Genomic DNA, 142,719 nt, shown 5'->3' on the forward strand with positions numbered 1-142,719 from the left:
GTCAGAGGGAGAGTATCTCCCCCCAGCATAGTGCTTAGGTCATTGTAACTTGTATCCCTGAGGACACGTGTGGCTTTTTTACACCGTTGAGAGATGTAAGTTACAGTGACATAAGCAGTGGCGTAGACCTGCCGTGTGGAACAAACTCCCATAGGAACTAAGGACCCAGACAAATGCCATCATCTTCTCCTCTAAGTGCAAGTTGCACTGCTTTGACCTTGACTTCTCTAAACACAGAGCAACGTGTGTGGTGTTTGTTTTATATATACAAAACAAAATTCTCCACCCCTTGAACACTCTTCTGCCCCGGGGAGAGGACAAAAATACGAACACATGACAGATGGTAGTCACACTGTTCCATGCCCTGCTAGACGATGCTCACATACCACAGTGATGTACGTGATACAAGAACTTATAAGTAGGTTTGACTTGATGGATAATATCAAAGTTTATTTCTATGATTTTTTTTTCAATATAAAATTTCACAGCTGCAAAATGTATGGGGTGTAAGCATATAATAAAAAAGTGACAGTAAATAAGATTCTAAAAGTTAAAGTTTTATAAATGCTAAAATATAGTCAACTTCACGTCATAATGTACAAATATCTTTAAACTAATAAGATCTCAAGCAGCATTTCTCTTACTTGTTGATCTGTAAATTTCAATTATTGATGGAAATTTCTTTTATTGAATTCTATGTATGTGGAAATGGATACTTATTGATAAAACAAATAAACCATTCAAGCCTGTAATAGACTAAACATCCAATGGGAGCAGACTGAAGTATTCTATCTTTGCATCTGCAGGAAGGACCAAATTCTGCTCTCAATTTCACGTGTGCAATGTACTTTGAAACAAGTGGGAGTTGCATCTTTCTACTGAGAGCAGAAGATGGTCCAACAAGTTCAACGTGGACACCAAGAGTGCAATCTGTCCAGCTAGCTAGCTTAGCTTTTTATATAATGTCGAGCTAACATAGTGATAGGCTCTATATAAAAATGATGACAGATAACATTAGATTCAAATCTGGGCTTCTCTCCTGAGACTGTCAACACAAGAGACAGCACCAGTTGTCTGGAATAGAGACAAAGAAATACACTGGGACCAGATTCCTGCACAAAGCTAAAAGATTTATAGAGGGAAGTACTCCCTTTCTCCCCCTCCCAAAAGCCCTCTGCCCATTCCCACCTTTCAACTGTATCTATGACAAGGACCCCTCGGAAATCTTTGCAGTATGAAGCATAGTCAGAGGGAAGGAAAGGAAGGACCAGAAAGCTGATGGGACTAGAGGGCTGAGGGAAGTGAAGCTGGCTCTGCACCTTACTGTCAGTGTGTGTGTGTGTGTGGGGGGGGTGTTATTTATTGAGTAACGGTAGTTACAGCTGGAAAAACAGGAGGAGGATCACTGCCAAACAATGTCTCCAGGGAGATGTTTTGTTACTACCATCAGCTGTCCCCTTGGTATAAAGAGCACGTCCCAGCTATGACTAACGCAGCCAGTGTCTTATTTCACTCTTGAATCTGGCTAAAAATGTTCCCCTGGCCTAGGAATACACTGAACTCCCTAAGCAAGATTCTGCTTCGCAGCCAAGTCTCTTATACCCCAGACTCCTGAATCACCCTTCAAAACTGGATAACATTATTATCAGAGTATAAATACACTTGTAAATACGCAACTAAAATTCTAGCAGCTTCAGGACATAGAGTGATCCTTGGCTTGGGGGTCAGAAAGGATCATTTTCCTCCTCTAGTGCCATTGCACAACTGGTCAGCTGCATTACATGTGTGAAGGAGGAAGCTCTTACCTCTAAAATATCAGGTAATGGCCACTGCCAGAGGCAGGCTACTGGAATGGTGGATCAATGGTCTGATCTAGGAAATGGCTCCTTTGTCCTGTTGCAGTTCTTTGCAAATACAATACAAAAACCTTTGCACCTCACTCCTACTAATGCAAATGGATGACCCCCTGCTCACTTATGCTATGTCTAAACAGCAGCATTATTTTGAAATAAACTATTCTGGAAGAGATTTTCCAGAATCGCTTATTTTGAAATAGTGCATCTACACTCAAAATGCATATTGGAATAGAGCTCAGCTATTTTGAAATAGAGCATCCAGACACAATAGAGACTATTTCAGATCAGAGCTCTTGGACGTACAATAGCTTATTTCAACATAGCCCCTATTCCCTGCCTACACAGCCCCTATTCTGAAACATCTATTTCAGAATCGGCACTATTCCTTGTAGAATGAGGTTAACCAAATTTGAAATAAGCTGTCCACTATTTTGAAATTACTATTTCAAAATAGCAATTCCATTGTGTAGGTGCTTGCAAAATTTTTTGGAATAGCAGCCATAATTCCAAAATAACTTTGCTGTGTAGACACATCCTTATAGGTGAATTGACCCTTCTCAAGTATCCCTCTGGAATGATGGCTTCAACATCTGTAGATGATTCCCCCTCTGTGCTTACCTTAGGACAACAGCCACTTGCACTTATCTTAACCTCCGAAGATAAATGCTCATGATTGGAAGGCAAATGATCTGAATGGGAGAAAGATCAAGCAGTTTGGGTGTGTTTTATTATACATATTTTTGCCTACACAAAAAATTAATATAGGGAAATAATTGTTTTAATTAATTTAAGGGACTGATCCTACTCTCACTGAAGTTAAGGCTAAAGCTCTAAAAGTCTGAGACAAAACCCTCAAAAGCCAAAATGATCAAACCTCCAGCTCCTATGCAGAAGTGGGCCTACCTTAGGGTCCCCTCTTACAACTTTCCAACAACCATTCCCTGTCCTGCCCCCTCTCCCCTCACAGCCTTGCCTGTGCGCTTTATCTTTGACCCATGGCGTTCCCTGTTACTCCAGGCTATAGTAACGGAAATTGTACATCTGGCACATCAGCTGGACCCACGCTCAAGTTTGCCTCTCTTAACTATCTGAAGGAGAAATATATTGCTGGGCAGAGCCCAACATTACTGTGTGCAGTCACTAGGGAAACACACATAAAGATGCAAACTTTATGGGAGCAACCAATGGGACAAAAAGCCAGGGTCAGAGCAACAGACTTTTATTTTCCCCTACCGTTCTAATGCAAATGTCAGACTGACAGCATCTCTCTGGCATTCCTTTACATATTTGGCCCAAGCACAAACTGGTGGGGGTTGTGAATATTAGTGCGCTGCCCTAGATGGAGCTGCGCAGCAGCTGTGGAAGGGCTGGATGGAACCAGTATCTCAGAAGCGCATTCTGGAGATTAGATTAGAGCCCGCATTGATCTTTGCAGTTTGGCTGGCCCAGTGGAAGCGAAAGTCTGCAACGGTAACAGCACCATGATTAAGCGAGCTGGTGAGAGCTTCCAAAAATAGAGACAGTGGGTTGGAGCATACAAGAGAGGATTTTTTTGGGGGGGGGGGTCGGGGGGGGAGGAAGGGAAAGAGCAGTCACTCTTCAGCTGAGGATTCCTATCCCCAAATTCACTCCCCAAAATGTCAAGGGTGAGAATGACTGGACAGGAGATCTGGAATTTCAACATAAGTTATCGGTCAAGAGAAAAACAATACTATACCCTTTAGCCAAGTAAAAGTATTCCAAGCTTTAAAAAAACATAGGAAAAAAGTGTGTGTGTGTGTGTGTGTATATATATATATATATGTATGTACACACATACACACATCTCCCATGGACAGCCTGTCTCAGAACTTCTCAAATCCCTTACTGTCCCATTGTCACAATACAATCCACCCCAGAAGTGTCAGTCACCAAATAAACAATGACCTCTCACCAAGTTTCAGCAAACAGTATTGGTGCAGCAGACTGGTTGCTGTTTTTGGCCTCAGAAGTACTGTAGCAGCCTTTCAGTGGTGCAGCCTGTGGGAAAACCCTTGCAAGCCTTTGAGATGCTATGGAAAGGAAAAATAAATGTTAATTTTTATTACTGCACATTGTTCAATTTCTGCCCTTTTATTAACTATGTAACTGAACAAGTGTGATGGGGGTGGTATAAATTTACAGAGATTGGATGCAACATCATAGTTAAAGTTGAATTAAGTTTTGAACTTAAAGCAGAAATTTGGCCTCTTTGACATGTATAAAGATGACAGTATATCCTCCCCAAACTTACAGCATTTACTGCTTGAATACAGAATTAATATTGAATAGCTCTGTTGGCTGACTCTCAGTCATTATGGATTCTGCCTTTGGCACAGCAGTCAAGATGCTGGAGTTTTGATTTCCAGTTGGCTCTGGAGAGAAAAACGTGAATTCTGAGCAGCTACATGCTTCCTATTTATTTTCAGCCTAGAGGCATAGCACAAATAGCTTTCAAAGATTAATCTGTATGCAAGATCTATTAAGTTAGAACACCTGGAATTTGCATTAATTTCCCCTTAGATTCAGAATAAGATGTTTTTGTGAAATTTGGAAACACTTCCCACCCTCGTCAACAGAAAAAAAAACTTCCTACAGATTACAAGAAGCCCAAACATGGCCTGAGTTCCTCACCCTGAGTTGCCATGGCCTTTTGCTGAGCAACACAGACACCCCCAAACTTGTATCAATAAAAACTTCCTATGTCCCCTGATGCTACTCTGCATAGTCTTTTTAGTATAGCTATATCCCACGTTAAACTAGTCCAGGCAAAATACACCACCGTCACCACGTCAGAACTTCTCAACTATGCAATGTTCTATGTCCCACACGTTACACCCATCAGTCCTAGATCCCACTTCCCAATCCCATTGCCATTTACTCCTCCTGCTCCAATTACAGTACAACCTCCACACTTCACACAGAAACTGCAATCTGATCTTCAATCCACCATTGTCTCTGCAGTGTCTGCATCCATGGTGACAACAAAAATGGTGTAAACAAGCCTAGGAATAACTGAGAAGCAGGAATCTAATTACTGTTGATTATTTGTTTGCAAGGTGCTTTCCATGCACCCAAAAAAGGAATGTTCCCTGCCCCAACCAGCATACAGCTTAAGGAGAGATAAATGTAGGGAACAAGGACCAGATCCTGAGCATCCCAAAGAATATGGGCCAGATCCACTCCCCAAATATTTCCCTGCTGTGTAACTGTACATGGCTGACTTTAATACACCTGGGGTGAAATTCTGGCCCCATTCACATACGTGAGGATTGCCACTAGTTTTAGTGGGACTAGGATGACACCACTGGTGGGTTCCCCCCTTTCAGTGTCCCTCCACAGATTCCTGGTTTACAGTGAGTGTAATCTTCAGGTTCTTGTGAAGGCTCCAGCTATAACATCTGCTGAAGCGTAGCTCCACCCCATCCATTCTCCATGGTGATTTCTAAATAAAACAAATTGGGAACTCCTCCAGCTCCTGCCTGCTGTCTCTAGTAGCATGGCTCCTCCAAGGCAGGATGACAGAATGCTGGCAAATCAATACCGTGGGGGTGGTGGGAGAGCAGGAGGAGGGCGGACAGGGAGAAGCCAGTCCTGAAACTTGCCAATTTTCTGTCCTGCCTGCGGATAAATAGGGAGCGTCTGCTTCCTGGGTTTTCCATCCATGCCCTAGCCCACCCACAGTGACTTCGCCACTTTATTATAAATGCAAAAGGGGAGTGAGAGAGATTAATAAAAGGCCTTCACAAAAGCCAGGAAGGTGATTATAGCTGAGCGTGGTCAGATTATTCTACCACCCATCCAGTCACTGTCACTGAAGCGTTGTTCCATATTTAGCACCTGACAACTGTGCCTAGGACTGGAACTCCCAGCTCCCCTTTTCCTCTCTCTCTCCTGTCTCTCTGCTCCCTGCACAGGTCTCAAAAATTTGCTCCCTCTCTTTCCTAGTGGGAAAGAGTACCAGCACCTGAGAGGATGGCTGAAAACCAGGAGAAGCCCAGCAACACCCAGAATGGTGAGGCAGAGCCTGAAAATGCAGAGGAGGCTGAGAAGGAGAAGAAGAAGAAGGAGCTTGAGAATCTGCCACCCTTTGAAATCGTGAAAGGGTAAGAGAGGATCAGTGCAGTGAATTTAGTTTAAAGAGCCAGCGGAGGAGTGAAAACCATGAGTCATTTCCACTTAGCATTGCACACTATCTGTCCAGGGGAAAATTTCTGCCTGAAGGTTTAATGTTGGCTAAATAAGAATGAAATCTGGGGCCAGTGCAAGTTTGGGAAAGGATTATTTAAAATTTGTTCATGTTATACTGCTTGTAATTTTACTACAGCTTTAGCCTGTAACTCAGTTGAAGTTGCTGGATGAAGAGCAAATAACTAGCAGTCCTGTGGCACCTTGCAGGCTAACACATTTATTAGGTCATGAGCTTTTGTGGGTAAAATCCACTTCCTCAGATGAATGGAGTAGAAGAATTGAATACAGCATTTATGTGGGGAGAGAATAGGGAAAAAAGGATTATCTGTCACTATCGGGACTAGTAATTAATGAAGCAAATAACATAGGATGCATACCATTCCTGCAAATATCAAAAGTGGGGAAGTTGCCTTTCTAATGCATAAGATACAGTAAACTCTTTCATGTTCTGCAGCCCTGGGACTGGGAGGTGGCCGGATACTGAAATATTCTGGATAACAGAAGTATAACTAGCAACACATACCACTAAAGAAAAACAAGACTAGATATTAAGAAACAAGGATGTATGCAGAGTACTTTATTTACCAACAACAGCAGTATTGTACACTGTAAACTTATGCTGTATTTATTTGTATTTCACTTTCACTATCCTGTACTTATGGAAAACATAACTGAAATTTACTGATGGTTAAAACGCCAGTTATTGGAGCGTTCTAGATGATAGAATGCCAGATATGACAGAGTTTGCTGTAATTATGATCTCTGTTCAGGCCAAAGTTAAACACACAAAATTTGTAAATGAATTCCAATTCCTATGTCTGTCTCTCTATAATCTTGTGGTAAAATTCTTTTGTAGAAAAGTGGCTACTTTTAATCCATTATTTAATGTCCAGGGAGATAAAGAGGTTCACTGCTTTTGTATGGGATAGATTCAAAGCAGGTTGTAACACACAGGCTCCATATGCTATAATTTACGTGGTTGATTCTACCACTGCACACACAGGCAGTTGTCAGTATCAGCAAGATAGGAATTAGTCCTACTGGTTTCAATGGGATCACTAGTCCAGAAAGGTACTTCTTGGTTTAATATAGAAGAATTGGGACATATTGAAATATTGATTTCTCAAAGGACTCTTGTTTGCAATTTGTTCCGTTGCTGTGTTCAGAAAAAGACCAGTCTCAGCACTAATGGGGTGAGCTGACACGGGAATGCAAAGGAGACTCTTTACTTCAGGGGAGTTGCAAGGCTCCTACAGAGGTCCAGGGAAAGTTGCTGGGTTACCTTTCTTAGGGACTATCATCTGTCCATAGGACATAGAAACTCTAGGCAAGAGTAGTGAAAGCTTCCCAACACCCATCCCCATCAAATAATCTTCAAAGGCTCTAAATTATTGTCAAAAAGACCAAAACATGTACAGAATTCTCCAGTGCTAAGCAGTGTAATGGCAACAGATGGGACAGCTTTCATCCTTTGTACTAATTATATAACGCAGCAAAAGAGTGACACAGTAGCCAACTTTTACAAATTAAACTTAAAATCCAAGATTTTCCATAGGTCTAACTAGCCCCATGTCTCCTGGAAGTCCTTCTTTTTAATGGTAGCATTAGGAGCCCAGAATACCCACTTGTTCCCTCAATCCTAGGACCCTAAAATCAGCCCTGAAAAATAGCCACTGCTGTGTTGCACCTACATTCTGGATATGATAGGGATAGATTTTCAAATGACACCAGGATCAGAGTGTTGGGCTCAGGACCCATCACTGGGGCCAGACTTTTTTTTTTTTGTTTTTTTGTTTTTTTGTTTTTAAAGTCCATGTTAGATTTAGGCACCAGATTCCTAGCCAGTTTTTAAAAGTACTCAGCATAGTGCTTAATTTATAATGAATGAGGTGCTGAGGCTCAAGCAATTGTTTTACATTCATAACTGAAGCAGCAAGCCTCAAGGTGCCAGGGCTATGAACTGCCAAGTCCTACCGGCTCAGTGGTTAATCACAAATTAAGCTCAGACTCGGCAACTCTCACTGGGGGCCAGAGATTTTCCAAACAGCTCAGCACATTGGACACAGGGGCATTTTAGAATTCTGGCCACTTATTTTGGAGTCTTCATGGGTGACGAGCTCTTTGGGAAACTTGGCTGCAGTTGACAGCATTGAGCCTTTCTGAAAAGCACAGCCTGAAGGGGGAATCTTATAAGAGCATGATATAATACACCATACAGCTAATGCAAGCATAGAATGAGGATGACTCAATAGACTTGTGATTCTGAATTAATCATACAGGAGAGGAAACGTGCAGCTAGAAAAAAAGTCTCTCATCGCTCAGCATTTCTAATATGCCTGTGACTGTATTATATAGATGAAGCCGTACACACAGTAGTGACAGACAAAGCTGAGTAGTATATGGGACATCGCCATTGGTCAGTAAGAGGTTCTACAACCAAAGGCTCACATGGTTTCCATGGGGCCATTTTTTTGTCTTTTAGTTTTTGCACTTTGGGCTCCTTATGAGGATTCTCAGCTACAGCTCTTCTCACAAGTGCCCCAGCCATGGCTGCATGCCAGACTGGACCTCCCCCAGGGCAGCCTGCCCCTGCCATCAAAAAGAGAGCACGGCTGTGGGGCTGAAGACCACTGGGCTAGTGGGAACAACTGTAGCTGAGAACCCCCATGAGGAACTCAATGTGCAAAAACTAGATGACAACATGAAAAGTGGCCAGATAGAAGAAGTGATGATACAAGCTGACATGAGCTCTTTCTGGGAAAAAAAAAATGGCCCTGTGGAAACCATGGGAGCTTTTAGTTGAAGAACCTCCTATGGACCAATGGTGATGGCCAATAGAATAGACAACTTTATGTCTGTAACTACCTAAGAACTGTAAAAAAAAAAACAAAACAAAACACACACCCCCCCCAATGAAATATTTGTATAATTTAAGGTGTGGCTTTACCAGAAACATGCCATTATAAAGAAGGTACTTTGTTGTTTGTATTTGCTCCCCAGTTTGCCAAGCCTGTGGGCCCAATTAATAAATCAAAATATGATTCTTTGCCTTGGCCTTTAACAGAAACTTTAATCCAAGAACTGAATACCCCGCCATTACAACATCACCAATAAGAAAGATTCTACAATCAGAATTTTAGCTGGCAATTCTGATCATGATGCATAAGGCAGGATATACTGCAGATCTCTCCCCTCTCACTGTGTTTCCTACACTGGGTTAAAGAGAGCTTTTTGTCCAAAAACATCAGCCAATGTGATTCCAAAACACACAGTTCTGGGTGACAGTGGTGAAAGCTTCCCCAAAAATACCTCCACCAGCAGGTCTCATCTCTGTTCTGGAGACCGTCTTTCAGGCTGAGATCATGAGACCACAGCTCTTTTGATCCTTGGACTCTGTACTGAGATTGACAACATATAGGACAACTGGCATCAGCCAAGTGACTTATGTGGATTAAGAACCATGTGTCCACTACGAACTGGATTAAGATCATAAAACCCATTTCATAAAGGCTACTGGACTTGGTTACAAATACAGCACTGACTGCTTTTGATCACTACTCACCTGACTGAAGGCATCTCAACCAGGAAGTTTTCCTCCCTGCTTTTGATCATCTCTGGGCTTACCCAGCTAGAACTTCACATGATGAGACCATGTCTCACCACTGAGAACTGGGATAGGAATCCTGATGTTGCTCAGATGTGAAAGGAGCTTGCAGACCTCATTTGAGTCCTCTGTAGATACCGGTTGAACCTCTCGTCCGGCCCTCTTTGGACCTGAACAATGCTGAATAAGAGAATTTGCTGGACCACAATAGATCAATAAATGTCTAGCACATTACCAACACTTTCCCTATTTACTGGACTCTTACAAGACATTTAGGGGTAAATTACAGCTATAGTCCAGTAAGCAGCAGAAGTGGTGGTAATATGCTGGACTCTCATTTGGTCCCAGTCAGATCCTCAGGGTACAGGACTAGAGTGGTTCAGCCAAAAAAAGCACGTATTGTACTGGTGTTACCAGTTTTTCATTTTCGGTATTAAACTGTATCTTTCAGCTGGTGGGACGGACAGAACTTTTTAAACATCACGAAATTAGTCTGCTAATACCCTTTGCAGATGGAATGTTTTGAGTTCATCTATATATACACACAAGTATGCAGGTATTTATACCTTACTTATCACTTAGCTACGTGAGGATTGCTCCCAAAGATCTACCTTTTGAGGTCTGTTGAGCTCCAGCAGAAGATACACCCATGTGGGATCATTATGGATATGCTGGGTTACTAAAGGTGAGAAGCAGGAAAGCAAAGGAAGAAAATAGGGAAACTGTAGGGGTCTCTGAAGGAGAAACTGAAAAATCCAGCAAATTTGAGTGTTTAAAAAGCGTTCATATTCATTGGGAAAGCCTGGGACTACAAATCAGAATCTTCTCCTCTTGGTTGTAATCCCAGTTTGGATTTTTTAGCTCTTTATAATATTTTAGTAGAGAAGAGAGACAGTGATCTGGCTAATGAGAGAATTTACAATTCCAAATGCCCCAACACATGTGCTTAATTACACTGTGTATAGAACAAGCCTTTCAATTGTCACCTCGCATTAGGGACATTTTAAGATTCTTGCCAAGTGTTTGATACTGCTGCCTGCAGCTGCAAGAAGTCTGTGCTTTGCAAGTGGAGCTGGCAACCTAATTCTTAAGACCATTAATACCCTTTCCTCAATGTTACAACAAGATTCAGCTCAGCTGTACAAATTCCATGGGATTCAAGCTGATGCATTAATTTATGCTATATTCTTCTGGAGAGAAAATGAGAATCCCTATAGCACACACATGCAGTAGCAAATCTTTGCCCTTTTCCTTAATAGCAGTAGGCTCCAGTCATGTCAAAGCAGCATGGGTCTACTACAGAGTCCTTACGCTGTCATCAATGAACTCCATACAGTTCTACTTGTTAGTGAATGCCTGCTAAAGAGCCAGTGAAAGTAGTATCAAACATTGCTCTTGTGCACAGGTGCAAAAATTATGTGTTTATATGACCTTGAGGACCCCAGAATAACCAAGCATCTCACAATAATTAATTTTTCATCCGCCCAGCACCCATTTGAGGGAGAAGGTATAACCCCTAGTTGGAAGCTGAACAACTAGGACAGAGTAGATTAAGCAGGTTGCCCAAAAACACAGAGGAAGTCTCTGGCTGATCTGAGGAGCTGAACCTAAGACTTCTAAGCTCCTGTCCAGGGCACTAATTCACCCTTCCATTTCTGCCAGTGACTGAATGGAGAGCACAAAGCATATTACGTAAATTCTTTGATTTGGTTTCACCAGTTGTAAAATATAGTACTCATAGTTCCATTTTCACGGGGCAGGGAGGGTCTGAGGTTTAACCTTTGTAAAGCTCTTTGGCTGAGAGTTCCTGTTTAAAAACTATGTGTGGTTATAGCACATCTCACTAAGGTACTTCTCTTGCTCTCTCCCTTTCCACAGGGAACGCTTCCCCGCCTTCTTTTTCAAATTCCAGTTCAGGAATGTGGAATACAGCTCTGGCAGAAACAAGACCTTCCTGTGTTATATTGTGGAGACCCAAGGCAAAGAGTCAGGGAGCTTTCGGGGTTACCTGGAGGATGAGCATGCGGCAGCCCATGCTGAAGATGCTTTCTTCAACAACATCTTGCCCGCTTGTGAGCCCAGCCTTCGCTACAATGTCACTTGGTATGTCTCCTCCAGTCCCTGTGTGCCATGTGCTGAACGGATAGCCCAGATACTGCAGAAGAACAAGAACCTGCGCCTCTCCATCCTGGTAGGCCGTCTCTTCATGTGGGAGGAGCCAGAGATGCAGGCTGCCCTGAAGAAACTGAAGACAGCTGGATGTAAACTGAGGATTATGAAGCCGCAAGACTTTGAATACATCTGGCAGAACTTTGTGGAGCAGGAAGAAGGAGAGTTAAAGGTTTTCGAGCCCTGGGAGGACATTCAAGAGAACTTCTTGTATTATGAAGAGAAGTTAGCTGAGGTTCTGCACTGAAGCCCATGCGAGTGAGGATTTCAGTTTGCTTATTTAGTTTCTTGCTTTAACGGTGGAAGGACTTGTCTGTTTCTGTATCAAGTCAGAAATAGAGGTTTTTAAGGGTATTGTCACTGTCATCTGTGACTCCAGCTCTGCCTAAATCTGACAGTATTAGAGCATCATGAACTTCACCTTACCCACTGCAACTAGCAATCCATTAGTGGTATCTTCTCCACTATAGAGCAAGTAGAGGCATAATGAGCTCTCTTCCTAGCAGACACTTGTCAGTACCTCTAGAAATTCCACTGCCCTGCCCCAACACTTTTTCATTAGGAAACAGAGGGGAGGGTCATTAGGTACAGCAAGAATGTTACATTTGTTTCTGGGTGGATGATGTTTGCACAGCTCTTCTCAAAATACACAAAGACCAAGGCATCTAATTTTGAGCAACAAAGCCTCGACACATGGGAAGCTGGTAACCCTTTTCTGTTTCTCTTTCATCTCTCCAGAGCCAGCTTGTGAGAGATCCCTGACCCAGTGGAGAGAAAAAGCATGATGGGGTTGGACATCTGGGACATGCCTTCAGTCTTCCAGAGCATCTGAGACAGGCAGATGCAACACAAACCTTAGCAAACACACCCTGATGGACTAAGACTACATTTACAATGTAGCAGTTAGGCATTTGTTTTTTTATTTTTAAAATAAACTTGCACTGTCTTTGTTAGCAGGATAGGAAAAGGCTATGTGTTGTGCTTAACTATATGAATCCAGTGGACTTTAGTGGATCAGCAGGACAGCAGGCCCCACATACTAGGGCAGCTTTAGCATTAAACCCCCTGACCTTAGACCCAGGCTGTACACTAAAGAAATATATTGACCAAGTGTGTGTTATACAAAAGCTAAGGACTCTTTTTCGAAGGCAAAACATACCAGGGTATATAGGAAGCGAATCATTTTCATGCGAAGGTTCAGCACAAGGTAGGTGCTAACAGGTCTAGACTGTTACAGGCAGTGTGTGAGGGACTTCAGGTGACATACTAAACACCTTAAGTATCTACCTTCTCCCTTTGGCTTGAGGTGCTCATGCTATAAAGCTGGGAAGGGCAAAGGAACTACACTGCAATCTTACAAGTTTTTTACCTACTTTAAAAATAATTACACCTATCTGAACTATATAGATACAATATGATATTTTCAAGAAGGCTTTCATAATGGTAGCCACTACAGAAATTCACAGAAGCCATGATCCCCATCTTCCCCACACCATCAGATACACATACACACACAAGCTACTACTTTCCACGTGGTGAAGAAACCATGGCCGTATAACCCTTCCATAGAACGTGTCAAACTTGAGAAAGTACAGTGAAATGGGAAGGGGAAATTCCCACACACACAGAAATTTCAAGAGCCAACAGGAGTGTGAATGGAACAGAGAGAAATCTGGGCATGTGACGTCTCAATAAAGCTTACAAAAAATGGTTGGAAAGATCACAGAGAGGCCAATGATGTTGACTCAGACAGGGTTCACACTTTCAGCATAATTCCTGACTCATTGTGGGTTTTGGTTTTGTAATATAAAAGGAACAGCAGACCACAGACGTTAAGAGAGATGGAAAAGACAAATATGGCAAAAAGTTTTACGTGTCACTGTCCCAGTGACACCAAACCCTTGCCAAAAACTTCATGACAAAAAGGACACAAATAGTGGTAAGAAACCATCAACATGCAGAGCAGACAAAAGTTGTGTTGATTTACTGTTTGTTTGTTAGCAGACCCAGAAAATAAATATAAATAAGATATAAAAATCTAAATCCATGCACCTGTTCTTGGCATATATTTGATTGCTTACAGGTCCAATATTCATGTTTCTTATTTGTCAAAATCAATCCCTACAAATTTCCATGGTTGGCTATAGCCGTTATACTCCAAAAAACAACTGTACAAGGGATAAAAGAGCAGTTCACAAAGTATATACGCTGTGCATTATATAGACCATGCATTTTTAAGGTGTTACAGATGCATATGAGAGTAGGACAGATTCACCCATCACTGACCCCTTTGGCCAATTAAAGACTGATATTCATAATCTGCAAAGATTCAGTCATTTTCAACTGAAAAGGAGGAGTGTAACAACATTAAGCTTTTAAAAGGGGGATTTGCGGAGGTCCATCAATTAGACAAAGGCACACAGGCACTCAAGCAAAACATGCTGTTAATAGCTTCTGAATGGAGAAGAGTTTCCATATGTTACATGGATAAAATGATATCTACTAGGGATTCTACTTTAGGTTTGAATTGCTATGCCCTGGTACGTACTTACTATAGCAACAGGCATCGTCAAAGTAAATCGGATTAGTCACTGTGGCAAGGCTGGAGGTAAAGCATACAACTACTATGGTACATATGAGACAGCACTTCAGTATAAGATTCTAAAATCAGCAGAATTATTACCCTTGAATCAAATGCTGCAGAAAGAGACCTGATAAATTATTTTACGTACATGGGAAAAATGTTCCAGAAGACATTTACCGACCAGCGCAAAGCAATGTACTATCTTTGGTGGCCTGCTGGATTCAATATGCTGTTAATTAATTGTTTGTTCACTGTTGTTTAGCAATGCCAGATGTAGAAACAGAAAGGCACTTAGATCACACAATGACTGGCAGTCTATAAAAAAGCTTCGATGAAAAGTAAACATGAAAACCAACAAATGCATTCAGTACTAATCCCCTTCATTTCATAGTAGCCTATTCATACGTGGGCTCTCTCAGAAACTTGAATGCTCTTAGTCATACCAATTACACAGGGCAAAATGAATCTTTATCCCATGCACTTACACTTCCTTTAGAAGTTCAGTCTTCCTATAGAAGACAAAGAAAATGAACAACCCTGGGCTTGATACAGGGGGTGCACTCTGATTCCAAAGCAAGAGTTAGAGAGGTACATACTTGAGACTTGATAGCATGATGATTAAGACACAGAGTCCTGATAAAAGATGAAATATCCCTTATGTTTTGAAAAGACACTAACTTTTAATAACTCAAAGAACAGAGGAAGTCTGCACTTCTGATTTGAACGCTATACTGCTTTATATTAAATAGCAGATGTTGCCACAATTATTCACTTAATTATTCTGAAACACACTAAACAGATACAGATATATATAAACTCTTAATTTCAAACATCTGGAATATTTTAAGAAGTGCCAAACTAGCTCAAAATTCCACATGCACAAATTACAACTGTAAGAAAGCATTACTTTACAGGCAGATGGGTATTCTGAAGGGTGGAAGAACAATGACATCTGGTGGTTGGCCATATGACAAACAGGAGAGGATCCCTGAGGGACGCATATGACCCCAAAGGCTTATCCTAGAACAGCTACTTCCTTTCTGTAACTCCAATCCATGTGTTCCAAACCAGACATTCTTGCAAGTCACTTCCTGCCGTTGGAAAAAACCTAACGGTCATTATTCCCAAACTGGAGGAGACTGGCTCTACTTCATGCACAGCCTTTTCTCTAAATCAATTCCCAAGCCACGTGAATATACAGCAAGGGAAATACACAATCATCTCCGTAAGGCCTCTCCACTCAGAGAGTATAAACTGTGATCTTAATGTCCGTGTCCTCAAACACTTCCTCAAGTAATGCTGAAACCTTATCCCATTCCAGACGGTCAAGTCCACATCCGATCCTGGAAAATAAAGACACCAAAGTGGCTGTAATGAACTATTTCTGACTGAGTTCAGTATAAAGTTCACAAACAAGTCCACAAAAGACTGAGAAACAACTGGGATTAGAAAGTGCAAGCACCTTCTCAAGGGAAAAATACTGGGTATAGTAAGAACCAAAGGAAGTTAAAAACCACACAAGTTTGAATTAGAAATAAGGTGTTTTTTTAAAAACAAAAGACAAACCAAATGATGGCAACAATTAATTGGCATAAACTTCCAAGGGAAGTGGTAGACTTTCCATCTCTTCATGGCTTCCAGTCAAGACTGGATGCCTTTTTGGAAAATATGGTTTAGTCAAGAAAGTTACTGGTTGCAACGGAGGAATAAATGGGTGACATTTTTGGCCTGTATTATTCAGGAGGGCAGGCTAGATGATGTAATGGTCTCTTTTTGGTTTAAAATCAGTAAGAATGGAAAAGTGAAATTACACACAACTCATTGCCCCAAGCGAAGGGATGGAAAGAACCCCTCTTCAGGTGGGCTGAAAAGGTATCTGATCTACTTCATGCATTTCTCTGTGGGACAGTCAGCTTACAACACAAAGGTGAACAACACAACAACAGCAGCTCCTGAGAACTGGGTATCTTAAAATGCTGCATAATAGCTATACGGAATAAAGTACTCCCTGAAACCTCAGCTATATAACTATGATTTTAAGACCCCTTTGAAAGTGAGACCTCAAGACTGATGTTAAAAATATGCAAATTTGGTGGCTGGAGAAGAGTGAGTTTTAACTGCTGGTACTCGCAGTACATCATAAGAACAGATACTCAATGAAAATCCGCTTGGAGGTCTAGACTTATCAAGCATTTCTTCAGTAGAATTCAGCATTTCAGTAGACTATATACGGATCCTCTTTCTTCTGAACACTACAGATTCAGCCTCCATTCTATCTGAATGTACCTAAGGAATGTAAACACAGCGTGGGCTTTCCCAAAGACACACTGCTCTCCAGCAGTCTCCACCCACTGTTGAAGAAAATAAGGGACAAAGTTCCAGATCCCCTTTTAAAAGTTCTGATTCAATACACATTGCCCTGAAGCCTTTACAAACAACCCAGCATCAAATTAGCATACTGTGTGCAGCAGAATTTGGACCTTATTAAAGGTGAAATAAAATCCTGTTTACATCCTAGTTCAATCCCAGACTTGCTTTAAATTAATTATGTGACTGGGTCCTAGACAGACACACACAGGTATACAGTATTAGGTGTCGTACCCAGTCCCCATTAGGTTGCAACTTCTGATATTTTAGCAATTTTAAGCAGCTGTAATTAACACAGCAATAGGTTAACTAATTGATGTAATGAAATTAAGAATATAGAAATAATGTATCTTCTCTCTTGGCCAGAGAACTCATTATTTCTGATCAGATTTCAGCTGCACGACCCAAACAGAATATAAAAATATTAAGAGCGGTATTTGAATTTTTATTTCATAGTAATTACTCAATTCTTAAGATGTCCATTCTGCCCAAGGGACAACAAAATGTTTACTTTCTAGTATCTAATTCTCTTACCTAGGCATGGAAATGTCAGTTACCCCATTGTTCAAACAATGAGTTTTCATGGCTTGTAAACTCTTTTGCATATTCTCATATGTTGGTTTGTGGGACACTTTCTTCTTTGTAATCTGAGTACAGATAAAAAGGTACATTAGCAACAAAGACGAGTTATTTTGTACTTATAAGTACTTTTACCAAAAATCCAGGCTACAAATGTTGTAATCAGCTACCTCTTGGTATACGGTGACTTGAGCTGACTCATTATTTCCATATAAAATGGACAACCATTGGCATTTAGATAAACATTTAGTCTTCCTTAAAAATATTCCTGTTGAAAAACAAAACTCTGTCTTTCCATCAAATGCTGGGCTTATATTTACATCTTGCTCACACAGGTAACCTGAATTTTGAAAAATTATACTTTCACTGAAGTTGCAGGAAAAAACCAAGCTCCTGTTTCAAACAGAGCATTAAAAGCATAGAACACCACAACTTAACCCAGGAGTGGAAAAGCAAACTTTACTGACTGCAGCATTCTAGAGATGCTTTCTCATCACAAATTTAAAAAACGGGCCAGTTTTTCTAACACCACTAAAAGATAAATCCAGGGAAATTACTCATTGCTTGTGTGAGAAAAGGCAGAGAAGTGTCATCCCAAAATTATGTATATACTTGGGGGCAGGGAGTGGGAAGAACAGGAAACATGGTTCCGCACACTGCAATTAATCTTCCAAGGACTGACTGTGCCATGTGTGTGAAGACATGGCAAAAAAAAAAAAAAAAAATCACTCTCTCTGGGCTTGGCACAGTGACTCTGGTACTCCAAGCTGTTGTGCAGTGTAAGGCACGTTGGTGTAAGCCCGTAGATCCCAGATCTACACCAGGGAAGGAAGTTGATCCTGATACGTTTAGTCTAGCTATGCCAATAGTGTGGCTAGAATTGCGTATGTGGTATCAACTTTGATCCCCAGTGTAGACCAGGCCTTAGAAGGTAGATCACAGAAACAGAGGGTTAGAAGAGACCTCAGAAGGTCATTAAGTCCAACTCTCTGCTCAAAGCAGGACCAATCCGAACTAAATCAATGCAAATGAAGTGATGCTTTACTATGACACACACCTGACTCCTATTCCTCTCTTACCAGGTAGTATATATATCTGTCATCTCTTTTCAGTACCGCCACCTCCCCAGACTTCTTCTCTAAAAGGAAAATAAAACACAGCACTGACTTTAATTTTTTTTCCCAATTCTCCTGATTAGAAATGAATTCACAGATGTTAGGAATAATTTTTTAAAAAAAAGTTATTTTTATAAATAAAAGAATGGAGACAAAAAAGTGTTTACTTGCATTTTGTTTTTTGTGTGGATTATACAGAACTTTGTGTATAACTACATTTTCCTGGCTAATCATTTCAGTTTCTCTCCTATATTTTATAAAGCAGCTGGGGAGAGGAAAACCATGGCAAACTGATTGCAAAACACTGTAATAAATATTAACATGACTCAACAGTAGTAATGCCTTAAGTCAATTTAGGAAAAAATGCTTCATTTTATAATTTGACCAGATGTCATCCAGATGGAGTCCCTTTACGTTCACATGTGGCTGACGAAAAAAATAACCCCCTAATTTTGGACATAAATAAGCTTTATACTAGTAGTTATTTGACAGTGTGAAAAATATATTAAAAAAAAAATCAATAAATCCTACAGACACAGTTGGCACCTATGTCAAACCCTGCAGTCACCTGCATGCAATTCTGTGCAATGAAAATAGTCCACTTAAGTCAAAGCATGCTTAAAGTTAAACATGTTTCTGGAATTGAGGTCTCAGATTTTACAATATCGTAATTAAGTTCAGCATCCTCATTGCCCCCATTAAAAAAATACATAGCTTTCATCTCTGTACAACATATCGGCAGCTGCACCCAGGACAACCTGGATCCTGAGAAATTACAAATGTCTCGTTAAACACATTCAAACAATTCTTCAAAAGATGTAAAGTTAGATCCTAACCAAGCAAGTCATTCTGTTAGTTGATATTCGTGTCCCAAAGTCACATGGTAAGGGTAGAGCCCTGTATGGATACAAATTTCTTTGTACAAGTTGAAACTGCTATCTGCTAAACCACAAGGCTCTGCTCCTCAGAGACACACTGGCCAAAGGTGAAGAATATAGAGCAGTTGCTCCCAAGAATCAGCATCCTGTGCTAGCAGCTCCTTCCAGCTGTACTGCACCCAGACCTTCCATGCAGCTCTGTCTGTCGTCACAGGTTTTACTGCCCCGCTTGTGTAGGAGCTAGGAGCAATACAGCTGCACAGCTGGAAGGAGCTGCCCGCATGAGGCACTGAATCCTGGAGGTGGTGGTATCACTTTCTCCTTTGACCATGCTGAGGCACCCAGAAGTACTGCCCTGCAGTTCAGCAGATACTGATTTCTACCCACCAATAGAAATTTGTACCCACCCAGGGCTCTACACATGGCTTAAATTGAAAAGTATGAGTCTAAGGCCCCGGCCTACACTGAAAAACTAAATTTGACTAATTACGTCATTCACAGGTTTGAAAAATGTACACCTCTTTGCACCAAAATTAGGTCAACTGAACACGCAGCATCTTGCTTTGACTTCTGGACAGGTGGATGAGGTACCGTGTTGGAAATCCACCTTTCATTGCTATAGGAAGTCTGTATGTTACTGTGCTACCGTTGCAACTCTGTAGCTGTGCAGCTGTAACTGCCATACCGTGAACTAGACCTTTTTCGACTGTGAACTAACTTATTCACATTGGTGAGTTGTGACCTGTAGCTCATTGGAATATTCATAAGAAAAATAAAAATTGCAAAGCTTAGTTTGGACAAATTTAAATACCAACACACAGGTTGCTTACTTTTCTCTTTACCTCTTCTTTGTCTCTGTTTTCTCTAACAGAATATTAAGTACCAAACATTCTGCCTGTGCTAAAGTCATATAGCACAAATGTAAACAAAACAGGGAGCAAAAGGGTTGAGAGTTATTATGGTAGTCCCCCGAAACCATGGTTAAGCTCAGGGTACAAATGCAAAAGTGGATCATATCCCTGCCTCAAATAGTTCACAGCAAATTTATGAAGCACCAACATGGCCAGTCCTAGAGTAAGCCTCTATGTACTATGGTAAGAGATGTTATATAAATATGTTGGGGTAAACAGGGAATATTGTTAGAGGTTGGGACTTGCCCATAGGCTGTTGTAGCCTACCCTCCCCACACACAAAACTCACGCTGATCCAACAGCTCTTGTATACCACCAAACTTCTTCTTAAATAGAACAGCTATTCCTGCACCCATGCGACAGTCCTCACTGATGCAGTGAGCCAAAGAGTCCGTTTTGGGGCATGTAAAAAGGTCCCCCTTTATGTACCTGATCTGAAAAAGAACAAAAAATAGCAACTGAATGAAATAATTGTGGACCACCTTTAGTGTGCAAATCATATTAGGAAGAAAAAAAAATAGAGTTAACCGAGGTAGGACAGTATATAGGATAGGTGACTGACCTAAGATGCTTACATTCAGTTACAAATGAATGACTTAATGAAGATTAGCTAAGTGTTAGGTTTATTACCTGCACAGACTATCCCACAACTCATTTGTGAAACCTATATGATAGGTGACAGTTCATTTTTATGAAAAATCAGTTGGGATGAAAGAAAGCTGGACAGGTACAGTTCAATCATAGCCAACATATTGAATAGGCAGCTCAGTCCAGTAATTTATTGAAGTCAATAACACTGGGCTAAACTGTGCTCTGGGCTGATGTAGCACAGGTGTTTTCAAACTCCATTGCACTGTGATTACCTTTCAACAATAAAAATTATTAGATGACACCAGAAGGGAGACGAACCTGAGCCTGTTTGAGGCCAAATGTCCTGGGTGGACCAAAGTTGAAGCTGGGCAAGAGAGGAGACAGGTAGGGGAGCCAGAGCTAAAGCACCACCACCGACCCACAGTTTGAGAACTGCTGAGTGCCACCCTTGCCTCAGCAATATTTCCTTCACAGTTGGGCCCCAAATCAACAGCCACCAATCTCCAGTTTGACAGCTCTAAAGGCTGCTTCACAGAAGTCAGGGTGGCATGCTACATTGCCAAAGTTACTTCTGCATATCTGCTGGTGGGGTGCTGCCTGACCAATAGCTAGGTGCCTGGCCAAAAGCCACTGTTCTGTAGCCAACAATCTTTGAAGGGAGGCAATACCACAAACCCCCAAAATAAACTTGACACCCTCACCCCAATTTCAAAAATGCTAGTTTCTCCCATGAAATCAGTATAGTACAGGGTAAAAGCACACAAAAGACCAGATTGCACAGTCTGTGACATAATTTTTATGGCCATGACACTGGTGGGGCCCTATAAAGGTGGCTTTCTGAATCAGAGCCAAAGAGATTATTCTTTGGCCTTCTGTTACATTATTCCCTATTGTACCTAATTTTCTGTAGTATGGTCCCTGTTACAATGGTATTGGAGCACTTCAGTGTACGTATCTTCAAGGGTACACTTTGTAAAATAGAGAGGTATGGCACAGAGACATACCAAATGATTTTCCCAAGATCCTACAAGAAGTCTATAGCACAGAAGAAAACTGGCCAGGGTCTTGAGTCCCAGCTTAGTACTCCAGCCACTAGACGATTTTCTCCTTTCTTTGACTTTGTTTCAGCGTTTATTTAGCAACAAGAAAGCTATTTTCTTTAACAATACTTAGTTGTATTGAGATTGTGCTTTAAGTACAAGATGTCAAAAGTAAATGCTGCCTGCCTTTTTGAAAGACATTATCGTCCCCTTTTTTAAAGAACAAACAAGAGTTTGAGAGGAAATACATATAAGGACCACTGCAAATTTCCTTAGTGAAGTCACACCGCCGCTTACCAAAAATAGCCATGACATGGAACCAAGTATTCCTAAACTACAATATTACAGCAGTTGCCAATTGGAAAACTTTATTGAGACAGAAGGAAAATATCATTCCTTGAGTTATAATAAAAATAGCAGTATTTAATAGCAGGAACCTCCACTAAACAGTTAATTTTCTACATACTCTCTCTGACTGATCCCTGGAGGGAATGCTGGCCATGGTAATGTGAAGCTAAGTCCAGGATTTCTTCTGCTGCAGGATTAAAGAAAAGCAACATGATTATTAGACCTTTTAAGATGAGCAACAATAACTACAAAGAACTAGGCTGGATGATGTATGGGAGACCAGAACTATGAGAGGTGAACCTGCTCTGGGGAAATGTGCCACACTATACTTGACCTTTCAGAAAAGAGGACACTCCTGAGAGGCTGTGTATCCGTATCAATATCGGCCAACTCATGTTGTAGTAACACATTACATATACTATAACCCGTTAATACAACATGTGCTGGTAAACACTGATACAGACACACTCCTTCTCAAGGGCATCCTCTTTTTTCATATGATTACCCTATAGGAACAAGCAGGTATTTCCAGAGGGAAGAAAAAGACAAAGTCAATCTGCCTGAAGCAGACTTAAGATACACGGCTCCTGGCTTCCAGATGGGCGCCGCAGGGCAGACACACACCTACACTGCCTCACTTAAGGCCCAGGAGACGGCAGACAAAAAAACAAAGAGCCACTGGGGGGCGGGGGGAGGCCACTAATGCGCCCCTTCAGAACCCCGCCCCCACCAAGCAGCATAGGGCTGGGCCCTCAGCACCCCCGTCCCCTGGAGAAGATGGTGGAGGGGAGTCCCCACGAGACAATACATGGGGGAGCACCACTTAGTCTGCCCCTCCACCCGGAGACAACGTGGGGCAGCACCAGAGCATTCCCCTCCCCCCCCGAAAGAGTGGGGCAGCACGACGCAGCCCGCCCCCCGACAGCCTCCCCGCCCTCAGAACTCCTCAGTCGAACCCCCCCCCCCAGGGACGCAACTCCTCTCCCAGCCCGCGCGCACCGGGGCAGCTCCCGCCTTGCCCGCACCTGACGCGGCTCTGCAAGCGGAGCCCCGAACGACCCGCCAATAGCACGTGGGTCAGCCCAGTTCCTAAACAGCCCCCCCCCTCCTCCCCATAATCCTTTGGTAGAGTCTCGTGGGACGTCAAAGATGGCCACCTCCACCCAATCACCTATCTAGGATGAACGGCGGAGCGCCCTCTCTATGGTAACAACCCAGAACCTTCGAAACTGAAGCGAGCCCGCCGGGATTTACCTGTCAATTTGCTCATGCGCCAAAGACCCAAAGGACAAGGTGCCTATCAGCGCATGCGCATGATTAGTAGCCTTGACGAGCGTGTTTCCCTGGCGCATGCGTACGAGCTCCAGCCAGGTCGGGCCGGGTGGGCGTGTTCCGCAGAACAGCGGCGGGCGGAACCATTCGGCGCCTGCGCCCTGCGTTCCGTCCTCCCTTTGTTCAGGGTTGGGCGCCATTTTGCGCGGCGGCTGAGTGGAGGCGCTGATTGGGTTTCGGGGGCCGGTGGCGGAGCCAATCAGAGCGGGACCCGAACCGGGGGAGCGAGGCACGGTGAGTGCGAGCAGCCAATATGGAGCCCCCGAGCGCCGGCCCTAGCGCCGGGATTGGCGGGGCCGAGTGACCAGTCAGGAGGCCGCTCGCAGGGCCGGCTGGCCGGGCGCTTGGGGAGCCGAGGGACGGGGCTCGGCTGCTGGGTCGGGGCTGGCGCGCCGCCGCTGGGAGTGGGGGGAGGTCGGAGCTGCGCTCACGTCCGCACGCGCGGGGAGGGGCCCGGCTCTGGGCTCGTTCTCTGCCTGGGGCCCCATGGCGAGTGGTTTCCCTGCCAGATAGGCCTTGGGGGGCAGGGCCCGTCCGGCCTCCCCCTGCGCCGAGCGGCGACCAGCTGCGTGTGTCCCGCGGGGGAGAGGCCAGCAGAGCTGGGTGGTGTAGGGCAGCCAGGGCCCCCCCTCCTAGCGAGAGCCAGCATGAGGGGCACGGTCTTGTGCGCGTCCCACCCTCCCCATGGGGTTGCTTCACGTCTGCACCCCGCCACCCAGAGGAGCCCGGCTCGAGGGGAGCAGCTGGACGGCCACACCTGGGGTGAGCAGGCAGCAGCGCCCCCCCACCCCGCTTCCCCACAGAGATGCTGCCGGTCGTTTCTGCCCCCTCATCAGCTCTGGGGGAAATAAGAAATTCTTGCTGTCCGCAACTCGCCACAGTCCAGAACTCTTCTGGCTAAATGGCCCATCGTGCCCAACTGGACGGGAAATCTCTGGGTGTAGACACCGATTTGTATGTCCCGTATGAATTTAATGCCAGTGACAACCTGCTGCCTCCTTCCCATGGTTGCTGAATAACGCAAGATGTGGATGACTCTCCTGAGCTGTTATTTTTGGTTGAAATTTTTCTTTGACTTTTACTCATGCGCTTTGGGGATAGTGGATGTGATTAATCATGCGTTTTTGCTGAAGTGCAGGATGAGGTATAGCTGCTTTCGTTTTTATTCTTAAACCATGTTCATGCTAGAAGCTCTTGCTGTTACTGTAATGACTCTTAGTTATAGGTGGGGGGGGGGTTTCCAACAACGTTTTTATATGGGCAAAAGTCTTAGTGTACACGCGGTTACACTGACGGAAAGTCTTTGTGACAATGTAGCTTATTTCCCTCAGGGAATTATTGTATAAGGGTAACAGCAAAAGTATCCATTAGCTAGCATAAGCTGCGTAGACACTAGAAGGATTGGCTGGAAATAGCCAAACTATTTCCAGGGTTGAATATACCTTGGTATCAATTTATACAGGCTTTCTGGCCAGCCAGACCAGTAGTTTGCAGGAGGAACATGCAGCATAATACAGAATCATTAATTTTTAAAACGTAATTCTGGTGAGAAAATTCTCTCTCTCTCTCTCTCTGCTGCCTTATTGAGCAATGTAATTTTAAATTATCATCTCTGGATGAATAAGTGGTATTTAAATAGAAAAAACAAAGTAGATTTTTGCTCCTGCTACTTCCTCTTTGTAGGTCTTTCTCCACCTCCTTTCTCCATTGATGTTGTATGTCTAAAACCTAATTCTTGTCTCCTGCCTCTCTTCCCTCTCTTTTTCCTCATAAGCTGGGCTGCAGTGAAATGTCCCAGAACTTAGAGTATAGAGGAAGGGGCCTGGCATTTGAGTCCTAGAAAGAGTATTCATGACTATTTGGCCTTTACTTAGAGAAGGGGAACCTAGGGCAATTCTGGCTGGTAGGTGCTTGGTTTACATACCATATAATATAATATGGGGGGGGACCCAGCACTCGCAACTGGACGGCCACCTTAAAAGATGTGCTGTGGAAGCTGTTTCATGTGGCTCTGAACAAGCATTTAGGACAGAATTGAAGAATATAACTGTTGAAACTAGAGGGAAAACTTTTGGGACAAAGAACATTACAACTAGGCATTCTTTTTAGTGTCAGTGTTGATGATTATATCCTTGCAAAATGGGATGAGATTTTTCTTGGCTATGTAGTCAGGATTTCAGCATCACATTTTAAGCAGAAGATAGATCTCCTAAACTGACTTTGAAGTCATAATGCCATTGGCTATGTTGCCACCACCACTTTCCACCATACCCTTAGTTTTCGTTCATTTCCTATCCAAGATACTGATCTAGACCAGTCTTGCTTAGATGCTTCGCCTGAGGCAGTCTGACTCGGGTTATAATTAGTAAAGGGTTCGGCTACATATATATCTGCTATGCTTTCTAAAATGCAGTCATATTTGTCTGGTTTTAAAATAAGTGCCTAAATTTACTGTTGTTCTGCTGAGCCCTGAATAGCACTACTGACCTAAAGAAGAACTCCATGAATCTGGAAAGCTTGTCTTTCACCAGCAGATGCTAGTTCCATAAAAGATATTACCTCACCCATGTTGTCTCGCTAGATGGACTAGGACAGTTAAACTTATAGTTGCAGCAAAATTTATCTTGCTATACTATGACTGATTTTTGCTCTGGTTAGGGTGGCTAGTGTTCTTATTTCTTATTTCCAAACAAAGCTTTTCCTATAGGCAATGAGCAAATTGTTGCCACATACAGGGCATCTTAATTTGTCACCTGCATACTGCTCGTTGTTTCTTTGTAGGCCTGATATATGCTGAGTCTGTTTATTTGACTAAGCTAACTAAATCTTACAATACAAAAGAAAAATGCAATGTGATCTTAAAATAGGTGAAGTAGTCTATTTAGAAAGATGAGTAAATACATGAAAAAGCCTTTTTGCAATGGTTTTTGTGATGAATGAAGAACAACTAATGACTTAAGTTACAAAGGTGGACTTAAAGGCCAGGAATTACAAAGATTTAAGGTTTTGTTGCATTGTTAACTTTCCCACATTACACGTGATATAGTCATGTTGGTCTCAGGATAATAAAGAGACACAGCAGATAAGGTAGTATCCTTATTTGTCCAACTTGTGTTTTGTGAAAGAGACAAGCTTTTGAGCTTAAATAGAGCTCTTCAGGTTTGGAGTCTAACCAAAATTCTCAGACCAAAGAAGAGTTCTGTGGCTCAAAGCTTGTCTGCTTTATCAACAGAAGTTGGTCTAGTAAAAGATGTTATCTCAGCCACCTTGTCTCTCACACTACACAGCTAGTTGAGGACAATGGATGTGACTAAATCCTGCGCAGATACTATCAAATATAGTTCGTTGTGGAGTGGCTTTTAACCTGCATAGCAGTGTCTTGTTTAATGGTAGAGTAAAACAAATGCTTCATTACAAGTGGAGATCACAATTCTTCATTTGCTAATCAACTAGGAAAGGAAGAAATGGAGACGAGAATAAAGAAAACTGTGGAAAGAATGCTTTTACTTGAGCATTTTCTCTCCTGTGCATTGAAGTGAGGGATCAGGAAAAGAAGAGAGATGGGAGAAGCCTTGAAGTTGAAAGAGAAGCCGGAAAAGAAATGGGGGGGATCATTCCTTCCTAAAAACACAGGGTCTACGTCTGCACTAGCCAAAAACTTCGAAATGGCCATGCAAATGGCCATTTCGAAGTTTACTAATGAAGCGCTGAAATACATATTCAGCGCCTCATTAGAATGCGGGCAGCCGGCACTTCGAAATTGACGCGGCTTGTCCAGACTGGGCTCCTTTTCGAAAGGACCGCGGCTACTTCGAAGTCCCCTTATTCCTATCTCCTTTCAAAAAGGAACCCCATCTGGACGAGCCACACGGCTGCGAGCTGCGTCAATTTCGAAGTGCCACGGTTGCCGGCATTCTAATGAGGCGCTGAATATGTATGTCAGCGCTTCATTAGTAAACTTCGAAATGGCCATTTGCATGGCCATTTTGAAGTTCTTGGCTAGTGTAGACACAGCCATTAATACAAACTTGGAGATGGTCTGGAGAGAAGCAACTACAATGATTGAAGGTCTAGAAAATATGACTTATAAGAGAAGGTAAAAGAATTGGGGTTTAGTTTGGAGAAGAGAATGCTGAGGGGGGACATGATGGCAGCTTTCAAGTACCTAAAAGGGTGTTAAGAGGCGGAGGGAGGAAATTATTCTCCTTAGCCTCTGTTAATTGGACAGGAAGCAATGGGCTTAAATTGCAGCAAGGGAGGTTAGGTTAAGGAAAAATGTCCTGTCAGGGTGGTTAAGTAGTGGAATAAATTACGTAGGGTGGTTGTAGAATCTCCATTATTGGAGATATTTAAGAACAGGTTGGATAAATTTCTAACATGTTGCCTGGTCCTGCCATGAAGACAGGGGATTGGTTTTAGTGACCCCTTGAGGTACCTTTCAGTTCTAGTGTTCTGTGATTCTGTATTTTATTTATTAATTACAATTAGTGTGTGTTAGAGTTGTGCATTGAGGACCCAACTGAGGTGGTCCCCCAGAGTAAAATTCTGTCTAACCACGTAATAAGATACAGTCCTGGGCCAGGAGTTTACAGTCTGAATCGACTTGAGAAATGGTAGAAAAAGGAACAGGGACACAGGAAAGGTGGATTAATTTGACCACAATCAGCAGTAGAACTGGGAATGGAATGCTGTTCTCCTGAATATGTCTGGTGTTTAAATTATTGGCCGGCACTTCCCCTCTTCACGTGTGTCTTAGAAAAATACTTCATTTCACATTAAAATAAAATATTTGGTTTCTTACTACAAATGAGAATAATGACGTTTTCTTATGAGTAGGGTGAATTCTTTACTTGAAACAATTGTGTTAAAGGATGTCATCTGAATAGATGGCTTGTTTTCCAGCTACTGTAAATTTAATCTGGATCTTGAGCCATTGGGGCAGTAATGATATATTTTTTACTGTCTTTCAGATATCCAGACTACAGTGCGTTGGGTGCAGAGTTGGAATTGAAGGGCCATGGAGCAGTATACAGCAAACAGCAACAGTTCCACAGAACAGATTGTTGTGCAAGCTGGACAGATTCAGCAGCAGGTATGGAAAAATTATCTTGAGTGAGCTAGAGGTCCTGACATTTAGTTACAAATATGTCATGTTCTCTACAGTTCAGCCGGGCCCCTCAGGATGCTGTGAGAGAGTGACTGTTTTATTCTTTAATCAGCAGTTTCTTTCTATCATCAAAGTTTGTTTGCATATTAACATTTCTAATTTTTAGTTATTAAAAAATAGACACAACTGATATAGTGCAAAGTTATATTAGGTAAAGGGACTTTACCCTTAAATTCTGACATAACAAAAATAATAAGTCTTTTCCAAAAATTTAAGCAACATCTTCTATGAAACAAAACATAATTTTGAGCACCGGCTCCCACAGACAATTGTTTTTCTCTGAGGATTGAAACAGGATTAGTTTAGGGAAATTTTGTCAGCTTTCGTTTAACTTTCATATTAGTGTGAATAACAGTCTGCTCCCACTGAAAGATCAGGGTAAATGCAATACCAGTGTAATTGCAACAAAAGCCTTTTGCTTTGTACTGATCAATCTGTCCTTTGCTAACCATTTCTGTCTGAATCATTCTTCCAAAAACTAATTTCTGGCTTGTGTGCTATCGTCTGCAGGCATGTAGAGTTTCTTTTCAAATGTTATCTTACCCAGCCTCATATTGTGATTAGTTGGATTGGTATCATTCCCTTTTGATTTGTCAAGCTTTATTTGCTTTTGTTTGTGACAGTGGAAGTGAGCTCATTAGTTTTTCTGCTACTCACATGAGCAAGAGGGTATGAATTATACTTTCAATTTATAATAGCACTTTGCACGGCTTTGTAACAAGCAACACATACCAGATACTTCAGGCCAAGCCCCATTTCCACCGTCAGAATTGACTATGGCTTCAGTGGGAACCAGATGTGGCCCTTAAAGAGACCATCGCTAAGGTTATAAAGAAAAGAAACTGTGGAAATTTCAGATATATGTAGAGGGTGCTTATAGATGGTCAAAGGCTAACACTTTCAGTTGATCTATTGTAATTATAAATTTGTCATCTTTGCCTTGTAACATTTTAAAGGGATTCCGTTAACGGTGGTAGGGCCAAGCTTTCGTCAAGTTTTAATTTCTTGTGTTGGCTTTCAAAATTAGCGTAGGACTACATATGTAGAGGTGGTTTTGAAAAGGAGTCCTTGAATGCAGTTTTTACCAAAACATGAATCTTCCAGTATTAATCTAATTCTCTGTGGGTGGCTTTCCATGTTTCACAAACCACTACTGCAATTGGCACAGATTATTTTTGGGAGTCTCTCAGAAGAAGTTAGAGATAGGACAGGTCATTAAAGGCTAAACTGTTCTCTTCAGATCGCCCTTCAAGCATGTTTACTGGGTATTTAAAAGTTAATTTGCTGTTGTCCATGCTATACCTGTTCTGTTGGATAAAGGAATTTGGAGCCATTTATTTGGGAGTTGAGGCCTGACAGACCAGTTGCATCCTGTAGTAAAAAATATGTACAATTAAAGAAAAGTCATTTACATACAAATAAACAAACATGGGATAATTTAAAACAAATGATAAAGTAGAGATGTCAAATTCTTGAAAATATCTTGTGTGTTGTCTGTGTTGTATTTTGTTGTTGCTACCTCCTGCCAGTGAGCATACCTGGGGTTTGCTGGTATCTCTTTTCTGAGATGATGTGGGCATGTTCTATACTCCTGTGTTCAAGAAAAAGTGCTATGTGAGCTTTACGTTCTCTCTGTCCCATCAGTAAGGTTGTCTCTTGAGTTCTGCATTTCCTTGTTGTTAAGTTTCAAGCTATTCCTGTTCCTGTTCCCAGCAGCAGGGTGGTGTCACTGCTGTCCAGTTGCAGACAGAGGCCCAGGTGGCAACCGCCTCAGGCCAGCAAGTCCAGACCCTCCAGGTAGTGGTGATCTCTCTAATTGTGTCTATGTGAGCACTGCATGAACACTCTCCCTCCCCGCCCCCTCAGTCGCCTCATCCGTAATGCTATGTTTCTCCCAGAGTTTGAAATAGGGACAGAATTATTGGCAGTTTTATTGGTCGGAAGCAGCTGGAACACAGGTTAATTGCAGTCTTGCAATAGTCTGTAGTTTCACAACCCTACTGCCCCCCAAGCCAAGCAGTCCTATAGCACCTTAAAGGCTAACCGTTTTATTTATTAGGTAATGAGGTTTTGTGAGTAAGGACCCACTTCATGAGATTCTCATGTTAATTGCTGTTCCAGTCAATAAATGAAGTGATGAGAGTTGTTTGTTGAATATAAAATGCAGACAGCCAAACCCTAATCTACTTGTGAAAACTCTTTTCTGGTGTAATTATGGGGGATGAATTTTGGTGGAAAGAGAAATGAAACAGGAGATGAAAACAACTTGGAGGCAAGAGATAAAACAAACCGCAGGACCTAACTCAGCTAGGTCAGACCTCTGCTATCCAGTGGCAGCTGGGCGCATTTGCTCTCTGAAAAGAAACAGAGGTAGCTGTGTTAGTCAGTATTATAATAAAACAAAACAGCAGTAATGTAGCACTTTAAAGACTAACAAAATAACTTACAAGGTGTTGAGCTTTCGTGGGACAGACCCACTTCAGATCCCTGAAAAGTGAAAGTGAGTTGAAGAGAGACTTTTTTCTGACTAGAACAACAAGAAGTCCTGTGGCACCTTATAGACTAACAGGTATATGGAGCATAAGCTTTCGTGGGCAAAGACCCGCTTCATCAGCTGCCTGTGTCATGATTTTTTTCTGACTAGAAACACAAACTGATGGATTTTCTTGCCTACCATGAACAGTCATTTTCTCATTCCCATTTATGTCTACTGTGACAGCATAGATCCATAGATTGCATTTACTTATTACTAACAAAACTCACTACCTGCTGGGGATGGGAATGCAAGTTATTTCAAATCTTGATTTCTGTTCATGTGACATGTTCTACATCTTACAAGCCTCCTATTGTTAGTTTGTGTAGCAGTTCTTCAAAGGGAAGAAAAATATCTTAATGGTAGATATTACAAGATTGATACAGCCATTTCTGCCCTTTCTGGGTTTGGGGTAGGAGTCTTCCTTTATTCTTTGGAGAAAAAATGTTTTGGACTGTCTTAGAAATAATGAAGTATTTGAAGTGGTTTCGTCCTGTGAGTTAAATGAAAGAGGGTGAGCTGATAGAATTGGCTTGCTTGGATTGTCTCTCAACTCCATTGCTGAACAGTTTACTTTTCATTTCTCCTTTATTCCTTGTATTTTAAAAATACACAAATAAAAATTCAGGATTTCTGTTATTTTAGTTCATTTTAAGCATATTATGCTGTTTACTTTTTGCTGCTTTGTGGCTGTTGTATGCATGCTTGCATCTCTTTAAACTGCATTATAATGCATATTGTTCACTTCTCATTACTGCAAGTGGCTTTTATGTGGAAGAGTGGGTGGAAGAGACTGAAGCAGGACTATCAAATTACTTAAATGAAGCCAGGGTGCCCTATCTGGGAGCTTTGACCTCTGATCCATATCTAGGGTTGCTGGAATCTTTATAAATCACATAGGAATTTCAGCCATATAAAGTGGAGTTTCTTTCTTTAAGGGACCTTCATTATTTTAGATAGTTTCATAAACTCTGACAGTTTTTTTTTTAAATTGATAATAATTCACTCACAGATTGGTCTCCTGTATGATAATTATTAGAAATGTAGTGTCGCAAAATAAGAGATCTGGAGGTAGAAATCAGAGGTGTGATGTTGATTGGCTCTTTAAAGTCCTTGAAGCTTCCATGTTTTTAACTGAAAACTGCAGTTTGGAGATTACTCTGTTACACTCTTTGTTTCCTTCTATGAAGTGTGTTAAGTGCAGTGAAGAAAAATTCTGTTATCTATTGCCTCCCACACCAAACTTAAGATAAAAGGTGTGGCTTTTATTGAGCACTTCCTCTAGCGTATTGTTTTGAGAGATGGCTTTCTTTGTAGCTTGATATGCATAGTTGAATGGAGTTTTCCCTTGACTGCCTTTCTCCCCCAGTCTTTTACTCCAGCAATATTTGTAAGGGCTCTCGTGTGCTCTATAAACCTTCACCATTCCAAGTCTTGTTGGTCTACATTTTCATCCACTCTTCCTTTTTTATGCCATATTTTGTTCTGTTATGAGCACAGCTTCCCTTTATGGTTGTAAGAAGATGTTCCAAGAACATTGCATGCCATATGCGTCTGGAAATTAAAATGCTATGAAAATCTAATTTCTTAAACACCAATGGCGATTTTAGTTTTATAGAGTTTAGTGAAACACACACATTCATTGTGGAATGTGAGCTCTTATTTGAAAGTTTCCAGGTTGTATACAGAGGTAACCTTTGTCTGTTAGCATAAAGACTGTTTAACCATATTGACTATGTAAATATTTTGCATGCTTAATTATAGTTGGACTTTGTGGTTTTGATTAGACAGTAGCAGAAAAGGACAAGTTACGAAATTCAACAACACAAGATGGAGACTCCTTTAGAAATTCTGTTTATTGGAATTTATGCAAAAAAAACAACTTAGAGACAACTTAGTTTTCGTAGCCCTTCTACTGAAATAAACATTCACCCTTGATATTTTCCAGTTGCACTTGAGGTATTTTTATTGTGTGACTTTGTTTCATTGTTTTGTTCTGTTCTGTTCTCTAGGTCCAGGGTCAGCCACTAATGGTACAAGTAAGTGGAGGTCAGCTAATCACATCAACTGGCCAGCCCATCATGGTGCAGGCTGTGCCTGGGGGTCAGGGTCAGACCATCATGCAAGTCCCAGTTTCTGGATCACAAGGATTGCAGCAGGTTGGTTTACCTTAATTTCATTAACCATAATGTCTGAGGAATGAACTGTGACTGTTGTAGGACAGATCGTAAGCTAGTGGAAATTGTCCTTCTTTCTTTGAAGTCAAGGGAGCTATGACAACTTACATCAGCTGAGAATCTGCCCCAGTGAACACTGTGACAGTTCTTGAGGTGCACAGGACAGAGAATCTCCTTGTTACCTCCACCAAGAAGAAGAATTGTGTGTGTTTAACTTGTGCTAGCTCCCTGATGCCTCCAAGTTTTTAGCCTCTGTCAGCCCTTACTGTGCCTTGCACGGTAACAGTAGTTGCACCCCAATCTCTTGAGCCATTTTGAAATGTCTCCCATATAGTGTACACATGTGAAACAATTTTGGTGAATTCAGGCATACTGTCCCCTAAAGGAACAGTTTACAAACTGAATGATTCAACCCAGAGCCAGCTCTTTGCATAATCCCACAGAATGGAGTTGTGGGTGAAGCTGCTGCAGGGGAAGGCAAACTCCCCAGACCCTGTCCCACTCCCTGCCCATTGTCTCCCTCTTCTCTCTGATCACCCTGTGCAGCCAAATCCCTGAATCCAATGTATTTATAGTAAGAACAGTCCATAAATTTGTTTCCAAGGATCACATTTTAGATTATAGTAAAAGCCACAGTAACATTTACATGTAAAACCAATTGATCATCACTCCTTTAGGCTTTAATTTAGCAGTGTAATGTTTTGTCCAAGTTTTATCCAATCCTTAATATCTTCTGCAACATTCCAACTAAATCTAAGTGAGATTTCACTTTTGTGAATGTCAGTGCTATTTACTTTCCCAGTTGTAAGATAAGTGGGGGTAGGAAGAGGAGGAGTCTTGTCTTTCGTTATATGCGCCAAAGTTGATTGTTTGCTCCCAGAAACTGGACAGCCTCTGGTTGTTCTGTCTCCAGTGCCTTGTCTCATTGCTGATGTAATTTTTAAAAGGCGTTTCCATTATGTTGACTTCCGATGGTTAGTTTATATTTGACAAAGAGGTACTATTTTACCTCCTATCTGAAGAAACTTGTTTTTCTCTTTGATCTTTGTTTTTCAAAACATTTTTCATATGTATGCAAAATGCCTTAAATGTCATTCATACAATGATTGAGACTGCATATGGTGTTCTTTATAGATAAATACTATGAAAACAGTTTCTAAGTGTAATGAATTTGTCAGGCCAGTTAGGATTTGCTGTTATAAGACTGTAAACTCTTTGTCAGTTGGTGCCAACGTGCCTCTCCATCACACCAAATATTCATAGTGAAGTTTTTTCTGTATTTCAAGTATATTTCCAAAGGATGTTGCAAATACGCTCAGCACAGTCCCCTCAAATGTTGCCAGGGCTTTTTCCTGTTTCTTTGCAGCTGCCAAAACATAGCATGCCTATTCTTGTGTTTGTCTCGTAAAAGCATGAAGTTCCTCGAATGCTTCAAAAGTTCAAACAAAACAAAAAGTTCAGTTATTCCAGTGTACGAAGGATCGAGGAGTTAAAACCTGGCCTAGCTGAGAGTAATTGTTCTGGGCAAGATAGTGCTGAAAAATAATCCTGTCTATTTAAAAGACATTTTTAATTTTGTTTGTACAGTATAGTACTATAGTATAAAAACTATTGTTTTAGATCAGGGTGATTTTTGCAGAATTTTATTTAAAAATAACTGTCTCCAGATCCAAGCATTTAAGGCTAAATCTGAATACTCAGATCGTGCATCTAAATATCTGTGCAAAGGTTTTTAGATGTGATTTTTATAAGCTTCAGGCACAAACAAATGACACATTTTGAAGCAAATTTAAAGCGAAGGTCCTGTAGACGCAACTAGTTCAGTTAGTAAATACAGGGTTGATACATTCCTGTTAATAGCTTCACAGGTTGAGTGTTACGTTAATAGTTCTGGGCGACTGGAAGCCTTTTCTCTTTTAAGTTAACAGATTTACTGTGAGGTAGAGGTGGCGGGGGGGGAAAGAACCTTGAGTCTGCAAACCGCAAAAGCCTGCTGAGGGAGCTTCAGGCACTGTCAAAATAGGGAAAGGAAGAGTGGTACAGTGCAGCACTAAGATCTAGGGGAGGCATTACCTAAGTTTGCCTCTTATACCTGCCACCCATGCTGAAAATCATTATGTATTTGAAAAGCATTATTGTCATTCTTCAATGTAATATACTCCATACTGATTATTTATTTAAAGAAAGTGTGTAATTGGGATTTTCAGCAAAGAGTGTTAATGGTATTCCAATTTATCCTGTGAGGGTGCACCAAGGGAGGTAGAAAATCCCTCTTCTCTGCAAGGTTGCAGTCTTACACTTTTGTAAATACCAGTCTATTTTTATGCACTTGATGATTAGCACTTGTGATATTTACAGCAATCTTAACCCTTAAAATCCCATGTCTCTTGTGATCTCGGTAAGTATATCCCCGATCTCATGCTTAAGACAGTAGTGTATTTCTCCCTGTGATTATGCTTTACTTAGTAAATAGGGAGGGACTGCTGGGGCATGGTGACATGAGCATATATATTTGCTGATTTCTGCTTAGTCTTGTCCTTCCTTGCATTAGTGATGACTACGTCAAATGGCAGGAAACTGTTCAGCTTAAAAGAGGAAGATTTGTTGTTTTTTACCCATGAACTGTAATAATTACTCTGGGAAGATTATTTTGCTAATGCTGAGACTAAAGGGAGAAAAACAGGTTTAGTTAATGTTCCTTTCTGACTCTTTCTTCCACAGATTCAGTTGGTCCAGCCAGGTCAGATTCAGATTCAAGGTGGGCAGGCTGTGCAGGTGCAGGGTCAACAGGGCCAGACTCAGCAAATCATTATTCAGCAGCCACAGACAGCAGTTACTGCTGGCCAGACACAGGTAACTGCAACAGGATGAAAGGGATTTTCCTGAGAGAAACAGGAAGAGAAAGTTCTGCAAATGGCTTTCAGAATGCAATGGGCTTATATAATATAATAAGGGAGAATATGTTAGACAGTTACTATTTAGAACCACCTGATACTGAAATAAATAATTTTGTAACTCATTGCCTTCTATGCAGTTTGTTTTTTTGTTTGTTTGGGTTTTTTTTGGCATGTCTCTTTGCTGGGACAGAATACCTATATTTGTCACCTAGCTTAAGAAAATGGTTCTTATTTGTACATAATTGTTTTAGGGGTCGCTGAAGGGAAAAGTTTAAAATGAGAAATGTAATTGAATTTAACATCACCCAACCCCAAAATTTTAAACCATTATAGTTCTGTGAAATCTTTTTTGTTTAGGAACATTTTTTTTTAAGTTACTTGACTATCAGTTTAACATATCGATCTTGAAATATGAAACCTAGACAAAAAAAACCAGAAATACTCTGGCGGTATTAAAAATATTTGTGTATGTAGATCTGCCCTTTCTAAACTCTTGAGTTGTCTGTCTTGAACTTTCAAAAAACTTGTGGCTGCTGCTACTATTACACAATAATATTACAAGTTCTTGGTGCCTCTAGAGATTTGATCAGTTCATTTATTTCCCCATTTCCCTTACTCCTCACAACAAATTTATGTAAACATTTTATATATGTTTTATGTACAAGTTGAACCTCTTTTGTTCGGCACGACTTGAGTCCCAAGGGTGCTGGACTAGAGAATTTGTCAAACCACAGGAGGTCAACGTTGTCTAGTAGCATTACAAATCCCACTGTTTACTGGGCTCTTAGAAGTCATTTGGGGGTAAATTACAGCTAAATTAATATCACAGAACCTGGAGAGCCAGGACTGGTGGCTGGAAACAAACATCATGGGACCACAGGAAACTTGGCCATGCCCATTAAAGGGATCATCTGGCTAACTAAAGTTGTTCCGGATTACAGATGTTGCACGGTGAGAGAGTTCCAGATTAAAGAGATTCAATCTGTATCTTTTAATCACCAGTTGAAATTGGCATATAGATATACAACTCTAATACTGGGAATAGTAATAAACTCAAAGAAGGCTCGTGCTCTCTGATTCATAAACAGGGATGGAAATCTTTAACTTCTTAGCAGTTTGTAAATTTAAAATGTTCTTTGTTCCATCAGACTCAGCAGCAGATAGCAGTTCAAGGGCAGCAAGTAGCACAGACAGCAGAAGGCCAGACCATTGTTTATCAGCCTGTTAATGCCGATGGAACCATTCTTCAACAAGGTATGAACTTTGACATCTAAAGGGTAGCACGTTCTTTTACATCAGAGTTCAAAGTTTCCAGACATACACATTACATTTAATTTCTTCCTGTATCCTTAGTATTGGGGAAACTGCACAACGATTGAGACAATAAAAGCTTTTTTTATTTATTCCTCTTTCTTCTCTCTTTAGAATTGGAATTGTAGGCTTTTAATGCCCTTAACATCAGTAAGGTGTTTTGGTTTTTTTCCCCCAATATGCTTTATGTTGCTCGTAACAGCATGTGCTGTAGCAGCTGTGAAGCAAAGAGTTTAAAATGTAGAAAGTGCAGGAGGGTGTGTGCTTTTTTTTTTCATTCCTTTTTCTTCTTCTCACAGTGCTCATATAGATATATCTTTGTAAACCTAACTTTTTAAGTAGCCGCAAAAATCCTTTTTCCCCAGCCACAATGAAGCAGAAAAATGATTTTTTTTTTCCACCTTTTGCAGAACTGATTACTAGGAACCCGCAAATATATGCGTGCCTGCAAAGAGGGCAAAAAGGTCTTTGGTGTGCAAATGAGATTACGGAATAAGACACAGTTCCTCACTTGGCAGTTTAATGTTTAAATAAAATACGTTGTTTTGGGTTCCTGACAACGTCAGTGGAGAATGCACGCATTTACATTTTGTTGTTGAAGTTTCAGAGGAATGGCTTTATATTGGGGCCTGTGATTCCTATGTATATAGTAGATGAATACTTTGGAAAAGTAGAGTGCGTTTGTGGAATAAGAGCATATGATGGGATTTTGTTAGTAGTTGCTTTCAACTTTTTGCCATATCCTCTACCTTATCCAAACAAAAAGCAGTCAAGTAGCACTTTAAAGACTAGCAAAAAAGTTGATTGCTAGGTCTTTAAAGTGCTACTTGACTGCTTTTTGTTTTAATAGTGTATAGACTAGCACGGCTTCCTCTCTGTTACTACCTTATCCAAGAGTGAGTAAGAATAGAAGTGGGACTAATTGTGTTCCCTTCATTCTTTCTGTGTACGTGTTTTTTGTTTTGTGTTTTATTTTCTTAAAGTTACAGTCCCTGTTACAGGCATGATCACCATCCCAGCAGCCAGTTTGGCAGGAGCACAAATTGTCCAGGCCGGAGCCAACACCAACACAACTAGCAGTGGGCAAGGGACTGTAACTGTGACGCTACCAGTTGCTGGAAATGTGGTCAATTCAGGTGGCATGGTTATGGTATGTATAGAAGATTCAAGTTCTTCTTCCTTTTCTTTGTTATTTTTAAGTGTTTCAGCTTGAAATTCATATTAGCTTCATCTAATGTGCTCAGTCTTCACAGAAATTTTTTGTAATATGGACTCCATATCGGTTTAAAGTGGATTTAAAATTGGAGAAATTAATTGTAATATAATCTATGTGGCAAATTATTACGTAGGTCATGATTTCTCCTAATTTTCTTTTTTAAAAAAAAATGGAATACATAAATAGAAACATTTTAATCAAGGAGCAGTCTTAGCCATTTTGCAGGCCAGGGCAGAAAACATTTTCATTGATGGTCCCTGACCAAGTGGATGGGGAAGGGGGATACACCTCAAAGATGAACAGAAAGGGCGATAGTGCTCCAATGAGAACTTGGTGTGCTTATACAGGTGTGTGCATACATGTATGGAAGCTGGCCACTTTGTTCATCTGGCTGTAGACCCAGCCCTGGTGTAATATCTGTGAGGAGTTATTACATAGATCACGTTTCCTCTCCCCAATAATTTTATCACCAGATTCAAAGAAATTCAAAAATCTAATTTTAAGGAAAGCTTTTATTTATTAGAGGTACTTACAAGTTTGAAGAATTCAAGCCAAAAACTTGCTATTTTTCAATAACCTATAGATGTCTTTTTTTTTTCCTGATGAATAAGGGTTCTGCTTTCACTACATTAGTGCTGAGATTGCCCCTTGGCTTGTGTTTGACTATTTGTCTCCATTAGCTGGCAGCAGACCTTTTGTGAACAGCACTTGTTTAATAAATATACAGAAACAGTTGAAGTGAAACGTGCATTAATAAAATACCAGTAGAACAGAGATGTTTATAATATATTACACTGTACAGGAAAGTGACTTGCTAGGAGCACTACGAATTATGGAACTTTGAAAAAAAATATGTATTTAGGAATTTTAACAGGTTTTCACATCATTGTGTAAATATCACATACAAAACAATGAGGATAATGGTGAGTGTTTGTTTAGAGAAACTTTGTAGAGTAATATTTCTCCACTTACATTTAGCTTTGTATACAAACAGTGTAAGTGCATGACAGTTTGTTGAATGGCTTGCAATTGACTTTGATATACCATTATTTTGGAACAGATACAATTGCTTTTCAGACAATGCATCCTTTCTATTACTTCTGCATTGATACTTTTGGACTGATTATATCTCCTTTCATATGTAGTTTCTGCTGTGAACTGTATACTTAAGAGTGTGTTCTTTACACAGATGGTACCAGGGGCTGGATCAGTGCCAGCTATTCAGAGGATTCCATTGCCTGGGGCAGAGATGCTTGAAGAGGAGCCCCTCTATGTAAATGCCAAGCAGTACCACCGAATCCTGAAGAGGAGGCAGGCCCGAGCCAAGCTGGAAGCTGAGGGGAAAATCCCCAAAGAGAGGAGGGTGAGGATATAACCCAACACTATTTTTAAGCACAGTGTGGAGATGTGACATTGTATTATAAGGGATATAGAAGACATTCTGGATAACATGGAGATAATTGGAATTGACTTTAACAGACTTATTTCTGCCCCTCCTCTTTGTAACTTACATATCCTCGTCTCACTGATGGGTATTCCTCCTCATGTTTTGTCTGTGACAGACAGAGCCGTTTCTGCCTCCATGTATTGCAATCTTACATACTTCCTTGGCTCTTCATTGTTGAAAGAACAAGTAGTTATATTGAAAATGGTGTGTACACCATCTGTCCTCAAGGACATTTTTGGGTTTTTCTTAAAAAGAATTGGTTCTGAGCTTTCAGTTAGCTGCAGTAATAATGCTGAACTAGGAAGTATGAAATGGCTCCTGAATGTTTTTCTTCTTGTTGTAGAAATATTTGCATGAGTCTCGACATCGTCATGCCATGGCTAGGAAACGGGGAGAAGGTGGGCGTTTTTTCTCTCCTAAGGAAAAGGATGGCCCTCATATGCAGGTGAGCAAAACCTTTGCTTCCAGTTATATTCTTTGTATGGCTGAAATTCGCATATGCCTTCCCAGTAGCTCTCATAAGAATGCTTGAGCGCTCTAATTATTCTGCTGCTTACCTCACCTTTGTAGGGTTAGTGTCCTGGTCCTTGTCCTCTTTCCCTAATCCACGTTTCAGATTTCATGTGAAAAGTCTCCTAGCTCACTTTACGGTATAGAAAAGGCCCTCAAGTAGCTAGACCGTAATATTCTTAATAGAAAAGTGTATTCAACTTAGTTTTGTAAATGTAGAGACATGGTAATAGCTGTATTTGTTTGCCAGTCCAGAAAGGTGAAGTCTGCTGCACCTCTTGGCCTACTGCCTCAAAATTGTCATGAAAAGTAGAGGAAATTCAGTGAGCACTTAGTGTGAAATTCAAAAGTGGGCATGCTCAGATTTTTTTCTTCCTTTAGTACAGCTTTAATATTTCATGTTGTTTTAAATGAAGAATGAAAGATGCAGGAGAAGTCTTCAGAGAAGAGCCTATAATGGGATAGAAAATGGAAAACATCATTGCCCTTTAGAGCATTGAAGTCGTAGTGTATATTTAACCTAAGAGATCCATTCTTCTTAGGGCTAAGTTACTACTTTTTGTCCACATCATCTCTTCCCAAGTAAAAGTTCCCAACCAAGGGTGCTGTGGTAGAAGTACTTCAGGGTCACAATGCTGTTTTGGTTTTTGTATCTACAGGATCCTACTCAGGCAAATGAAGAAGCAATGACACAGATGATCAGAGTGTCCTAACCAGTGTCTGAAGGAAAAATTAACTGAACAAGTTTCCCATCCCTCTGCAAGTGTGTCCTATCTTACCAGTGTATCAAGCAAACCTTCCAATGGGACAATCACCATATCTCAGCCTACCCTTTTCTAGACAACAGAAACCACCTTTCCAGTAAGTGGTTTGTTTGGGATTTTAACTGCAGTGGACTCAGCAAATAGAAATTGTAGGGACCTTCTTGGTATACCCCATGTGATTGAATACAGGGGTTTGAAAGTCTCATGCCTTTTACATTAATTGAAGTAAGGTTGGCCAATTGACAGTGATTAGCAATAACTTTGACATGCTTAAGCAGGGCTAACTAAGACTAGAGAGCGAGCCATGGCCCTTCTGCAGAGGAGTAATCCAGTTTGTAGTAATCAGAGCTCACATGGTGACACCACAGTGCTGTTTTCCCAATGGAGTTTTGTTGTTTATATCCACTCGTCACAGCTTTGGACTTGATTTACTGACAGCCAAACTGTTCACTTGTAGTTGCATTTACCTTTCTGGAAGGGTTCTCTAAGCTCCATCCTGTAAAAGTGAGTAGACCACAAGCTCTTTTCTGGGAAAAGTTCAGCCATTTTATCAAATCAGTGTGAATACTGCAAGTTTGTTACAAGAACTGAAATACTGTGTATTTGTTCCAAGGAGTGAAATGGGAGTGGCACATTGGCGGGCAGCTCAGCATTACGTAGGGAAAACAGTCTTGGCTTTGGTACATATGTTGCTAGCAATGGATCTGTTGAAAGGAGAAATCCAGCTCCTGGGATAAAAATGATCAAAGGGTTTGAGATTCTCTTCTAGAAGAAGTTCAGTGTCTGTTTTACTCTGCCAGTGCAGTGCTTGGTTACTCCTAAAGAGACAAAGTCTGGAACCCTAAAATGGGAGGGATTGTGTGTCTCCTATTGTAGCTGATTTTTTGAGTGTTTTAAATTCCAGAGGGATATGTACAGTGCTTTGACCTTATTCAGGGTAAAGGATGGATCCATCACAACCGGAACCAAGGACAGCTCAATTTGGTGCATTCTGGTCTAGCTCAAGGACTATGTAACAAGGGCAGATGTTGATGATCCCTTCAGGCTTTTTACAAAATGTCCTCTTTTATAAACACAGCACTTAGGGAATGAAGAAGAAATATTTGCTTTTTTAAAATAGGATCCCTTTTTTGTGACTTGTTTTCTATTGGTTCCTGTTGAATTCCTTCTCGTTAGCCACTGTTGGATTTTGAAGTTGGCCCATCATCATGGGGTTTAAAATTTTGCATTGGGATCCGAGGTTTCTGTAGCCGTCTAGCGAGTGACCTTTAGCTGTCTATTTTTACCCTTCTCTCATCTGCACTTTAGATGCATAAAGGGGATCAGCATAGGTGATGCTGCTGCTTCCAATTTTTGTGTGCTCTGTGGTTTAAGTCTTAAAGGAGTGCATTGGCTCACCAGAATTAAGTTTTACGGGTAGAGAGGAGAAGTAACTAGCATTTACCAATCACCTTCTTCACTACATTTCAGGGGAGTCTAGCTTTAGGAAGCAGAGCAAACAGTTTGGAGAAGATGCCCTATACCATCTCCTCAAATCGTGAAAGAGAGGAAAGCTTAAGGCAACAATTTAATTGTGCAAACAGCAGAAAGAAAATAGGCACAGTGGCAAACAAAAGTGAGGGGGGTGAACAATGCCACTAAAAGACCCCTTTTCTTTAGATTAAAAAGATAACAAGAACAGGTGGGAGAGTAGGAAAGAGAGAAACAGAAAAGAGGGAAATGATTAATTTCAGTTTGTCAGCAATCAGTTTGGAGGGATAGCCTGTCTGAACAGGTGTCAAGAAAACTGAAGTCCTCAGGCCAGTTGCCTAAGGAGGTTTCCAAATTTCAGCCAGTGAAAACATAGGAAGGGAATTGCTACTTTGGGATTTGACCTTTGACTTGATTCTGTAATTAAAGGAGATCATTATTCCTGCCAAGTTCAGTGTCCCCCCCCTCCCTTCTAATCACTTGTACTTGATAATGTGAAAGGAAGCCTGCAAGGACCTGTGTTCTGGTTTGTTGGTGACAACCACAGTCAAAAGGGTAACATGGAACCCTAGTTTCAGTTTTTCACATGCCAATAAAGAAGTAAATTATTTTTTGTATTTTCTTAGGTTGTATTTGTCACCTGCACAAATATTCTGTTCATTTTTTTAAATTCAAAAAGCATTAGTTTGTTCCCTTCCATTATTGGCATCTTTGGCTGCATTTTGATTGCCCCGCCTTAAAACATTTTGGCCATTTAGAGTATGGTGCTTTTTTTTTTTCCTTCACTTGGCTACCACAAAGCCTTTGCTTAACTTTTTTTGTCATGTTACTTACTTCGGGAAATATCAAATTATTTCCTAGTGAAGGAACGGTCAATATATTGCTTTGTTTGCGTGAACACATTTTTGCAGCATTATTGTAAATACTTTTTAAGGGCATTCGTACATTTTTTTTTCAGTCTGGGTTACAGATGTATATTGGGGGAAGTAGGGGTTGTGGGGAGGGGAGTTGTTCCATTCTGGATTCAGGGGCCCTCCCAGTCTTTCTACTTTCATTTTACAATCAGTTTTTATCCCCGAGAATTTTCTCTGGATGTTGGGAAGTGAGGGAAATAGATGTTATCCCCAGTGTTTGTTTAAGAACTTGTAAAACTCTTCAGAGAATATTTAGAACATCTTCCAGATAGTCCTTCTATCCTCACTCATGTTCTTTGGTCCCCAATTGGAGAAGGTGTATGAAGACCTACGCATTTGTGCTACATAGAGAATTCTTTTAGTAAAGTTTTATGCGGTGGTATGAAAGCTGGTTGTTAGTGTCCGACTTTTTGGTTTGTTTTGGTTTTCCTGTATTCATTGAGACACTTCTGAAGGCATTTGTTTGCTCAGTGAGATTGAAGATCTCAGCACCGTGTTACAAAAATTTCCAAGCTCTTTTTACAAGTTTTAAAAATGGAAATTTCCCAAACAAAAGCCTGTAGTAACTGAATGCGAGAACTCTAGCTTGTATATCGGCTAGATTTGGACATATCCAGATTGGGAGCGCAGTAAGGTAAGACAGATCAGGGTTAGAAGAAATAATGATGGGTTTGAGGAGAACTCAGTGCTTGGTTAGTTGATGCCTAAAGCACTGGAGCATTGAACCTGTCAAAGCCAGTTTTATACAAGTGTAGAAGGGGGTGTGGGAAAAGATCCTTAAGTGATGCTAATTAGTTTAAAAGCCTTTTGCATGTTTACGTCAATTTCTTGTGAATGAGTGGGGAATATTGAGATTTGTGTAATGGAAGGCAAAGTTTGTAAATAGTTTAAAAAGTTTATAATTTTTTTATATGATGCATTTTTTTCAAGTGTATTTTGTCTTTAATAGATGCAATTGTAAGTACTGTGTACACTATCCAGCAAATAAAAAATTTATAAAGTCTGAGCTGGCTTTTTGCTTTCTTGTCTCTTTAAACTTTTTTTATTGATTGGTTACAGTGCAGTGGTGAAGAGTTTTGTCCTTTTCTCTATACCCCACTTCCGTCCCTAAAAAGTTCTAGCCCAGTTAATGGCACTCAGACACAGATAGCCTTCTTGTAAGGTGGTGTGCCATAAAGATGAAGGGTATACCCCATGCTAGCGACCTGTGAGCAAGCTTGGGGTGCCAGCACCTTCAGGCAGCCAGTCTGCCTGTAGCATGGCCAGCAACCATGCAGGATGGTTGGATTGTGCCTGTAGGGCCTTGTTTAAGTTAAGCAATAGGGCTGGGGGATGGAGATGTCTTGGTGTTTGGGAGTTTCCTACAGGATGAGGCAGACCAGGAGGCACGAAAGTAAGAATATTCCCTTTTTTCCCCTCTCTGGCCCCATACTCCAGCACAACAAGGACCTTCAACTGTTGAAGGCAGTACAGAGGCTCCTGATTGGGTGATAGATTAATCTTTGCAAGCTGTAACAGTTAAACCACCATTTGCAGCTTCAGTGTGGATGACCAGGTAAGTCGATTGCAGATAAGTTGATTTCAGCTATGCAATTACTATAGCTAGAATTGCATATCTGCAGTCGACTTTCCCTAGTGTAGACATAGGTGTAATCTCACGGAAGTCAGGAGCTGTCCTCATATGCTTAAAGCTAGCCCGGGCTCAGGGCTTTACTGAACTGCAGCCTAAAGCAGGGAGGTGATTAAAAAGGTAGCCACTGAACTAAAAGGGCAGTTGTAAGACAGAAAAGGAAATGCGGCAGATTCCCACATTTCATGGTGTTCTGAGAGGCCTTGTCTGCTCTTATCAGAAGGAACCAGTTTCCTGATGGCTGTGGGGAAGGTTTTAATAGCACAAGTGAAAGTAAATGCACCCCCAGCCTTCCACAGAATTTATCGCTGATGGCTGAATCCAGCTACGGGGCTGTCCTTGAAATATAGCTGTGTTTTTCCAGGGAGATTCTTCATCTTTCTGGCCCAGTCCTTTGGCTCCATCCCTCTACCTTTGCTCCTTTTCTCCTGCTTTGCACTTGTACCCCCTCGGCCCCGTGTTACATTTGCAAATCCTGGGGTGGTGGGGCTATTTACAGCTCCTATCATACTTGGAGCTAGGCGGGTCAGTAACGGTATGTCTGTGCTACAGGGTTATTCAGGAATATCTTGTTCTGGATTTATTATTCCGAAATAAATTATTCCAGAATAGTGCATCCACACTACAGGGAAGCCCCGAATAAGCAACATTTATTTCAAAATAGCCTCTCCACACACACTACAGCCTATTTTGGATTAGAGCCCCTGGAAGCACTGTTATTCAGAAATAAACTATTCTATGCTAGGTCTACACAGAAGCGTTATTTTTGAATAAGCTATTCCGGAACAGCTTATTTCAGAATAGCCCCTATTCCCGGTCTATCCAGCTCCTATTCTGAAATCTCTCTTTTGGAATAGGTGCTATTCCACATAGAATGAGGTTTACAAAACTTGAAATAAGCCATCCATTATTTCTAAATTATTTTGAAATAGCAGTTGCCTTGTGTAGATGCTTGCAAAGTTATTCTGGAATAGTGGCCATTATTCCAAAATAACTTTGCTGTGTAGATACATTCTGACTCTCCACACCAAGAAATGTGCAAGTTACTGTAACCCCCAAACCTAGGGTGTGGTTCATTACCCCATGTAGTTGCATCTAGACCACTTACAGAGAAATAGTGAATCTCTGTTACAGCCTTAGCTGAGAGGCACCTGGCTTTTTCACTCAAACTGTAGAATTCAAACTAAGCTTCAGAGGTCTCAGGTTCAAGTCTGCCTGTGAGTGGTTACGTTACCGGCACAGTATTCCCTGTGCGTGCCTGACTGTGGAGGCAGTGAAATAGGCTTAGGCCTACCCTAGGGTAATTCAGACAATTATAGTACCTATAGGCCACAAGGTAAATAAGTCTCACACCACAGTCTTTTTATTTAAGATGATGCACTGCGCTAATAAATGGACAAGCTAGTGACAGCCAGTGTAGGATGTACGTCCCTTTCAATTGCAGATGCATTCGGTTGTCAACTTTCTGTGACAGCAGCCAGGAGACTAGCTATAATAGGGACACTAGGGCTCATGAGATTGGAGGTGAGTGAGGGCCGGTTTGTTTCACTCTAGTCCCAGCCTGTGGAGGCAAGTTGCCAAAGATGATGTTTGCGTATTCCATGGTGCCCGAGGAGAACAGGACAGCTGCAGGCTCAGCAGAACCTTTGGCACCTTCTGGCTTTTGCGGCAGCTCCACGTTGGCGTACGTGACGTCGTCCGGTTTTGGCTTGGGTTGGCGCTTTAGCATGGCGTATATCAGACTGTTCTTCAGTTCCCCATCTGGGGCGACATTTCTGGGATATCCTTCGTCCTTCTGGAAAGCCACCAAGAGGAGAATAAACAAAAAGTCCTTTGTAACATTTCTGCTTCCTAAACAGTAAGTCTCGCTCTACCACAGAGAAGAATCTTCTCTTCCTAGGGTGAACCCAGGGGTGTGGACAGGAGACGAGGGAAGCACATTGCTCTGGAGTGAACCTGATGGTAAGATCTGAGGCACTGGACTGAGGCTCTACCAAGATTGGTTTGCTCAGTAATACAAGTAAATTGCAATCTTGCATTGAAGAATCTCAGGGTTTAGCCCTCGGAGCCTATGGTGGTCAGGGACAGCTTGTGGTGATTGTGCACCTGCTCTAAACACTAGGCAATCCTGCTCCCATGAAAATGATGAGGGGGCTGGAGCACATGATCTACAAGGAGAGGCTGAGGGATCTGAGCTTATTTAGTTTGCAGAAGAGAAGACTGGTGATTTGATAGCAGCCTTCAACTTTCTGAAAGGGGGCTCTAAAGAGGATGGAGAGAGGCTGTTCTCAGTAGTTACGGATGGCAGAACAAGGAGCAATGGTCTAAAGTTACAGAGGGGTAGGTCTAGGTTGGATATTAGGACAAACTGTTTCCCCAGGAGGGTGATGAAGCACTGGAATGTGTTACTGAGAGAGGTGGTGGAACCTCCATCCTTAGAGGTTTTTAAGTCACAGTTTGACAAAGCCTTGGCTGGGATGATTTAGATGCGGTTGATCCTGCTTTGGGCGGGAGACTGGACTTGATGACCTACTGAGTTCCCTTCCAGCCCTAGGATTTTATGATTCTCAATAGCTCTGCAGAGGAGATGGAACAAAGTGCTGGAAATATCAGATCTTCGAGTGATGTCTTACCTGCTGTGCTGCTAATCTGCATTTAGGGTGTTCACCAAAGCTCAGCTCAACCCCTAGCGTGAAAGACAATCTCTGTTAATGTAAAAATGGTACCTAACCCTTCATACTTTACAGATAATTAAAAGTGGGTCATAGTTGGGAAGGAGCTAGCGTGTCTATTTCTCTCTCCATTTTTGTCCTGTATGACCCACACCTCTGTTGACCCATGTCCCTGGGAAATAAACCCAAGCAGCATGAAACCCAGACAAACGAGACAGCTACCTCTTTTTCTTCCTCTGGTGAAAATAGCAGCCACGAGCGAGATGGTGGCAATCACTGCGCTGCCAGCCAAGATGGAACCCGCTGCCAGGGCAAGGTACAGAGTTCTGCAAGGAAATGCGCAATACCTCCATTAATATTCATGATGCCAGTGGTGAGCTGGTTCATTTGGAAAGGGGGCTCTGTAGGGTGGAAAGTGGATTAAAGGCTCGAAGAACTAAATTCAGCCTGCAAAAAATCACAACTGCTTGCATGTTGATGTGGTTCCACTGAAGTCCGTGGGGCTATGCTGACTGAGGCCACTGGAGGATCTGGCCCTGCTGCATTTTCCCAGGGTCACTACACGTGCGGGATAGGCTCAGGAGTTTTGAGCTATTCTACAGTGTTTGCTGACAGAGCTAGTAGAATTCGAAGGGAGCTGTCATTAGGAGGCTGTGTCCCCTCTATGGGTTACATGTTTCATCAGGGTAACTAGCACAGCGTCCTTTGATCAGGCTTCTTAATGACACTCATTTGACATGTTCTATTGCTTGGTCTTAGACAGGCTGTGCTCTTAATGCAAGAGGCAGAGAAGTCACAGCATTACTGGGCTGTGTGTTCATTCCCTAAGTTATCCTTAAGGAGTGGAAAGGACAGACAGTCTGACTCCTGCACTATGGGCCCGATCCAGCTTCAGCTACAGCCAGGGGGTGCCTGAGAGCTGCTTTTCCTGGGGGCTAGATCAAACCCATTGAGAGAAGGCATGGGGGACCAGTTAGTCTTTTACAAACCCACCCTTTCAATAGTCAATCGACCCAAAAAAAATCTCCTCTTGGGCCCCTAAAGTCAGCCCTGAAGACTTTTGTTTGTACAACGTTTGTACCTCTGCTCCTCGTTGCTGACCACAGTGGGATGGGTGGTTCTCTCCTCATTAGTGGAAGACGAAGGAGCCTTACTAACTGTATCACGAGGCAGGCTTAGTTCTGAAAATAAACATGAGAGTGAGTGACCCTGGCCTGTGGGATGTTCAAGAAGTGATGGGAAATCATGATGAAACTTCAGACACACCTCAAAATAATCCTGAGTTATCATGTGTTTGTTAGCAGTGAGGTGGTAACAATGGGATGTCAGAGAGGAGGCTAGTTTGTGTCGACCACCCAGAGGAATTCTAGCCCCAAGGTTTATTGGAGTGGTGTCCAATAATCCCTCCAAGGAAGTGCTCTGCAGTTCCTTCAGATTATCTGATGCCCCTCACCATAATATCTGAGTGAAAAAAGTTTAGTGTAGATGCCACCAGAAAGTGGATATGGAGCTAGAACTCACACCTTATGAGTTCCAGGCCATCATGCCACCCATCAAACTATGCTTTTTCATGGGAGACAGTTACAGTTAATATGAACCAAGCCTTGGAAAGTCTACTAAAGGGACAACCCTACAGTGGCCACGGGATGCTCAGTAGGCACCCAAGTTTGCCTACTGCTGAATGCCTCTGGTGAGAGGGACCTTGCAGGTCTGGGGAACGCACAGTCACTGCAAGAGAATACAGAAGCTACATATGAGCCAAAAGCTTCTGATCTAACTCTCTTCAGGGTTTTTGGAGATGGAAGCGTCTTGGGAACGGGTGGTTCCTAGTGCAGTTCCATTCTCCATAAAGTCAGAAAGAACACAGGCATCACTTCTCCCAAGTTACTTTCTGACTTACGGCTTCCTATCCCTAGTAGGAAGGGCAGAGGAGCATGGAAGTGGGTATTGAAAAAAGGGTTAATGTTTATCAACTTTAAGAAGGGGATGAGTTCAATCAGAGATACAGGCAACAGTCAGATCAAGTCTGGGGCCATTTCATAGGGCTAGTGCAGTTCTATAACTAATGATCTCACACTGATTCACATGGACAGAGGATCTGTCCCAGTTTGTTTATAAAAGTGTGAAAAGGTAAATTCAGAAGTTACTTCTGTCTCTCCTGCAACCTTCCTGTTCCAAGGAGCCCATCCAAATACTGCTCAGTCATCACATCCACTATGGAATGAGAATTTGCTGACTTAAAGGAAGACCCCTTTCCTTTGAGTAACTCACCCAACACGTTCAGTGTGATGATCTTCAGTAGCATGGTACTTCTGTGGAGATGGCTCTCACAGTGATATTCCCCTGAGTCCTGCAGCTGGACCTCCTGTAGGGCCACTTTAATCTCTCTATTCCACCTGTCAAGCTTAATCCTGGTCCTGCCTTGTGTATTAACAGACTGATTCGCATCAGTGCTGATGATAGGTTGACACCAGGCTGCTGTTACCATTTTGCACCAGATGAATTTATCAGGTATCCTGTGATCATCCGTCTCAAAATAGGAACACTTGAGGGAGATGGAGTCTCCTTCTTTTGCCGATAGGTTGATGGGAGCTGGAGAGGGAGAGGTGGGTGACTAGTTACTGTGGATGAGAAAAGGAAAGGGACATGTCCTGCAGGTATATAAATGCTACCTGCCTCTAAATGGAAAGACAAAGGAAAGGCCCAAACAGAGCTTGCGAAAGACATGGCAATAATCTTGGCCGGGTGCCCAAGGAGAATATTTCTGAACATAGGTTGCGTGTAATTGCCCCTGAAAAACTGCACAGTCTCCAAGCTGCAACCAATCGCATTGGGAACAGGCCTGCAGACTGTTGCTAATCTCAGAAGGAGATTTTACAACCAGCCCCACTGCTCTTGAGGGTCTTAGCATCCAAGGAGCAAGGACTGAATGAGCCAGAAGAAGGGATGTCTCTCTGGTCCCTAGAACAGGGGACCATCCAAGACATTGCTGAGGTAGTTCGACTGGGGCAGCGTGGGCAAGCTGCATGGCAACTGGCCCTGCTGGGCCTCCCCTTGTGTAAGCATAAGGCTTCAGGGTACTGGTCCAGCATCCTTCAGCAGCCGTAACAGACGAGAGTGCTAACAGCACAGACAGTGTAAATGAAGAAGCCCCATCTTACTGTTCATCTCCACTGTAACCTGCAAAATGGGGCTGGTGCTCCATGTCATGGGATTTCTATCCACATCGGTCAAAAAGTCTAAAAAAGTTCAACTGTTGATGCAAAATGGCTTTTTACCTAAATAGGCTCTTTGGGGGAAATGGTTTATTTAAAGAAGTTTTCATGGAACAATTGAAAACCTCAGTTTTTGGAGTTTTAAACCAAAGCCTTTTGGTTTGGACTGGGTGGACTTCTATTTTAAAATAAAGAAAAAGAAAAACCCACAACCACCTGAAAAGGCTGGTTGATTGGTTTTTTGGGAGTCAAATTATTCATAGGCAGGGTGGAAATGGGTTCCTAGCCAGCTCTTGTTTTTACCTACATATGTGACCGGTGTACCTCTAAATACATGCATAAGATACACATGGTGTTTCTAGGTCTAGTTGTATATAGAAGGTTATTATTTTAATTCATAAGCTTTCATGGGCAAAGGCCCGCTTCATCAGTTGCATCTGATGAAGCGGGTTTTTGCCCACAAAAGCTTATGCTTCAAAATATCTGTTAGTCTGTAAAGTGCTACAAGACTTTTTGTTGTTCTCGAAGCTACAGACTAACACGGCTACCTCGCTGATGATTATTTTAATTGTTTTTCTAATATATACTGGAGAATTGATGTCTATAGACACTGTGCTTTCTTTGGCATAGGAATGGAGACATAATGTCATTTGGAATATCCTGCTTTGTGTCCCAACTGAGTCATGATTGATCTGTAGCTCACCCTCATAAGAAACCATCACTTTCATCTTTCTCAATGGAATATTAGATACAGGATATGAAATCCCACAAAGGTATGTTCCTGAATCTTCTACCCGGAGCTCTGTCATGGACACAGAAAACCAGCCAGTTCCTGAGTCCGTTAGATTCACTCTTTCCCTTTGTGCAGTATTTAGGTAATTTCTTCCCCTTGCTGGTTTGGTTTGGACGATAATGTGGCAGCTGTACGCCTGCTGCTTGCACCAAAATTTCACGTCTTGTAAGTACTTGTGCGAATCATAGTAACACTTTATTTTGAAAGACCTTCCCTGTACTGCTGTCAGCATTTCCAGCTCCACTCTTGCCAGGCATGGTCCTACCAAGGAAAACAACAAATGATGAGAATAACCTCAGCCAGTGACTTGCCCATCAGTGCTGCTACTTCAGTTTGCTGTGACTGGCATTCCCGGGCAATGACTCCCAACTTTTGCAGTGACACGGCACGTTTCAATGAGACAAACAGTTCCATGGCACACCCACTTTTTTCAGCTGAATTCATTGCTTATAAACATCAGATTTGCTTATATTTACTGTGATTACAGTCTTACTAGAGAGATTTGCAACATAGTGCATGTAACAAGATATACAAGGATTAAATGCAGTAATGTGTCAAACCTGCCACAGAATACACCTTCTTAGGCAATGAGCACAGATAATCTGCTCAAAACTTAAATAGAGATGTTGAGAAAATGAGTAACCACTGAAAGCAGGCTCCCCACCCCACCAGCCTGTTGCAGCCAGGGTGCAACATTTAAACAGCGTCCCAATTCCAACAGGCTCCTGCCCACCTTGCCTCCCCATTGCCAAAGCAGGAGTGGGCTCATACGGGCTGCGAAGCAGTATTTCATCTGCCTGCCAGTGCAAATGGGATCCTGCAAAGTCAGCATTCCCCCTCACAGTGGCTCTGTGGGGAATTGATGAACCCCATGCCATCTGGCACTCAGGCATCCTTGCTGCTTGAGCCCTAAATACCACAGGGTCATCAATTCCCCCCCTATCCCTATGGTATCTCCGCAAAGGGACACTGTGAAGGGAAACTAATGAAATTCCACAGCCCAGTTGGACGGTTGTGCCAAGGCACACTGGTTGAAAGCCACTGCTGTAGGTTTTCAGCTCTGTCTAAGGAGCCTCTGTGCTTGATAACACTGCCTTTGCCTCCTTTCCATTCACATTTCCATGTTCTTCCATATTGTGGTGCTTGTCTCCCTCAATCTTCATTGCAGGTTAGCATTTGTACAACAGAGCTGGTGCTGGGCTGGTAAACTGTCACTGGTCTGATCATCTAGTCCTCTAGTCATTTTGGAGGATTGTTCTCAACAATGTTGCTTTTGCCAACCTCATAGCATGCAGCCTTGAGGTTGGTTTACAGACAGGAAGCTCTTCAAGTGGGAGAGGAGCCTGTTTGCAAAACTTGAGGGTGATTAAACCCTCCCTGAAATCCACTTTATGGCTTTTAATTCCACTACAACCTATATAAATACTGGGGTTGAAAAATCCTAGAATCCTAGAATATTAGAAGGGGAAGGGACCCTGGGAGGCCATCAAGTTCAGTCCCCTGCCCTTGCGGCAGGACCAAACACCATCTAGACCATCCCCAACAGATGTCTGTCCAATCAGCTCTTAAATATCTCCAGTGGTGGAGATTCCACAACCTCCCTAGTCAAAGCATTCCAGTGTTTAGCATGCTGACAGTTAGGATGTTTTTCCTAATGTCTAATCAAAACCTCCCTTGCTGCCATTTAAGGCCATTGCTTCTTGTCCTAGTATTAATATGAAGACCTTGCAAACTGAGCATTTCTCACCATTGCAAATAGCTGGGAGCCCAATTCCTTGTCCTTCACAGCTAGCAAATATGATAAGTGCTAGAGCAAACAGTGCTACAAATCCAAGAGCCTTACCTGTTAGAACCAGCACTAGCAGCAGGGCTGGGAAATCACCCATACTGCAGTGGTAAGTGACTGTGATCTTGGAGAGATGGAATGCAGCCTTCACGTTTCTTTGTCTCTGTGAAGAAGGGTCAACATTGATGTTCCCTTGTCACTGTTTATGTCATGGTGCTACAGCCTTGAAAGTTTTGTTTGCAATTGTTGGAAGGCAGCTTTAACCAGGGTCCTAATCTTCGCCTTCAGACAGGAAGCCTCATTTTGGCTATCAGCTGCTTCTCATTTTATTCATGTTTTGACATCTGCTTTTAGAAAGGAGGAGCAAGGGGGAGGAAAAGAGAGAGATTAGCATATGTTCTGTTTAATGACATTTTTAGCATGGGCGTATATTATAAGAACAGCTTACAGTTTCAGTTGTGCATCCCTGACCACTTTATGAAGGTGGGGAGTTAGCCAGACTTGCATCATAGAGCTAGGGAGCACACATGAGATTACTTTGCCCTTCCTGTCGTATTGGTTCTTCAGGGATGGATCTCTCTCCTGTTGCAGCTGTTCCAGCTTTGTAGGCCCAATGACCTATTCCTTGGAACAGCACCTTTGTCACTCAGATCTAAGCAGATGGCTATGACTGTTGGGCTTATGGTTATTCCACTCACTCTTTCCATTGGGTTTTTCAGAAAAAGCACTCCTAAGGGCAGGGCTTCGTCCCAGTGTGGTATGGGGAACCGTTCTAAGTCTTGGCATATTTCACAGGGATGGGAAAAGTAGCTCTAGTCCTCATGATAGGGAAGTGGGACCATGTGCTTGTCTATGCAAACCTGTAGTTGGCAGCAAACTGGGGTGAGACTCTGCCCCATACCAGCCCTCGTGATTAATCCCTGTTTACCTGCTGATGTGCCTTAATCGTGTGTCAGTGTGTTTGGCTCAAGTCCTGTTCCTAGATCAAAATGAACTTATGAACTGTTAGTGAGCGTCAGCTTGGTCCGTGTGGGCGGTTAGTCCATGGCAGTGTGGCATTGGGCAGTAGTCCCTTTACTAATTTTTTCCATTCGTGGGCAGAATAAATTCTGCGATGTGCACCGCCAGTAGAGAAACATGCTACCAGCTGTGGGGTGGGTGCTCTGCTAATTAGCTGGGCAGCACCTGAATCCCTCTTGGGTGGCCACCCAAGTGCTCAGTTTACAGGGGACACTGGTGTGGAGTACACTTACACCCCAACTTGCCACAAACCAACTGTGTATGTCAGGTTTTGTTTGGCTTGGTGCGAGGGAAAGTACGAGCATTTGCTGGTACTGGGTTTGGCCATTTGGGTGCAGTTGGCATTCTGGGGGTGAGTTTGTGACCATGTTAGTGTTTTGTATTGTGTACCTAGATCCTTTCCCCTGGTGGCTGAATGCAGCTTGGCTTTGGGGTCTGAGATGAGTACAGTTCACATGGTGGTGACAAGGCAATGAGAGAGTGGGAAAACCCCCCGGCTAGGACCCTCTATGTTTGCAACGTCATTTCTTGTGAAATCTGGAAACTAGTGGCCTTTTAACTCTGAGCAGTGAGCAGCTTTGGAGCCCATTATTCTGTCTTGTACAGTTGGCTCTTGTGTTGTTACGCAGCTAATAGCAGTGAGACTCTGATCCCTAAACCCCCAAGCTGCTGTGGGGCAGTACAGGTAACTAGCTGAACCAGGGGCTGACTCACCATACAGCTTTCATTGTTGGCATGGAAGTTGGCGAACCCTGGGGAGAAATACAGCCTGTAGCTCTCAGTCACTAGTATCTGCCAATGTTAATAGCACTACATTCCTTCAGCCCAGTGCAAACTTTAGCTCACTGGCCATGTGCATGTGGGCCCGGGCTCCACCTAGCAGAACATCTGTTCCACTGAATCAGAATCACTGACCCTGCAGTTCGGGAGTACAGTCGTTTGTGTATCTGTTTCCTATAGCAAACACTTAATCCGCCCAGCTCACTTCTGCCCTCCATTGGTCCCCATGTGGGTAGGGGAACTCTGACCATCTGAGCCAGTGGCGACCAATCAGCAGGGACTAAGAGCTAAAATAGCTGTGGATAGAGTGCAAAGAGCTATCGATGGATAATATGTGGCCCAGTGCCCCCCCCACCCTCAAAGCCAGGCACTCCCAGCCCCCCTGCCCTAACTCAGTCCTCCACCTGTCCCCCAGAGCCAGAAGCCCCCCTTCCCCACTCTAACCCAGCGCCTGGAACTCAGCAAAGCCACCACTGCTGCCACACTCTTCTCCCACCAAGCGCTGGGGTGCGTGCACAGAGTGGCGGCCAGCATTCCCAGTGCGCGGCTCCCAGCAGGAGCCACACGTCATTGCTCAAAGAGTCACATGCTGCTGCTTCTTCACCGCTCCTCTCACCATAGCTAGCCAGATCAAAGTGAGTTTCCATACGCCTCCATGTGCTACAGTCACACTGTCAGTTTTAGTGTGGACATACCCAGGGATTGGCTGAATCAGGATCACACATTTTGCAATCTGAGACACAACAATGCCTTTTATTTTTACATCCTATTTCTGAGCAATGCACGTATCCCTCCAAGGCCCCTGGGGATTGCTCTTGGTTGCCACATGGCTCAGATACAAGACTCCATGTCTCTCTCAGGAATAAGGTGTGCGCTCAGCCAAATGTTGTGTCTTTAGCTACTGTCGCAACAAGGTGTTTTCTATTAGTCTTGCAGGTAAAATGTGGTTTAGCTAGGAAGGCTGGGATGCTGGGAAAACTGAGCAGAACTCTCTCATCTGAAGCATGCGTGTGTCTGCAAGTGTGAACATTTGCGAGAGCATCTTTGCATGTAAGAGGAGTGGGGAGTTTGGCAGGAAAGACTCTTGGAATTCTTTTTGTTTGTTTATTTCTCTTCATCCTTCCATCGCATCTTTGACTTGCAAATGCTTTCCTTTCTTTTCTTTAGCCCTGGAAACAAAATGGGGAACTGGTTAGGGGTGGAGTCAGAGATGAGGAATCCATGCTGGTTTCAAAGAACCTTGTGCTTTGTGGTTGGCCCTCCTCACCAACCCAAACTTTCCTCTTCTTCCCCTTCCCTTTTGAAGCTGGGGACTTTATTCATGCCAACGTAAATCAGGACTGCAACTGCTGCTTCTCAGGTTGATCAGTAGGGTCTTTCTATTACTTGTTTCTAATGTCTGTTGCATCCATTTCTTGTCTATTGTCTTCTACTCTGATCATTACTTCTTGGGGCAGGGAACATTTTTGTGTAGTGTTTGTACAGCTCCTAGCACAGAGGTGGATCTGACCCATGACAGAAGCTCCCTGGTGCTACTGCACTATAAATAGTATTGGATAGAGTTAACTGAGTTACCCTGGTGTGGATCATGAGACACTCATGTTCCTTGTGGTGTTCTACTTTTCTATTATAACCAATCTTGGAGATTGGAAACACAAGAACGGATTTTATTTTACTACCACATGTTTGAGTTATGCACATAGATAACCTTACAAGGGATTGGTATCCCATCCACTTCATTGCGCATGTGCAAACCGATGCAAAAATATTGCTATCAGTGATCATCTGAATTTACAGCTAGTCAAAGTAAGAAAAACACCAGTTGGGAACTGATGGGTTTGATGTGAGGATATTTGCTTTGTGTATTTTGACATGCAAAGTTGACAAATGACCAACCCCACCGCCCCCCACCCCCAAAAAAAAAAAAATCCTTCAGCCTTACTCCTGTTTCACACAGCTTTTCCTCCTTGGCCAGATTTCTCCACCGTGCTGATGTCTGGGGCCCAGTCCTGGGGAACGCGCTCCCAGCTGGGGCTCATTCTGCCCCACTTAGGCTCAGGGGGGTTACCTGTTAATGGATGCAGCTGGTGTTTGTTCTGGCTGTGGGCCTCCTGCCCCAAGGCTCTGCTCCTCCTCCTGCAGGTGATGATAAAGATGAGTAGTGCTGCCATGAACTTTGTGATGAACCATCCAGCCATTATATAGAGGACAGTGACGCTGGCCTCGGGATACCAGCTATGGGAAATCACATGCACAACAATTAGAAATAACTGGGAACTTTGTTTTCCAACCTTTATGGTGAATCTAAGTCTTTATGGTGAATGCTGAGCCTGAATTTTTTTTCTTTCTTTACCTCTGCTCATCATTCCTGTCTACAGGGGGGAGGATGTTCCCTTGGTCATCATCAGGATGGTATGTAGCCACAGAAACCATCCTATTGTAAGAGTCTGGAAATAAGCACATCCCATGAAGTTAGCACAAGTGAACCTTTTCTCTGTAGCCGTCTCCTCGTCATGAGGAATTGTAAGAATGGAGTTAGCTTCTTTGTTAGCAGTGAGCATGTAACATGCATTTTATGTGAAAATCCTCCCTATCCCTTCCTATGAGTGAGGTCTTTAGGAGAATTTTGCAAGAGAAGTGGTGGTAGCTCCTCATCGTCCTTCCTAGGAGATGCTAACATCTCTCATCTCCAGGGTTTTAAATCAGATTTAGGTTCTACATCTGTTTGAAGATCTGAGCCTGGCCGACTGGTGTTGTATGACCGATAAAAACATGGGAGTGACAACAGAGCAAATTTTTGAGTTGCTGGTTAAACCTCAGAAGGACTGGAGAGTCCCACTCAGGTAAGGATCCAAAACTTCAGATGCTTATTTGAACTTCTTTGTGATTATTAAGGTGCAGATTTTAGTGGGGAGGGCACTTTCTTGTGATATGTCAGTTTTCACCCAAGTTGGACGCTCCATAAGAATGCCTTTTCCTATAGCCTGAGCTTTATCTCTGCTTCCTGCACCGGCTGAAAAGGAGAAGAGCAAAAAGAGGAGGAACGTTAATATCCAAGAAAAGAGCAATATTCATGCGCTCAGGCCAAGGGCAGCCTTCAGTCTGATATTTGGTCAGGGGTCAGCTTAGTTTACATTTTATCCATGTCCATTGAATGTACACTGAAATAAACTGAAAGGGCACGAACTCAGCCTTAAACCTCAAAAAAGTCAAAAAGCCCATTAATCACTCACATGGGCTTTTACCCAAGACCCGCAACACACGACAATATAAAACATAGTTTGTAGATACTATTAATAGGCATCAAAAGCTGTACAGGGAAATTTAGGAGTTCTTGACTTGTCTCCTACAATTTCTCTGCTCTGAGGGACCCATCTAAGACTTGTCCTATAACCATGTCCACTCAGGCGTCAGAATTTACTGACTTTTCAGGGAGGACCAATTTTCTTTGAGTAACTCACCCAAAATATTCAATGTGACCATCTTCAGTAGCACGGTACTTCCTTGGAGATGGGCCTTACAATAGTAGTCCCCTGAGTCGTGCAGCTGGAGCTCCACCAGAGTCACTGTAATTGCTCGGTTCTGCCCGTCAATCTTGATCCTGGTCCTGCCTTGTGTATTAACAATCTGACTGAACTCAACACTGATGACAGGTTGACACCTGGTTGCTGTTACCATTTTGCACCAGGTGAAATTATCAGGTGTCTTGCTAGCGTCCATCACAAAACAACAGTTTAGGGAGATGGTGTTTCCTCTTTTTGCTGAGAGGCTCATGGGAGCTGGAGAGAGAGAGATGGGTGGCTGGTTATTGTGGGAAAGGGAAGCAAAAGGATGTGTCCTGCAGGTGAATAAATGCCACCTGCATCTACAAGGGAAAATAAAGGATCAGACCAAACTCCAAGCCAACAGGTGCTTGCAAAAGACATGGAGATAATCTCTACCAGGTGCCCAAGGAGAATATTTCCTAGGATTGACTGTGCACAATTACCACAGGAAAACTGCACAGTATCCAGACTGCAGCTAATCACCACGGGGCAGCCTTACATCCAGAGCATCTGCTAATGCCACTGCCAATCTCAAAAGGCACCTTCACAGCCTGCTCCTCTCTTGCTGGGAATCGTAGCATCAGAGGAGCCAAGGGCTCCATGAAGCAGGAGAATGGATGCCTGTCTCAACCCTAGAACGGGGGACCATCCAGGACAGGGCTGAGGTATTCTGGCTGGGGCAGTATGGGTAAACTTGTGCTGCAAGTGGCCCTACCGGGCCTCCTCTCTTGTAAGAATAAGGCTCCAGAGCTGTTGTTGCTGCTCATTCCAATATTCCATGAGCAGCAACAACAAATTGCATTGAAATGGGACAGGGATGGTGTAAATGGATACCCTTCTGCCAGAGTCTGGGATATCTATCAGCTGATCTGACCATCCTCCTTATTGGTCATTCCAACTGGTAGCCAGGGCTTCAAATTCACAATGGGGTTTTTCCATGTCATCGGTTTTCTATTAGAGTTGGTTAAAGTTTTTCTCTCTAAAAGGGGTATCTGTTTTTAATGGAAAATGCCTGTCTGCTCAAATAGAAAACATGTTCAAAAATGTTCATGTTCCTGTAAAAATATCGATCTTTTAACATCAAAAATGCTATCACTCAAAATATCGAGTTTTAAACCAAAACAATTTGTATTTAAGGGGTCCTGAAACATGTTAGTCTTTCGAGCAACAATGGAATTTTTTTTCTTTTTTTGTACCCTCAAAAGTTTTCATAGAGGAAAAAATCCCAGAGAGCTCTGGCTTGTACCTATATGTTTTATACTAGCATGGGATGTATCAGGGTGTGCATGCACACACACACATTGAAATACACATAAGCATCTGCTACATATCTTGTTTCTGTAACTAGATATACAATTGGGGTTAAAACCCATTAACCACCTCTCTGTAATATTACTGGGGTGTCTACCTGCACAGACTGTTTTATTAGAACAAGGGCTGGGAATGGAGCATTGGTCTCATCTGTAGGAGCCAGTAATGAGTGGATATGTGCCCCCGCTTGCTGCACTGATCTGTCACTCACCCTCATAAGATACTGCCAGTTTTATCTTTTTCAATGAAATAATCTTCCACTGATCAGAAACTCCGCACCAATATATTCCCGAATCTTCTACCCGGAGGTCCATCATGGACACAGAAATCCAGCCAGTTTCTGAGTCTTGTAGCCTGGCTCTTGCATAGGGAGGGGTAGTTAGGTTATTCCTTCTTGGGGAGCTCCGAGCTATCGTGTGACATTCCGAGTTTGACACCTCCTTGCACCAGAACTTCTCCCTTTGGGAGTACTTGTGCTTGTCATACTGACACACTGCAGTGAGAGCGCCTCCTTGCACTCTTCTCACCATTTCCAGGACCTCTCCTGCAATGCAGGACCCTGCCAAGGAAAGAATAAACCGATATTAGGGTAAATATGAGGTCAGTGGCTCTTGACCTGCCCGATGGTGCCACTACTTTGGGCTGCTGGGACTGCTCGTCTAGGCTCCCTGCCTAGGCCTCTGGGGGTGCTCTGCTTGGTGTCCCCCTCTGGCTCCCCCGTTTTACACCTATGAACTGCATCCCCGACGTTGTTTTCTCATTTGTTGTCCCCGAACTCAATTGGTCCCTGGGTCCAGTAGTCCCTCCCAGTAGGCTTGGGCGGGGCCTTAACAGTGGGTGGACTGAGGCCCTCCCACTTCCCAGGTAGCCAGATAGTGCATAAAGCCTCTGCTCTGAGCCCTGGTGCATTGCAGCTGCTGCTTTCCCATTTCAAGGTCCATGTGCTGCTCCACTCTGGAGCTTCCATCACTCAGTTTTCAAAGCGGGTTACAGTGTGAACAACTGATCAGGAGCAAGGCTGTCTCTGTCCGGCAGAGCCTGGGAAGGTGGCACACATCTACTCCTCTGTTCCACCCTCTTTCCAATGTAGGATTGTTCCCCAGAGCACACCCTGTGCTGCTTTCTCCAGACATACTGCCCAATCCCTAGGTGGGTGGGGATAAGGAATCCCTTCTAGCAGAAGAGGTGCCTGTTTTCACAACATGGGATATTCAAATCCTCCCTGAAATTCCCTTTGTGGCCTTTCATTCCCCTATTATATATGCAATTACTGAGGAAGAAATTAGGAGACTAGGTAGCCTGAGCATTCCCTGCCATCACAAACAGCCAGGAGCCCAATTCAATGCTCGCTGGCAGCTGGCTGAAGTGATAAGCTGACTGTGCTATGAATGCAAGAGCAAGCAGAATGTTCCGTGTCTACAGCAGGGGAAGGACAATCTCTTGGTGTCTTACCTGTCAGTGCCAGCAATAGCAGCAGGGCTGGGAAGGGATCCATCCTGTAATGGGAAGTGGCTTAGCTCTTGGAAAAGTGGCACACAGCCTCCATCCGTCTTCCTTGCTGAGAGGATGAATTTCCCCTCATGGGTAGGAAGTGAACTCTCTTTGTCACTGTCTGTCACATGTTGCGCTGGTGTGATAGTGTCAGTTTGGAATTGCTGGGAAAAGTGTTTAACTGAAGCAATGACCCTAAACGTAGTCTTTGGGGAGAGTGCTTGTGTTTCAACACTGTATGAACTCTCAGGAGTTCCTCCTTTTAAAAGCACAAAAGCTTAGCTATTGACCCTTGAAAATAAGGAGCTGGGGCAGAAGATGGTGCATGTTTTACAGCAGAATCTTGGAGTTCCAAACACCTCGAGAATGGAGATTGTTCGCAACTGTGAACAAAATGTGGTATCTGTTCTTTCAAAAGTTTGCAAAGGAGCAGTGTCTTGGTATAGCTTTAAAACGTTACTGGGCAGAAGAAAAATGCTGCTTTCACTTTTTTCTTTTGTAGTTTGTATTTAACACAGTACTGTGGTGTATTTGATTTTGTGTGGGTTTCTGTGCTGCAACGTGATTGTGAACTTCTGGTGCCAAATGAGGTGTGTGGTTGCCTGGGACCAGTTTGTAACTCTGATGTCCATAATTCTGAGGTTCTACAGGCTGAACTTCTCTAGTCCAGCATTCTCTTGCCTGGCAACCTCCAAAATCCTGCATGATTTTCGTGAGCCGGATGACCACGTATCATGGGTGTGGCCAAGTTTCCCACATTCCCATAAACTTTGTTTCCAGCCACCAGTCCTGGCTCTCAGTGTTCTGTGCTGTTTTTTTACCCCAGATGTCTTCTAAAAGCCCAGCAAGTAGGGAAAGTGTTTGGTGATGTGCGAGACAATATTGACCTCCCATGGTCCAGCAATTTCCCTTGTTCAGCACTGGTCAGATCCCAAGGGTGCCAGGCAAGAGAGGTTCAGTCTGTACTATTGCTTCAAATAACATTTGAAACATCAGTGCATCTTGTTAGCTCTTAGTTTCTGTGTTGCACAGTGTGGGCCAAATCCTTTCTTGCGCACCATCTCTGCTAGGCAGGGTCAGGGGACATTAAGGTGATTAAGGTGTCGCATGGTCTGGAGGCTGCTCTATGGTCTGGAGGTTGTAAGAGCTGAGAATGAACTTTTTCACCTGAGATAAGAGGGGTGTAACAGGACCAGAGGTTTCCCTCTTGCAGTGCCACAGTCCCACTTCAAAATGTTTCATGAATCAGAAGTTTTCCAGCCAGCTCTGCTGAGTGGGGTAGTTTGGCTGGCTTCTTTGTGAACCCTGCTGTGGTTGCACTGCCTGCCAGTTGCCCGGCACCTTTAAGAGAGAGCCCTGTGCTGCACCTCTGTCTCCACCCAGTGGGAAAGAGGGGAGACCCTGGAGATGGCTGCCAGGCTGAACGGACCTCAGCGTGTCCAGCTCCTGTATGAACTTGAGGCGTATGGGAAATGACTCACAGGGGCTCTGTGATGGTCATCTCCTCCCAGAGTACATGGATGTAGGGGCGGTGAGTTCTATGGGCCTGTAGCACCTGGGAACCAGGAATATTCCTGTTCCAGTGTCCAGCTAAATCGAGGCTCAGGACCAGGTCTCTCCCCCTGCCCACCTGCTGCCCCCAGACAGTTTAAAATGGCCCTGCTCGACCCCCACCCCCCACCAGTGCCACCAGCGGTACACCAGGACTAGACAAGCGTCTGAACCACTCTCATTCTGTGTGGCTTCCCACAAGTCCCTGTGGCTGGGGAGGGAGCAGGTCCCTCCCCTACGGGCTTCTGAGGCCAACAGAAAGCTGTGGGGATGGTGCCTGCAGGCAGCAGCTCATGGAGACTTCCAGTCCCTGAGCCTCTGCCAGAGGGACGTGTCCAGGTAAGTGCTGCACTTCCAACCCTGCCCCCACACTACTTCCCAGACCCCACCCTCTCCTACAGCCTGCACTCCCTCCCCTTCCTCTCAGCCCCAAATTCCCTCATGCAGCCCCTGCAGCTCCAAGACCTCTCCCACAGCCTGCACCTCACCCCCAAACGCCCTCACACACGCCCTGCAGCCCCCAAGCCTCCTCCCAGAGCCTGTCCCATCACCTCCCCTGCCCCCTAATCACCTGCCCCAGCCAAGAGCTTGCACCCAGCCCCCAAATCCTCCCTCAGAGCCTGTACTCCCACGCCCTGCCCAGCCCAGAGCCTGCACCCAGCACCCAGACCCCCTCCTCACAGTCCCTGCCAGCGCCTGGCCCCTCACCCCGCCAGCTCCAGTTTGGGAGTGTGCACCTAGCACCCAAACTCCCTCCCTGAGCCTGCACCCCTCCCCCACACAAATACCCTCCCCGGGCCTTAGGCAGGTGGGGAGGAGGGACTTCAGGAGGGGGAGGGTGTGGGCTCTCGACATTCCGGGCACCACCAAAATTTCTGCAAACCTACCTCCCTACCTGGCTGGCACCTGAACCTGGGAGCCTGCAGGGTGCAAGGAGCCTGGTACATTGTGTCTTCAAACTGTCTGACACATGCGTTTGCATTTGGCAAGATGTGACGGTGTAAGGGACTCCGTTCCTCTGGGCCAGCAGCCTGCTGCGAGCTGATTAGCCCTGCTCAGGGCACCTGTGAGAGAGCCGGAACCTAATTTAATTGACCCTCAGAAAAGCCAGGCAGCAGGACCTGTTAGAGGGGAACTACAACACCTTCTAGGAAGCTACGAGGCTCAGGGCTGCGCTCCCCTAGGACTGCTGCTGGAACTCCTGCCACAAGGAGCTGCCCCAGAAACAAAATGGACCCCAGGGAGACCCCGTACAGCCCTTTGCTGCTGAGACCCCAGGGTAAGAGTCAGGAATGGTCGATTACTGGGGTCACTGGCATGAGCGACAGGGTTGTGGAAGGGGTGACTTTGCTGGCACAGATGAAGAGAGAAATGCTGGTGAGGGTTTCTGGGTTTGGCTGGTTAAGAAGGCTTAATATGAAAAAACTAACTCTGCCAGAAACCGTGCCTCGGGATTCCGTGAGGTGTGCACACAGAATTACCTCAGGGAGTGAGCTAACTCAGCAACAGCGACGCCTGGCCCAGGTGCTCTATGACAGGCCTCCCAGCACGTATCAACAACTGGGTTGCCCCACTCTGGGACATTGCTGGCAAGAATCTTTATGACAGGCCTTAATTGCCCTGAACAGCAACGTCCATGTCCCCTGGCACTGCGTGTGCTGCTCTCTGAGGTGATGTGAGTCTGGTGACTCTCAGATCTAGGGAGGAGATGGTGCAAGAAGCCTCTGGGATAACTCTGCACACAGCCAGCCCGTTTGCCACAGATGGCAGCCAAAGTGGCTCTTCTAGTGGGTTGGGGGGCAAAAGCAGGGGGCACTGGCCTCAGTTTCCAGCCAATCAGAGCTACAGAGTTAGCACTCTGGGCGGAGGCCACCTGAGGCGACCCCCTACCTCCCCAACCCCAGGGGCCACAGAGAGGGTGCTAGGTACTTCCAGGAGTGGCACAGAGTGAAAGCTGGTAAGAAGCCTGCTTTTACAGCACTGCTGTGCTGGATTGTTAGCACCCCAAATCTGCCGGTTTGGCTGACAGAGCCTCTGGGAGCTAGGGTGTGATTCCAGGAGATGCTCAGTAAAAGTGAAGAATTGGCAGCCCTAGTTAATTACATTGAAGCTAGCCTGGGTATGTCTGCACAAACTGCACATCGTATCTCCAACCGCTGTGTGCAGACATAGGGTGAGAGAGAAAATTATCCTTTAACCTTCTGGGTGGGGCCATGGGCAAATGGCTGCAGAATTAGTCCTAAGTTCCTATAGACCTGGTATCAACCTTAGAGCACTGACTACCTCTGCTGTGTGGGGAAACAGAGGTACCGATGGGATTTGGCAGTAACAAGTTACTAGTTGCAGAACATAACTGAAAGCACAGATTTAGCCCATCCATCTGCTCTTACTCCATATTGCTGAACACTAACTCAGTCCTTCAATGGATTCCTGGACTTGTATAGAATCGTAGAGCACTAGAACTGGAAGAGACCTCAAGAGGTCATCGAGTCCAGTCCCCTGCCCTCACAGCAGGACCACGCAGCATCTAGATCATCCCTGTTAGATATTTATCCAACCTGTTCTTAAATATCTCCAATGATGGAGATGCCACAACCTCCCTAGGCAATTTGTTCCAGTAATTAACCACTCTGAACATTGGGAAGTTTTTCCTAATGTCCAGTCTAAACCTTTCTTGCTGCAATTTAAGCCCATTGCTTCTAGTCTTATTTTCAGAGGCTAAGGAGAAGAATAATTTTTCTCCCTCCTACTTCTCACAACCTTTTAGGTATTTTAGGAGTGAAATGGCCCAAGATTACCTGATCCAGTGAAGTACTTTCCCATTGTGGTCCACCCCTGGAGAGGGTATCGCCCCAGACATGTGGGGATCATTCAGTTTGTTTTCTGGAGGCTAGCTGGGCCCATTTAGTAAAACTGCTAGTTTTTTTCATTAAAGTGCTGCGTTTCAGTGAATCAGAACAAGACACAGAGAGCTGAAATGCCACAATCCTCTTTATTTAGCATCACCTGGGTGAATAATTCACAGGGCATATTGCACTCTCTGTAAATTGCACCCACAACACACTATGGCTGCTAAGATACTCCAGAGAACATGCCACCCATGCACTAGGTGAAGGTACTGTTAAATGTTGCATCTTTGGTCTCTTTATCAGGGAAGCATTTTCCACTATAGACAAAACCTGGTGCAGCAAGCAAAGGTAATCTGCCATTGTTAGGCTGTCATGGGCATGGGGAAAACAGAGCAGAGCTTTCTCGTCCTGTCCATGTCTGTTCAGCATTGCCACCTGTAGGTATATTTGTGCTGGGGAGAGCTGGGAGTTCGGATGGACAGACTCTCAGAGTTCTTTATTTTTCCTCCCATCCTCTTCTTCCTCCTCCCATCCTGGTCAAGGGTTACCTGCATCTGCCCTTTCAGTTCTCTTGGGCTGGAAGAGGAAGAGGGACACTGATTACAAATGGGATGAGAGATGAGAAATGGAAATCATTGCTGACAACCTCACATAGGGATGGGAGATTCACTGCACATCTGCTTAGTTTCTGCATTTATCCTCTCCCTTGGCAAGCAGCAAAGTTTGCCCTTGAACCTTAGTCCAGTTCCCCAGGGTTCGTTCCCCTCTCATTTCCGTAGATCTGTGGCCCAGCGCTGGAGGACCAGTGTTGTCTGTAAGATGAGCACTTGGGCAACCGTCCAGGAGAGATTCAGATGCCACCCAGCTGATTAGCAGAATGCCCACAGCCAGCAGCTTTTGCTTTGACTGGTGGTACACAGCTGCCTATGCCTCAGGGCACATAACAAAATTTATTCTGCCTATGGATGCCAAAAATGAGAGGGAACCGTGCTGGGAGTATCTCCTACTTGAGGTTTACTTTGCTGTGCGAACATTAGCTCGCAAGCTCACCTGTGAGTGGAAGGAGCTGGCATTGATTCAGGTTGTGGCTCCCCTCCCTTGTGGCTCTGCTTCTCTGACAGCTGGCGAGATGAAAGATCAGGATGGCAGTCAGGAACTTAGCCCCCAGGAATCCCGCAATGATGTAGAGGACATTGAAATGGGCCTCAGGAATGCTGTTTTGGGAAACCACATGTACAATAATAATTGAGGTTCAACTAGAAAAGGAACAGAGGGGTAGCCATGCTAGTTTGCCTGCAAAAACAATGAGGAGTCCTGCAGCCCCTTAAAGACTAACTGATTTATTTGGACATAAGTTGTTGTGGGTAAAAAACACTTTGTCTGATGCATCTGACGAAGTGGGTCTTTACCCATGAAAGCTTATGCCCAAATAAACATTAGTTTTTAAGGTGCCACAGGACTCCTCATGGTTATTTCTAGAAAAGGAAGCTTTCCACCTTTTTACGTAACTCTTGTACTTTGGTAACATAGAAAACCAAAGGCAATCACTACCTCTGTGGAACATTCTCTGGGACACATGGGAGGCTGCCAGGATTACAGTTGTACTAAACAATAGCTTTAATTTGAAGAGTTTCATTAACAGTTAAACAAATGAAATGCAGGATCTGTTTTGGTGCACCATTTGCACCAGCCTCTAATTCTGTCAGAAGTGTGAGCTCTGTAGTGATTCCTGGCAATTTCTGTATCAGAATAATCTGAGTGCTCCTCGGTGGGAGGCTACACTTAAAAGCAATGGGTACATTTGGAAGCTCCCTGCAGGAAAAGAAAGAGCCCTACAGGGATCTGTATCATGTTTTTCCTCTCTATAGAATCATAGACTTGGAAGGAACATTGAGAGGTCATCAAATTCAGGTACCTGCACTCACGGCAGGACCAAGAACCCTCTAGACCATCCCTGACAGATGTTTGTCTGACCTGCTCTTAAATATCTCCAGTGATGGAGATTCCACAACCTCCCTAGGCAATTTATTCCAGAGTTTAACCACTCTGACAGGAAGTTTTTCATAATGTCCAACCTAAACCTCTCTTGCTACAATTTAATCCCATTGCTTCTTGTCCTATCCTCAGAGGTTAAGGAGAATGATTTTTCTTCCTCCTTCTTCTAACCTCTTAGGTACTTGGAAGCTGTTATTATGTCCTTTCTCAGTATTTTTTCCAAACTAAAGAAATCCAGTTCTTTCAGTCTTTCCTCATAGGTCATGTTTTTTGGACCTTTAATAATTTTTACTGATCTTCTCTGGACCTTTTCCAGTGTGTCCACATCTTTCCTGAAATGTGGTGCCCAGAACTGAACACAATACTTCAATTGAAGCCTAATCCGTGCAGAGTAGAGTAGAAGATTTTCTTCTCATGTCTTGGTTACAACACTCCTGTTCATACATCCTAGAAAGATGTTTGCTTCTTCTGCAACAGATTGACAACAACTAATGCATATTTAGCTTGTGGTCCTCTATAAACCCTAGGTCCCTTTCTGTGGAACTCCTTCCTAGACAGTAATTTCCCATTTTGTATGTGTGAAACTGGTTGTTTCTCCCTAACTGGCATACTTTGCATTTCTCCTTATTGAACTTCCTATTCACCTGGGTCCATTTCTCCAGTTTGTCCAAATCATTCTGAATTATAAGCCTAGCCTCCAAGGCATTTTTAACTCTTGGTATCAGCATGGTATCATTCACAGCATGGTATCATTTTTAACTCTTGGTAACTCAGCATGGTATCATTCACAGACTTTATAAGCATGCTGTTTATGTCAGTGTTTCTCAATCAGGGCATGTGTACTCTTGGGAGTACACCAAGGTATTCCAGGGTGTACATCAACTTATCTAGATATTTTCCCAGTTTTACAGCAGGCTACATAAAAAGCACTAGCAAAGTCAGTGCAATCTGAAAGTTCATTCAGACAATGACTTGTTTCTACTGCTTCATATGCCTTACGATGCAATGTAAGTACAATATTTCTGTTCCAATTCATTTATTTGATAATAAGATGGTAGAAAGTCATCAAGTTTTCAGTAGTCCTCTTCTGTGATGTTTTTGAAAGTAAATAGTTTTTAAGTGAGGTGTAACTCGGTGGTATGCAAAATAAATCTGACTCCTAAAAAGGATATAGTAAATTAGAAAGTTTGAATTACACTTGTTTCAAGACTTCAGATTACCTTAGGACCAAGTTTCTCAACCAGTGGTATGCGTACATACGAGAAGTCAAGAGGTACTTTTTTTAAAAAAAGAAAACGTTGAGAAATACTGGTCTATTTCGTGATCTAAATTGTCGATGAAGATTTTGAACAGAACTGCTCCCATTATACCAAGCCTACAGTTAGTGTAGCGATTAGTTAATTTCTTTGTGTGCATTCATTACATAAGCCCTCAACTTGTATTTAAAGCTGGTGCTGAAGTGAAGCAGACTGATCCTTCCGCCACGTCAGCTTCAGGGAGTCAGATGGCTGAGCCCGTCCTCCATCCATCAGTTGTCCACTTTTTCTAGGATGCTGCTGCCAACCTCCCTACAGTCCTCACAGAGTCTCCTTTCACTCTACTATAATGTGTAGAAGCGAGGAGCCACACGCAGGGACCAGGATCCCCCTGTGCTAGGGGCTGGACACAAAGACAAGGTGTTGACATCTCAGTTGTAGCACAAGGCCAACCCACTCTCTTCTGTAGCCAGCCAGCTTATTGCTTGGCCATCTTTCCTCTGTCCTTGGTTGTTCAGCCTGTCTTTCCCTGCCTGCTGCACTCGTTCTAAAGTGTCCATCCAGTGCAACCTTGGTCTGGTTCCTCCCTGCCCTCGGGCACTGCCAAGGTGTCACACCTAGCTGGGGGATAATCTCTGTTTAAAGCTGGTGCAGTTGCAGGGTGAACTAAGCCCACGGATATGTTCCTTACAGAGATGGCAAGACAAGAATGAACCTGCTGGTTTACCTGGAGATACTGTGCTCAGCCCTGGGCTCTTCTGGTGCCTGGGTGTCCATTAGCCCTGCTGATGAAAACAGAGGAGTTTAGCTTCCCATGCAATGTGTATTCATAACTAGAGGTGACCAGCTTGGTCTGGCTCCTCAAAGATGCCAAGAGATAAAGTTTGGGACTCTCATGTTCCAGTGTAATGACTGCAGTAGAGTTCCACTTCTGCAAAGCAGGAGTAAATAAGGGAAGAATCCAGGCTAGAATCTCCAGGCTTGCTGGCCCATTAGACATTTATATGAGAGGTATATCTCACTAGTGTTCAGGAAACCAGGGCAACTCTGGGCTTGGATACTCTAGCTTTGTTCTAAAGACTATTATGGCACCTGGCTCCTGTACATATGTGTCATTTGAATAGCAAAGCCTTGTTAGCTTACAAAGACCATGCATAAAACAAGTCTACTCTGCCTGTGCAGGGACTAATGCTTTTTATTCCTCTGGGGCATTGAGTGAAAGGAGAAAATTGCTGGAAACTCACAAGGGCCTCACCCCATTAATGACTGCCTCCGAAGAGCTGGAGGCTAGTCCCACAGAACTTTGGGGTTACTTACCACTAATTAAACTGGCCTTGCTCATGGCATGGAGCCAAGAAATGGCCAAAATGTCACTGCATTATGGGCCACATTAGCAACTTCCCAGAAGCCTCAGGGAAGTACATTTGGCATATGAATCTACATATTCTGAGTATCAAATGCACAGGACCATAATATTGCTGTCATAGAATCTTAGACCTGGAAATCATCAACTCCTGCCCTGTTCTTTAAGGCAGGACCAAGTAAATCTTAGATCATATGGGACAGATGTTTATTCAGCCTGTTCTTAAAATCCTCCCTTGTTGGAAGCCTGTTCCAGAGATTAACAACCTAATTGCTAACCTAGGTCAGTCTTGTTGCAAATTAAACCAATCACTTCTTGTCTTACCTTCAGTGGACATGGAGAACAACTGATCACAATCCTCTTTAGAATAGCACCTAATATATTTGAAGACTAGCCTCTGGTTCGCCTTCAGTTTTTGTTTCTCAAGACTAACCATACCCACTTTTTAAAAATATTTCCTTGTAGGTCAGGTTTTCTAAACCCTTCAGACTCTCTCCAGCTTGTCCACATTTTCCCTAAAGAATGGCAACCCGAATAGGACACAGTCCTCCAGCTAAGGCCTCACCCCTGTGTTGAGTAGAGTGGGAAAATTACCTCACGCATCTCATGTAAAATGCTTCTATAATGCACCAGGGTGATATTAGCCTTTTTCACAATTGCATCACATTGACTTATATTCAATATGTGATGCATTAAACCCCCCAGATCCTTTTACTATTGCGTGTCCCAGAGTTTTTCTCCATGGTGCATTTGATTTAGTCCTTCCTAGGTGAAGTACTTTGTCCTTGTCTTTCTTAAATTTCATCTTGTTGATTTCAGCCTAATACCTGAATTGGTTGAGGTTGATTTCATTCTAATCCTGTCCTCCAAGGGGCTTGCAACTCCCAGCTTTGTGCACCAGTTCTCCCTGCTAGAATAGCAGTTGTTTGCTGAATTTTACTAGCAAAGAAACACTGTGGTCAGCCCTCTGTGTCCTTACCCTGCTGTTACAAGAGTGGTTGGCTGCAAGACAGACTACCAGCTGTGCTCTGCCCCTCATTTTACCACTGCTGCATAAGCTCAAGGACTGCAGAGGAGGAAGGATGGTTTTGTGATGAAAGTGCTGCACTGGGAACACGGAGAGCTGGTCTGAGTTCCTAGCTTTGCCTACAGACTGTTCCTGGGTGACCTTGGGTAAAACTCTTAATCTCTCTGTGCCTCAGTTCCCCACCTACAAAATGAAGGATAATGCACTTCCTTGATCTCCTTAGATTATAAACCCTGTGGGGCAGGCAGTGTATCTTGCTTCTGTATATGAGCAGCACCAGGCACAGTGGGACCCTGATCCAAGCTGAGCTCTGTACATAGTACTGCCATATAAAAAATAATAATGCATGAGATACTATTGTATTAAAAAGTATTGTATGCATGAATAATGCATGAAATGCTATTGTATTGCATTGAGTCCATGCCCTGGGGACCTACCTCCCAGCACTTCCACTTTCACCTTCCTTAAGGTCCTGGCTTCACCCAAGAAGTCTGTCTTGCACTGGTACAGCCCCGCATCCTGTTTCTGGAGTCCCTCCATGGTGACAGTGAGGACCCCTTTGTGGATGTTGTCAGCAATGGAAGTGTTGCCATTCCTCTTCTTCAGAAACTGGAGCCAGAAGCGATGGGCGCTCACCACGTGCTGGCACTCGGTCTTGTTGATGTGTTTGCACCAGCTCTTCTCTCGCCACTTGTGCTCCTGGGGGTGATAGGTGCACCTGATGGAGATGGTCTCTCCTTCCATTCCGTACACCACCGTGACATTCTCTGCCACGCACAGCACGGCTGGGAGAGAAAGAGAAACACAGCTTAGGCTGGAGTTGGAGAAGGTTAGGAAAAGGGCAACACAAATGATAAGGAGTTTGGAATGGCTGCCTTACGAAGAAAGAGTAAAAAGACTGGGACTTTTCATCTTAGGAAAGAAGAGACTAAGGGGGCATTTGATAGAGGTCTATAAAATGTATGACTAGTGTGAAAAAAGTGAATAAGGAAAAGTTATTTACTTGTTCCCATAACAAAAGAACGAGGGGTCACCCAATGAAATGAATGGGTAGCGAGTTTAAAACTAACAAAAGGAAGTTTTTCTTCATACAACACATGGTCGGCCTGTGGAACTCCTGGCCAGAGGATGTTGGGAAAATCAGAACTTTAACAGGGTTCAAAAAAGAGCTAGGTAAACTCATGGAGGTTAGGTCCCTCAGTGGATATTAGCCAGAATGGGTAGGAATGGTGACCTTGGCCTTTGTTTGTCAGAAGCTGGGAATGGATGACAGGAGAGGGATCATTTTGGTGATTCCCTGTTCCGTTCACTCCCTCCGGGGCATCTGGCATTGGCCTCTGGTGGAAGACAGGATACTGGGCTAGATGGACCTTTGGTCTGACCAGTACGGTCGTTTTTATGTTCTTAGGTCTCAGTTGTTAGAGCCTTATGCAGATATAAATGTTCACCCATGGACGCAGATATCTATGGATAGAATTTGGCTAATCTGCAGCGCTCTACTCCCAGGAGATGCTGCAGCCAAAGGAGAGGAACATGGTGCTGCCACTCCAAGGATGGGAGATATCCTGGGGTGGTACAGCTGCATGAATCATTATAAAATAAAGCAACTGGAATATAAATGTTGTACTTGTATTTCAGTGTATGCTATAGAGAGCAGTGTAAACTAGTCATTGTCTATATGAAATTTAATTTGTACTCATTTGCCTTGTGCTTTTTAGGTAGCTAGACAAATGACTAGGTAAGTTAATGCACCCCACAAAAGACTTCTGCAAAACCCTTGGTACATGCTGAAAACCACTGGTTTAAAGACAGGGATAATCTAATCCCGTGTTTCCCAAAGTGTGGTCCACAGCCCAGTACCAGTCCTTGGAAAAAAAAATACCAGTCCTTAGAAAATACACAAATTATCACCATGTACTATTATTATTGTGAATAAATAACAAACAGTGAAAATGTATTCATTTTTCGTTTTCTATATGAGTTTATAGTTTTGGGCTGCAAAAAAAGGTACTGAAAAAAAACCACGGGTCCCAATTATATAAGGTTTGGGAAATCCTGGGCTAACCAGTTACCACTGTGTCATCTACCCATCCTCCTCCCTCAGTCCCCAAGTTTGGGCAAGTTCGGGATTTTGGTTTAGGCCTTCTCTAACTCTTTACCGATTGCTGCACATTGGTGTGCCAGTCAGCTGGGTTTTCCTGTAGGAGAGAGAGGGAAGGAGAGATTCTCTCCCCAGGGAAGGATTTGTCTCCTGAAATACTGCTAAAGCTTTCCCTTCCACACTTCTTTTTTACACACTGTTAAATTTTCCAGGGCCTAGCTGGAACTCCAGCTGGAGCTCATCAGCACCTCACCTTGCCCAGTCATGTGGCTCACTCCATAGTAATGGAGTTCAAGCCAGATGTGACAACCAGATCTTCCAGTCAGATCTGAGTGATGAGAGGCACTTCCGTCCCCTGGCAGCTGATCACGTTGCTGGTCTGGGGAGCAAGAAAGCTTGCAAACACTGAACCTGGCCCTTTCCAAGGACAGTGATGAACCTTACACTTAAGAGACCCTGCTTAGCAGTTACACCAGTGCCCCAGAGCCCTGCACTGGTGGCATGTAAATGCAACTGATACCCACTGTAGGGCTTCTTTATGTTGCCAGAGTGCTGCAAAGGGGTCTTGGTACAAAGGAATCAAATCCACAGCCTATAAACCAGTTGTGTGGTGGGAGGATTAATTCTTAGTCCTACTGCTGACCTTTTAACACCCAGGGTTTAGAGAAATGTCCTTTTGCTCTTTCCTGGTAGTGCTAGTTTGAGCTCTGCCCTATGAGCAGCTGACTCATTTGCTGTTTCTTTTTAGGTCCTTATTTCCAATTTCTGTTTTTCTTTGAGATGCAGATGCAATGGGACTGCATCGTTTGAGCTATTTATACTTCCAGAAGGAAGCTGTGTGCTATTTTGGGGAATTTGTGCGGTTTAGGTGACGGTTTTTCAATCATTAGCAACTATTGCAGAAATCTAAGTACAACTATAACTAAAGATGGAAATAACTATGGAATGAATTTTATAAGGGATTAGCTGACCTGTCTATACTGAGATGTTTGGGAATGCCACAAGTGCACCATCTTCAGATGTCCTGCTCAATGCAACATTAAATATTATGGAATACATGTTGCAGTTCTTCTCTGTTTTATATTTTCTTACCAAGTCTCAGAGGTTAGTCTATAGCTTCACAAATAACATGCAGTCCTGTAGCACCTTAAAGATTAACAAATATATTAGGCCATGAGTTTCTGTGGGTAAGACCCACTTACTCAGAAGACTTCCTTGGTTTTACCCATGAAATCTCCTGACCTAATAAATGTGTTAGGTGCTGCAGGAATGCTTATTATTTTCTTAACCAGTATTTCTGAGCTGATCTTATATTTTAAATATATTCTTAAGCTTCCATAAAGTAATCTGTCCAGATTATTACATATTTAACACTCTGAACCAAGTCTTTATTTTAAATTAATCTATCACAGAAGTTTAGTGTGTTCATGACAACCTTTGTTGCTATTAGAAAAAGAGAACAATGATTTATTGTATGAGGTCCATAACAGTATACATATGTATGAAATTTCACTGTATATGCTTCCAAAGATTTTAGACATAACAAAGCATTTTATATCTGAGTAAGGTACTGACTTCGTTGAAGGTTCCCCTTCAAACTAATTCATCAAATAGTCAGAAGTAAAGAAAGATAAACTCATTTATCTAGCTATCTGAAAGAAAAGGAATGTTATCCTTTTAAGGGCTCTCTACAGCAGTGGGTAGAAGGAGACCAGGGATGGATAGAAAGAACAGGAAGACTATGGAAGCAAGTTTTTGTACAGTAGTAATTACAATGTATATTTTAGATAAGGGTGAGCTTTTGAAGAATTTATTTAAAAGCTGTATGTCTGTCTGAAGATCCAACCGTTTGAAGCCAAAGTTGAATTCTCAGATTGTGCATCTAAAAATCTTTGCAAAGATTTTTGAGAGATGTGATTTTATAATCTTCAGCAACAAACTAATGAAATATTTTGAGCAAGTTTTAAACTAAGGTCCTGTAGACACCTGGTTTTGTCAGTAAATTCAAGGTTGGCACGTGCTTGTTAAATGGCTTCATTTACCACTTAATGGCTGTCACACAGGTTCAGTGTTATGATAATTTGTCTGGTAAGCTGGAAGCCTTTTCACTTTGAAGTTAACAGATCCACTTCTGGGAAAGAATCACCAGTCTTCAAGTTGCAGCAGCCTGCTTTTGGAGCCTTCAAGAATGGTCAGAATAGGGCACTGGCTCTTAAAGTGGGGTCCGTGGGCCATTCATGGTTCACGGCCATCTTGCAAATGGTCTGTAGTCTTGCGATTTGCCCCTTTCTCCCCCAGGGGGGAGCCCACCCTACCTCACCAGCCCAGTGTCCCCACCCCATGTTACAGCTGTGTATCTATGTTTTTATGATCCAGTAGACAAATACGAATAATTAGTATGTACGGTATTTAGAGATAAGCAAATGTGTTTTGTCATCATGGGTGGTTGGCTTGCACTGAGTGGTCAGGCTGAGGGCCAAAAAGTTTGAGAACCAATGGACCAGGGATAGGAAGAGGGGAAAGGCTGAGTGCTAAGACCCAGGGGAGGTATTGCCTTCTTTTGCCTCGTATATCAGCTGCCCATGAGGTTGAGAACCTGGATGAGATGTCTAGCTGCCTGGGTGGAAAGAAAACGCTGTTCCTTACCAATGTTAATCTGTAACTGGTGCCTTATGTCTCAGGTAAGGGCCCCTGTAGAATGGTGGTGAGCATTTCGTAATGGATAGGCTCTTGGCCTCTCTGTGTCCACCTCCCAGGTGGAGGGGTTCTGAATGGGTGGTTCTCATAGGAAAGTGGCAGAAGATCCCTTCTCAAAGTAAAGTGGTCCTTGGTTGTTCCAAAACGTTCCAGAAAGAGACATTCCATTCAGTTTCCTCCTGGGGAGAGCTGGCCTTTTTCTTTGTCAGCCTCCATAGACAAAAAAGGAAAGGAAGCTGATGAGAAGTGCATGGAACTGGAAGAAGGATAGTTCTGTTAAGGCAGTAGAATGGGACTCAGAGCTCTGGCTTTATTCCCAGCTTTTTTACAGGCTGTGACCATGGGCAAGACATTTAACACTTCTGTGCCTTAGGTTCCTTATATGTAAAATGGGGCTCATGCTTCCCTTCCTCCAAGAAATGTTGTGAGATTTTTAGTGGTGATGGGGACCACATATGCACCAAGATAAAATTATTTCCTATATCCTTCCATTATGGCAAGTTGCATCAGGTGAACTCCAGTGGCTGATTAGCTTGATATCTTCATGCCTTCTCTCCCCAGGAATCTGTAGTGCAAGACAGAGTCCCTGAGTGCACACCTTTAGGGGTTGGTCTTCTGATTTCCAAGAAGCATCTCTGCTCCGTTAAGCCTTATTTGCTCTAGTAGAACCAGTGTAGTTTGCATGGAAAATACACAAAAGCTGAACAAGCTGAATTTTTCAATCTCACTTTGCTGGGAGTGCAGTTTCAAGGGCTTTTGCTATGTCTTTGTGCTTTGTGTTGTGACTCATCGGTTCCCTGACAGACCTCAGCCCACCACCCCAGAAGCAGCTGTGTGGTGGGATCTCCATAGTCCTTTGGAAAAAATCAAGAGTAGAGAACAAAGCCCTCTTGAAGGGAACGAAACCATGAGTGCAGCTACTAAAGAGTGTGGCTGCTTCAGGTTTGCACCTCAACAGACCCAAGAAACCTTTATTTATATGGAGCCCTTCTCCCCTCCCATCCAAAGCTATTTGCTCCCTGTCTGCAAACATGTAATACAGGCTGAACCTCTCTAATCTAGCACTCTCTCAGCTGGCAACATCTGTAATCTGGCATGATTTTAGTGAGCTGGACAACCACTTATCATGGGCATGGGCAAGTTTCCCGTGGTCCCATGAAGTTTGTTTCCAGCCACCAGTCCGGGCTCTCAGTGTTCTGTGCTGTTATTTAGTTGTAAGTTACCCCTCAATGTCTTCTAAGAGCCCAGCAAGCAGCGGAAGTGTTGGTAATGTTCTAGACAATATTGACCTCCCATCATCCAGCAAATTCTCTTGTCCAGCACTGGTCAGGTCCTGACGGTGCTGGTCGAGAGAGAGGTTCAACCCGTAGCTTGCCAGCCATGGGATGCATTTCCTCCTTCTCCTGATCTTATGTTCTCTGTGGTTTGCGTGATCACTCGCTAAAAATCTTACCGTGGCTCCCTTTCACAGCCTGCTGCTTTGAGATTACTTGTGGCTTCTTTGCCAGATATATCCTAGGATTTATGTGGGTTGGGAGGGAGGTTGACTCATTCGCCACTGCCTTGCACCATTCATGTCTGCACACAGCAAACGTGAAGTGAGTGGATCATGGCACCAAATCAGTATACATCCAAGTGACATTCCCTTTGCACAGCTGCAAATGATTGCACTGGGCCCATCGCAGTGGTGAATCAAGTCCAGAGAATATACATCTCTTCAGTACAGTCACGAGGATAAATATCTTGAGCTGCTTGGGCTGGTTCCTTCAGGTTGCAGACCACCTCCCATTCCACTTAACCTTGCCCATCAAAAATAACTGCCTGCTTTGACTTCTATTGGCACTCTTACAAGTAATTGTGGGCATGGCTCTGGTTCAGAATGCTCACACTGGAATCATCTCCCCTAGCTCCAGAACCAGAAGCTGAGGCTTGTGTCCTCTGTTGCCTTGCCCTCGTGTCCCTGCTATGACTCATGCAAGATATTGAACAATGCCAGTTATTACTGCAAACTTTTGCCTGCCCCTCCTCCCAACAAAAATGGAGTCGGGTGCTTTCTTACCTGATAAGGAGACCAAAAAGACCAGATGCATGAGCTTTTCCATGTCTCTTCCTCTTGCTATCTAGCAGCACAGGGGGAGTCTGAATCAAAATAAAAAAGGATTCTTGTCTGAGAGTAGCCTTTTCTCGTTGATCTGCAGGAAGGAATGAGAACAGCAACTGGCTTCTTTCCCCTCCTGAGGATTGAGCAATATACAAGGGACAGATGCTTCTCGGACTGGCTGAAAATTGGGGCATCAGCAATGCCCACTGCGAGCCAAGCTTTGGTCTAGACAGCTGGAAAGCGCTATCATGTGATAAGGAAACCATGGGAGGCGGAGGCACGCTGAAATTGAGGAATGACGTTTTTCATACTGAATAGGCTTTTCAGATGACACGTGGTATGAACATGGCTGGAGATCAAGTCTTGACTATTGCAGATGGGCTCTGCTAGACAGATCACCCAGGCACCACGGAAGGTGGAATAGGACAGATGGGCTACAGCCTTGGAAATCTGCCTGGAGAACACTAGGGTTGTCTCCAGAGTCCAGGCTCTTTGTTGGTCCCTTGTAGAACAACTGAAAAGGGGCTGCAGAGAAGCTTATCACACAAGTCAGTCCGACAACTCTGCATGGCTGTTTAAGAATATTGTCTCTGTTTAAACTGCTGGGGGCTTTATACCAACAGAATGTAATTTGCCCAGGACGTAAGGGATTACACCTTTACTCTGTACTCTTGCAAAAAGTGCTATGAGATTTTTAATGCAGTGGGGACACCAGGAACTCAGTTTTATGTTTCATCTGAAAGACCAGCATGTCCAAGCCCATCACCATCGTACTAGGACATTGTTTCAGTGTCAGCTTGGAAGACTGCCACTTATCAAGTTAGTTAGCTAATCTAATTAGCTATGAATTCCCATGGTGCCCATCACCGAAGTATTTTGATCTCTTCCCTCACTTTTATCTGGAGGTTTTCCTCCAAGAACTTCTTCAGCTCCATGCTTTTTAGCTTATAGGAGCCCAGAACATCACACCCAGTGGTGGTAGGTCTGCAGATATATTCTCTGTGCACAAACTTTCCTTTTTTCCCCTCTCACTCCTAAACAGGTTATAAACAGTCCTCCACTATGACCACAAGTACATTGTGATAAGACTTATTCTTTCCATGTACAGATCTATTTTCAATGCACCAGTCAGGAATTTAGCCCACATTTGTCAGACATCTCTCTCTTTCTCTGTAAGTACAGCCCATAGTCTGTTGTCATTCAGACTCTTCCATTATTGTCTCGGTTAGTTTTTTAAATAAATGTTTTTGTACTTTCTTTGTCATTCTTGCTTTCCCCATCTACTCTCCAGTTTGTAGCTCTTCTTAAATTTACAACTGTAGTGAGTTAGGAAATGAGACGTATATTTTCCCTTGCTTGAACAGCAACCAAAACTTGTCTAATGTTTTCTTTTATCATGGTTTTGCAATGAAAACATGAGCATTTTTCAACAAAAACGGACACCTTTTCTGCAAACAAGCCTGTTGTTGACCAAAAGAGGCTGTTTGCCACCCTAGAAAAGGTTGACTTCCTCTAGTTACAGCAAATTCCTGCTGTCAGGCAGGCAACAGGGAATACTGATGCTTCATTCCTGATCATTGAAAATCCTGCATTCCTCGGTTAAATTTCTGACCCTTCTTTGTGCATAGAAAGGGATTATACCTTGGGTTGCCATCTGAGCAGCATTTTCCATTTGCATTGTGTCAGTGTAAATAGCCACACAAAGAGACATAGTGGTGGAGAATTGGGCACTGGATCTCAGAAGCTGCTTTCTTTTTCATTTACTTTATTGCTGGCACAAGATGCCCAATTATTATCCAGGAAACCCAAATCAGTTACGTATCCTCAAAAGATTGAGAGTGCAGGCTTCCCCGCTGTAACCCCAAGAGAGCGGGGACCTGCTTTTCAAGCGTGGAGCAGTTGAGGACTGTACAATCTGCCATCTGTCTGAAGTGCTGAGACAGTGAGATGTGTTGCCATCACCTTTTGGAATGTGGACATTTCTGTCCACTAGGAGATGGGCTAAGATCCAACAAATTCATTTCACATCACAGGGATCTGCCCTTGGACATGGCTGACTTGGTCCAGATTCACCCCACCAATCTGAAAATTAAAAATTTCTGAGTTTCAATAGGATCCTCTGAGTCATTCAGTGTACCTGTGTCCTTAACTGTTTCTCCTTAGTGATTGTCACAACTTTTGCTCTATTTCTGGCTTATGTTGAAATCTGCCCTCTGAGCTCATCCTTCTACTTCCTCTGTCCTCTTGGTCATGTTCCTTACAATTTAGTTGCTTCATTTAGCACTTCCTTCCTCTCTCCTGCTTCTGGACAGATGTTCCTCATACCTGCTTTTCTGCCTGTCCTCTCAGGTGGGGCAATGGAGACCCTTTCTTTTGTTCAGAAAGCTCCCTCATTCTTCCCTGACCACCTTTCTCCTGGGTGACTGTGCATGGTGCCATCTCTTTTCTTCCCTAAAACTCTCCTTTCTTGGTTTTCCTGTGCTGTCTCTATTCCCCTGTTGCCTTGGTTTGAGTAGCTAGTCTGGGTATGTCAGCAGCGCAGCCGGAGACGCTGAATAACCCAAGGGGTTTCCCAGCAGGAGAATGACTGGCTACTCCAGGGCATTCAGGGGTTGAATGGTGAGTCAGAGGTCTGTGCCAACTCAGCAGTAGTGTTTCTGCTAATTTTTGCCATCCATGGGTGGAATAAATTATGATACGTGCACCAAGGCATGTGCAGCTGTGCACCACCAGTAGAAAAGCACGCTGCCTGCACTCTGCTTATTGGCTGGGCAGCACCTGAATCTCTCCTGGGTGGCTGCCCAAGTGCTCAGCTTATGGTAACGTTGCACAGCAGTGTGGAAGCAGTGTCTATAAATGCTTTGAACAGGGGTGGTCAGAACTAGCGATCTCTGTGTAAGTGCAACCCCATGTCTGTTCTAATTCAGTCTTCCATTATTATCTAGATTAGGGGTTTTTTTTTTTGTAATCGTCCTCCCCAAGTCTGTTTTTTGGTGAACTGGCCTGTATGTCCTGAGCCTGTGGACAAACTCTGAGCCCAAGCTCAGCCATAGAGCTGGGAACTCCACAGGGTCCAGCTATTGAGACTCTCCATTATCATTTGCCAGGACAGGCATTTTTAACCTGCTTGCTCACCCCCATAAAGGCAGAGAGACACACACCCAACACACACAGCTGAGACCCCCCGTTCATATGCCCCCACGCTGTTTTTAAATTCTAAGTAGAAGCTCCTGATCTGATTCTTCACCAAGTTAACAACTATGTAATTTTATTCCCAAACCCTTTTGTCCTTATCACAAACGTCCCCAGCCCTTCTCTCTCTCACACACACAGGTCACCACAGTGGAGCTGCTTAGGCATTTGCAGGACCTATTCTGCACTCACACGTCTCCATGCAAGGTATAGTATCATTTCTTTGCAGCTGGAAGGCTGTTCCGGCGCTTTGGTTTCCACAGTCTAGCATTCTATGTTAGAGACTTTGAAGATGGTGATTAATAATTAGCTGTGTGCCATACAACACTGTTGCCTCCTTGCAAACACTCCCAGGCTGTGTGTGGAGGTACTTTCTACAAAACGGGATGCACACATCATCAGTGTATTTATTCCTCTCCCCCACTGCTCACTGTCTCACATGCTCCCAGGGGGAAGATGAAGCCTGTTAACCTCCGAGTCAGACTCTTGCAGGGCTTGCGTGGGTTTGCAATGACAATGTGAAGAGAGTCCTGCCTGTCCATACTCCTACAGCCTGAGCCCTGAGGATTCTCCTCTGTTCTCTGGATCTTCCTGTGCTGTTTCTCCAAAAGCAGCTGCATTTTGCAGAATTGCCTGTGACAAATTTCTCAGCAAGCCTCTGATCTGAGGCAGGTCTTTAAGTACAGATGTTAATGATAAACATAAGAAAGACGTAACTGTCTTCTCTAGCATGCACACGTATTGCATCCCCAGCAGGGTCTTCTCTGTCAAGGCTGGGATTTTCAGGTTTTGTAGCTCACGGTTTGGCACCTGAAGCCAATGGCTTGAGTGAAATGCTGGCGTATTCCACAGGCTCAGGAGGAAACACGGTGTGGGGTGTCTCCAGCTCTTGACTTGGCTTGACGTTGGCATAGATGTTTTCCTTGGGACTGGGTCTGGATTTAAAGGTCAAGGTGGCATATTTTAGGTCTGGTGGCCTTTCCTGTTTCTCGTCCTTGGGATCCTTTGAGTGGCTGAAGTCCTGAGGCTGTGCACAGAAAAGGAAAATGTTTCTCAGACAGAGCAGAGCTGATGCCGAAAGGACAAGATTTGCTCGGGGAAGGAGAAAAAGACCAACACAACATATTGCTCTCTACTATGGAAAAGCTGGAAAAAGAGTTGTTCACCCATCTCCCTCCCACATAATCACTCTGACCACATGGGCGTCTAACCCTGTTGTCTCTGAAATGCTTCTATAATCTCCCTGCTTCACTGCAATTCCAGTAGCCTTTCCTATTGCTGCTGAATCACTCAGCTAGTGTGTTAAAGCCCCTTGGAGAAAGTTAGCTTTGGGGTTTTAAGGTGAAGAGAATGCAAACAGTTCAGGGATCATAGGCAATTGTTGGCAAGCCGGAAGGACTCATATGGTTCATAGGGCACCCAACTTCCGTAGTCTCTTGTCTCTGTTTAACTGTTCAAGCCCAATGCATTTCAGCCTGTTCCTGTGGGTTCATTTTAGTCAAATCTACCCCATCTTTTCATTCTGTTCCATTTTCAGTCAATCCCAGTTAATGCTAGACCAATTGTTCCCAACCTTTTCATTGGTGTGGACCCACAATCACCGCCTCCCTGAAACTGCTCACATGCCCCATCAAAGCCAATTCTAGCCACAATTAAATGAAAAAGAAAAGCATAATGTAGAATTTTGGACAGCAATTAATAACATTATTACAAGATATTTAATTTAAAAGTAATAATTGATTTCAACTTAGAAATGTATTTAAACTTATTTTCTATTATCATTTTTATTTCTCATTTATTTTTTTTTTCCCAACCCTTTGCAGTACCACTGCGGATCTCCAGGAGTCTGCGGACCCCAGGTTGGGAACCATTGTTCTAGACCAGTCCAATTTCAATCCACTTTCCCTGCATGCTACTCACAGCAGGGCCATCCCATTCACCTTTGTCTGCAAAGCATGGAGCACAAAGGTCTATATGAATAATTACTGATCAAGTCTAGTCCAGTCTGTTCTATTTCAGTCCATTCCATTCCAGTTTTACCTAGTCTGATACAATCCATTCCAAACCAGCATGCTCTGTTCCAGACCACACCACTGGAAATCAATCTTATGCTATAAAACCCTTTTTGTGAAGACACCATCTCAATAGCCCCATAATAAATAGGTATAATTTTCAGATAGCACTGGTTGGAAAAATGTCAGTGGAATCATTTTCACTGGCAAATGCAGCTCCTGTTAATCAAATAGCTTTGTGAAATCATGTCTGTTTTGCCAAAATGCATGGGGTTTTATGAGGAACTAATTCTTCCAATGTGGTCAATTTTAACATTTAAGAACAAAATGTTTCAAATCTTTTTGCAAAGACTTTTCATTTGGAATGCTTTCTTTTGTATTTAGAAATATCATGTTTTAAAATGTCATCAATGCAATGAAATGTTTCTCTTGACCAGACTTTTTTTTAATGTTGCATTCATAGAGAATTTTGAAATCATCTGAGTTCCATTGTGAAACTCTGAAATCTCCAACTCCTTCGTAAAATAACATTCTCTCCTCACGCAGCTCTCTCGTCAGTGCAGAGGAAGAGTGGAAACTTATGATGGAAGCAGGGTGCATGATGGTTTCCTTCCCACATCCCCTCTGGCTGCTCTGGCTTATAGTGTCCATTCCTTTCCACTTTACAGCAAATGCCCCATTTGGGTTTGTCAGGGCTCTTTCCCCACTCTGGGACTCTGAGTGCAGAAAGTGGGGACTAGCAAAAACTTAAAACATCTTGCTCATACAAAGGCTTTGCTAAAAAAAACTCCCCAAGATCACAGATTCCCAGACCTTGGAGGGTAGAGCTGCCACCACCAGGTAAAAACAAAACCCCCTTAACCCAGGAAGACATACCTGTGAATGTCTCCCTCTGGGGGTATCCCAAGCTTTTAACCCTTCCTCAGGAGAGAGCTTACAACAAAGAACTGTAATTTAGTAGCTGACCTTTCAGTCTGAGGCATGCATATACACAGACCCTTCTCAGGACACAGGAATCAAATCATTTGCTTAAAAAAGTAATTTATTCAGAAAACAAGAGTAAAATAAATCATGGGGTTGCAATGCAGAGAAAATATTTCCCTGGGATTCAGCTTAAAAGTTACAGGGTGAAAAAATCAAGTAATTAATCACAGCAAAAACACAAAATAAAACAAAACAAAACAAAAAACCAGAAATAGCCAGTCTAACCAAATTCAGCATAATCATAACCTGATCGCATCTAGCTATACATTTCCCATCTACTTCTACCTCTATGGCTGATTTTGAGACAGTCAGGATATTTATGGGATTCATTTCAATTGCCTAGGAGACTTCCTTCTCCCTCCATCTTCTCTCTGCCTCCCCAGCAGATAAAGACGCCTTAAACTGCAATGGTTCTCAGTTCAGAAAAAATCACCCCAATTCCTTTGGCTCACTTAGGCTCAAGTTACACCAGGAAGAGATGAACCCTATTCATGACAGGGGATGAAAAGGCTGTTCTTTCTGTATTGCACTTAACACTGCATTGCAGGGGTTCCCAAACTTCACCAGAGAACACAGAGATTGTCTCATTAATATTCATCTTTTGTTCACTATTGAACAGACCATGTGCAACCTCATAAAATCCTCATGCCAACTAAAACAGCCACCAGTGTGGAAAAGTGACATTAAGAAAGTATTTCAGGTTTCTCTGGGTATGTCTTCACTACAGGGAAGATCAACACTGCTATAGTCAATCTTCCAGAGTTTGATTTAACGAGTCTGGCGGGTTGTGCTAAATTGAATTCACAGGAAACCCGCATTGGCGCTGGTACTCCTGTTCCTCGTGAGAAGTAAGGGTATGTCTAAGCTATGTGGAAGATCAACCTGGTCAGGGTTGATTTTTTGGAGTTCAATATTGCATGCCTGGTAGAGACATATGAAATTGAACTACCTGGGCTTGGCAGTCAATCTCTGTACTCCTCAAAATATCGAGGAGTAAGGGAGGTCGACAGGAGATTTTTTCTGTCGACCTCATCTGTGAAGACAGCCAGGTAAATTGATTGCAGATAAGTCAATTCTAGCTACCCAATTACCGTAGCTAGTATTGAGTATATACAGTTGACTTATGTACCTAGTGTAGACCAGGCCTAAGGGAAGTCAACAGGGCTGTTAGCTACTGTTGACTTTCCACAGTGGAGACAGTGCAGAGGCTTGAATTAAGCTATGTCGTCTTCAGCTACATAATGAATGTAACTTGAGTTCCGTATCTCAATTCAACCTTTCCTTTTGGGGTAGACCTGGCCTCAGAATGCAATTTAGTGGCTGTGAAAATATGGAGAAACAAGTGCTACGTGACCAACCAGCTCTCCATAGACCACAGTCTGAGAACTTCTACATTACTGCTTTTATGTGTCCGGTAGCTTCATTTACCTCTGTGGTGTTCCTGGGTTCTTCATACATGCCTTCAGTGCGTCCATCACCTTTTAACAAAGACAAGAAAAGATCTCCTCAATTCAGAGCATTTCTCATCTCATCACGCTGTAGGTGAAAGCCACAAAATGTTGTGGCCAGGTGCAAAGGTAGCAAAGATTGTAAGAATGGGGGACAAACGACACTGAATCCAGCCAGCAGGTTGTGTCCAGTTTACTGTCTGGTGAGAAGTTTTAAGGATGTGGGTCTGATCATGTGGGGCAAATTATTTCTAGTCTGGTATTTTCTGTGACAGTGTTTGCAGTCTGATCTTCGGAAGGTGAAAAAAGTACCCAAGAAGTTATTTGAGTAGAAGTACAGCTACATGTGTGTACATGGGAAATGTACTTAAGTACAAGCCATTGGGGTTACCTGAGTGAAAATAAATGTGCATGTGCACACATGCATCACATCTTGATTGTACTCAAGTATCCAGAAGTGAAAGCACCTGCACTTTTACTCAAGTAACTTTTTGGATCTTTTTCCACCTCTGCCAATTGCACAATGTGTATTTAGGGGAAAGAACTTCCAGATCCTTGGGGCAGTCAGCCTATGCCTTTGCACATGAGAGCTGACTGCCTGACTCCTTACTTGTGTGCCTGCAAATGTTATTTTACACTTTCAGAAAAACAGACCATTTTGCACAAATATACAGTCCTTTTATTCAAGGACCCAATGCATTTCACAGAGATTGAAGGGCATTTAAGTAGCTCAGGCTCAAAATTGCAGTTTTCTTTAGCTAAAATTATTATTCATGGGATGTTTTTAGGAAGTTTTATATATAGATATATATTAATTTGTGTCAAAATAGTTTGCTGGCATGTAAACATTCCCCTGCAGTGTTTGTAACTCAGATGTGTGACCATAGGCAAGAGCACAGGCACTAGCAAAAGCAGGGGTGGGCAGAAATTTTTGATGGGGGGCTACTCCAAGATTTTGGTAAGTGTTGAAGGGCTGCACTCTTCTATGGAGGGGGCATGGGGTCTGGGATGGAGGCTGGGTGCAGAGGAGAGCTTGGGTAAGAGACTAGGGTGAAGGAAAAGGTGTGGGGTCTGAGAGGGAGTTTGAATGAAGGAAGGGGTTGTGAATCAAGGCAGGGCATTGGGTGCCGGGTCGGGGAGGGTGTAAGGGTGAAGGAGAGGATTCTAGCTGGGGAGAGGGCTGTAAGAGAAAGTGCAGGGTCTAGGAGGGAGTTGGGGTATGGAAGAGGGTTGGGGTGCCAGAGGCAAGCTCTGACTGGGAGGTGCTTATCTGTGCAGCTCCTGGCCAGCAGCACTTTCAGGCAGGCGCCCTTGCTTACCAGCAGCCCCAGCCCACTGCCTGTTCCATGATACTCTCTGAGGAGATGGGGAGGGATTTACATGCTGTCTCCATTCCTAGCAGAATCTCTCAGAACCCGTTGGCCAGTTTCCGGTCAATAGGAGCTAAGAAATTTGCTGGGGGTGGGAGGCAGCATATGAAGCTCCCCACTCCACATGGGATTAAAAGGCTTGATGGGCCAGATCTAGCCCTTAAGCCATATCTTATGGGCCACTTAGCAAGAGGAACCAGCTACAGGCAAAACTGAAAACAATTAGGCTAGTGTGAGCTTGAACGTGATGGAAAGAGGGAAACAAACAGCAAAAACAGAAGCCAGGCCCTGAACGCAGCATGGAGACACTTCAAGTCTAGGGTGGGGCGCAAGGGGAGAAGCCAGTGATGGAAAGCCAGTGGCTGTGCCTGGACACCCCTGCTCCAGGACTGCCCGCTGGGAATCTGGCAATGAGGCTGAATTCCCTCAAAGTTAAAGCCAGTGAGAAATAGGGAATGCAGGGTGGTGAAAACCAGGCTGTGTGAGGCCCCATCATCTCCATTTACCTCTTCTCTTCAGGTGCCTGGATTTCCTGGCGTACAGGATTACCACGCCTATCAGCGCCAGGAGGAAGAGGATTCCCAGGGTTACGCCGAGGATGATGAAGGTTCTCTCACTCGAGAGGCTGAAGAAGCAAGAGCATGCTGTGTTAGACAGGCCTAAACAATGCAGGTGAGATGTCTCTCAAAGCCCTTTATGTGCATCTAATGGGCCACCAAACCACAGGCTGGGGGAGCTCACATACCATTACTGTTACTCTTTACTTCCTTTAATGCTACCTTTGTCTGTGCTAGTTGACATACACAGTAAAGTCCCAAATATCTCCCCGGGGCCCTTCAAAAACTAATCATTTTCTGAAGCCCAGCTGTGAGCATTTAGGGGCAGAAAACTTCTTTGGGTTTTGTACAGTTCCTGGCATGTGAGTGCCACCACATACGAATCAGGGACCTCAAAAAGAAAAACAAATCTACATTGAACAGAACCGTGAACAGAATGAGGTGATTCATGGGGCTTCTGCAGCTTCAACAGTGCCCAGTGGCTGGCAACAGGAATGAGAAGAGGCTGCTCTGCTTTTATAATAGCTGATGCAGGCCATTGTTTGGATTCATCCTGATTTAACATCATTTCTCTTGCTCCAAAGAGCAGCAGCTCAAAGCATTAATGACAATACAGTGACAAGACTTGTAAATTCACAAATGACTGAGATGGGGCCTGGATTTTATCTGCCCATTTTATCTGATGCCATTTAATACTGGGTGGCACCAGGAAAGAGGGCACTCATTTGCCACCTGTTAAAGGGGGCCTGTTATGTTCAGTGCCACTGTGAAAGATGGCTGCTTTTTTTGTGAAACAATGAGAACATGGGATAAGGCACAAAGAACCCTTCAGACACATGTGATCACAGAGGTAGTCTCAGAAGAAGAGGTTCCAGCTTTACCTGCTGTCTGTTGTGGTGATCCCAGTTCCAGCTGTGCTAGGGATTAGGCTGGTGTCATGTGTGCTTGAACTAACTGGGATGTTGCTTGTAGTAGTAATAGCTGCAAATACAAACACTGTGTCAACACCTCAGGCCTTCTCTATACAAGCGGTGTCGTGCAGACCTGCTTGAAGCAGGTTAAAAACCACAATGGTTAAAAGGCTAGCAGGCCATTTGAGGTGTGGCTCTTTGTTGCAAAGCATCTCATGTAACACAAATCACATGTAACAATCCTACCCAAAACCAGGCAGAAGCATGTGACAAGCAGGCCATTAGTATCACCTGTGCAGTAGCTCTGAGCAGCCATGAGGAAACATACCCAAGAAACGAAGCTTTAGAAACAGACAAAAAAATCCCTACAGTAATAGCTGTTTGGGACATTAAGGTACAACACTGGAGGTCTCCCATAAGGTATCAAGTCCCACAGACTATGTATTCAGTTACAAGTACTATGGCTACAATGGGGTGAAACTTTTGGACAAACAAGTTTAGCAAAATAAAAAGCCGGTTTGGGTCAACTGAAATATTTAACTAATTCATATTGCATTTTGTTAAATTATTGGTCATCAAAAACCCCACACCCAACTTAAAACTATTCATAAAAAGTCAAAGGCTATTGCTGAGACATTTTTGAAAAAATGCTTTTTTTTATTCCAAATAAAACATTTTTGTTTCTGTTACCTTCAATTGTATTTTAAAATCAATTAAAAATAAAATTCTCAGAATAGAAACAGTGTTTCTTGGGAAATGAAATGATTTGGACTTTTCTGAACTTCTAGTGAACCAAAATATTGGGATTTTATTGCACAGCTCTAATCCTGATATGGATTTAATGTCTGATGGCTTTCTTTGACAAAGACCATCTTCACCCTTATCTAGTACTCATTAAGTGACAACTTCAAATATAGACCATAGAAAGTTGCTGGCCTCCAGTCGATAATTTGTTACGTTTCATTGATTTTAAAGAAAAATACAGTCAACTTGAGGGGAAAAACAACTAGAGCTGATTAAAATATGGGTCAGAATTTAAAAAAAACCTGTTCAATTCAAATTTTGCTGGAGTTAAAAAGTACCTCCACTAACTGTATTGGAAACCAACCACTCACCTGCTGTGAAGGTGCTGAAGCACTATTCAGTTGTGGGGCATAGAATTACCTAGATAGAAATAACTGAACCCAAATGAAGGGGAAACAAGAAACAAATATTTAAATAGATGATTAAAAATGGAAATATCCCCATGGCTGAAGCCCTTATCTCAGTTGAGGTTCTCCATCAGTTCCTAGTGTGAGCCATGAAAAAGGACACAAAAGAGTTTTGTATGGGTTGGGTGGAAATTCAGGAATAATATTGGGAGGGGGTGATACAGACTCAGTGGCCGAAAGGAAGGAGGGAGCAGAGAAGGTGGAGGTGAAATCTGTAAAACAGTAAAACAAAGCCCCAAGCGTTCTTTACCGATCAATACTCACCCTTGGTAACAGTCAGTTTAACTTCAATTATTCGGTAAAGAGTGGGAGGCGTAAAGTGCGCACACCAGTACACCCCAGCATCATCTGCCTGCAGCTTCTCCATGGTGACAGTGACAATTCCTGCCTCTGTGTCATCGTGTATCGTAGTTCTGCCCTTCTGAGCTGTGTTTTGGTTTGTGATGGGCCCACCAGTATAGACCAAGACTTCACACTCCTTCTGAACTGTCCTGCACCAGGCTTTCTTCATGTCACTGTAATGCTGTGGGTTGTACGGACATTGGACAGAGAGGTTCTGCCCCTCCATAGCATTGTATTCCTGGACTTCTGGAAAACACAAAAACTGTCAGTACAATGACATACATTTCCCATGAGTGACTTATGCACAAGGGATGAAATCCCTCCCCTGGTGTAGCTCCACTCACTGGCTTCAGCTGAGTTACTGGAGGGTGAATGTGAACTTGTATATTTGGTCTTGTATGCATCAAATCTCAACAGTTTGGGCTACTCCCTTTGGGCTTTATCATCCCAACACCTCTCATGCCAAGGTAGGTCACTGACCTTTTCCAGGGCACCTCTCCAAAGAGCTCAGTATGTGAGTGCCTTTTTGGTCCTGAGCTCTTGGAGATACGGTTCAAGTCACTGGGGCTGGCACTGAAAAAGGGGTTCTTCAGAGCTTGCTTTTTTCATAAAAAAGCTCAACAATGCATACTGACAGTCCCACCAAAGAAGCCATGAGAGCGGAAAACAAGCAAAACTCAACCAGTCTGTTGGCTGAATTGCCGAGCTTAGCTGGGGAACAGCAGCGCCCAACAAGAGACAGGAAAGTGGTGACAAGGGTTTGGGGAAGGTGACAGATTCTGGAGGAATGCAGGAGGAAGTGATACAGCCAAGGCAGAAACGCTGAAGTGGGGGAAGGAACAAGATTGTATTGAGTGGAAATTAACTCACCCTTGGAAACATTCAATTTCACTTCTTATAGTCGATACACTGTATTAGAGGACTCAAAGTATGCACACCAGTACACTCCAGAGTCCTGCACCTGCAGCTTCTTCATGGTGACAGTTACGATCCCATCGCTGGTGTCATCCTGTATTGTGAATCTTCCAGAGGTAACCTTGTTTTGGCCTCTGCCTCCTGAGGTCCGAACTAAAGGAGAGCACACCTTGCCTCTCAGTTTGCACCAGGCTTTCAGTGTCTCACTGTAGTGCTGTGCGCTGTAGTGACACTCCACGGTGAGACTCTGCCCTTCCACTCTGCTCACAGCATCATATTCTTGTGCCTGGAATCCTGAAAAACACCAGACCTGATCCATAGGAGCTGGGATGGAATGGAGCTGCCTGCTGAGCCCTCTAAGCCCTGACTGCAGAACATGGACTAAACACAGCCCAAGGACAACAGCTGGGAAGAAGGAGATGAAACAATACAAACAGCAATTAGTAATCACTCTCCCAACACCTGCCTGGGACACCGTCAAAAACAGCAAACTACCCTGGAGTATCTCCTGCACGTGACCCTTGCACATGGCACATTATTTCATTGTGTATGCCCATGTTCTTTGTCACATTAGAGGTTCACCTCTCATAAGAGATATGTCAAACACTTAATGTACTGTGTGTAAGTAAAAGCAAAATCCGGTTGTTTCCTTAAAATCACCCTCAGCACAGGAGCTGAGGAGTTGAGCACCAATATTTGAGCTGGCAGAGCTCTGAACTAGCCTGGGGATAGTTTGGGGCTGGGACTGGCTTCCTGCCAGCAGAAGTATTTATATTGGAGCTTGCTGATAATACACCAGACTAAGGCTGTTCTCACTGCATTCCTGAAAGCCTGTGTGGAGTTTATTTTGAAAAAGTCCCTTGAGGGGGCAAACAGAGGCAGAACCCCTGCATAGCAAGCTTTGGCCATGAGAAGGTGCTTGGAAGGGGTTGGCCCTGTGAAGGATAACTTTTTGCTGTTCTCTGGCCATTCCACCCTGTCAAATAGAGACAGTCCCTGCCCCACAAAGCAGACAGCAGGATGGGAAAAAAAGTGGATATAATACACTTCAGTACAGCTATGACATCAATTTACTGCACTTGAGGTATTGGTCTGCCATAGATTCTCATGCTTGTGACTGTGCTGCTTCTCCCAGACTTCATAGCACATCTGACAAACCATGGTCCCCCATCCCACCTGCCTCTGACATGGAATATCCATATAACCCCCATAGTATCACATCACTCCTCCACCTACCTGTTATGCAAAGCAACAGCAGGAATATCAGCTCCATGCCTCTCTTCAAGCCCCGAGAAGGGGCATCATTGCAATACACTCTGGAAAGTGAAATGGCAAGTGCCTTCTCTCCGAGTTCTCCCCTACCCACAGGGCAGCTGCATGAGGAAGTGGTGGAGGTCTTGCCTTAGCACGGAAATTCTTCAGCATGTTTTGCAACAAAACTGATATTAAGATTATTTAATGGTGTATTTAGGGAAGTGGATGGCAACAGAGGAGTTAGAACAGTTTAGAGGGAAGGGGCTTTATACTTCTTCTCCGTCAGAATCACTGGTTGATCTTTCCCACGCTGGGCTAAATGACCATTTTGTTGAGCACTCCCTCTGCACCATTATCCAAGTTGTTAATGAAAATATTGAATAGTAACTCAACCCAGGACTCACCTTAAAGAAAACCCCACTAGATATGCCCTCCAAATCTGAGAGCAAACCATTGATTGCTTCGGCAAACTCTTTCATATCCAGCATTTCCAGGACCAGGAGGTTGCTGGATATTCAAATATTCTGGATAATAGAGAGGTACACCTAGGAATGCATAACACGAAAGAAAACAAGGTTAGATGTTAAGAAACAAACAGATGTATTCAGAGTACTTTATTTACAAACAACAGTAGTATTGTACACTACTGTATTTATTGTTATTTACTTTCACTATGCTGTACTTATGGAAAACTCATTTTATGTGTTAACTTTTCAGATTTTGTCCCTACATCTTTGTGATGTTCTTTGGTATTTTTCCTTATCAATTTGATCATATTTCTACTTCTGTTAGGATTTCTTTTTGTTTTTTCAGGTCATTAAATAATTCCTGATGGAGCCCTACTGCTTCTTACTATTCTTCCATATTAGAACTAGCATCCATCTGAGTCAAGGGCTGTCCTTCTTAGGACAGTGTCAGTAGATTGCTCTTAGCTCTGTGTTCCACACGGTGGTTAGCCAAAGCCAGATCAAGGTGTTCCACTGAACAGTCCATCATTACACTGAGGCTTGGTCTACACTAGATCTTATAGTCTACTGTGGATACACAATTCTAGCTCTGGCAACTGCGTAGTTAGAATAACGTGTCTGCAGTCACCTGTAAGGTCTGTCCTCACTAAGGGAGGTGAAAAAGATCATTTCTCCTGTCAACCTCCCTTACTCCTTGAGACAGGGGCAGTACAGTGGGTTGACTGCCGATCCCAGAGAGATCAATTTTGCGCGTCTTTACCAGTAAGAAATCAAACTTCGGAAGATCAACCCTGAATGGGTCAATCTCTTGGTAAATATAGACAAGCCCTGATTGATAAGTTTGTTAGTGAAGATGTTTTCTAGCAGGAAGTAGTTCTTAAGGGCAGATAAGCCTTATCTGGATCTGGACAGGAGGAGGGAAATCTCATTTCTTGGTGTGTTTTGTGCAGTTCCCCATGGACAAGGCCACTCTGAGCTCCTCTAAGACTGTGCAAATCCTTTCCACTCCATTCATACCTGCATCTGACGAAGTGGGTCTTTCCCCAAGGGAGCTTATGCTCCAAAAAATCTGTTAGTCTATAAGGTGCCACAGGACTTCTCAGGTTTTTTTTTTTTTGAAACTTTAAATTAGATCTGCCAGTTCTCTTTTTTCCACTACTTGATATGCTTAAAGAATTCTAATAGATTAATGAGGACAGATTTTTCTTGACAGAACTTCTGCTGGTTTGTCCCTGTTCTGTAACATTCAGATAGGGGGTTGATCTGCCTTTAAGGGAAAGCTCCCTGGATGCTCTGTGTTTCTTCGTGGTACCTGAAAACTGTGGAGTTGATGTTAAGAACCAGTTTTGCATACACTGTACCTGGGAAACTATTCTTCCTTAAACTTGCAAATAAAACACAATAAGAGGAACAGTCAGCCTGTTTCAGAGATAAGAAACTGAGTTCAGCATTTGCCTAGGTCACACTCAGCCCAGCTCTACACTACACACTTAGCCATGTCTACACTAGAGGGTTTTGTCGACAAAACCCGGGGAGTGTCCAGATTCCCAAGGCTTTTCTGTCAACAGTAAATTGACAGAACGCAGCACCTTTGTCAACAGCTGTACCCTGCCCCCTTACGAGGCATAATGCCTCTGTCAACAGAACGCCAGTCTGGACATTCCAGGGGGATCCCTGTTGACAGGCAGGGTTTCCAGAACAACATCCAGCCCTGTCTGCTGTGCTGTTGGTAAGCTGTTTTGTTGAGAGAGGGACTGGGCAGTCTGTTGACACAGCAAATCCCTCTTGTGATTCACTTGGCAAGTTGGCCACGACCTGTCGACATAAGTTTTGTTGGAAGGTAACGTCCACCAAAAACTTCTGTTGACAAATTGCTGTAATCTAGACATAGCCTTTTAGTATAACTAAGTCATTTGGGGGCGAAAAATCCATAACCCAAGAGACGTAGTTATACCCATCTAACCCTCCTTGTTGATGTAACCCACACACCTACTGGGTGTGGTTCATTGTCCCATGTAGTGGCACCTAGACCACTTCACAGAGAAAGAATGAGACTCCTTTACACCCTTAGCTGAGAGCCAGCTGGCTTTTAGCTCAAACTGTATCGGCTTCTGCACAGAGGTCCCAGGTTCCCCTGTTTGAGACAGGCCTATGTCAATGGGAGAGTCTTTTGCTGCACAGCCTCTCCTAGATGAATGCAGACTTACCAGTTACAGTGGGGAGGCCAGTCACAAAGAGGAGATGCTGATTACAATGATGATTTGTGACACTTGAAAAGAATGTGAAGCCCTACTCCAAATGCTGGGTGGAACAGGTCATTCCTCTACTATTTAGTGGATATATAAGAAGATCAGAGGCTTTGGTGAAGTTCAAAACCCCATTAGACTAGAAGATTTAGAAACAGACATAGGTCGGGCCCCATTTACTATGCATTCAAAATGAAGCTAAAGCTTACACTGGTTCTTCAAAGTCTGAAGTTTTAAATTTTTTTTTCCTAACAATACTGATACTAAACCCAAGATAAACTGTCTAATATAATGGCCCTTGTAGCTGAAACTGCTGAAAAGCGTAGTGGGTTTTTCTTATTTACAGCTGCTGGCATATAAAGAATAAAACACAACCAATGAAGTGCTGTATTTTAGCTGTCAGATCTTTGAAAGTGGGTGCAGCTGTTAAGTCTGGAATTAAGAACTCCTAATGGTGCTTCAGCCTTAGTGATTAAGGCACCTTTTAAATGACTTGCGACTAAATTAAAATCAATATCAGTTTCACCAAAACATGAATTGATACCATGGGTGGTTGGCGAGCATCTGTCTTGGGGAATTAGCCTCAGCCCCGTTCCTTCTCGGTGAAGCCCTGCCCCTTCCAGGCTCCCAGCCCACTCACTCATTATGGCCACTGGCTCCTTCTTCCCAGCCCCAGAGTCCAGGGTTGCCAGGCAGATTGGCCCCCAATTCCTCCCCTTTGGGCCTATTTCAGAGGGCAGCCTGGGAGTGCAGCCTCAGTCACTGTCAGTGCACCAGAGATCTGGGTGGGCAGCCCATCACCAGCTGCTCCCAGAGCAGCAGGCGGACAGTGTGGCCTCAGCAACCCTGGTCAGTGCTGCCTTGCTGGCTCTTCTGCCCAGGAAGTTGTCTCACTGAGTCAACAGCCCCAACACTTGGTTGCTGAAGAGATCCTGTGGTGTGCTGAGGCACCCAGACTCCCTGCCCCAGCCTCCAGGAGCAGGCAAGAGGGGACTCAGAGGTAGAGCATGAGTATGATCTTCTCAGGCCTTCCTGTGCCTCTGATACCCACAACCCATAATTGGTACACTAATAACCATATAACAGGGTGCTTTTGGGCGGCTGCCCCTCACTGGCAGAGTTAGAAGCAGCCCCAAAAAGGCTGGGTCATAAGAACATAAGAACATAAGAATGGCCATACTGGGTCAGACCAAAGGTCCATCGAGCCCAGCATCCCATCTGCCGACGGTGGCCAATGCCAGGTGCCCCAGAGAAGGGGAACAGAAGACAATGATCAAGTGATTTATCTCCTGCCATCCATCTCCTGCCCTTGTTATGAAGGCTGGGGCACCATACTTTATCCCTGGCTAATAGCCATGTATGGACCTAACCTGCAAAAATTTATCAAGCTCTTTTTTAAACCCTAATAGAGTCCTGGCCTTCACAGCCTCCTCGGGCAAGGAGTTCCACAGGTTGACTGTGCGCTGTGTGAAGAAAAATTTCCTTTTATTAGTTTTGAACCTACTACCCATCAATTTCATTTGGTGTCCCCTAGTTCTTGTATTATGGGAAAAGGTAAATAATTTTTCTATATTCACTTTCTCCACACCATTCATGATTTTATATACCTCTATCATATCGCCCCTCAATCGCCTTTTTTCCAAACTGAAAAGTCCCAGTCTCTCTAGCCTCTCCCCATATGGGACCCTTTCCAAGCCCCTAATCATCTTAGTCGCCCTTTTCTGAACCTTTTCTAATGCCAATATATCTTTTTTGAGGTGAGGAGACCACATCTGCACGCAGTACTCGAGATGTGGGCGTACCATAGTTTTATATAGGGGAAGTATGATCTCTTTTGTCTTATTATTGATCCCTTTTTTAATAATTCCTAACATCCTATTTGCCTTACTAACTGCCGCTGCACACTGCATGGATGTCTTCAGAGAACTATCCACTATAACTCCAAGATCCCTTTCCTGATCTGTCGTACCTAAATTTGACCCCATCATGTAGTACGTGTAATTTGGGTTATTTTTTCCAACGTGCATTACCTTACACTTACCCACATTAAATTTCATTTGCCATTTTGCTGCCCAATCACTCAGTTTGCTGAGATCTTTTTGTAGTTCTTCACAATCCCTTTTGCTTTTGACTGTCCTGAACAACTTGGTGTCATCTGCAAACTTTGCCACCTCACTGCTTACACCATTTTCTAGATCATTGATGAACAAGTTGAACAGGATCGGTCCCAGGACTGACCCCTGGGGAACACCACTAGTTACCCTCCTCCATTGTGAAAATTTACCATTTATTCCCACCCTTTGTTTTCTGTCTTTTAACCAATTCCCGATCCATGAAAGGACCTTTCCTCCTATCCCATGACCACCTAATTTACATAAAAGCCTTTGGTGTGGGACCGTGTCAAAGGCCTTCTGGAAATCTAGGTATATTATGTCCACTGGGTGCCCCTTGTCCGCATTTTTATTAACCCCTTCAAAGAATTCTAGTAGATTAGTTAGACACGACTTCCCTCTGCAGAAACCATGCTGACTTTTGCCCAACAATTCGTGCTCTTCTATGTGCCTTGCAATTTTACTCTTTACTAGTGTTTCTACTAATTTGCCTGGTACTGATGTTAAACTTATCGGTCTATAATTGCCAGGATCTCCTCTAGAGCCTTTTTTAAATATTGGTGTTATGTTGGCCGTCTTCCAGTCATTTGGTACCAAAGTGGATTTAAAGGATAGGTTACAAACCACTGTTAATAACTCCGCAATTTCACATTTGAGTTCTTTCAGAACCCTTGGGTGAATGCCGTCCGGTCCTGGAGACTTGTTACTATTTAGCTTATCAATTAATTCCAAAACCTCCTCTAATGTCACTTCAATCTGAGTGAGTTCCTCAGATTTGTCACCTAAAAAGGCTGGCTCAGATTTAGGAACCTCTGTAACATCCTCAGCCGTGAAGACTGAAGCAAAGAAATCATTTAATTGCTCCGCGATGGCACTGTCTTCCCTGATCGCTCCTTTTATATCTTTATCATCCAAGGGTCTGAGGCAGCCAATTAGAAAGGGGCTGAGAGGAGTGGCCGATCATGGCCCAGCAGACTCATATAAGAAGGGCTGCAGAGCAGCATTCAGTAGCTGACTAAGGCTTGAGGGGAGAAGACCAGGAAGAAGGAGCACCAACACCTGGTATAATGTAGTGCTGTGAGCAGGGACTGAGGAGCTAGAGAGAGCTCCAGGCTGGCTGCTAGGGCCTGCAGGCTGAGGCCTGGAGACGAGGGCAGAAAAGGGTGCTAGAGATACGTGGGAAGTGGCCCCGGGAATATAGAGTGTGGTTGCCATGGAGGGCGTGGTTGAAAGGAGACTGCAGAGGGGAGGAACAGAGCGTGGAACAACTGGAAGGGTGTCTCACCGAAGAGGGCTGTCCTGGGAGTGGCCTGGGTCCTGGAACAAAAGTGATTGTTGTAAGTCACAACCAGAGGAGGGTGCCCTGATGAATGGAGCTTGTTCAAATGAGAGCCAGCAGGAAGCACCAGAATGGTGACTCCCACTCAGGTACACAAGGGTGCAAGTAAAATAATGTTTCTAATCTTCATCCCCTTGGTTCCTCGTGTTCCCCCATCCATCTGTTTTATCCACTCTTGAATTGCCTTATAATTGGAATGCAAACTCTTCAGCGCAAGGATCACGTCTTGGTTACATGTTTGTACCGTCACTGATGCAATGGGACCTTGTTGAAAGAAAGATGCTAGATCTGCTTAAAATAGGGATTAGCTTAATTGAAATGCTACCATATTTGGTTGAAATGCAAATTTGTGAATTCAGTAGTATATCTGTTAGCTGGATTGGCCCTCAAGTGCTCAGCTGCTAGGGAGATGCCTGGTTGGTAACAGGGTTTCGGTCATATAAATACCTAAACAGATGATTGAAGCTGCTCTCAAGTAAAGGGGAGATGAGAAATCAATATTTAAATAGGTCATTAAAACCAGAAATAACCGCATGCCCAAAGTCCTCATCTCACCTGTTGTTCTACATCAGTTCCTAGTGTGAGTCACGAAGGGGGGGCACTAGGTTTTTTTAGGAGGTGGGAGGGAATTCAGGAATAACCGGGGAAGAGGTGATACAGACTCAGCAGGGAGAGAGGAAGGAGGAAGGTGGGTCTGTAATCTGTAAGGAAACGCCCCGGTCCCGCCCTGCCACCAGAGAAAGTGTAGCTGCTTTCATTTCTGGGTACTTGAGTACAATAAAGAAGTGATCTGTGTGTTTGTGCATGTGTATGCTTTTACTCAGTAGTTTTCTAGAGGGACATTGTTTACTTGTATGTAAGTATACCCACCTCACACCTGTACTTTTACTTAAGTAACTGTTTGGGTATTTTTTTCACTTCTGGGTGTAACTTATTGAGGCATCTGATCAATTATGATACACCGCAATCAGCTCTGAGTGATACAGCAGAGAACGGAATGGGCTTGTGTTCAGTAGAAAAGACATTTCAGTAGAAGGGAAATTAACTCACCCTTGTAAACATCCAGTTTATTTGTCTATAGCACACAGAAGAGCCATAGCGCTCACTCTGGAGTCTGACAGCTTTTCCTTGATGACGGTTACAGTCCCATTGCTGGTGTCATCCTGTATTGTGGCTCTTCCAGGGGTAACCGTGTGTTCATATCTGTGTCGTGATGTGTAAGAGGTGGTATCTAAGGGAGAGCATCTCTCTTCTGTCAGTCGGCACCTGACTTTCTGTGCTTCACTGTAGCAACACTCAGCAGAGACACTCTGTGCCTCCACTCTGCTCTCCATAGCCTTCCATAGACATTTCCTGCTTCCTCTTGATTTGCTTTCAGAAAGGAAATTGCCTTCTGAGCTCTATCGCACTCCATTCTTTTGCCAGCTGGTATGGGAGGGCCTTGCACAGCTTGCCCTGCAATACAATTAAACAATCATAGCCCCACAAAAGCCTCCTTTGGTGAGATTTTGCTAAAATAGATCCAAGCAGCTGCAAAAGTAACTGGGAGAGGCATTTCCGCTTTACCATCTAGCAATCTACTGGATTGTTTGCTGGCTTACGACAGAAAGGGGCCATAGCCTCAGAAGGTTTGTCTGTATTAGCTGGTCCAGAATGTTCCACTGAAATTTACAAATAGGTGGCAGAAATCCAGATATCTTCCCCAGGGTCGTGTGGCTCCCTCGGCCATGTGTACCGTGGGGGTAGAAAATATTTAGCAGCTGAACATGGATTGTTCAGCTCTTCAGCTGATGTTCATCTTTATAGTTCCATTGATGTCAATGCAGATAGGCCAACTTGCACCACTTGAGAATTCAACCTGGAGCGTCTGGCTAAATTCTCAGGCTCCTTACTGAATGCTAATTCTCACATGCCCCAGTCTCACTGTCTTGGCCATTGAACGTTCAGGAAACTCTCAGAGTACCACATCACTTCTAGTCTTATCTGAGATGTGGTACATCTGCAGGTTTGTCTGCTCCATCCTTGCCTCCAAGCCCCGAGAAGGGACATTGTTGTGCAGCTGGTGATATGGGTTTTTAAAAACCTTCTCCTCTCAGAGTGCTGTAGACAATGCAGCTACATGGAGAAGTATCTGAGATTTTGCTTCACCATGTGAATTTTTCACCATGCTTTGCAAAGGGGGAGAGTTATGAATACCATTTTGTTGTGCATTTAGGGGTGTAGATGGAAGGTGGGTAGGTGGGTGAGTCCGGAAAGGAGGAGCCCTGTACACATGGGCACAGTCACTGATTCCCCTTTCACGGGGTAGATTTTATGCTCATTTCGGTCAGCTACTAGTGTAGCAATGGGGAAGAGGGTTCTCCATGGATTGTGAAAGGGTCAGGAGCTTTTAAATGGCTATTTCAACAGAGCCTAGGATGGAGAAATTGAAACAACACTTACAGTTTCATGACATATTATTTTCCATTGAACAGGTCAAGTCATTGCAGCCACTAGCAATATTATTATTACCAGTATATATGGGTTAACTTTTTAACAATGAGGATGATTGACTGTTGTACCCTGGTATTACTGCGTTCCATTCATTATCCTCTTCCACTAAGCTTCTAGGATGCCTATTATATCAATTGCCTCATTTCATACAAGGCAATATACAATATACAATATAAGATCACCCATCTTATTACTTAGACTTCCAATATTTTTATATAAGCACTTAAAAATGGTCACTTTTTAGCTCTTTGTCCTTACAGGATGTGATTAAATGTGACTCTTTTTCATTTGACTCTTTCTCGTCAGAGCCTTTCTCTTCTATCGCCTCTGATCTTGTAGTTCTCCCAGAATTCATGTTGGGAGTTCCCACCCACCTACCCAACCTTACGAGAAATGAATATCTAATATCTTGGTGGTAGCCTCACATTCTTCTCCACAAGAAGCCCCATGCCTCTGTTTCACTCCCCCAACAGGTTGTTGCCCCTTGAATATAAAAACACATCTTTTGAAACTGTGGTAGGTGTCCTACTGTCTGAGGCAATCAGTTCCAATGAGGATTTCCTGTTAGATTTGTTCTGCTACTAAGAATTCGCAGCTTAGATGGTGGCTATCAGAAAAGTGGTTTCCCATGTTCCCATCATCTGGAGCCAAGTTAGGCTTGTAATCTGGACCACCCCATGGAAAAGTCTGACCTTCTAGCCTCCCTGTCCTGTACAAATCTGAGCCCAGAGTCTAGCAGAATTGTACACAGGTGTCCATTGATCTTTCAAGTGGTGTAGTATTTGGGACTGACATCTTTGTTTCTTGTTTGGGGCCTGCCAGTGAGTGGCTTTGGCTGTGACACGGCTTGCTGCATCTTTCTGGCTGCACTTTCCTGCCCATTTCCATTCTCAGAGCTCAGGGGATCACTTTGTCACCATGATCGTTCATTGCTATCCACCAAGCAGCCCTTTGGCACCTCATTTCTTCTGCACTGACCCACCAAACTTGGCAGTTGTGATCCCACTGACACCAGTGTAATTGTTATAGCTGCACAATGTTGGAGCCCTGTAAGACAGTGTTTCTCAATCTTTTTTTTTTTTTATAAATTACTCCTTTTGCAAAAAAAAAAAAGTACCCTAATGCATACAATTTTCAGACACACACACATTTTTTCTACCATTGCAACATATTCGTTTAAACAACTCAATCATAACTGGTTGGTTGGAAGAAATTGCCTATAGGTGATACAGTTGCCATTGCACTTATGATTGTGCAAAAAGGATAAATACAAACAATTAGATAAACATGAAGTAAGTCCAATATTTTAATTAATAAAAAAAAGCGAGAAACACTGAGTTAATGTACCCTCTGGAAGAGCTCTGCATACCCCCAGGGGTATACGTATCCCTAGTTGAGAACCACTGCTCTAAAATACTAGCCATGTGCAGGTGTACTGTGACTCAGAGGCAAGCACTGGTGGGTCCCAGTGACCACTCAGACACTTGGCTAGAATGAAGGGGTATTTTACTAGGGCTGGAAAGAAAAAAAGGGAACTTTGCAAATCAGTCACAGGTCAGAGTGAAACCCAATGCAGTTCTTATTTGGGTCTCTGTAGATTAGCCCAGCTGAGAGTTACGACTGTTCGGGCCCTGCCCAGTCCAGTCCCTATTAGAACTTGCAGGTTTCCAAGTCAGGCTTCATTAGCTGTGCGTTTCACTGGTGTTCCTTATCACTGGCTTCCTGCGTGGGCTCTGCTGCTTCTCCATGGGATGGAACAGACATGTTGCCCCATTTTGCAATGCCCAGTCGTCACACCATGCACTGCACGTGGCAGCCAGGGGCACAGGTGGAGTCCTGGCTCAGGTCTGTCCACACAGTTTCTGCCCCTTCCTCCATTGGCCTGGGGTAGGAGATGTGGCTGTGTGCACCCTGGCAGGTGATAACTGAATGGAGAAGGAGCTAATGGTAATTTCCTGCTTAGCTGATTCATCACAGTCATGCACTCCTCTCATTCCCCCCATGCTACTCGTACAAAGCCTAATCCTCCACAGCCTGTGGACAACCTAGAGCTGGCTTTGGGGAAGCAGCTGGCCCAGGGGAAAGACAGCTGCTGTGGAATGGCAGCAAGGGAAGAAGCATCAGAGAAGGGCTAGGGAGCTGGAGATCTGTTGGATCTGTGGCACGTGAGGCTGAGCAGTCACTAGAGGGCAGAGGAGGATCAGGAATGGTGGCCCAGGCTGAGCGCAAGGTGCCTTCGTTCTTCTCTAGGACAGGAGTCGGAAAACTTTTTATATGGAGCCCCACTTTTCCTCCCCCCAATTAGCAACCCCCCCACCTGCTTAGTATAATCCAGCATTATTTCCCCTACTAGGGGGCTGAGTGAAAGGTGCGGATCTGCTGATGGTTTATACAGCGACATGGGGCCATTAGGTGAGAGGCCCCAAACAAAGGGGACAAAAAAAAAGCCTTATAAAGAGCTAAGGTAATTATCTTTCATTGGACCAACTTCTGTGGGTGCGAGTGTCCAGCGTACCCAGCTTGTAACTTTCTGCTGCTGCCCGGCCCAAGAGAGGCTGCACTATGGCCTGTGACCACCTGGGGGTAGTCTGGGATCACACTGCCTGTACTGGCTCAGGCATTGGTGATGGAGATTGCAGGCCAGGACTCCAGCAGCTAACTGGGTTTGCTGGGCTGCTACAGCAAGGTCAGGGCAAGCCCAGCTTCAGTGGCGGAAAGGCTGGGGGTGGCCTCCTGCACAGAGCTCCGGGATTTGAAATGAAGTGTCCTCTTCAAAGGCCTTATCCAACGTCACTTCCCAGTACCACGGGGCCTGGAGAGTCCATGTGTGGAGCTATGCTACAGGCAGGGGTGCAGCTGTGGATGCAGCAAAGACTAACCCTGGGAAGTACCTTTGACTGGTTCTGCCCTACCAGCCTGCCTTGGAGGGCCTTGCCCCTCAGTTCCCAACTTCCCTGACCGGACGGACAAGACGCCATTCACGGCAATAGCATCTGGGGGGGTGAAGGGGAGCTGGCAGTCCTTCCACATGGCCTCCCGTGGCAAATCCAGTGCTGGCTGCTATGTGAGGAGCTGCTGTCCCTTTCCAGCGGAGGCTCCTCAGGCCGATTTCAGTCGTGCTGGCCTTGGCTGCAGGAACAACCGCTGATGGCTTCCTTGATCAGACCACAGCACCCTAGAAACACAGCATCTTCTGCCAGGCTTGGAGCTCAGCGGTGACAAGGGGAGGGCTGAAACCAATAACTTGAGGGAAGTTGTGGGGTGGGGCAGAAGGGTGAGGTGGGAGCAGTGGAAGGGCCAGCAGGAGCTTGGAGCCGGGTGCTGGGGGATGTAACTCCAGGGCGACCTGAGAGCTGTTGCATTGGCGAAGATGTGAGAGCTGGGAACGAGGCAGGGGGATATGGAGATGGAGAAGTTATAGGGGGAGATAGGTAACAGGGAAGGGCAAATAAGCACAGGCAATGTCCAGGCAGGGCGCCATGGGTACAGAAAGCAGGGGAGAGGTGATTTGCAGGCGGGGCATGGGCAGTGTGCTATTAAAAAAAAAAAAAAAGGAGAGGCCCCACAGCCCCAGCAGCGGCTTAGAGAGAGGCCTGATGTTTGCTCTGTTCCACATCAATGGGGCATCCAGCTGTGGCTGAGGATGAAAGCGAGAGAGGATTAAAGGCTCCCAGGGTCTCCTCTAACCCGCCTAAGACTCGCCAGCAGGGCAGCAGCGTGCGGCTTCAACAAGGCTTCTTCATATGGAAAATATTACGTGGGAGAGAGGGGGAGACTGCGAGCGTATGCCATCCAAACCACTGGGGGGCTGTCTCTGGGCACAGCACTGCGAGAACCAAAAGGACCTGGCCCTGCCACTGCACAGGATGATGGCGGGGCACCAGTGGGATGAGTTTGGAAGGCCTCAGCTTGTGAAAGATTGGCTGATGAACAGAAGAGAGGAGAGCAAAGGGTAGCAGGAGGAAAAGTGGGGGAGAAATGGAGGGAAAGAGGGAGGATGGAACTGGAGAAGGGGAGGTGGCGACAGGAGGAGGGGTAAAGAGAAATGGAAGGGGAAGTGGTGAAAGGAGGAATGAGAGAGGGAGGTGGTGAGAGGACAGTTGCCTGTTGTATTGTGTTATTAACCAGGTCACCAGGTGGGAGCTCCCCACATGCAGCCACCAAAGGGTTCTCCTGGCCTATTTCCTTCCCCCCAGGCCCCACACTTCTCCCAGGAATGTTTGTGAGGAGGAACAAATCACTAACAGAAGTGAGAAATCTAAACTAAAACTAAAAGCAAGGGAGACTCCTGTGAAAGGTTTCCTGTCGGCGGGTCACGTCTAGAGGTTGAGGAGCCTTCTCCTTGTACTAGTGAACTAATCCCGTGAGTTAACGGAGCAGTTTCAGTTCCCTAATAGGATAAAAACTGCATGGCTGGCATTTCCTGCCTTCTGGGTTGGCCAGAGCAATCCGGCTGCTTCCATTTTTTTCTCCTTCCCTTTGTGGGGTATTTCAGTCATGCTAGGACTCTCAAAACTCCCCACCAGTGAGATCTCCTGAGAATTCTTCTTAAATCTACTCTGCTTTCCTCCATGACTTACACTGTCACACAGGCTGACCTTCCTTGCCCTCACTTTCATAATAGTGTGAACACACACCCATCGGCACACATGGAACTGCCGAGACACACATTTGCAGGCTCTAGAGGTAAACACTTCCAGGCCCACCCAGTTGCAAGGATGAGCCTGCATGCACCGTGTGCTGACCCACACACAGACAATACAAAGGGCTGTGCATTGCTTTGCACACGTGCAGGCTAAAGAGGTGTGCACCAATACATGCACAGGTGTATGCTCACACTCTGTACAGTTTATAGCATGGAAGATACTGATGCAAAAATACCCCCTCTCCTCCACAGACACTCACACAGTTGGGTTGACACATAAGCACAAGTAAATACTATACAGAGAAATATACATGACTTCCCGAGTGTGTTTAGACAGCCACAGACATCCATGTACACACACACACAAATACATCAAGGTGTATTTTTTCCTGTACCCTCTGTATGTCCCTAGCTGTGCACAGAAATGTATGGAGGGACTCAGCCATGTGTGGCAGGTTGCCACAGGGGCCAGACACACGACTCCTCTCTATCTCTCTAGGTTTCTCTATTGCCGCAGTCGCTGAGCACCTGCCCCATGGCCATCCACCCTGCTACAGACCATGCATGCGGTTAGACAGCCAGGCATGGACACTTGTGTAGGAATAGGCACGCCAGGCGAGTTGCAGGGGGGTTTCCATGAAGAGCACTTGAGCTATACAAACAAGCTGTGTTTCTGAGCAGCTGTCAGTCAGGGGCCTGCAAAGGAAGTTTCCTGGCCTCGCTCCTCCAGCTGCCTCCAGCTCCAGAGGCCAAAGGTGTGTTTCACACATCCTCCCTTTGGGAGGGGTCTGGAGGTAGCTGTGCCCCCTCCCCAGCCCCAGATCCCTTTGTCTCCCTAGCCTGCAGAGCTGCCTTCCTTCCCCTCCCTACCTTCCTGGGAAGCCCGTATGTATGCGGTGCTGCCGGGTCGCCTGTCTGTGCGGCTCAGTTAAGAACAATAAACAAACTGCTCAATGGAAGGATATTCTCTTTAAACCCAGCTTCTGCTGCCTGCCAGGGGAAGGCAAACAGCAGAGCCCACCTCCCGTCCCCTTCTAGGGCACTCCTGAAACCTGATCTCCTTCGCTTGGGAGCTGCAGAGCACCATGGCCTCTGCATGCACCTTCCCCCCTGACCTCATCTGCGCCATGTGGCCTTTTCCTGACACACACCCCTGGAGCTCGCAGGACGCTGCCTGCCCAACTGCACGCTTACCACAAAGCCGAGCATGTGGGAGTGCACAGGCTGCTCTGACCTGAGCGGCCCAATAGGCACAGCCCACAAGGGGCCACATGCCTCTTCCACTGGGATATGAATACCATCCTCATACACACTGTACGCCCAGCTTTCCGACATTCTCAAATACGCATGTCTTCACGCACCTCATGTGCTTACACCATCTAACACACCCACCTCTTATGTGCACAGCTCTCATTCTCCCTTGCACACCACATGGTTTCCCTCAGGTGCACTCCTTACACACCCTTTCACCCTCACACACAGGCCATCTCACACACCTTTTAGATGAGACATACCCCTCAGACCCTCTCAAACATCATAGAATCACAGAACACTAGAACTGGGAGGGACCTCAAGAGCTCATGGATTTTAGTCCCCTGCCGAACCAAGCACCATCTAGACCATCCCTGATAGATGTCTATCTAACCTGCTGTTACATCTCTCCAGATTCTACAGCCTCCCCAAGCAATATATTCCAGGGTTTAACCACCCTGACAAGAAATTGTTCCTAACGTCTAACCTAAACCTCCCTTGTTGCAGTTTAAGCCCATTGCTCCTTGTCCTAGCCTTGGCGGGCAAGGGAAATAATTTTTCTCCCTCCTCCTTGTAACACTCTTTTAGGTACTTGAAAACCACTAACACATTCCCTCTCAGCCTTTTCTTTTCTAAACTAAAGAAGCACAGTTCTTACAGTCTTCCATCACAGCTCACGTTCTCTACACCTTTTATCATTCTTGTTGCTCTTCTCTGGATCTTCTCCTATTTCTCCATGTCTTTCTTTAAATGTTGTGCCCAGAATTGGATACAATACTCCAACTGAGGTCTAATTGGTGCAGACTAGAGCAGAAGAATGACTTCTCATGTCTTGCTCCCAGCATTCCTGTTAACACATCCCAGAATCATGTTTGGTTTTTTTGCAACAGCGTCACACTGTTGACTCATATTTAGCTGTGATCCAACATGACTCCCAGGTCCCTTTCCGCAGTACTCCTTGCTAGACAGTTGCTTCCCATTCTGTAGGAGTGAAACTGATCATTCCTCCCTGTGTCTACATCTACACTACAGAGATCTTATGAAAGAAGTCCTTCTGGAAAATCTTTTCCAAAAGAACTTCTTTCAAAAGAGCGCGTCCACACACAAAAAATTGGATCAAAAGAGCAATCTCCTCTTTTGAAAGAGAGCATCCACACAGCTCCTGCTCTTTCAAAAGAATGGGCCAGCAATTGAAAAGTCAAGCCCCCATGAGGACTGCTCTTTTGAGGGAGAAAAAGGGTCTGCAGAGCATCAGCATGCATTTTCTTCAGAAAGAAGCTTTCGAAAGGGGGTGCTCTTCCTGAAACGGGAAAGGATTTTGAAAGGAGCACCGCATTCTTTCCATTTACTTTCAAAAGAATGCTTTTTGTGTGTAGAGGCTACGTGGGGTCTTTTGAAAGAGCACCCTAAGTGGAATACTTTGCATTGGTCCTTATTAGACTTCATTCTATTTACCTCAGACCACTTCTCCAGTTTGTCTTCATTTGGAGTCTATGTGTACTCCCTCTCGCACCTTGGCTATCGATATGCCCCCATACACCCTTCTGACTTCACCCTCTTCTCATTTCCACACGCCTTCTCCAACCCCTCTTCCATACACACCTGCTACCAGCCCCATTCTCACACCTCTTCAGCCCACAGGGAAAAATATGTCAGTCAAGGGCTAAGCAGCCTCCTCAGACTCTCCAGTCTTGCCACAGCTTCAAACCCCCTCTCATTTTTCTGCCTCTATCCCAGGTTGGTGGTGTTAGTGCTTCTCCTCGGAGTTGCCTCCTAAAGTCACCTTTGCTCTTTGCCTCAATTCCTCGCTCTCAGGAGGAAAGAAGAATGTAAACAGTTCTGGTCCCTCCCAGCCTCCCATCTTCCCAGCCAGGCTTCTGTTAATGGCAGAAAGGAAAAGAGCCATTACCAAATAAATAACACCCCAAACTGGCCTCGTGCACAGAGGGGAAACCCCTGGCAGAGAGCGTGTCCCATGATCGTGCCCAGCCGGAAGGGAAATGAACTCCTGGCTCTGTTGAAATCATCTGTCCCTCAGCAGGAAAGTTGCACCTTAGAGGGCAGATTTGTGGGTACAGCTGAGCTGGGCTTTTGGGACCCACGGTGGTGGGGTGGGTTTGAGCTCTGGCAGGTGATCAGCATACCTCACACTCTTTAGGGCACTACACCCCTCTGAGACAGGGCAGAGCTAATATCCACAGGCCACAGTTGTAGGACTAGGGCATGGGGTTGATCCAGTGACTTTCCCTATATCATCTAGAGCACAGAATTTGGTCCTGAGTCTCAGGGCTTCCACAGTCAGGAGCTATTCGCTGTCTAGGACACCTTTGGGGCCTGGTCCTGCCCTCACCGATCACAGTGGAAGTTTCCCCCTCTGAGTTCTGTGGGAGCAGGACAGGGCCCTTCTAATACTACCTTATCCCAGACTTGACCCTGATTTTGCACAGTGAGAGAGCAGCATCCCAGCAGTTCAGCATTCCTTCAAGAGCATAAACCTGGCATGTTTCCTGCAACAGGATTCTAGTTCGGCTTTAATTTGTCATGATTAATAATTCCAGGCTCAGTGGCTCTGGAATTCCTGCGGAAACACAAAACTTTCCCGACGAATCCATCCCCACTTAGGTTAGAGCTGTGGCAGATGGAGTGCTTAACACTTTTCAGATCGATTTGCAAAGATGCTTTCAAGTGAGACCAGTTTTCTGGTGGGAGGCCCTGGCGCCAGTTTTCCATTGTTCAAACAAACAACAAAATGCTTCTTCACAAGAACAGCGATGCACACATGTCCCTGGAACCCTTGGTCCCAAGTACCCCAGATCTGATAACCTCCAGGGCATGCTGCAGAGCTCATGTTTCCCCCGACATTTGGAAATAGCTGGGAGGAGGGGGATTATTAGAGTGGGGGATTTGGGTTAGGGAGGGTAGATCGAATTTTTAAGTTGTCTGGGTAATCTCCAGTTAAACTGATTCCACTTAGGGTCTATGTATCAGGTATGCCAAGGGAACCTGGAGTATGTAACTAGGCACCTTCCCTGGCATTTGCAAAAATCTAAATATGTAAGGAAATAAGCATACGTTTAAAAGCTCTTGAGAAGAAGAAAATTCTCCAGTAATGGCCTGACCCTGCAGTGCTCAGCTTACAAAGTGAGTGAGTAGTCTGCTCTTTTGCACGGGGATGTTGCCCAGTAGATAAGCTCTACACTGGGACTCAGGAAATCTGAGGTCTGTCCCTTACTCTGCTACTGCTGGGCAACCATGGGCAAGTCACTTGGCTTGCAGTTCCTCAGTTTCCCAATTTGTAAAGCAGGGCTGCCAATTGCTTTTACAAAACATGTTGAGGTCCTCATGCTGTTTGAGAAGTGACTATTATTAGGGAGACTCTAGGTGGTTTTGTCACCATATTATCTTAGCTTCTCTTGAATCTCTGCATCTCTGGGGTTTTGGCCCACATTGGAATTGTAGGGTTGGGACCCCGTTTTCTGACCTTTTAATTTTCTCTGTTTCATTTTGATTCTTTTTTTTTTCCTTTTGGTGACCTCCGTCTCCCACAAGGCATCAGTCCTGCTATAAGAAGCGTTGTTAGCTCCAGGCAAGGGAGATCATTGGAAGAAGGTCTCCTTGTCTAACAATAAATTTTGTGTAAACACACCTATGTAAAATGTTTCCTAATCTCTGTGGTTCCTTCAAGCGAAAATAAGATCCACCAGGGATGGTCTGACTGTAGGTAAAAGATGTGACATCATAAATAGGCTCCTAAAGGGAGCAGGAATGGGCCACTCAAACAGTGGGCCACAGGGCCAGGTGTGTGGGTGGGACAGTTCTGCATCCCAGAAGGGTTGGGGTCTAGAGCAGTCGGTCCAGAGCACCACCGCTCAGACCATAGTGTTACCCCGCTCCTGCCCCACCAAGAGTTGTGCGGCATGGCAGAGCTGGGCTGCTGTGGCACTTCAAAGGGGCCAGGAGCCCCAGCTGCCACCACTGCCAAAGTAACAGTAGTAGTGGCCGGAGCACCAGGACCCTTTGAAACCTTTTGCCATGGGGCAGCAGCTGTCTTCTGCCCACCCTCCCCATCCCTCTTTGGCAGGTCTGTGTCCAAACCAAAATTTTCACTGATCTCAAAGCTGGAGGATTAGCTCCTGCTCTAACTTTCTGATCAACAAGCATCTGATCAAAGTCCACTGAAGTCAATGGGAAGATCCCCAAGGACTCTTCATTGGAGTTTGGAGCTAAGCTGGTACCTTGAAGAACAAGAGATTGCAGGTGTGAGAGACAGAGAGGGACAGAGAAACCCAAAGCCATGGGGCACCAATGAGACCCACATCCTTCTCACTTAACTCAAGTAGGCAGACCCAATTAAGGGACTAGTTGGAGGAGTACAACAAACAGGGTTTGGCCCAGTGTGAAGCCATTGGCTCAAAGCTATACAGAAATCAAGCAAGCACCATTCTTAAATTGACTTTGGTTGCATCCACCTGGCCCTCTACATCTTGCTAACCAAACTATGTATCTGTTGCTACACACACACACACACACACACACACACACACACACACACACACACACACACACACACACACACACACACACACACGTCTCTCCCACTATTCTGACAACTACAGTATCTTTCTACTCTTAACAACAGTATCACTCTCAGTTATACATACAGTATATATCTACTCTCATAACTATGGCAACTCTGTCTGGCATTCTTTAGATTAAACATTGTTTTAACTTCTTGAAAACTCCATCAAGAAAAAGAAATTGCTTCTTTTGTCTGGCTTATGTCATTGTTACTGGGGAAAAAATATCTTTTTTTCCCTCCCTCTTTTCCTATTTTGAAACTTTTTCTGAAAAGCCAAACTTCCAGCTGCCTAACAGCATTGAGAAGGAATTGTCAGCCACAGCCTTTATCCCATTCTGTGTCTTTCCTTGAGGCTGAGTGTTTGCCTGTGTCTTCGTCTCTTCCAGACACTCCGCTCCACCTTGTTGTAAATTCTGACAACGAAAACATTATTTAAATGTCCTCAAAGTTTTTCTTCCCCTTGAAAAAGGGGATTTATTCTTTTTTCCCCCATTGGAATTAATGTTATTCTAATGTGTTTCCTTTTGATCTTTTGGGGATTTTACACTGATTATCCCTAATTTTGAAAAGAAAAAAGAGTTTTTTTGTTTTAATTGTTTTTAAAAGCTTTAGCGAGAGGGGAAAAAAATTCCACCCTACTTCGTTGGCACATCTTTAACCTTTAAGTACCTCCGGAAAAAAGTATTTAAAATATATTATACATTTTTAAACAGGGTGCTTTTGACAGGTCAGTTTCAAACCTCTCTCTCTTTTCTTGCGCTGTGTTGGAATAAGACAATTTTGCAGCTTGGATTTTTTTGACAGTTAAATTGCAATGTAGGCAGAGAGTGGAATAGGGATCCTGTCTCTTTAACTCTCTAACTAGACAAAGACTTTTCCCCTTTGAGAGCTGAGCCCGGGATCAAAACTGTCAGATGATCTCGTAGCACTTGGGAGAGTTTGCAAAGTCATAATTATATCTTTTAACCTGTCTTGCTCTTTGCAAAAGAAAGGTCCTATTATATTGAAATGAGATTATTAGCCATCAAATACTTTCTTTCTTGGGATTCTTCTTTTTTAAAAAAATATTCAAATACCTTAACTACTTTGCAATTGAATTTTTATAAGATTTACTTTTCACTAAATAAATGTTCTGTAGCAGATATTTTTTAAAGTATTTTAAATGGTGTTTTCAATATGCACATAAAAAAACAGACTAAATGCCTGAAATGTCACCTGGATAATTAAAGGAAAGGAAAGTTTCAGAGCTCGGTTCAGATCCGATTTTTTTTTAAAAAGTTTTCTTGGTGAGTTTAGTTGGTGTTTTTTTTAAGGTGCAGGGGGAGGGGGAGGGAGCAGCGTGTGTGTGCGGTGCTTCAGTTATCCTCATTTCCAGATATCATTCTTTATTTTTCCAAGCCCAACAATTTTTTAAATCAAAGCCAAACTAATCAGAAGGAAAACAAAACGAAAGAAAACACACAATTCAAATAAATGTATCACAGTCTAAATGTGTGCTTTGTGAAGGTGACAACTGCATTAAAAACAATCCAGGAAACACAAAAGGGGTTGTGAAATAAGATTCAAGCTGAAAATAAAGGCCTATTTAAACTTTGTCTTCAGAGCCCTGCTACATCAAAGATACTTGTGTATGTACCTAATTTTAAGCATGTGTGTAGTGGGGTACTACACATGTGTATCAGGTTGAGCATGTTCTTAAATATCTGGCTGAGCTGGGGTTTTGATGCGTGTAATAGAGCTGAGCACCCTGAGCTGATTCAAAACCCACTCAAGTCCATGTAAAATCTTTCCATGGGCTAGAATAAGCTTTGGATCACATGCCCTTTTTATATAAGTGGTTGGTCATTTTAATCGAATAATTAGAGTGCTGCCTTGCATAGCTTTCTAACTCATGTGGTGTCAGTTGTTCCATTGCTAACCTGCTTCCTTTCCAGGGGAGGTTATATCTTGGCCATAAAAATTCATTCTGAGATTAAATTTGGCACTTTGAGATCTAATAAAGGAATTGTTCCTTGTGCAGGCAAAAATTTTCACAAAAGTCACCAGAAGCTGAGAGATCAAAATAGGTTTAATTTCTTTTAAGTGCTGCAATATTAAATATACATTTGAATACAAACATTGTGCCACAGAATACATGGGACCCAAATGTGAAGAACTCTTATTTGGGTGACTAACTTTATCCAAAGGAATAATCTCCATTAAGGCAATGGGACTTGACATGAGAAAAGCTAGTCGCCTTCAGGATTTCATGCCCAGAATCTGGTATTTGCTCAGTTAAACAGCACCCATTTATAGATGTCCGTGTGTTCATAATACATATGCATTTTCAGCTGGCAGAGTACAGTTTTTATCCCAGAGGATAAGAAACAAAGGCCATTATTTAATATACATTTCCTAACCTTCCAGGGAAGATGTTTTCCAGTCTTAATGAACCCTAGGAACTGACAGACAAAAAGAATCGCTTTCTCTAAGGCCCTGATCCTGCAATTGAAGCCATATGGAGGAACACAGCACAACCACAGCCTTGATTCAGGAAGAACTCAACCCTGTTAAGCAGGTGCTTTATTTATATGGATTTAAGCATCTGCTTCAAGTTAAGCACATGTTGTCTATATATGTAAGGTCCTTCTCTGCCCCCACATCACAATAGAAACTGAGTACCTTACAGTTATTACTCTGTTTATCCTCCCCACACTCCTGTGAGACAGGGCAGTATTGTTATCTCCATTGTATAGATAGAAAACTAAACCAGGGTGAGGCTAAGTAACCTGCCCAAGGCCACACAGGGAGTCTGTGGCAACTCAAGCAGCAGAGTTCAGACTCCCAAGCCCCAGCCACAGGGCAAATCTTCCTCCACACACGTGTGTTTTTCCTGCACAGGAATACATTGTAGAACACATGACTTATGAGGAGAGGCTGAGAGTTTTGGGCTTATTTAGTTTGCAGAAGAGGACAGTGAGGGGCAATTTGACAGCAGCCTTCAACTTCCTGAAGAGCGGCCCCAAAGAGGATGGAGAGAGACTGTTCTCAGTGGTGACAGATGGCAGAAGAAGGAACAATGGTCTGAATTTTCAGAGGGAGAGGTGTAGGTTCGATATTAGAAAAAACTATTTCCCCAGGAGGGTGGTGAAGCACTGGAATGTGTTAGCTAGAGAGGTGGTGGAATCTCCACCACTAGAGGTTTTTAAGTCCCAGCTTGACAAAGCATTAGGGATGGGATGGGATGACTTAGATGGCGTTGATCCTGCTTTGGGCAGGGGCTTGGACTTGATGACCTCCTCAGGTGCCTTCCAGCCCTGGGATTCTATGATTCTATGAAATGGGACCCCATTGCCTTCTATGGAATTTCATGTGGCTGGAAGGGCTCTGTCCAGACAGTTCCACTGCTACTGGTCACATGTAAGTTCAAGACTGTAGTGAACATATGACTCCTGCTGGGTCCTACCCTACAGTCTCTTGATCTCACAGCAGTAGCTAAGGAGACAGCTAACATTAGAGGATCAGATCCCCAGTTGGTGTGCATCGACAGAGTCCCACTGACTGTATTGGGGATGTGCTAATTTATACTGGCTCTACACTTCAAGGTTTTCCCCAGTGGGTGCCACCATCATAAATATTGTCTCTCTTTTTTTGGCAGGGGATTAATCTGTAAAGTAGTTCCAAAAACCAGAACAAGTTGCTGGCAGATGGTGCCTTTATTCTGGGCTGAGTCGTCAAGCCTCTGATTCAGTCCGTAGGTATATTAGGTTGTTGGTTTTTTTAATGCCCACCCTTGCTTGACACTTCTTCATGATGCTGTCAGCTAAGCCATGGGCATTAGACCTAGAGGAAGGTGCACTCTGTTCCAGTATAGGTCACAGAGAAAACCACAGTGGTGGATTAACAAGGAGAGCTCTGTGAACACTTAATGGCCATGACCCTTTCTGAAGGGGGTCTCTTGTATCATCCAAAAGACCAAGGGCCAAAATGTCTGCTGCTGGAACTTCATTGAAATCAGGCCATCAGAAAGTTTGGCCCCAAGGAACTCATGGTCCATTCAAGTCCCTCTTGTGCTAATCGGCTCCACTTCTGTAAGAAGCTCTAAGTAGGCAGAACCAGGGCCTGTGTGTGGAGCCCTATCTGCTACAGAGGAGCTCAAAAGAGGCTTGTGGGAGGGGACAGTTGTAGTTTCATGGTCCCGGTGACTTACCTGGAACGTGAGTGCGTGGAAACAGAAGGTTTTCTCATCACTCAAACCAGAGAAGATGGCCTCTGAAGGACAAGTAAGCCAGGGGATTGCTTTTCCTTTCCAAGCTCTTCTCAGAGCTCAGCTCTGAGTCTCCACTCCCTTTGCACAAGTTTTACCCCACTGTAACATCCTTGACTTCAGATAAGCTATTCCTGATTTACACCAGTGCATGCCTGAATAGAATCACTCCTACGGTGTCCTAACTCAATCTCATCTACTGGGAGGTATCTCCATCATTTCTCATTTCCTTTCCTCCACACATCTAATGCTTCAGTTCCCAAGCCCTCCATTTGCACCAGTGCAGCTCCATTAATTTAAATGGAGTGCTTCCTGATTGACATCAGAGATCAGAACCAGACCCAATGTCTTGTCCTCCACCCCATCGTCTTCCATTTTGCTACTCTTCCTTAACAAGCCGGCTGAGGTAACTGAGTGGATTGCGGTTACACTGGATGAAATCCAGAGTAACGCAAATAAAGTTAGCAGGATTCAAAGGCATGGGAAGCCAGGATGTTGGGGGTGTGCTGCGGCACCCCTCAGGTTTTACACCCAACTTCCCCACCCCTGGGGGCTGGCTTCACTGCTGGTTCCTCCAGCCCCAGGTCCCAGCCTTTGAGCCCCACATGCTTTGCTGGCCCCTGGAGTTCTGCTGCCGTGGGATTTGTCAGCCTCCACTGGGGGTCCTGCCAGCCCCACTGGCCTGAGCAGTCCCGTCACCCAACAGTCCCCCCACCCCAGCTCCACCGGCCCTCAGAATCCAGCTACCCTTTGTCCCTACCAGGGACTCTGCAACTAGACGGCCCTGCAAGCCTGGGGTTCTGCAGCTGCCCCCAGCTGTGGCCCCAGCCTGGGGCAGTGAGGTTTGCAAACTCTCCTGGACTGGATGGACTGGAAGTCATTTGTACCAATAAAATCAGGCCCGTCTGGGCTGGGAGTTGGCATCCTGATCCCAACAGGTCTAAAGTGGGGGTATGGCTCAGTGCCTCCCATCCTCACAACAGTTCTAGCACAACTGGCAGGATTACGTGGGACTGAGAGGAGAATTTGGCCTGCAGAGTCAATGGGGTTGTATGCATCACCTTCTCCATAGCTAGTGATAACTAGAGCTGTTTGCAAGGGTGGGAATTGCTTGTTAAATTAATACTGGTTTATGGCAGTGTTACAAGTATAACTCCTTGGCACTTTCTGTCAGAGTAAGGGGTTTAGTTAGCACTGGATTTTATCCAAGTCTACCTTCCCAAATCCACCTGCCCGAAATTTCAATGGGACACGGCATTCTTTACTTCCTGGGCGAGGCTGTCTTGTACTGTGGAGCTGCACGCTGCTGAACCCTGCCACGTTCCCGCCCACAGGTGGCTGCACTTCAGTGGAAGACAATGTGACCCCTGTCTGTAAAGACCTCCGTTTTCTAGTCCTGGTGTGAACAAAACTCCTTTGAGCTGAGGTGCGGGTTCTCCCGTCACAAGCACTGCAGGATCATCTCGGGAGCTGAGGTGCTTGAGAACCCTTTGGAATGGTGGGCCGGTGACTCAGGTGGTGAAGAAGGGCCTAGCTTCACGGAAATCCACTGAGCCACACCCTTTACAGCAGCTGAGGATCTGGCCTGCTAGGATTCTACCTCTTGCTGCCTGTGCCAATTATACCATGTTCCGACGTTGTTACTGCTAACACCAGGCTCCACTTAGTCTTACTCATGAGCAATTATTGACCTGATTTAGATTCAGCAGCACACTGAAATTTTGACGGTTTATGTTAATTTGGCATGCGGCCCTGCAAGGTTCTGCAGCAGTTCCTTGACGTCTTGTTGACTTTAAGCTCAGACGGGACCATCTTGATTATCTAGTCTGATGTCTTGCACGTTGCAGGTCACAGAACCTCACCCACCCATCCTTCTGAAAACTCCATGCCCTCTGGCTGAGGGGCAGAAGACCTCCTCTCTTGTTTTAGAGACTTTGTTACAGAGAATCCACCACTCGCTCTAGTTCAACCCACCACGTGACCTGTGCCCCACACTGCAGGGGAAGGTGAAACCTCCCAGGGACTCTGGACTTTGACCAGGAGAAAAATTCTTTTCCAACCCCAAATATGACAAGCAGTTAGACTCTGAAGAGGTAGGCAAGATTCACCAGCCAGACACCTGGCAAAGAATTTGCCATTAGCTCGGAGTCTTCTATGCTCCACTGTCCTCAGGTGTTGGAGATACCTGCTTACAGAAGATGCAGATGGGCCATAATCCACTGAAGGCAAACTCCTCATATCATCCCCTCCATAAACTTACCAGACTTATCTTCAAACAAGTTAGACCAGCGGTTCCCAACCTTTTCACTATTGCAGACCCCCAGTCACTCCCCACAAACCATTCACCAATCCCCTTCAAAGCCAATTCTATTTTTCTAAGATCATTTTTATTTATCTTTTGTTTTTCATGGACCCCCTGCAATGGCCTTGCAGACCTCAGGCTGGGAACCACTGAGTTAGATATTTTTACTCCCTCTACATCCCCTGGATGTCTGTTCTTGAACTTTGCTCTTCTGATGGTTAGAAACCTCTATCTAATTTCAATCTATATAATCTCAGTTTATATCCTTAGCTCATGTGCCAATGTTCACTTCACCTGCTCCTATTTGAATGGATCTTCCTTAAACATGGGAGACCAGAGCTGCTCAGCACTTTTGCAGAACCGCACTCTTGGAAGCTAACCCCCTATTTTGGTTAAACCCAAACTAGGATATAATAGACTTGGCACATCCCAGTGACACCTAGTATGTTTCACTTCCCACAGTTCCAGCCAGCCTGAGCTCCTCTGCTAGCCCAGGCTAAAGGTTGTGCAAACTCTAGCTTTGAGTTGCAAATGCCTAGATATTTGAATTCACTCCTGGGGCTAGCTCAGGGAAAACATCAAAAAGCTTCTGCTCTGATTTCGGCGCTAAGCTCAGAACAACTTGGGAAACACCACCTTTTCTAAACACATGCTCAGAGATTCACAAATGGCTGTGCACATGTTCACATAATCTAACACTACCCAATTATTTAGCAGCAAGATACTAAGATGATCATCAGTTATCATCAGTATTTAATATTCATACTACGGTGATGTTCAAAGCCTTCACTCAGGATACTAAAATATTAACGCAGCCATTAGAAATGATCAAACACTTCCATTGAAATGTGGTAGATTTTTTTTTTCAATAGAGCGTGGCTTTGTGATGAAACAGAAACTTTTACAAAAAGTGAGCACCCGCCATGGCTCCATTTTTGGCAACCAAAATATACCTTTTTGTTCAAGTTAATACTGGCCGATTTTGGTTGCCAAAACCCAGAACACTTTCAATTATCAATGGAAATCTGAATCAGCATGAAGAAAATTTTCAGCAGAGAAAGTGTTTGTTTTTTGCAACGGGGAAAACAAAAAAGCATTTCCTCGGCTGTTCTGTTCTCTGTCTGCTGACCCAGAAGGGCCAAACCAACTGAAAGTATCAGTCTCCAAGGAGGCAGTAGATAAGAGGCAGACCACATCCTACACCAGCTGGTGTAAATCAATTTAATTCCGTTGAATCCAATGGACCTGCATCACTTTATACGAGCCGGCGGTCTTCCCCTCTGAGTTTTGACTGTGACAAATTCTTTATACAGTGGCCAGGGGAAGGAAAGAACAATACCCTGGCCTCTGTGTCAGAGTCCTGGCTCAAACCCTGCTGAGATGATCATTCCTGGGTACAACATACATCTTGATTTCACATTTCATTCTGCACGCCTCTGCAAAACCATCTCCTTTTGCTTCCCCCTCCCTCCCTTTCTCTTTCTGCTCTTGAACAGCAGACGAGAGATTTCATGTGCAATAAATATTTAGATTGTGCCTGTGTGTTTATAACACTTGCCGAGAGTGTAACCGGAGCAGCTCAGGCTCTGCGGTGACACCTGATGCTGGTGAAAGTTTTCCATCACCTCATGCTGACCAAACAGCCGCCACGCTGCGATTAGAGCAGGCACGTGGGACCAGTAGCTATGGCCTCTTTGCCTCCCCCTCTCCCATGCTCGGGAAAGAAGAAGCCGACTCAGAATGTAGATTTGGTGAGCAGTTTGCTTCATTGTCCCTTAGGAATCTGTTACACCAAAGGCAGGTGGAAGAAAGCTATGGTCCTTAAAGACAGGCTGGTTCGCTGTTCCAGTGTGCATACGGTGGGACCACGGGGTGTGGGTGGACTGACACACCAACCCCTGGTGTCAGGCCTTGATGGAGAAATGAGGCTGCCCAGGCATCTGTGTGGGTTTCCCTAGCACAATGCAGCCCTAAGGTTTGCAGTGCATCAGGCCTGTGCTGGAATTCGCGCGTGTTGTAATGAATGTGTGTTTCTAGTGTTCCTTTGGGGGAAAATATTTGTCTTTTGTTTCTCTGCGTAGCTGCCATAGGACTTTTTAGAAGTGCAGCCAGCAGTCCTATCCTTAGCTTTCATATTTTTTATTTCTGGGAGGGGGTGGGAGGAGGAAACAAATCTGTGTGTTTGGTCCCTTCCCTTCTATCTATTCCATTTTTCCTCCCTGGACAGCTGTGTATTGCTTTTGTACTCTGCAGCCTTGAAACAGGGGATCACCCACAAACTTAGGAAGACTCTGCCTCTAGCATCAAGCTATTCTATAACTGGCCATTATGATACGTTCCTTGTATTAGTGTGCCATATCTGAATTTTCAAAAAAGAGGACACCCCTCCGAGGGAGTGTACCTGTATCAGTATTTACCAACTTAGGTTGTATTAATGTACTATAGTATATACCTTTCTGAGGCGAGTGCTGAAATTTGACCTTTTGACCTCTATGTATGGTCGGCGTGCCGGTGATACTTTTCAAAGTCACTAATGGTTCTACTAACAACTTCATTAATAGATATATGTGTATATAATATATATATATATATATATATATATATATTATACGTGTTTTGTATTAATGTACTGTACTATATAGGATATATAGTACATTAATACAGCTTGAGCTGGTAGATACTGATACAGATACACTCCTTGCAAGGGGTGTCCTCGTTCTCGAAAGTTCAGATATGGTAACCCTATTTGTACATTGCTTTGAAACAGCTGGCACTTGCCACTGTTGGAGACAGGAGCCAGCACCAGATGGGCCCCAATCTAATCTAGTTTGGCAGCTCCTGTGTGCTTTCCCACCTAGGGCAAATTTTTAATTTAGTTCACCAAGGATTGAAATGAAGAAGGAAAAAGAGAGAGCAAGAACCCTTCCTCTTGTTCTAGAAACAGGGTTTAGAGGGGAAACATAAGCTCAATTTTATATGGATTATGAAGCACCTATAAAGAAAGTCATATGAACTGAGACACTTGGCTGTGTTACCTTAATGATACCTATGGTACAATATGTGAAATCTATTACACTATTCTGGATACATATATACATACATATAGAGAGGGAGAGAGAGCAAAGAAATCTCAGGGCCTTTATTTTTATTGGCTTCTGCAAAGAATAAATTACACAGTGAGGGCAAGGTTAAATTATTGTAAATGTCTGTACAAACGGCATCACTTAATTATTAAAATCTGCTGCAAATAAAAGGTACATATGCTAAAACAGTCTGACCTGCTGGATTGTGGGTTGTGTGTGTTTTTAAACTCATTGGTGAGGCCCAGGATTCTCTTGCTCTCTGTCAAGCAAGCAGGAAAGAGACAGGGTGAGGTTTGGGTTGCTTATATCACTCCCTACCAGATGTCAAGTGAATGCTTAGAAAATAGGGGAGGGAAGGAGGCCCTTTGGAAGCAGAGGGCGAGCCATCACATGGGGAATGGGACTGTAAAGCCATCAGGGAGAGAAAAAAAGTGCTGTGGCAGGTGACAAGGCTAGCCCACTGGTGTGTTATTGTACATATCCCATTCTGAGCCTGATCCACAGAGAAGGTGAGTCAACTATAGGCTGACTCAAGCTGTAGCCTATAGAAACGGGATGGAATCCCTTTAAATAATTGGTGGTGCACACCATGTTCTGTGTTATAGACGTCGCTAGTAACCAGAGCAGCAGTGTGTATATTTAGCTAGACCTCCTATATGTGTACATAGTTAGTGGGTGCAGATATCTGAGACCCAACTGTGCCCCTGTGGCACCTTTATGCCTGTGTTGCATAAAGATCAAAAGACATAACATTAGCCTAAGCTCCAGAAACTCATGGGTTTACTGATGGAAATTCCCAGTTCAATCCCCGGGTTCAGCCCAGCACATCCTGTCAACCTAACCAAAGCTGACCACTTAACTGGGTGTGCACAGCTCAAGTCCACATATTCATGACACTGTGCTGCTCACCATCATCACTTTGACCATTATGGGGCCAATAGAATGCAGATCCTGTTGTTGTGAAAGCACAAGGACCACGTCAACTCAAGAAGACTCTTCATTGGAAGTATGGGATCTCTGACACACTGAAGAGCAATTTTGGACTCCTCCGCTAGAGGATGCTGGTGTCATTTCAGGATAGAAGGCTGATATTGAATCTTAAGGGAAAGCTGCATAGTCAGAGCAGGAGTCCCATGAAGGATGAGCCTTTCATATGCAACAGGCTCATTGTGATTTTAAAAACTGTTTGTCAAGGTGAGGAACCATTGTAACCTTATGAAGGTTTTTACAACAACAGTATCTCAATGGAAAGACCAGCATAGGTGCAGCCAGGCAAAGGAACTGAGATCTGCCTACTTGAGAAACCTTCCGGCTTCCCTGTTTCAGCTGAGATGCGCAGAGGTGCTCAAGACAGTGTAAAGAAGCAGGGTGTTCTCTATGAAAGCCCTGTGGCTTTGGAATTTGCTCCCTCCGCCTCCCCATAGCTTCTCTCTGATGACCTTTCAGGGCATGTTCCAAAACACATCTGGCATTTGAGAATGTGGGGGAGTTGCTGCTCAGCTCAAGAACTGTGGCATGGAAGAAGGCTTTCTTTGAGCTTTCTATTGCCTGACTCACTGACGGAGACTTACCCTGAACTGCGCTGCTGCATTCAAGGTCTATTTCAAACACAGGTGGAAATTACTCAAAAAGTTTCTTGAGTAAAAGTGCAGGTGGGGGTCACATCTGGGTACTTGCCTCTCAAGATGTGACGTGTGTTTGTGTGTATGTATACTTTTACTCAAGTAGTTTTCCAGAGGGGCACCGGTGATTTGTACTTAAGTACATCTCTCCCCAAGCAGCTGTACTTTTACTCAAATAACTTTTGGGTACTTTTCCCACCTCTGATTTAAAGTCATGCCAAGGATGCGTAGAGTGGAGCAATGAGCAATCTTCTTAGCACTTCTATACACCTAAATGACGTAATTAGTTGAAATCTCTCTTTCATTTTCTTCTAAAATATTTTGGCAAGCCAGAAGACATCACTTTCCTGTGATTTCATCTTCCATTTTCAGGCCTGAAAGAACCATTAGGATATCTTTTCTGCTCTCCTGCCCAACACGAGCAATAGGATCTCACCCAGCATTTCAGGCACTGAGTGCAGTAACTTGTAGAAGGAGGCATCCAAACTTGGGTTAGAGACAGTGTTTTCTGTAAGCTGAGTGCTTCGGTAGCCACTCAGGAGAGATTCAGCTGTCACCCAGGTGATTAGAAGACCACCCACAGCTGACAGCATGTGTTTCTATTGGTGATGCAGATCCGCTCATGTCTTGGTGCACATAACAAAATTTATTCTCTCCATTGATGGAAAAAATTAGAGGGAACACTGCTTAGATGCATTAAGTGATGGAGAATTTACCACACCTCTTATCCTGGTGGTTAATTAACCAGTGCCAGCAGCATCACTTGCTTCCAGAGAAATGTAACATTTTTAAGACTGTATTTAATACGAGTTTAGTTTAGATGTATTTTAATTAAATTAAATTTAATTAATTAAATAGCACCTGGAAAGGATGAAAAGCCAACACCATGTGACCCATCAGCTGTCCCTGGAGATATCATTTTGGGACCACATTTTGGGAATCTCTGTTCTGTCATTCATTATTTTATAGCTTTCTGTTGTACCTACTCTAAGACACTGATTCTGCTCCCAATAATGATAAAACTCCTGCTGATTCCAGTGGGTACAGAGACTGTGCCCTTATCCTATTGTTCTCTTGTGTTATGCATGGAGGGGGAATATACCCTCTCTCTTGATAGCAACAGACAGGAACAGAACTCTTCATGGAAAAGATGGGACATTCTAGGACTGATATCTTGGAATCAGCAGACAAAGGTGCCCAGCCTAAGCAAACCAGTGGTAGCAGAGAAAGCAATGAACTCCCTGTGCTGCTGAAAATGTCCGTCATTCACATTCTGTGAACACATGCATCCCATCTCTGGAGGACATCTGCAGCCATTCAGAGCCATTCAGAGCCATTCAGGAGCTGAGTATGTTTAGTTCCTCATTATGTCTATAGGTGCAGGGATGGATGAGTGTATCTTGTTTGGGTGGGTAGGATTGGGTGATGGCAGAAGTTGTGCAGATAGGTTTGGGATGGATGGTACTTAACTAGAGTTGTGTGTAGAAGTCTAGGGGGTAGAAGATGGTTAGAACCATGCCTGTAGACAGTGGTTGTTGATTTGGGTTGTGTCTTTAATGGTGGTGGTTATGGCTGCCTTTTAAGGTTGTGTGTATAGTTGCATGAGTCAGGATGGTAGGTTAAGGTTTATTTGTTGATCTATAGCAGCTGGTTGATTATTAGGTGTGTGTCTATCAGAGTGAGTGGCTGGGTCTTGGTTAGGTTTCTGTGTGTTGGCACATGATGGATAGCTGTTGGTTAGGGCCATGTGTATCAGTGTGGGATGAATGAGTATTGGTTAGGGCTAGATGCATTGCTACAAAGTGAGTGGTTGGTTTCTCTTGGTGCAGGATGAGTAGTTCTTGGTTAGATCTCTGTGCAGGGTGGATGGTTGTTGGTTAGGTCTGTGTGTGTCTCAGTGTGCAGTGAAAGAGTGTGGGTTAGGGCTGTGGTTGTCCATGCAGAATGCATGGTGGTTGGTTAGGTCTTTTCATGTAGGTGAAGGGGAGCAGGGACAGATGATGGCTAAAGTTTTATGCAGGATGACCAGAGGGGAGCTGTTAGTGGGGCAGGAAAGGGGGCACACCAAGTGGGCAGGGAATGAAGTCACCCGAGAAGGTGCTGCCAGCATGTGCTTTTTTGTCATCCTCTCATTCTGTTGGTCCCAAAAAGATCTGCAGCTCTAGGCTATGATGCCACGGTAGCCGCCCACTGCCATAAAACCTGGGGTCTAAACGAAAGGGAAAAAGTGACAAGGGGAAAAGCGAGGTCGGCCCCACCTTGCAGCGTCTGTTCTGGAATGTGTTTGCACTCCAGGGTGTGCAGCTCCGGCGTGTGTGTGAGCAGCACTGTTGAGTTAGTAATATGAATCCTACACAAATACCTCCGGGGCAGACAGGTCCATTTCAGGCTGTGTTTATTTAATAAAGAGCCAGTGAAGTAACTGCAATTTCATTGTCAATTTACTAATGCGTTACAGTTATGTTTCTTAACCTCATTGTTTGGGCTCAGAAGCCAGCAGTACCTGGCCAAGTCACCCCTCTCCCTGGAGTATAAAACACATTTTATTATGACTAGAATGTCTTCTATTTATCAAAAGCCCCCTCCCCTTTCACATGCATACTCCACTTGGCAGTGGGTTGGTTTATGAACCTACTAAAAGCCTTTCTTTCTCCCCCACCCCTTTTTTGTTTTCTTTCAGAGAAGGAAAATGCACACGTATTTTAAAAGTTGGTAGGGAAGAACACAATGGAAACTCTGGCTGGAAGGCGAGTGGCCTGTGTGTGTCTTTGAGGTCTGGGGAGGACTGATGTAGTTCTCTACTCTTTTGGATAGAAAGCCAGGTTTAAAACAAATACACATACACAACTCTAAAAGATAAATGAGTGTTCAAACAACAAGAATCTGGTTGTCGGTCAGAGCCTGGGGAGTGTGCTACAAGAGGGGCTCAGAAATTGGGGGATACCTTGGGTAGGGGAGAGAAAGGTGGAGAAGAATGAAAGTCTTGTTTGTGTGCGTTTCAAGCTGATTCTTCCCACCCATACTTACTGCAGGAACTTCCTCTGGAGGGCACTTCCCATCTCCAACATACTGTGAGAAGAGCTTTGACTCATCTGGTCTGACTTAAGGAAAAAAAGAAGCTAAAAGGTTTTTGCTTTTTTCCCCTCCAGTGATGGTCAAAGTTGGTTTCACAGCCAACTTATGTTTAAAAAAAATGGGGACAGATTCTCAGCTGGTGTAAACCAGCATAGCTCCATGGAAGACATTGTAACTAGGCCAGTTGTTGCCAGTTGAGGATTATAGCCCAAAATCTAGCCCAGCTACTAAGACTGGCACATGAGCTGATTTTCATCATCATGCAAGGTGGGAACTCATCCCTGGCCCTCCTCTCCCATGCAGCCAGGATCTTACTCAAAGCCGGGCCATCTATGGATTAGCAAAATACCAGCTAGTGCTACCAACCAACGCCTAAATGGTAAGGCTCGCCATCTGCATTTATTTATTAATGAAGCTGTTGTAACTAGGACTATTAGTGATTTTAAAAAGTATCACCAGCACTCTAACCTTATGCTGAGGTCAAAAGCTTAAATTTTGGCCCTCTGCCTTGGAAAGGTTGCTGACCCCTGATCTAGACAAACTCCCTTTTGTGTTTGGGCAGCTATAGACGAGGCAGGGATAGTTGCTCTAGAATTCTTTCCGTTGAGATTCTGTAGGGCAGTGCTATAGCAGGAAGAATTCTAGATCCTTTTCCCGTTAGAAGCGGTTAGAAAATAGCAGTGGAAGTCTGAGGAAATGTCTTTGAATTTCCCCCACACCTAGCAAAATTTCAGTGCAAAGATTCATGGCTACATTGAGATTTTCACCCACCCTTGGTACTATGCTAGGGTCTGATCCAGGTATGTCCTCAACTCCTATTGACTTCAGTGGTCTCCTGGAACCAAGCAGGTTCAGATGATTGCATTGTAGAACCATGTGGACAGCCATGTAGGGGAAGAGGACATTGGAGGGGTTATATGCAGGACAGTTTTGAAAATGGTGCCAATGAGCCCTAGTTTCCAGGAGATATTCTAATAATTTTAACTCCTTCCTAGTCTTCTCACTGCATATGCTTCACCTTACTCCAAGCTGCTTCCCTTTCTGTCCCTACCCTCATGGCTTTGCTCTTCACCCCCAGGGCCAACCAGGGAGCAGAATACGATGGGGAGAAGGCTTGAGATAAGAGAGAATTGCTTATTCTGAACTGTAGTGGAGAGTTCAGCTGGGACATGAAGTCCCAGGGAAGAAGGGAAGCAGCTATTACAGAGTTAGCCGTTCAATTCCCTACTCCATCACCTGTCTCCCGTGTGAGTCTGAGCAGGTGCCCTCCTTGCCAGGACAGGAGAATGGGTTTTAGATGGTGAGGAGTTCAGGACCATCGAGAGAGGGGCAGAGGAACACCCGTAATGTGGCAGGGCAGGGATGAGCTGCTGGACTGAAGATCAGAAGGTAGAAGCAGGATGCGTTCGGCAGAGCAGCCTTGTGTATTTGTGAGTGTGTACGAGCAGGTGTGCACATGCAAGTGTGTCCTTGTGTATCTAAGTGTAAAATAACTGTTGATTTTGAAGGATTTTTGACGAAGATTTGCCTTTGAAATTATATCTATCTGTCTAATGATGGATCGTAAGCTAACCTACCTACCTTATGTATAGCAGAACCAGCACTCTGCTGTACAGGTTGAACCTTTCTAGTCCAGCACTCTCTTGTGTGGCAACATCCGTAATCCAGCATGATTTTAGTTAGCCAGATGACCGCTTATCAGGGGAGTGTCCGAGTTTCCCGTGGTCCCATAAAGTTTGTTTCCAGCCACTAGGCCTGGCTCTCAATGTTATGTGCTTTTCTTTAGCTGTAATTTACCCCTCAATGTCTCCTAAGAGCCCACGAAGCAGTGGAAGTGTTGGTGATGTTGCTAAACGGTGTTGACCTCCTGTGGTTCAGCAAATTCTCTTGTTCAGCACTGGTCAGGTCCTGAGGGTGCTGCACTCAAGCAGTTCTGCCTGTAGTTGGATAATTTATACATCTTCAAAAAGCAGCAATTTAAAGACCGAGTTTCACTCTTAGTTCTGAAGGGACTACATGTTGCTGGTTTATCCGTGCTTCTCAGCTTTGTTCCTTGAAAACAGTGTATCTCTGTGTTAGCTTTTCCTGGTTGGTTTTAGCAGAAGGAAGGAAGTCTTCCCTGGGTGGACAGAAAACATTTAACAGGGGACTTTCCCCACAGCAGATTTCAAACATGGTCAAAAGCCTCCCATGCAGACAGCTGCAATGCCCTAACCTCAGCCCTGACCTAGAGGGACCACGCTGTCTCGTCTGTGAAAGGATTCGATTCAGCCTTCATGTCGGACCAGCAGTCCAGCCCCTCTGCAACACGAACTGCTAGTTGTGACAAATTACAAAGGTTGGCTTCAGTGTGGAGCTGAGAACTGACCCCACTCGGCTCACGCCAGGGCTGCAAAACTGGACTTGAACCACACCTCTGGCTGGATGCAGGGCTGGTCTGACGAGGAGCCATGTGCACCCATCCAAACAAAGCAAGTGTGGGCCTGGGAGCTTGCCTGGTTCTGTAATTAGAGGGGAGATTTCAGCTAATCCCTCTCTAAATGAGGGTCTAATTCCTAATGTAAAAACTTGTCAGCTGCTTGTTAACAGTGCCCTCAACTTGCTCTCACGTGGGCTTTGTCCATTGCAGGAGCAGTTCCGCTGGAACCTTTCTGGTTTTGAATAGGAGCATTCCCTCTGCTGAATGCAACCTGGTGTCTGTTTGTGGCGGCTGTGTTAATAACACACACCTTAAATCAGAGGGTTAGAGGGGAAAAATATGGCAGTGGTGCTAGTCGGGAGGGGGGTTATTTAATATTGAATTTGTTTTTTTTTTAAATGTGGAAACTTTTAGACACAATCCCAGCCCTGTGTTTAAGTCATTAAAACATCTTTAAGCATTTTCTGGTTTTAGTTTTCTTAGCAGCAGTCCTTTTCCTGGAATGTATTTTATTTTTCTTTTAAGTTGATGGAAAAAAAAAACCCATAACCCTCACATTTCCAACAGATTTTTTAACAGGGGAGGTGGTGGGAAGGGCGGGAGTGGGGGTGAGGGGTGGGGAGAATGGAGAGAACAGGGCCTTTTCTGTGTTTTATTTCTAATCCGCAGGAATCCATTTTAGCCTTTTATGGCCGTTGCACTTGCTGACGGGATTTACATGCTCCGTATGTTATCTGAAACATCGCAATTGGTGGCTGTGGGATTGTTTCATGCCTGGGTTAAGGAACTTGCCAGGGCTTCTGGAAGGCTCCAGAGTGGGAGAGAGCAGGGCAGCAGCAGAGAGGGAAGAGGAAAACTTTTTTTAAAAAATCAAAAAAAAAAAGGAAAAGCAAAGAGCTAAGCATTGTGCAGAAGCTGCAACCGGCAAAGTTCATGCCCCAGACAAACTGATGTTTAAGTAAACCAGAGGGGGTATTACAGGTCCCTTTGATTCCAGTGCTTTTCCTGGCTAGAGAAGCAGCTATGTAAAAATGCCACCTTCTTACTAGCTGGATTCCCCAGCTCCCTGCAAGTCTCTGAGGCGCATCCGCTGGCTTTGCTGAAGCACAGAGGCGGTTTTGATCTTGTCAGTCCTGCAAAGCCAGAGCAGCTATGGGAAAGTGAGCAGGATACTCTTGTACATCATACACCAGGGGTGAAACTGATAGCAAAGCACTGACTGCAGAGGCTGATGGTGGATTCTGCTGTAGGAGGTAGCTCCAAAATAGCATGGGGATGAGTGAAGCATAACATATGGGGAGATAAAAGGGAAGGTGCATAGATAAATAGACCCCCAAAAGGTCTGTGTATCTCAGGTTTCATGCCACATTATTTGATTGCCTGGGTTTGTCTGTCCTCCTGTCCATTTGGTTGGTGAGCCATGGGATTGCGTGTAGACGGACAGGTGAACTCTTGGTATGTTGTGGAGGCATTCTCTTTGGTAAGTGGCAAATGACTTGGCAGGGGATTTAACCATTGATATACATGGGAGGATTCAGTAGAAGTGCCACAAGCTGAAGAAAACTTTTTGTGTTTGAAATCGGAGAGCAAACAACCCCCGTCTCAAACAATGAGCAAGTAACATGGCATTTGCAAACTGATTCATTATTTGCTCTGTTTCTTCCTACCTCTCACACTCTTTGCCTGGCTTGTCTCTTCAGACAGTAAGCTTTATGGGGTAATTATTGTCTTTCATTATGTGTCTGTGCAGCATCAAGCCAGGTGGGGCCTTGATATTGGAGCGGCCCTCCAGGCTCTATCATAATACAAATTAACACTACTTAATCATTTACACATACAGAAACAGAAGAAAACAGAGCTTCACTGCAAGGGTATGTCTGCTCTAGAGCAATCGATCAACAGAAGTTTCTGTCGGAAGATATCTTCCGACAAAACTTCTGTCAACAGATCATGGCCAGACTGCCAAGCGAATTGAAAGAGTGATCCACTTTGTTGACAGAGAATGGCTGGACTGCCCAGCTGTTCTCTTGATAGAACGGCCACCCAGAAGCACAGCAGACAGGTTGCCTGGTTTCCTGGAAGCCCAGTCTGTCAACAGAGGGCCCCCATAAAGTCTAGACTGGCTTTCTGGTGACAGAATCTGTTGACAGAGGTGTTCTGCCTCATGTGGGAGTAACAGAACACTGTTGACAGAAGTGCCACATTCTGTTGATTGTCTTTGACAAAATGACTTGGGAATGGGGATGCTCCATGGGTTTTGTCGACAAAACTCTCTAGTGTAGATGTAACCCAAGAGTGAAGCTCAGACATGCTTAAAGTTTAGCTCTACTTGCTAAAAATTGAGCCACATCAATAAAATGTTGCTTAGTTTTTCATGAACCACTTTGAAGAAAACCAAAACATGTATTTTCATTTGAATTTGTAACTGTCCCAGGTTTTTGATGACAAACAGAAAACCTTTTCTTTGTTTGTTTTCTTTGTTCCAATAAAATATCAGTGATTTTCAGGCACTTCCAGTTTTGGGTTGGAGGCCAACATGAGACACCTTAAAGGTAGTGTTTCCTCTAGTTTTTTTTCCATCCATGGTTGGAATAAATCTTGTTATGTGCACCAAGGCATGTGCAGATGCACACCACCAGTAGAAACACTGGCTGCCTACTGTGGTGGCCATGGGCAATTTGCTAATCAGCTGGTTGGCACCTGAATCTCTCCTGGGTGGCCGGTCAAGTTCTCAATTCACTAGGAACCCTGCTTAAAGTGGCTTGATTTATAGACTGTGATGAGCACCCTCCTTTTAGAAAATCAGGCTCTTTTGAAACAATTCACTAGTAATTTTTCTAAATCTTGGTCCTTTTTCACTGGCTGGACTGACTCTGTGGGTGCATATTATTTCCCCACCAAAGTTAACAGGTAGAATTATAGAATCATAAAATACTAGGGCTGGAAGAGATCTTGAGAGGTCATTGAGTACAGCCTCCTGCCTTCACAGCAGGACCAAGTACTGTCTAGACCACCCCGATAGACATTTATCTAACCTATTCTTAAATATCTCCGGAGATGGAGATTCCACAACCTCCCTTGGCAATTTATTCCAGTGTTTGATCACCCTGACAGTTAGGAACTTTTTCCTAATGTCCAACATAAACCTCCCTTGCTGCAGTTTAAGCCCATTGCTTCTTGCTCTATCCTCAGAGGCCAAGAAGAACAAGTTTTCTCCCTCCTCCTTATGACACCCTTTTAGATACCTGAAAACCGGTCATAGCCCCCTCAATCTAATTTTTTCCAAACTAAACAAGCCCAATTCTTCCAGCCTTCCTTCATAGGTCATGTTCTCTAAGCATTTGATCATTCTTGTTGCTCTTGTCTGGCCCATTTCCAATTTCTCCACATTTTTCTTGAAATGTAGTGTCCAGAACTAGACACAATACTCCAACTGAGGCCTAACCAGCGCAGAGTAGAGTGGAAGAATGACTTCTCGTGTCTTGTTCACAACACACCTGTTAATGCATCCCAGAATCATGTTTGCTTTTTTTGCAACAGCATCACACTGTTGACTCATATTTAGCTTGTAGTCCACTATCACACCAGATCCCTTTCTGCCATACTCCCTTCCTAGACAGTCACTATGTCATTCTGTATGTGTGAAAGAACCAAAAGGAGATAATTCATTGAATAAGATGGTACTATTTTTATGTAATCGCTCTTCGGACCATGCCCACACTTCAAACTCTTGAAGAAGGGATTCCAATTTTTAATAAGTAATGGGAGATCCCAGGAAACATGTTTTTATGGAGTCTGGAGAATATTTTTAATATTTCATATTGGATGTCTGGAAAGAAAGTGTCTGGGAAAAGTTTTCTGTGAAAAAAAACACATGAGCAATTATTCTTTTATTTTTTCCTCTAGCTTACTTCTTGGATGGAATTACCACAAGTTTGAAAAGGTTCTAAATTCTGGAACCCAAGGATCTGTATAAATCATTGTTCAATCATTTAACTCAAGGGCCCAAAGCCTTAGCTAGTGCAAACAAAATCTATGAAGCACATCAGTTTCCATCAGCTCAGAATAATGGCCTCGTGTAGTTTTAGAGGGCACATTCTAGAACCTATGTAACCTAAGTTGAAAGATTTTTGAAAGTTCTAGAACTCACAGCTTTTCTAAAAGTCTCCATGTTATAGAATCTTAATGTTATAAAAGGTTCTAAGCAATGTGATTTAGGATTCCTAACCATTCATTTTTAACTATTTTTCTTTCTTCCACTTTATTTTATTAATTAAGTAGTGATTGAGTCCTGGGAGGTGATAGGTGGTGTATGACTCATGATAGGGGATCAGTCTTTGTATTCTCTGGAAGAACAGGATTCTAAGTTGGAGCCTGCAGCTGAGAGCATCAGTTACTTATGGTCGATAGGGTTTGCTACAGTTAGGATGTGCTTAGCATACTGGAGGTAGGGGGTGTTCTGAGCATGTTCGATGCATGTTCTGTGCCTGTGTTTTCTACATGCTCAGTATATGGACTTGTGCATGCTCAGTCTGAAACTAAATGCTCAGGGTGTGTGGGCTCAGGGCATGTGCATTTCTGCTGTGCATATTTAAACAAATCACTTACTAACCTCAACCAAGTTTTCCTCTTCAGGTTTTTAGTTCTCATTCCTAACCAGGGACCCAATGTCCATCTCATTCATGGCCAGCATCCCATTACCCCACATTTCCAACTCATCTTACTCCCCACCCTTCCCTCTGGATAGCAACGGGGCGGGGGTTAGCATGCTGGTCCCCCAGCAAAGCCTTTGTTTCAAGGCTTATCTTCAGCCGCTGTAAATCAGCTGGCCTGTAAGTGGAATCCACCACACCCTCTTTACACAAGGTAAATTATGGCAAGGTCTCTGCCTCCCATCACCCTCTGCCTCTCGTTCGCTCGTGGGAATCGGGTTACGCTCGCCAGCCCTGTGAGTGAAAGAACCCACCTGTGGCTGAGGGGCCTGTTTTAGATTCCTGGGAAACTTTAACCTCTATTAATACCACTAAATTATTTCTTCATATGGCAAAGTACTTATGTAAACTGATCTCCCCGCCACCTCCAGCCTCCCCTTCTTGGAGGTGGTAGGAGCCTTCGCACAGATGGCTCTACCTGTTCTCAGGGGGCTTTCAAACCTGCCGCATTCTTCTGTGGTGCTGCTTTTTTGTTGCACACGAATGTGAATTGGCCAGGAGAGAGGAGTGCACATGACATCGGGAGGGAGGGGTGAAAGAGCACCAAGATAATAGGCTGTGAAGGCTGTGGAACAGCAGAATGTCATGGAGTAACCTCTGAGCTTTTGCGAGAGCTTGTCTGACTAGCTTACTCCTGATTCAGACCTGCCTAGGTCTGGCATGGAGGAGCAGTAGGCCCCTTTGGGATCAGTAGGGACTTGTCCTCACTCACACCGTGGGCTGTTTTGACCTGCACCCACCTTTAAAGCTCCTGTGTGCTAAAATATCATGGCATTTAAAGACAATTTTTTTCTGATTTTTGAGGCTTTGGGGGTCAAGCTGTCACGAATGTCTTCACAACCACAAGGGCTTGAAGTATGGGGAAAAGGAATGCTGGTCATGAATGAGATGGACAGTGGGTCCCTAGTTAGGATTTCTCTCCAGAAATGGTGAGAAATGTCAACACTGGTGTAAGTTAGGTCAGAATCAGGCCTGCAGAACCTGGGTTTGATTCCCACCTCTGCTGCAGACTTCCTTTTTGATCCTGGGCAAATCACTTAGGCCTGGTCCACACCAAAGATATAAGATGGACTGTGAAAATAATTCAGAACCTATGCAACATAGGTCAAGCTAAGCCCTAGTGTTGAGCAAGCTACTGCCTGTTGAGGGATCTGGATTTATTGGAGATAGAAAAAATGCCTTCCATCACTGCAGTGTCTGTGCTGCAGGTCTACAGCAGCTTGCTTGTAGTGTAGACATACCTTTAGTCACTGTGTAACTCAGTTTCCCAGGAAAATTGGTATAATAGCACAAAGGTTCTGAGGCATTCGGGTACACCAGTAACAACAGCCTTAGCTCACAGTGGTGTAGTAAATCAGTACTGGGGCATCTGTGGAAATTCCTAACATAGACACTTTTAAATCGCGTTCAGGTTGAGTCAGGTTAATACCCTAAGTTACTGGATTAAGCTAAACTTGTTTAAGCGTGATTTAAAACAGACTGTGCACGTCTCCCTTTTCAATCAATTGAATTGCACCAGTGCAAGGTTTGCAATGTGGAGTAAGTTTTAAAAGAGTTTAGAGACAGTGGTCTTCATGCTCTCTCATCTTGCACCTTGTGTAGTCATTTACACAATTGTATAACACCTTCCTAGGTAAAGGTATGGGCCAAATTCAGCTATTAAAGTCAGTTGTGTTGCATCTGCTTACACCAGGTTTGCATTTGGCTCTGATTTCTATTCCTGGAATGTCTGTGGGATCTACAGGAGATCTCAAATAGAGAGGCAGACCACACAGAGAATTTGTAGATAATATGGTAGATTGGTGTGGAGCTAGTGTACAGAAACTAAGCCGCTCAGCATTGGACACAGAAAGATGGGAGAAAATAGTGAGGAAGGCATCAGACACCAACAGGTGCTGAGCCCATGGGTGTTGATGATGATGATACAGGAGATCACTGCAATGGTACAACTTGAATCGGTCTTCAGTCCCTTCTAAAGTAGTGCACAATGCTGTGCAGATACCCTTCATTCAGTTTTAATGGCTTAGTTTGACTTAGTTTAAACATCTACTGTGAAACTGAAGTAAGAGTGTCCACACTGCTTCTGAATAACTTTAAATCAGTTTCAGTTCACACCATAACTTGCACCATTGCAACTTTCTCATGTCAGGTCTGTAGTCTCTGATTTGAAACAGAGAGAATTCCTTGAAAAGTAGCCCAGCTAGCACTGGTCATTGGTAGAGGACTGAGGAAGAATTGTAATACAACTAGCACTGGCAATTGAAGCCTGGTTTCTCTCCAAAAATGAGCAGGTGGGCAGCAGGTTGGTCTAAGCATAGGGATTAACAGTGGCAGAGAAGAAAACCTCTGTTAACCTTAGCACTGGCAAAATGAAAGCCTCCATGGGCCTCAGTTTCCCAATTTGTAAGATGGAAACAATCATTCTTCCTTTATCTTCCCTATTTGGAGCATAAATTCTCCAGGGTAAGGCATCTCCTATTATGTGTATGCACAGCACCTAGCACAAGGCAGCCCTGATTTCAGATTAGGCTTCGAAATGCTACCATCATACAAAGAATAATCTGGATCTAGTCTGTACAGTTGACCCCTCTACCCAGAATGGCCCTAGCCAGCCTCACCAAATCCAATCACTGCCTATTTGACGGTGAATAGTCTCAGAGGGGTCATAGGGTTAGTCTATGTCTTTGCAAAACAAAGCAAGTTCATTACCTAGTAAATAAAATGGTTAGTCTTTAAGGCACTACAGGACTGCTTGCTTTATTTGATGGTGGTAAACCATTGTATTAAAACTACCAAAAGTGATGGATCCTCAATTTCTTGAAGTCATCAGATGAATACAGGAGCCCAGTTCCTTAAAAGTATTTTGGTACCTATCACCCATTGTCTTCAAGAGCGGTGAGGTACCAGGATACTTTGCAGATCTAGGCCTGGGTGCCTTTCTGTGGGATGCTTTAGTCAAACACCAGTTATTGGGCTCAATTCAGGAATGGCAAGGGGAAATCCTCTGGCCCGTGTTAGACAAGAGGCCCAACTGAATGATCGGTTGGTCCCTTGTGGCTTTAAACTTTATTAAATTTATTTTCCCTCCCAGGAAATAGAAGTATATTTTGAGTTCAACAGCCCCCTAGAAAAGACTCCTGAAAAACAACAGCACAACATAAAATAATAATAATAATTAATAATTGAAAAATAATCCCTTCTAATAGAAAAAGAACTATGGTACAAGATGCAATTAACAGTGTGCAAACGGCAGAGGCTGGAATGTAAATTGTATTTAAATAGGGTGGTGAAGAATGTTGCAGTCTTTTAATGGTTTCTCCTTCACCGACTGCCTTAAGCCTCCAATCAAGCCCTGCCTGGGTGTAATTTGGGGCTGGAAATTGTTGCCACACGAACAGCTGAAGGCTGGAAAGGTCACCACCACCCCCATGTCACACCCTGTCATTTTAGATTAAGATCTGCAAAGGCAACATGACTGCAAACTTTCCCCATGCTGCTGTGGCTGCATCCGTCCTCTTGGCCGTAATGAGAGGAAGGTGTAATTGGAGTCAACTGCTTGATTATGATAATTGCTACTGTCTGGGGGAAGAAGCACTGCGGGCTGGCAGTTTGATCAATACTGCACCTTTCTGGCACTAGCTGGCTGCTAGACCGCTCAATAGCAGATGGACCTTGGCAGAGGAGGTCTTTGCTGGCCTCTTGACCTCTGCTTGACCACTTGTTGACTCTGGGATTTTAGCCAGGGTCAGTGGTTTTCTAGCTGTTCTCTGTTCAGAGATGGAGGATTTATCCCTTTAGAGGGAAAGGCCCTTTTTCAAATTTATCCCCAGGTCTTCACAGCTACACAAATAGAGAACAAGATGCCATATATTTTCCACCAGGAAATTTATCATTTTCATTGTGTGCCTCAGCAACCATCCGTGGGAATTGTCGCCTGTGACGGATCAGCTGGTCAGCCTGTCACTCCTTGTGTATTTCTCTCTGCAGCAAGAGGACAAGGGGTGTTAGAAGTTAAGGGCACAGCCTGGCTCCAAAAGATGTGGGTTCAAGTCTTGGCTTTGCTACCAACTTCTTCCACAATCTTAGCCAAGCTCTTCATTCTCTATGTGCTTCAGTTTTCTGTCTATAAACAAGAAATTACACCGACTGTGCAAAGGGTCGTCGGCTGATGTTTCTAAAGCACTCTGTGGGCCTTGGAAAAGGAGAGAGAGGATGGTTGCCTAGTGGTTAGATCCAGACTTGGAGACCTGGATCCAATTCCCTGCTCTGTCACCAGATTCCTTGGGACTCAGTCTTGCTGTGCGTCAGTTCTCTGGTCTGTAACAATAGCCCTGCTCTGCCTCACAGCAGGAACACAAAGATAAATGGATCAAGCATTGTTAGGTGCTGGGGCAGTGTGGGAGTGGAGGTCAGATAAGCATCCAAGACATTGTTTATTTATTGCTGTTATTTATTAATTCCTACTTTAAATACAAAATTTAGCTAAACCCCAGCTGTGGGGCTGTGATGAAAGCCTGAATAATAACAATAAGTAATATGTCCAATAATTAATTGAATAATTGTGTCATCAGCATTTTCCAGATCAAACTGGGCTTTGGAATTTAAGGCATGTCAATTTCATAAGTAGTGGTACAGAGGAGCAATGTAGCCCAGTATCCTCTCCAGTCACAGTATGCAAATGAACCTGGCACAATTTTTGCAGCTAGGTAGCCTTTCAGTTTGAGATTGAGCAAGACTCAAACTCAAGCCATCGGGAGAATAGTAAAGCACCTTGACACTCAGCCATCACCTTTTCCCCTGCTTATAAGGGAAAGAAGTATTTTTTTTAACTTCTCTCCAGAATAGAGAGGAACAGGTATCGCAATCATGTGATTGATACTTTTCATCTTGAGTGAAGTCTGGGTATGTACCTTTAAAGGATGAAGGCTCACATGACTCTAACTCTACAATATAAAGGGCTGTCTTCTGTAGGTGTGCTTCCTTTTAGCATTGCTTTTGGTGAGGGAGTTTTGGTATGATGTCTTTTGGGAGCTCTAGAAAGCAAGGGTGGTTTGGGAATGGAATCAGGTGTGTAGGTTTAGTTTCTCTTTAATTGCTGAACGTTCTCTTAGCACAGCCTGCATAGGCGCCTTATTAGTTGGCAGATCTCCGTGCATATGTCAGGCTGATTTGCACACAGCCTCTAGAGAGTTTTTCATGGTCAGCTAAAGAAAGAGTCTTGTGCAATTTGTTTGATAGGAAGAATAGTGGCAGTGGTGGCAAAGGGGGATTAGCTTCTTTGCCGCATTGTAGCCAAGAAGATTTCAGGCTGCACCAATACAGGCTTCTGCAACCCAACACATACAAGGGGAAACATTGGGGGTGAAAGTGTAGTTTTTACCAAGCAGCTGGAGTTTTCTTAACAAAACACACATCTGAACTGTCATTACACAAAGAAAATAAATTCCGTAAAAGGGCAAGATCTAACCATTTTGTAATCCAGCCAGCTTCTCCTTGGCTACATCTACACTGGCAATTGAATGACAAATGTCTTGATACTGCTTATGGCAAGTAATTCCACTAGCCCTCCCCCAGAAGCCATGCTGTTAATGTTCCTACTTATTCAGAGAGGTCAGGTGCTGTGCAAGGTACTGCACATTTGGTGGAATGTAGTGTAGCTAAAATCTTCAACAAACCCCCAACAATAAGAAAATGTTGATAAGCTTTCCTGGCAATGAGTCAAGAGAGAAAAAGCCCTGGCTTGACACACACATCTCAGGTGGGGTTCATAGCATTTACTGTGGTACAGTCACTCCTCAGAGCAGCATTACAATTCACACAAGCTTATGATTTGCTAAGATATTGACAAGCTGGTAGGTGTTTCCCAAAGCACAGCAGATAATATGGTCCCTACTATTAAGTTAATGGAATACCCAAAAGAGACATTGGATTAAACCATAAAATACTCTTACTGGAAGGTTGAAGCATAACACTACTTCATTTAATAAAATCCAGACCTTGAACACATAAGGACTAAAACCAGAGAGAGAGAAAGCAGGCTGCACACTATGTCAGAGACACACAACTCACCCTATCTTGCTGCAGGCTGGCACCTAGCAGACTGGCTTTTTTCTGATGCTTCCTACAGAGCTCCTTAGCCTGCAAGCAGGAGCAGGAAAACACTTACAAATTAAAGCAACATCTTACAGTTCCAACACATTTTCCAATACACTACATTTATCTCAAGCTGCTTACATATTTGCTTTTCTTTTGCTCCTAGTGGAAAGTCTTACTAATGGGATGATGCTTCTGAAAAGCAGCCAACTCACTGGGCAAGGCTATGGGGCTTTCTAGATACTGGAGTATGAAGCATTTGGTCTTAATTAAAAACACAAATCCTAATTCAGTAAGAGAGCTAAGCTTGTTATTATCCTGGTAATTCCTAAGGAGATACTGGAATTTCTGGTCTGATTTCATCATCAGGACATGAGACTGTGGGTAACCCAGAACTCAGAGCTGCTGCTTTACAAACTTCTCTTATAATCAGAAACTGCAATACACTTCAGCTATGTCCGCACTAGAGGGTTTTGTTGACAAAAAGGGCATTTTGTCAACAAAACCCTGGGGAGCATCTAGATTCCCAAGGTGTTCTGTTGACAGTAGATTGACAGTCTATTCCACTCCCCACCAGGCACAATGCCTCTGTTGACAGAGATCTGTCGACAGAAAGCCAGTCGGGGGCTGTGGCTACACTAGCCCACGTCTTTTGGAAGGGGTATGCTAATGAGCCACTTCAGCAGATGCTAATGAGGCGTTGCCATGAATATGCAGCATTTCATTAGCATAATGGCAGCCACTTGTGTTTCAAAAGTGCGGCTTTTGAAACGCACACTGCCCATGTAGATGGGAACCTTTCGAAAGGACCCCCTGGACTTCAAAAGCTCCTTCTTCCCACTTGGTTTTGGGAAGAAAGGTCTTTTGAAGTCCAGGGGGTCCTTTCAAAAGGCCCCTGTCTACATTGACAGCGTGCGTTTCCAAAGCAGCAATTTCAATATGTGTGCAGCTGCTAGTATGCTAATGAGGCGCTGTATATTCATGGTAATGCCTCATTAGCATCTGCTGAAGTGGCTCATTAGCATACCCCTTCCGAAAGACAGGGGCTAGTGTAGCCACAGCCTGGATGTTCCAGGGGCCCCTCTGTCGACAGACAGGGTTTCCAGGACACTGGGCAGCCCTGTCTGCTGTGCTTCCAGTTGGCCATTTTGTCAAGAGAGTGGGCAGGCAGTCCGAACATTCTCTGTCAATAGTTGGCAGGTGGGCCAGCGATCGGTCGACAGAAGTTTTGTCTGAAGATATCTTCTGACAAAAACTTCTGTTAGCAAATCACTGTAATCTAGACATAACCTCCTAGGGGGAAGTGTTCCCTGTAAACCGTGTGCTTGTGCAGCCACTCAAAAGAAGTTCACATGTGGCCCACCTGATTAGCAGAGACCCCACAGCTGGACTTTGTGTTTATACTGTTGGTGCACATTCATATATACCTCAGTGCACATAAAAATTGGTTCCACACATGGATGAAAAATAATCTTGTGGATAGAAAAGATTAGAGGGAATTGTGCTAGAGGAAGTAATTTAATGCAGCTGTGGGCTAAGCCTGGACTTGTTAAAGGCATCTAACTCAAATCCCATTTGGAGTTGTGCTTCTAACTCTTAAATTCCCACCCTCAGCCCCCTTTCTAGAGGTAGTGGAATTAGACAGGCCAGGCCTGTATTTAGTAATATTCCCATATGACCTATAGGCTCCATTTTATGGTGCCCCATGCAAACACATAGCAAAAGGCAGCCGCTGCCCTGAATGGAAATAGACAAGGTTAAGTGTGAGAGGGAAACTGAGGCACTGAGAAAGGAAGACACAGGTTTAAAATCCAGGTCTCCTGATTCCCCACCTCAGCCTTACCACACCCCCTCCTTACCCAAAATTCCCCTTCCCAACTTGCAAGCCGGAGGCAGGAATGGTTCAGCCAAGGTCTTCACTTGGCATCCTTTACGTAGTTTGGGAGGGGTGAGAGGGAAGACAAGCAGGAAGCCTAGGGCAGGAGGAGGTCAGGCCTTTCTCAGCAGTGAGATTAAAAAGGGATCCATAAAAAAGGAGAGAGAAATGAAAAAGGAAAAGAAACACCAAATGCATCAAACAATAATAAAAACTCACCCCCCCTTTTTTTCCACCCTGAATGTATGCTGGTGCACTGCATAGGGGATTAATCTCTTAAAAATAAGTGCCATGTGAGTAGACAGGCAGTGATTAAGGTTTTAACTGATCAGTCTGCCTCTGACAGTGAACCAGCTATTATCTTAACGGAATCAAACGAACATTCAGAGCCTCTGCTCAGCCCCAAACATGAAAGGAGATGTCATCCGCTGGCAGTTGGCAAGCCACAGGGGGAGAAAGAGAGAGAGAGAGAGAGAGAGGAGCGGGGAAAGCCAACTAAGGGTGAGAAACAGAGGGAAAGAGAGACTACAAGAGGGGAGTGGGGGAAAAGAGAGAAAGGAGGATAGAGAAAACAATGAGAAAGGGTTGGAAGAATAAGGGAAGGACAGAAGAAATAAGAAAGGAAAAAGAAAACTGTCAAGGCCAGGCTGGGATTCTACCCTGCCCTTAAATTTCTTCCCCTCCCACTATCCCAATTGGTTAAGCATCTGCCCCTGGACAAACCAGTTCATATTCTTGAGCTCCACCATCCCCTATAAAAGTGTAGTGCGGGAACTTTTGTCCCATCTTTCC

At 44.1% G+C, this 142,719-nt stretch overlaps 5 protein-coding genes across 23 annotated transcripts; 2 read left to right on the plus strand and 3 right to left on the minus strand.

The window, feature by feature from the left end:
- Positions 1-5,486: 5,486 nt before the first annotated feature.
- Positions 5,487-12,797, plus strand: APOBEC2 (apolipoprotein B mRNA editing enzyme catalytic subunit 2). Of its 3 annotated transcripts, none has more exons than XM_074977438.1 (4): positions 5,487-5,634; positions 5,823-5,980; positions 11,548-12,096; positions 12,577-12,797. In XM_074977438.1, the coding sequence occupies exons 2-3, from the start codon at positions 5,850-5,852 to the stop codon at positions 12,083-12,085; spliced, it is 669 nt and encodes a 222-aa protein (XP_074833539.1). In that variant the 5' UTR covers positions 5,487-5,634; positions 5,823-5,849; the 3' UTR covers positions 12,086-12,096; positions 12,577-12,797. The 3 variants fall into 3 exon arrangements, with proteins under 3 accessions (XP_074833539.1, XP_074833538.1, XP_074833540.1); XM_074977439.1 differs by lacking the exon at positions 5,487-5,634 and adding an exon at positions 10,121-10,225 and having other exon boundaries at positions 5,848-5,980; XM_074977437.1 differs by lacking the exon at positions 5,487-5,634 and having other exon boundaries at positions 5,657-5,980.
- Positions 12,798-13,192: 395 nt separating this feature from the next.
- Positions 13,193-23,524, minus strand: OARD1 (O-acyl-ADP-ribose deacylase 1). Of its 4 annotated transcripts, none has more exons than XM_074977442.1 (6): positions 23,506-23,524; positions 22,370-22,438; positions 20,562-20,706; positions 18,448-18,506; positions 17,324-17,436; positions 13,193-15,765 (listed from the first exon to the last, which is right to left on the minus strand). In XM_074977442.1, the coding sequence occupies exons 2-6, from the start codon at positions 22,403-22,405 to the stop codon at positions 15,663-15,665; spliced, it is 456 nt and encodes a 151-aa protein (XP_074833543.1). In that variant the 5' UTR covers positions 22,406-22,438; positions 23,506-23,524; the 3' UTR covers positions 13,193-15,662. The 4 variants fall into 4 exon arrangements, with proteins under 4 accessions (XP_074833543.1, XP_074833541.1, XP_074833544.1 ...); XM_074977440.1 differs by lacking the exon at positions 23,506-23,524 and adding an exon at positions 23,277-23,360; XM_074977443.1 differs by lacking the exon at positions 23,506-23,524 and adding an exon at positions 23,277-23,295 and having other exon boundaries at positions 22,370-22,435.
- Positions 23,525-23,717: 193 nt separating this feature from the next.
- NFYA (nuclear transcription factor Y subunit alpha) lies at positions 23,718-44,989 on the plus strand. Of its 14 annotated transcripts, none has more exons than XM_074977653.1 (10): positions 23,718-23,817; positions 28,554-28,675; positions 30,464-30,550; positions 33,296-33,442; positions 36,182-36,313; positions 37,506-37,611; positions 38,652-38,818; positions 40,074-40,247; positions 40,675-40,776; positions 41,501-44,989. In XM_074977653.1, the coding sequence occupies exons 2-10, from the start codon at positions 28,601-28,603 to the stop codon at positions 41,552-41,554; spliced, it is 1,044 nt and encodes a 347-aa protein (XP_074833754.1). In that variant the 5' UTR covers positions 23,718-23,817; positions 28,554-28,600; the 3' UTR covers positions 41,555-44,989. The 14 variants fall into 14 exon arrangements, with proteins under 14 accessions (XP_074833754.1, XP_074833762.1, XP_074833758.1 ...); XM_074977661.1 differs by having other exon boundaries at positions 38,670-38,818; XM_074977657.1 differs by having other exon boundaries at positions 30,464-30,547.
- Positions 44,990-47,129: 2,140 nt separating this feature from the next.
- Positions 47,130-54,185, minus strand: LOC142001732 (trem-like transcript 1 protein). Its single transcript, XM_074977253.1, has 7 exons — positions 54,143-54,185; positions 52,210-52,560; positions 50,563-50,883; positions 49,373-49,472; positions 48,503-48,617; positions 48,253-48,297; positions 47,130-47,414 (listed from the first exon to the last, which is right to left on the minus strand). Exons 1-7 carry the CDS (start codon positions 54,183-54,185, stop codon positions 47,130-47,132), a joined length of 1,260 nt encoding a protein of 419 aa, XP_074833354.1.
- A 2,513-nt stretch (positions 54,186-56,698) lies between these two features.
- On the minus strand, positions 56,699-93,403 carry TREM1 (triggering receptor expressed on myeloid cells 1). The gene is given in 18 exon segments (XM_074977254.1): positions 56,699-57,054; positions 57,954-58,120; positions 58,239-58,332; positions 59,347-59,664; positions 60,953-61,300; positions 67,683-67,846; positions 70,611-70,668; positions 72,711-73,058; positions 79,131-79,262; positions 79,265-79,285; positions 79,288-79,454; positions 83,165-83,391; positions 86,789-86,838; positions 88,685-88,803; positions 89,617-89,716; positions 91,122-91,445; positions 92,070-92,408; positions 93,351-93,403. Coding segments are annotated over 18 exon segments (3,078 nt in total). The 5' UTR covers positions 93,388-93,403; the 3' UTR covers positions 56,699-56,989.
- Positions 93,404-142,719: the final 49,316 nt, after the last annotated feature.

Source organism: Carettochelys insculpta, chromosome 26 (genome assembly GCF_033958435.1).
Source record: "Carettochelys insculpta isolate YL-2023 chromosome 26, ASM3395843v1, whole genome shotgun sequence".
NCBI classification, from domain to species: Eukaryota; Metazoa; Chordata; order Testudines; family Carettochelyidae; genus Carettochelys; species Carettochelys insculpta.

Bases quoted from the DNA above. Each gene is read 5' to 3' on its own strand.
- LOC142001732 (XM_074977253.1), bottom strand. From the start codon at position 54,185: ATGGGTGATTTCCCAGCCCTGCTGCTAGTGCTGGTTCTAACAG. The intron at 52,561-54,142 runs GTAAGGCTCTTG...TTTCCTTGGTAG, and splicing joins GCTAGTGCTGGTTCTAACAG to GACCATGCCTGGCAAGAGTG. The intron at 47,415-48,252 runs GTAAGACATCAC...GTGGCTTTCCAG, and splicing joins GCAGATTAGCAGCACAGCAG to AAGGACGAAGGATATCCCAG.
- APOBEC2 (XM_074977438.1), top strand. From the start codon at position 5,850: ATGGCTGAAAACCAGGAGAAGCCCAGCAACACCCAGAATGGTGAGGCA. The intron at 5,981-11,547 runs GTAAGAGAGGAT...CCCTTTCCACAG, and splicing joins CCCTTTGAAATCGTGAAAGG to GGAACGCTTCCCCGCCTTCT.
- OARD1 (XM_074977442.1), bottom strand. From the start codon at position 22,405: ATGGCCAGCATTCCCTCCAGGGATCAGTCAGAGAGA. The intron at 20,707-22,369 runs GTATGTAGAAAA...GTTCTTTTTCAG, and splicing joins CCAGGGATCAGTCAGAGAGA to ATCAGGTACATAAAGGGGGA. The intron at 15,766-17,323 runs GTAAGAGAATTA...TTTATTTTCCAG, and splicing joins ACTGACATTTCCATGCCTAG to GATCGGATGTGGACTTGACC.
- NFYA (XM_074977653.1), top strand. From the start codon at position 28,601: ATGGAGCAGTATACAGCAAACAGCAACAGTTCCACAGAACAGATTGTT. The intron at 37,612-38,651 runs GTATGAACTTTG...ATTTTCTTAAAG, and splicing joins TGGAACCATTCTTCAACAAG to TTACAGTCCCTGTTACAGGC. The intron at 40,248-40,674 runs GTGAGGATATAA...TTCTTGTTGTAG, and splicing joins AAATCCCCAAAGAGAGGAGG to AAATATTTGCATGAGTCTCG.